The sequence below is a fragment of the Manis javanica genome, chromosome X (assembly GCF_040802235.1).
Source record: "Manis javanica isolate MJ-LG chromosome X, MJ_LKY, whole genome shotgun sequence".
Classification (NCBI taxonomy): Eukaryota; Metazoa; Chordata; class Mammalia; order Pholidota; family Manidae; genus Manis; species Manis javanica.
The window spans coordinates 107,440,670-107,562,565 of record NC_133174.1 but is presented as its reverse complement, the minus strand read 5'-3'; the positions used below and the strand labels follow the sequence as shown (position 1 = coordinate 107,562,565).

Genomic DNA, 121,896 nt, shown 5'->3' with positions numbered 1-121,896 from the left:
CTATTTTATTTTCTCAAAGAACCATCTCCTACTTTCATTGATTCTTTCTTCTCAATTTTCTTTATTTCTGCTCTAATCTTTCTTGTGTCCCTCCTTTTACTGACTTTGGGCCTCATTTGTTCTTCTTTTTCTAGTTTCATTAATTGTGAGTTTAGACTGTTCATATGGGATTGTTCTTTCCTGAGGTAGGCCTGTACTGCAATATACTTCCCTCTTAGCATGGCCTTCACTGTGTCTGACAGATTTTGTGGTGAATTATTGTTGTCCTTTGTCTCCATATATTGCTTGATCTCTGTTTTTATTTGGTCATTGATCCATTGATTATTTAGGAGCATGTTGTGAAGCCTCCATGTGTTTGTGGGATTTTTTGTTTTTCTCTGTGCAATTTATTTCTAGTTTCATGCCTTTGTGGTCTGAGAAGCTGGTTGGTACAATTTCAGTCTTTTTGAATTTACTGAGCCTCTTTTTGTGGCCTAGTATATGATCTAGTCTTCAAAATGTTCCACGTGCACTTGAGAAGAATGTGTATCCTGCTGCTTTTGGGTGGAGTGTTCTGTAGATGTCTGTTAGGTCCATCTGTTCTCATGTGTTGTTCAGTACCTCTATCTCCTTATTTATTTTCTGCCTGGTTGATCTGTCTTTTGGAGTGAGTGGTGTGTTGAAGTCTCCTAAAATGAATGCTTTGCATTCTACTTCCCCCTTTAATTCTGTATTTGTTTCACATATGTAGGTGCTCCTGTGTTGGTGCATAGATATTTCTAATGGATATCCTCTTCTTGGACTAACCCCTTTATCATTATGTAATGTCCTTCTTTGTCTCTTGTTACTTTCTTTGTTTTGAAGTCTATTTTGTCTGATACAAATACTGCAACTCCTGCTTTTTTCTCCCCATTAGTTACATGAAATATCTTTTCCATCCCTTCACTTTTAGTCTGTGTATGTCTTTGGGTTTGAAGTGAGTCCCTTGCAGGCAGCATATAGATGGGCCTTATTTTTTTATCCATTCAGTGGCTCTATGTCTTTTGATTGGTGCATTCAGACCATTTACATTTAGAGTGATTATGGATAGGTATGTAATTATTGCCATTGCAGGCTTTGAATTCATGGTTACCAAAGGTTCAAGGGTAACTTCCTTACTATCAGTTTTTTCTTCCTCTTTCATTCTTCATATATTAGATGTCATCTTCTGTACTCTTTGTCTATCCCTTGACTGACTTTGGGGGTAGTTGATTTTGCATCTGTTTAGTAATTGATTGTTTACTGTGGTTTTATTTCCTCTGGTGACAGCTATTTAGCTTTAGGAACACTTTCATCTATAGCAGTCCTTCCAAAATACACTGTAGAGATTCTCTCAGCTTTTGCTTACCTAGAAATTGTTTAACCCCTCCTTCATATGGAAATGATAATCTTTCTGGGTAGAGTATTCTTGGTTCAAGGCCCTTCTGCTCCATTGCATTAAATATATCATGCTACTCCCTTCTGGCCTGTAAGGTTTCTGCTGAGAAATGTGATGATACCCTGATGGGTTTTCCTTTGTAGGTGATCTTTTCTCTCTCTCTGGCTGCTTTTAATACTCTGTCTTTATCCTTGATCTTTGCCATTTTAATTATTATGTCTTGGTGTTGTCTTCCTTGGGTCCCTTGTGTTGGGAGATCTGTGCACCTCCATGGCCTGAGAGACTATCTCCTTCCCCAGATTGGGGAAGTTTTCAGCAGTTACCACCTCAAAGACACTTTCTATTCCTTTTTCTCTCTTCTTCTTCTGGTACCCCTATAATGCAAATATTGTTCCATTTGGATTGGTCACTCAGTTCTCTAAATATTCTTTCATTCCTAGAGATCCTTTTTTCTCCCTGTGACTCAGCTTCTTTGTATTCCTCTTCTCTAATCTCTGTTTCATTTACTCTCTCCAGTACTTCATCTAATCTGCTTTTAAATCCTTCCATTGTATGTTTCATTTCAGATACTGTATTCTTCAATGTTTGTATCTCATTCCTGAATTCCTCCCTGCATTCCTGAATACTTTTCTGTAGCTCCGTGTGCATGTTTATGATTTTTATTTTGAAATCTTTCAGGAAGATTGATGAGTTCAGTTTCACGTGACCCTCTTTCTGGTGTTTGTGGGATTTTGGTTTGAACCAGGTTCCTTTGACATTTCATACTTGCAGGTGACACCCTCTAGTGCCCAGAAGCTCTACTCTCTGGAGCTGCTCAGCTCCTGGAGCGATGGCGGGGATTATAGGTGAGTGGCACTGGTGCCTGTCAGGAGGAAAGAGCTCTTTCCTGTTTACAGGCTGCCATGCCTGTCTCCACTGCCAGGACCAGTGGGCTGAGCATGCAGGAAGAAGCCTCTATGCTTTGCACTTGTAGCTGCTGTAGGCAGGGCTGCCCTCTGGCTGGCCTGGTGCAATGGTGGGGGAAGCCAGTTTGAGAGCTGGTGCCAGCTGGGAGGAAGGCACAACAGGCTGTGTATCACAGTGGAGGGCCTTGTAGCTGTGTTGCCCGCCAGGGGGATGGAGCACCTGAAGCTCCTGAAAGTTCTCAACCTGCGGCACAGAGTACACCCTGACAATTTTGTCCACCTGTCCTTTCTCCTGAGCAGCAAGCTCTGTGCAATCCTTGCCACTTTAGCAGCCCTTTTGCTGTTAGGAACTCTCTCAGACTGCCTGCCTTTGTATTGTCCCAGAGCAGCCAGACGTGGATACCTGTTTTCCACAAGCAGCTGGAATCTCAGTCTCTCCAATATTCCACCTGTCTTAGCCTCCAACTCCACTAATCTCCAGAGCACCATGTAATGTAGGTTCTTGCTCCCAGAGCAGATCTCCAGGCCTGAGTGTTCAGCAGTCCTAGGCCTCCACCCCCTCCCCACTCTGTTTCTCTTCCTCCCTCCAGTGAGCTGGGGTGGGGCAAGGGCTTGGGTCCTGCTGGATCATGGCTTTGGTACCTAACCCTTTTCCTTGAGATCTTCTGGTTTCCCCACATGTAGACAGTCTTCTGTAGCCTTCTTTCCTGTTTCTCTTTCAGGATTTGATGTATTTGCTATATTTTCATATTATATGTGGTTTGGGGAGGAGGTTTCTGTCTCACCTCTCACACCACCATCTTTAATCCCACTCCAAGTTCAGGCCATTTTTACCCTTTGAGATTCCACAAATCACCTCTGACCTCACTAGATACCTCCATATGATGGAAATCTGTGCCCCCTTGCTGGGACGTTAATTCCAGTATGGTATGGGCAGCGACAACTATACACAGATTCTGGCTGATTGTCAGTCCTGTTCCTGTGTCTGTCTTCTGAGCAGAATCCAGTTGTTTATAGCTTCCTTCCACATCTGAGCATTGAGGAGCATCCTCTTAGGGCCCCAGTTTAAAGGCTCCTCTGCTTACTGGCACCTCCTCTGACTTTCTTCCACTATCAGAACTACACAAAAGTGGTTTTGGATTTCAGATTGAACAGGGGGACTTCCTCCCTCAGTATTCCCCCTATAGAGAGTCTCTAATACACAGCCTCCTGAAATTGAGTTTAAGTTAATGCCTTTTATTTGGATTTCTGCTATCAACGCTCACAGATAACTGTTCTACGGCTTTCTTGAAATAGATCAGAAAGGTTTTCAGAGTTTCCCTTCCCATATCCTACCTGTTTCTCTAGCTATAGAAACCCTTTAGGGGAAACTGCCCAACCAATCTTGCTTAAAGAGATTTCATTCTCACTTGGGGTGATGGGGCTTGGAGTTGGGGTCTACTGTCTCCCTGCATTTTAGTACAGCACTGGCCCCTACCTCCCAATATCCTCCTAGCTCCTGTCCTTCCCCAACTCAGTCCTTTCATCTCTCCAAAAGCACCCTCATACCCCAGTGCTGTGCACTCTCCTCACACTTGTTTCCCAATGCCTGCTGTCTGGATGAATCAGTTCCCACAACCCTGACCTATAACTCCAGCTCATCTAACCTAAGGGCATTTCATCAAGTCTCTGCAGTGGCTGCAACTCAGGGAGATGGACGCTTAGTCAGGATCCGACAGTCTCCACTAGGTAATTGTCTTGAGAAGGAAATGGTTGGAATTTCCCTCTTTCCACCAAAATCTGAAATTTTTCTCAGGGATGGATACCTCTCTGCCCTCAGTCTCTCTCCCTGCCAGGTATTCCCCAGCAAGGATTTGTTCCTTGAGATGGCCATAAGCAAATCAGTCTTGGCCTCTGTTCTGCTGCTTCCTCCTATGCTGATGTTGGGCCACCCTAGGAAGTCAGTCAGCTACACCGCCATCCCAGCGCCTCTACCAGGATGTGGCAGAGGGAGGGTGGAGCATCTTGCACTTCCCCTTTCCAGACTCTGAATTGCCTAGACCCCAACCTTCACCACCTATCCATGCTAGTTGGCCTCAGATGCTCACTTCTTTGGTTATTTGTTCCATCATCCCTTAGATCTTAGAGCAGGCATTCTTCATTGGGAGTGACTTTGCTCCTGGGGGACTTCTGGCAATATCTGGAGATATTTTTGGTTGTCACAACTGGAAAGTGGGGTGCTACTGGCTTCTAGTGGGTAGAGGCCAGGGATGCTGCTAACCATCCTGCCAGGCACGGCCAGCCCCCACCTACCCTAACAAAGATTTACCTGGACCCTAATGCCAGTAGTGCAGAAATTGAGAAATGCTGTGTGAGAAGGGACTGCCTGCTTCACTGTGCTCCTTGATAGCTACTTCACTAGTTGGTTTGTCCCGAAGGACCCTTTTGTGGGTCATCCCAATAAGCCCACTGGGAGATCTCTCTTTCCTACTAATAGCTGTTTTTATCCTCAATTGCAACTATCTTCCCTCTTGCCCGTTTGCATACTACAAGCAGAAATGGATTGCCTGATCTTCATTTCTAACTCTGCACTTTATCTGCAGGTTGGTTAAACAGTCTGAGGGTGCTTAAGGTCTGCTTCATGTAGCCACCCCTTCCACTTCTTGATGAAGTCTTTCTCACTATGAGCAGCTCTTCAATTTGATAACTAGTTGTCAAGTTTCTGTTGAGTTTGAACAATTCTGATTCTGCTGCTTCCACCTATGAAGCAGTTTAATTCCTTTAATGCAATAAAACCCAAGCCCTGTAAGAAAACTAGACCTGAAGGAAAAGCAGTAGGTCTAGAGGGCTATCTGCTAAGACATGAGGTCCTGAGTCAGTGGAAATACAAACCTTGCAATTATGAAGATGTGACTTTTCTCCTAAATACCTGCATGTTCAATGCCACCCCACTCAAAATTCCTAAAAGATATTTTTTAACGTGACAAAATTATTATAAAGTTCATCTGAAAGAATAAAGACATAAAAACGCCTGAGAGAATACCCCAACAAGAGAAATAAGAAACAAAGGCTCTCCCTAGAAACATTAAAATGAATAATATAACTAATTAAACGGTTATTTACAAAAAACAAAGTTGGAGGACTAATACTACCTGACTTCCAGACTTACTGTGAAGTTACAGTAATCAAGACAGCATGGTATTGCTGAAAAAAAAGATCCAGAAATAGAACCACATAAATATACTCAACTGATCTTCGACAAAGTAGCAAAAGCAACACCATAGAGAAAAGGCATTCTCTTCAGCAGATGGTGCTAGAACAACTAGACATACACATGCAAAAAAAGTAAATCTGGACACATCTTACACCGTTCACAAAAATTAATTCAAAATGGATCACAAATCTGAATGTAAAATGTAAAAGTATGAGACTCCTGGAAGATAACACAGGAGAAAACTTAGATGACCTTGGGTATAGCAATGCCTTCTTAGGTGCAACACCAACACAGATCCATTAAAGAAATGATTAAAAGCTGAATTTACTTAAAATGAAAAACTTCTACTCTAAGTCAAGAGAATGAGAAGACAAGCCACAGACTGGGAGAAAATATTTGCCAGAAAAGAAGCATGTACAAAGATGTTCCATCAGGATAATGCAAATTAAAACAATAATGAAATACCACTACACACTATTTGAATGGCCAAAATGGGAGCATTGACAACAACAAATACTGACAAGAATGTGGAGCAGCAGGAACCCCATTCATTGCTGGTGGGAATGCAAAATGGTACAGTCACATTGGAAGACAGGCAGTTTCCACAAGCTAGACTTACTGTATGATCCAGCAGTCATGCTCCTTGGTATTTATCCAAAGGAACTGAAAACTTTTATCCACACAAAAACCTGCACATGAATATTTATAGCAGCTTTATTCATTATTGCCAAAACTTGGAAGCAATCAAGATGTTCTTCAGTAGATTGAATAGATACATAAACTGTGGTACATCCAAACAGTAGTATATTATTCAGCACTAAAAATAAATGGGCTGTCAAGTCATGAAAAGACATGAAAGAACCCTAAATGCACATTACTAAGTGAAAAATGCCAATCCTAAAAGGCTACATATTATATGATTCCAACTATATGACATTCTAGAAAGGGTAAAATTATAGAGACAGTACAAAGATCAGTAGTTGCTAATAGTTGGGGATGGAGAGGAATGAATAGGTGGAGCACAGGAATTTTTAGGACAGTGAAAATATTCTGTATAATACCTTCATGATGGGTACATGTCAATATAGATTTGTCTAAACCCATAAAATGTACAGCACCAAGAGTGAACTATATAGTATAAGCTATAGATTCTCAGTAACTATGATGTGTCAGTGTAGGTTCATCAGCTGTAACAAAAGTACCATTCTGGTGGGAAATGTTGATAATGGAGAGGCTATGCATGTTGGGGGGTCAAGAGCAAATGGGAAATAGCTACCTTCCCCTCAATTTTGCTGTGAACCTTAAAATATTCTAAAAATAAAGTCAATAAATTTTTTTTTAAATCTGGGCATTTGCTAATATAGTAATAGACAGAAGAATGAAACAGAAAAGTTCCATGTGTATGTAAAAATCTATATGGCAAAGGTTGCATTTTGAGAAATAAATGGCATTAGAATTATGAATAAATAATGTTGGAATAATTAGCTAAGCATTTGCACAAAATGTAAAGGATCCCTACCTTACTATTTACACAAAATTAATTTCAATTTGATTAGAGACTTAAATGTGAAAAAACAAGACCCTTAAAGAATTAGACTCAAACATGTATTACTATGTGTACAATCTTGAGGTTGGGAAAGTCTTTCTAAGGAAGACTCAGAATCCAGAAGTCAAAAAGGAAAAGCAAACTAATAAATCTGATCACGTAAACTTTAAATTAAAAAAGTAAGTATAGGCAAAAGAAAAATAACTGTAGCACATATGATAGTTTAAGAATAAATATCCTTAATATAAAAAGGTCTTACAAGTCAATAGGATGAATTTGCCAATAGGAAAATGGATAAAAGACATGAATAGGCAGTTTTCAGAAGGTTGGTCACAAATACAAATGGTTGATAAACATGAAAAAATGTTCAACTTCTTGTTAAAGAAACATAAACTAAAACAATAATAGTCAAAGGAGGGGGAGGAGACATCTTTATTAAACTCTAAGAAGAAAGGAACATAAACATCTGAGATATCTAGATTTTACAAAGTCAGGCATAATGTCAGACAACTTACCTGGGTTCCCTGCCTTTTCTTCCTGCTTCTCACCACCCATAACCTACTTGTCACCCCAGGAGGTCCCTCCTAGACATTTTGACATCTTCATGGTGAATATGGAGAGTTAGTGTCCCACTAGACATGACAATAAAGACTCTCCCTCCCAGGTCAAGCACTCGCTCTCTTTCATTCTGTGTGTGTGTGTGTGTGTGTGTGTGTGTGTGTGTGTGTGTGAGACAGGGCTTTTACTAAAGTGACTGACACCTGGAATTGACAAGCACTCGCTCTCTCTCATTCTGTGTGTGTGTGTGTGTGTGTGTGTGTGTGTGTGTGTGTGTGACAGGGCTTTTACTAAAGTGACTGACACCTGGAATTGACAAGCACTCGCTCTCTCTCATTCTGTGTGTGTGTGTGTGTGTGTGTGTGTGACAGGGCTTTTACTAAAGTGACTGACACCTGGAATTGACTTGTTCAAATGAGGCCTCAGCCCTCAGTTACAGAGGTTTCACTTTGCTTGGCTGACCCAAAGATAGAACCACATCTAGGCAAAATACAATCACCACAGCATTTCTAAAACTCATGCTTAGGCAGGAGGATAAGTAGGAGCATTGCAGAACAGTAAATAATGAGAAAAGGAGAAAAGAAGGATGTGGAAGGGAATGTGACAATAATCACTCATGTAGTACTTCAATTTTTGCCTAGGACTGTCCTGAGTGCTTTGCAGAAATTGGTTCATTCAGTGCTCACTACTCCTCTGTGAAGTAATGGCTAATATTATCCACCATTTCTTGAATGTGGAAGCCAACGCGCAGTGACACTAGATGACTTGTTTGACATCACACAGTAAGTGGCAGAGCTAGAAGTTGAACCAACACAATCTAGCGTAATCATTCAAGCTCTTAGCTACCACACTGAGGGGAATCAAGGGAAAAGGAAGAGAGATCCAGGACAATGAAAAGAGAAAGGAAGGAGACAGGGAAACTCAGTTCACTGATACCGGAAGGCAGTTGCTGGATGGTACCCAGCCCCCTGCTCCAGCCACACCCAGACCGTTGTAATCCCCAGCTCTATCTGTTATCAAAGTTTCCTTAAATCATTTAATTTGGAGAAAAGAGTTCAAACCAATGAAATAAACGGTGTCCACATCAATCAATGTTATTTTATATTGTGAATGACAGTTGCTTTCAGAAGGAGTCCATGTGAATTCAGGAACACAGAAATTTCTGCCTTTGCATTTTGTTTTTCTCCCCTCTGCCCAAGCACAGCCTAGAGCAACAAACTAAAAAAGATCCGCTTAGGCCCTTTCCTGCACCATTTAGTGGCCATTTAAACAGAGAAAGACCAAGTTGCTGCTTTTGAACAGTAATAAGGTCTTACAGGCTAGAAAGGCTGGAGACTAAACAGAAGAGAACTCCAATTTCTCAAATCCAGAAAAGTCCCCAGTCTTCATCCACACTGTGCCACACCTTTAGGTTTCTATAAGAAGCTAAAGCTTTATGTCTAAAGCAAACACAGGAATTGAAGATAAACTTGGAGCTCCAAGCCCCCTACCAAACTAGTGGAAAGAGACTATGGAGATCTGGAAATTCTTCAGCCCAGTTCTCTCTCCTGAGCTCTATAGCCTCATAGCCAGCTGCTCGCTGGGCTTCTCCCCTTGGGGACCCACAGGCACCTCATGATCACCATGCCCCTTCCCTGGATACCTGCTACTCCTCACAGATGACACCACCTCCACTCCAGTTACTCAGGCCAGAACCTACAAGTCATCTAGATTAGTGATCTTTTTCCATAAAGGGCCAAATGTTAAATATTTGAAGCTTTGCAGGCCACACAGTCTTACAACTTACTCAACTCTGTGTTGGAGGATGTGAGCAGCCACAAACAATATGTAGCTAATGGTAGGGACTGTGTCCCCCCAAAAAACTTCAGGCATGCTCAAATGTAAATATCAGAGCTCTAGAATGCTCACTCTCCTTCCTTCCCACATCAGGCAAGTTCTACAGATCTCACTGCCTAAATCATTCTTGAATCTGTCCCACTTCTTCATCCATACCTACGCCATTTTAGTTCACGTACTTGTCCATATTGCTTTCTGGCATGGACAGTAAAGCAGAATTGAAGACTGCAAGGAAAGACCCCCTACAATTATGGCACATGTGCTTCTTGTGGTTTCTGAGTTCCTCATAGTGTGAAGCGTAAGTTACAGATTAGTTTGCCTCTTCCTTCATCTGCCAGTGGAGAAACAATACATCAGTCTATGCCACGGTTTTCCGTGGTGGCTTGGGAAGAGAGTAAATAGTGCTCTATAATCTAAGCTAAAGAGGAGAATGGGAGAGACAACTTGAGTGCATGCTGGCTCTGTCTAACCTCAGGGTCTGGCTGGCCTAGGTCTGGCCCCTTCTCTCCAGTGGTCTCCAGACTGGCATTCTCACTTGAATTAACTTGGAGCTATACCATCTGCATGTGGCTAGGACTCAGCTAATCTGCTAAAGACATCTGAGGCATTTGCTCTTCAATTTCTATTCTCTTGCCCTGTCTACACTTTCAGTGATTAACCTAATGTCTCTTGCTCCCACCAAGACTTGCTGACTGTCATCAAGCAGACAGAGTGAACACCCATGATGTTTGGACACTGGTCATATGTCCCAAATTTTGTATCTCCAACCCAGATTTCTCTAGACTCAAAAATCCTATGCTCAAATGTATAATGACCTCTCCCTTTGCATATTTCAAATTTCCATCCCCCAAACCTGCTTTTCCCAGAGCTCCCCATCTCAATAAATGTGTCACCACCCAAACGGTTGCTCAGACTGAAACTTAGGAGTTGGGGCTACTACCACCTCTCTCTTACTCCTTGCATCTCATCCTTCAGCAAATATTTTTGGTTGTATTTCTGCAAAACATACCTCTAATCTTAGTCTTTCTTGCCACCTCCTCCATTACTGCCACTCTAATCCAAATAATGTTCATCTCTTGTCTGGCCAACCACACTGGCCTTCTAAAGTATCTCCCCACACCCACCATTTACTACCTTAAAGTCTATTCTCAACTCAACAGCTGAAGTGATCTTTTTAAAATATAAGGCAGATCCCATTATGCCTCTGTTCAAACCCTCCAATGGCTTCTCTTCACACTCCAATATAAGCAAAAGCCTACGAAGCCCTGGCTAATGTGCTACTTCAATCCCTCCAGTGACCACAGCTGCCCTTCCACTTTCCCACTCTGCTCCAGTCACACAGGCCTCCTTGCTGTTCTTGGAACACAGTATGTACACTTCCACCTCGGGGCATTTGCATTTGCACTTGCTCTTACCTCTGCCTGAAATGCTCTTCCCCAAATAATACCATAACTTTCTATCCCATTTCTTGCAGGTTTCTGTTCAAACGTCACCTTGTCACAGACGCCTTACCTGAAATAATAACTGCTCACCCCACTCCCTACACTCTCCATCCCCTCATAACCTGCTTGATTTTCTTCCCTACCAATTCCCATCCTCTGACATTGCAGTATTGCATTTTCTGATTTGTTTATGGTCTGTCTCCCTCAACTAGAATGTAAGCTTCATGGGGGCAGGGCCTTTGTCTTGTTCGCTTCTGCAACCTCACCTCTGAAAACAGTTTGTGGTCTATATTAAATGCTCAATAGATATTTATTGAATGAATGACTGAATGGCACAGCTGAGAATGCAGTACGATAAGGTGCTAGAAAGGATGAGAGAACTAAAAACTAGAGTGGTACACAGGTTACCTGTGGTCTACTGACTTGACATTTGACCACTGTGGCCAAGACTGTTTGGTATTCCCCAACATCGTTCTCTTCTATATCCACAGTAACAGAACTCCTAATTTTCAGGTGAATACATGGCCACCCAGGATAAAGACTACTGGACTAAGTTCCAACCCATGGGATATAAAAGCAAATGTCTTATGAAAGCTACTGAGAATCTTCCTTAAAAGACAGCTACTATGCCTCTTCTTTTTTCCTGCTAGTTGGAATATATAAGCAAAAGCTAGAGCTGGAGCAGCCATCTTGGGCCATGAAGTGATTTGAGAAATAGAGCCACATAGAGTAGAACAAGATAGAAAGAACTTGGGTACCTGAAAGCAGCATGGTGGGGTCAAACCAGCCTGAACTGCTTTTCTCTAGACTGTTATGAGAGACAAATATTTCTCTTGTTTAAGCCACTATTATTTTGATGCCCTGTTGCTCTTAGCTGAACCTAATACTAATCAGTACAATGCACATACAGAAAAAGGAGCCAAGGCCTTGAAATCAAGAACTTTATATAAGTCCCAGCCCCTCAGTTAGCTATTCCCTCAGTGAAATGGCAAATTAGAAAAAAAATCCTGTCCACAGGCAGAGGAGACTAAATGGAAGCTTGCCTACCTAGGCCTGGGTTCTAGGCAGAAAAATAGAGCTCCCTTGAAAATTCATAATCACTAACAGGGAAGTTTTTCTAAACAAGATATAAAAAGCACAGTACAAAAGGGGAAATGATAAATCTGAGTACATTAAAGTAGAAAATATCATTCTTGATGACATGACACCGTAAATTAAGTTAAAGACTTGCTGTAGACTACATAAGCAACAGAAGATTACTGCAAGAAAATATAAAGAACCCTACAATCAGTAAGAGAAAGACAAATAACCTAGGAAAAAACAAATGGGAAAGGACATAAAGAGGTATTTCACAGAAGAGGAAATGTTAATGACCAGCAAACAAATGAGAAGGTGCCCAGTGTCCACATTGATTATGGAAATGTTCATGAAAATAATAACTCACCCTTACTGAGACCCTACTTTATGCTAGGCAACACTCTAAATGCTTTACATAAGACACCGTTTCACATCCACCAAACTGGAAAAACGTCTAAAAGCACAACAAATAAGTTTTGGCAAGGATGTGAAGCCATGGAAACATTCAGGCACAGCTGATGAGAGTACAATTTCACAATAACTGGTAAAGTTAAGGATGCAAGTATCACTCCTAGATGGGCATCTAGAGAAATCTGCACATATGCCCAAGCATTTTCATAGCAGCCTATTTGTAATAAAGAAAAAAACGGAAACAATCGAAATCTCGTCCATCAGGAGAATGGGTAAGTAAACATACAGAGTCTGGAATACTTTACAAGGGAAATGAATGAGCTAGAGCTACACAAACCCAAATAAATGTGTCTTGCAGACAAAATGCTGAATGAAAAGGCAAGACCCAGAATGACATGTGTATAGATTGTCATTTGTATATAGTTTTAAAATATGCAAAACCATCCTATATTATTTCTGAAGGCCCTCATTGTAGTGGTAGTATAAAAATATTCAAGATACTGGTCCAACCTGTAGAGAAAGTAGTGTAGGAGAGACTCTGGAAGGGGGCACATGGGGTGTCAACTCTGTCGTTAATGTTTTAATTCTTAAAAAGAAAGAAAAGGAAGTCAGATAAATATGGCATAAGGTCACAGTTTTATAAAGCTAAATCATGGGTAAATGTGTGTTCATCATTTAGTCTCTATAAATATCTGTAGGTTTGAAATATTAGCAATAAAAATACAAAAACAAAGTAATCCAGTCATTTTGAGAAAAAAAATTAGAAAGTAACAAAAAATATTGCACCCATCATCCAAAAACGTAAACATTTTAATCTAAATTTTTTTCATTGAATTCCAGTACTTACTTACCGAACCCTTACTTTGTGCCCAGTCAGGATGCTACACATTCCAGATACCTCAAGCCAATACTGCCATGACATTCCTGGATGACAGACACGCTGCTGTATGTGCTGCAGAAATCTCTGGCAAAAGGGTCACAGCTCTGTGAAGAAGTATCTTTAACATGTATGTTCAAGGATTTTCATTGGACAAATATTGAATATTCATCAAAGGGATTACCTATCATTTTCTGGAAATACCAGTAAACTAATATTTTATTGAGAACTTGCTATGTGCCAGGACCTGTTCTAAGCACTTTACATGTATTAACACATCCAATCCTCAAACAACCTCTGCAGTAGGTACCATTATTATCATACTCTTCCCCTTTTTTCTAAAGTAGGAAGCTGAGGCACAGAAAAGTTAAGTAACTTGCACAAGGTCACACAGCTAGTAGATGATAGAGCCAGGATTCATCCCAGGCAGTCTGGCTCCAGAGCCCTTGCTCTTAACCACTATGAAATCTTATTTTCAGTATCACTAATTTGCTTTTGTGTGGCAAGTGGAATCATTAATATGAGCTGATAATTGAACTCCAACATGGCATTGTCTCAATCTTATGTCAAGTATGTATGGCTTGTCTCCTTAATCAGAGAGCAAGCTTCTGTAAGGCAGGCACCATATTTCAAGACATTTTTCTTTTGTACATAGCTATGTACCTTCCATAGTGTTATTGCCCACAGAAGGTTCTCCACAAGTACTTACTGAGTGATTGAAGGGAAATACAGGAAAACCCACAAACCTTTCCACACTAAGGCATAAAAGTTTGGTTTCCCAGGTCAATCAGGGAAAACAGTCCTCAAGAGAGGCTCTTCTATTCTTTTGGTGTTCATTAACCTTTCTGATAACAGCTTTACTGAGATACAACTCGCTCATTTAAACTGAATTCAGTGATCTTTCAGTTTGTCCATGTTTTTGTATGACCATCACCACAATCAGTTTAAAACATTTTCCTCACCTTCCCCACCAAAGCCCTGCATCCATGATCACCTTTAGCCTTCATTCCTCTTTTCCTCTCCAGTCTCCTCCCAGCCCTAGGCAACCATTAAACTGGTTCTTGTCGCTACAGACTTGCCTCTTCTGGGCCTCTCATGTAAACTGAATCACACAATACATGGTCTTTTATGACTGGCTTCTTTCACTTAACGTGTTTTCAAGGTGGTATATTTGTACAATGTACTATTATTTGGCAATAAAAAGGAATGATTCGTTAACTGTTTATGCAACCAAAATTTCAGACATACCCACATTCAAAATTTTAATTTTTTATTGTAGTAAAATACCATACACAACTCAAAATGTTCCATGTTAATCATTTTTAAGTGTACAATTCCAGCAGCTTTAAGTACATTCACATTGTTGTGCAACCCTCACCACCAACCATCTCCAGAACTTTTTCATCATCCTAAACTGAAACTCTGTATGCCTAAAGCAATAACTCCTTATTACCCTCTATTCCAGCCTCTGGCAACCACCATTCTACTTTCAATCTCTATGAATCTGACTATTCTAACTACCTCACAGAAGAGGAATATTTGTCCCTTTGCTACTGGCTTATTTCACTTAGCATAATGTTTTCCATGTTCACCACTGTTACATAATGTAGCATGTCTCATAATCTCCTTCTACCTTGACAGGGAGTAATCTTCCATTGTATGTATACAGCATACCACATTTTGCTGATCCATTCACCTGTCAAGCCATGCTTGGGTGCGTCAGTGTTTTAGCTATTGTGAAAAATGTTGTGAATGTGAATGTGCAAAAATCTGTTCAAGTCACTGCTTTCATTCTTTTGGATATATACCTAGAAGCAGAATTGCTGGATCATATCATAATTCTATGTTTAAGTCTTTGAGGAACTTGCCCAAAGTGTTTTCTACAGCGATGGCACCATCTTACATTCCTACCAGCAATGAGTAAGTGCTCCAACTTCTCCACATCCTCACCATCCTTACCAACATTTCTTTCTTTCTTTTTTTTTTGGTACCCATCCTAATGAGCATGAAGGGGTATCTCATTGTGGTTTTGATGTGCATTTCCCTAGTAATTATACCTTATTTTTAATACATCTTATTATGTGAAAAATACCTTAAGAGATTCAAAGAATCTCTTTACAAAATGAAAAATCTCCACAGGTGTCTAGAAGTTATTAAATTTAGTTTGTTTAAAGTCAAGTATACCTGTAACTGAGGAAACTAATTGCTTCAAAAGCTTAAGCATACATATAGTAGGTACTGTGCTAGACACTTGTCACCAGTTAGGTTGCCCAGGAAGCAAACTCTGAGACAGACTTTAGAGGGCAGGCTGATCAGTAAGGAGGGCCCTTGGGATGAATACTTGGGGGAGAGAGGGAGAGAAAGTATGATTGGAGTCCTCAATAATTTTTAAGAGTTTAAAAGGGGCCCTGACTTCCTAAGGGAGGAGCTGGGGGCAGCCCATCGCACAGTGAGGACTTATGCTTCAGTAAAAGTAACGTCTGAATTCTGACATGCGACAAAGCTCCAGCTGGCCAGGAGACTCTACAGGACTCCAGGGGGAGGGAGTGGATATCCTAAGCTCCAGCAGACCTCAGGGGCTCCACAGACGACAAGAAGAAAGAGAAAAAAAAGGGGTGGGGCCCCTGAGATAAACAAAATTTGAGAGCACTGGTCTAGAGCATACTAGGGGAGGTAAAACCCTTCAGAATAACTTCGAATCAAATATTTGTCTGATTACTAAAATTGGAAGTCCCTCTCTCCCATATCTCACACACCTCTCTCTCTCTCCCCCTCTGGTCTCAATTCCTTTTCCCACTGTTTCCTAAAACTCTCACGTCCTCGTAGATGTGTTTCACTCTGCACCCCTGTCTCCAGCATATATTTATTTCACCTTCTACTCCCTCTTTTCTGTGGATTGCAAGAAACTAAATTGCTCCTGTTTCCATGCTGGCACTAGCATTCTCTTTGATGAAGACAGATACAATGCAGTATATATAGTTTGTTTTTTGGAACTTCAGAATCACAGAAAGGACTTTTGTTAGTGTATATGCTAACAGCCAGGAATATATTGCATTTTGTCCATGTCATAAGTTGGAATATCACTTTTGTGATAAAATTTTAAATTTATTGTGAAGAATAAACGTATATACTTAATTGCCATCAAAGATTAGACTCCCATATTCGAGGGAGGCCCATTCAAAATATGGAAGTTCAACACCTCTGTTTATGTCAATCACAGAGTGGAAATCACCAGAGAACAAAAAAACACCCAAAAGTCCACCAAATGCCAATGTTCCTCTAGTGACACAGTCTATCTTGAAAGAATGTCATGCTACAAAGGACACAGACAAAGCAGACATCTCAAGTAAGTGGAGTAAGGGACACCATGGTAATCAAATGCCAAGTTAGAAGAGGGCTTCTTTTTTGGTCTAGGGAGTTTTTGCTTTTTGAAAACATAATGTGTTGTTTTCTCCAAGCATCACACACATGCACACATGCACACACTCAAATACACAGCTTGCTAAATTTAGTTGTTGCTCTGTCACAACAATGATGACAAAATTTTCCTCTGACCACAGTGTGTTTGAGTACAAACAGTTCCTCTTTCCAGGCTCTGGTTTGTACATATACAAATTCCTAGTGAGGTGAAACCCACTCTCCCACAGCAAGGCTCCTTCTCGAGAGTGGACAGTGAGGATCTGGCTGTACTCCACAGGCGAGGGGACTGAGGAATTAAACCATAGCCTAGCTGGTGAGATCTATGGCTTTACACCCATTTCACAGACACTGGTGATCCCAGCTGATCCAGTTTCACCACAGCCAGCCTAGGGTGACACACAGAGTTGGCTGCATGTTGGGAAGTACCTTCGTTCCCCTGTAGAGTGGGAATCAGTGGACAAGGCATCGCTGTCTCGCCTCCTGCCCCTGCTGTGCCACCAGTCCCTCCACGCTGACTCTCTTCCCCATGGGCTTCACCCTTGCAGCTTCCACACATCGCTGGCCTGGGGATGGAAGGGTAAGAGGAAACAGGAAATTGAATGGCAATAAAGGAGAAATGAAAGAAAAAGGACCTAGAAGAAATGGAGCAATGTTAGCAAAAAGGAGAACAGTAGAAGCGGAACTGCAAAAGACAAGGGGACCCTAAAGATTAAAGCGTACTAGAGCTTCTAATAATAGTTCCCATTTATTAGTGCTCACTACATGTTAGGCGCTGGTTAAACATTTTCTGTGAGTTTCTTTGTTCATCTCATTTAATCCTTGCAACAAACCCTGTGGTAGGCACTATTATACTTATTTTTCAGAAGATAAAACATGCTGTCATAATTAAAAAAGATCCCCAACCTTCTCCCCAACATTTATAAGAGGTCGAGAGGGGAAGATAAAAAGAAACAGAAAAAAAAGGAACAAACAGAAAACACAAAATCAGATGGTAGAAAATGACAAATATATTAGAACTAAAAAGACAGTGATTGCCTATTGGATAGAGAAAACAAAATTGCACTATATGTTGCTTCTAAGAGCACATCACAAACATCTCTAGAGACAGGAAAATAAAGATGTGGGAAGACATACCAGGTATATACTAACCAAAAGAAAGCTTATGAAGTTATAATAACATTAGTCAAAATAGATTTGAAGGCCAAAAGAATTACCAGATTAATGAAAGTTACTTCGTAATGATAAATGACTTGGTTCACAATGAAGCTATAACAATCCTAATTTGTATGCGTCTGATGAAATAGCCTCATAAATACATATATATAGTGCAAAACCAACAGAATTATAAGGAGAACTTGACAAACCCGCCATTATACTGTCATAGTGGGAGATTTTACCACGTGTCTCAGCAACTGAAAGGTTCAACAGACAAAAAAAAATCAGTAAGTATATTGATTTGAGCAACAGGACTCACATACTTGATTTAATGGACACATGTAGAACGCTGGGCACAGTAATTGGAAAACATAAATTTTCCCCAAACACTCATGGGACATTTACAAAAACAAACTATACACATTGTGTTATAAAGACACCTCATCAAATTCAGAAGGATTCGGTACCATCCTGGAAACTGAGGATGCAGAGAAGTGAAATGACTGGCTTTCTCTGCTGTGGCTGAGAGGCAGTGAGGCTGTCCTCTGGTTCTCGGCCAAAGCCCACGCTGCGCTACCTATGCTACCAGCCGGGGCGCACCACATGCTGTCACCCCACTCTGAAGAGTCCAGAGTCAGAAAAGGCGGTCCAGCTGACAGCTTGTGGGACAGATGAGGTTGGTCGGACTAAATTGGGATGCGTTTTGCTGTGCCTCCCCCCAACCACCCCAAGCCCAAGCCCCGAATTTTTTTTCCCCCAGATGAACAGGGAGGCCTCAAGCCCTTGCTTGTGTAGAGAAATGTCCAATAGCTACACAGGCAAACCGACGTCTGGGGCTGAGCCTTGATTTCTGCGACAGAGTTATAGCCCTGCCAAGAGGCCCCTCCTCAGAGAGGCTTTGTGGATTTGAAGGGAGAACGAAGAGGCAGGAGGGACTGGTTTCTCTATTCAAATGTAAATACTAATTACCCCACACATTAAAGACAAACAACAGAGACTTTTCACGGCCCTAAGTTGCTGGTGACTAACATGCAAATGAGGTATTTGAATCTTTAAACGGAGAGAGAGGGAGGTGTGGGGAGAGGGCTAGAGAAGAGAGGTGGAGTGACAGAGAGGCACACAGGAACTGAGCGGCCAGGCACTATGAGGGCTGTTAGAGGCGGCCCTTAACTGTGTAAAGGCTGGACCCTCCCTGGCTGGGCAGGGAGGGGGACAATGCCTACATAGGGTTCTCCACGCTGGCTGGAAAGAGTGCAGTGAAGAGTTTGCTTGACTGCTATGACAGCACCCCAGCCAGAGGCCAGAGGAGGAGCCCAGGATGCTGACGCACAAGACCCTTCCTCTTTCAGAGACCAGTGTTGGAAAGCAGAACAGAATCAGTTCCAGAGAGGAAGGCTCTGCAGGCTGAAGACAGTGAGGTTGCGGAGCAACTGGAGGGGATAGTGAATGCTTTCAAGGGGAGCAAGGGAGAGTAGGGGCGCCAGGTCCCGGGGACATGCTCTTTCATTGAGCAGCACCCCAGGTAGGCTGGCCCAGGGAAGAATTAGCCTCACAGCCCCTGTGGTCTGATGGTGGAGCCCAGAGCTTTCCTGACTCCAGCACTTCAAATAGTCTTTCCCCAGCCTTCTTGCCTCCGGGCAAAAATTATGGAAATCTTGGTCATTTCATCTTAGAAAATGAGATCTCCCAAACTCCACTTTTATTATGTCAAGTCCTTGCTGGTAAAAGTCTTCCATGGCTCCTTATTGTTTATGAGACGCAGCCATAAACTGACTGATGCTCACTTATTCCTCCACCCCGTTCTGGTCATCCTTCAAGGTCTAGTTCAACTCCCATCTACTCAGGAAGCCTTCAAAAGCAGTTTCAACCGTACTGGCCTGGCTCATCCTTCTCTGAAATCTGTACCACAACTGAGCATTTTTGCCATTTATGTTGGTTTGTTGTGTTTTCTGTAATCATTTTATGTACCTTTCCACAGACTGGAAGTTTCCCAAGGGCAACAACAAGAACTGCTGACTTTTGTTGGTTGGTTGGTATCCCTTACAGCACCTGGCAAAGTGTAATTTATTCATTCATTAAAATTTATTTTCTGAGTGTGAACTATATGTCAGGTATAGTTCTGAGTGCTAGGGATACAGCTGGAAACAAATCAGAGAACATGTCCCTGCCCTCGAGAAGCTTCCACTAGAATGTAGAGAGACAGAGTGACCCGGCAAGGGCAACAGGGTATGAGTGTTGACAGGGCTTGCCATTTTTGATGAGGTGGTCAGTGCAGGCCTCAGTGAAAGATCTGAACAAGTGTGGCTATCTCTGGAGGCTGCAGCAAATAGCACAGGAAACAGGCAGGGTAAGGTCCTGAGGCAGGAGTGCTCTTGGCTCTTGTGAGGAATGCCCAGAAGGTCAGTGTGGCCTGAGGGGAGTGTACTGGAGGAGAGAAGGAGGGGAGGAGGTTAGAAAGGCAGGATAGGGTAGGGCCTTGGAGGCCCTCAGAGTTCTGAGCAAAGGAGGGCCTTATTTAATTCAAGAGTCAATTTAACCACTGTAAAGTTAGAGGAGACCTAGAGGTCAATGGGCTTCAGGACATTGACCTAGATGACACCCTAGCACCACGCTTCTCTGCCTCAGGCTAAACCCAAATGGTCCTGTCATAGGCCTCCTGTGCAAACAGCACTCCCTTGAGGGAGTTCCACCAGACTTGCAGAAGAAAACCACTTGCTGAAGAGCAAGAACCTTCAACTAAACCCAGCTACTGAGGACATGCTGTGTCACCAACTCTTTTACATTCATCTTTATATTCTCAGTGGTGTCAGACAGGGTCTTCCCTCAAGCCCAAATAAACGCAGAGTCTGAGTAAGGGCAGTGTGCTTGCTGTACACACATGGCTTCAAGATTAGCCACCTGGTTGTTTTCCTTTCCAATCATATTACTGCCCCTCAGCTCCTCCTATGTGGAAGTCTGGAGTCACCCTGGACAGAGTGTCTGGCCCCCAGGAGCTTGAATCCAGTGGAAGAAACCGACATGCACACAAACCCAAACCTATGTATTACATTATTTGCTATAGTCGAAGCATTTGTCAAGTGCTATGACACCCATATAAGAGGGAATAAAGAATTTTGCATTTGGGCGTTAAAGAAAAAGCTAAAAAATGTGACATCTGCAGAACAGAGAAGCTTTCTGGTCAAAGAGAACAGCAAGAGGAAAGGTTTATAGTGAGAAAATATCAGAGGTGGGGAAACTGCGAGCACTAGATACAGGAAAGGGAGGTGTCAAGGATAAATACTTGTAGCATTAATCTCTCACTCAATTTTGGTGGGCATGAGGAAAATGGCGGCAGGGGCGAAGTACCAAGGGTAAAATGTATGTTAGCCCAGGATTTCTAACCTTTGGCACTATTTTGAGCTGGATATGTCTTTGTTGGGACTGTCCTGTGCCTGGCAGGATGTTCAGTAGCATCCCTGGCCTCTGCCCACTAGATGCCAGAAGCATGCCCTCCACCCCAAGTCGCAACCACTAAAAATATCTCCAGCCATTGCCAAATGTCCCCTGGGGAGACAAAACGCCCCCAGTTGGGAACCATTGCTCTAGTGTCAGAAGGAGGGAAATTCCCTGTTTGCTACTTCCCTTTGTCTTTCTTTGTATTGCAGTGGTGGCTGAGGATTGGTTCGGTTTTGCTTGATGAAAGGTAGAAGACACTGTGAGATTTTTTTTCCTTTTTTTTGGTATCATTAATCTACAATTACATGAGGAACATTATGTTTACTAGACTCCCCCCTTCACCAAGTCCCCCTCACATACCCCATTACAGTCACTGTCCATCAGCATAGTAAGATGCTGTAGAGTCACTACTTGTCTTCTCTGTATTGCACAGCCCTCCCCGTGGAGATTTTTTGTCTAGTGAGCCAGAATTCTTAGCTAAGCCCTTGGTATGATGCTGGTTTCTGTGTCCTTTTTGAACTTAGGGAGATGTCTCTGACTGGCTGAAGGAGACCTGACTTAGGAAAGAGCAACGTAATTCTTTCCTTCCAGTTACTTTCTTGTATGTGCCTTTTTCTAACTCCACTTACAGAAAAGGAGAACGCCTTAATGAGAAGGGTAAAGATAAAAAAAGCCAACTTGAGTGGCTGAGGCACTCAGGTCAGCCCAGAACTGCAGCCATCTCAGGCCAAAGTGAAGAGAAAGGTGAATGGTCATCTCACACCCAACTCACGAGGGCTCAGTGAATTAAAGATCAAAGCTAGACTTGATGTTGACTTATCACGACTTTGATTACACAAAGCTAAACTGAGAGCACTGTTTACTGCAGTTCCTGGAAAGCCTTCCATTTGTCTTCATCTTCCTGCAGACCAGAGCAGGACCCTAATTCAATCCAAGATGCTCTTGCAGGAAAAAAGTGCACAGAACTTACAAATGAAAATTTGATGTTGAAGAAACAGCATTCCTAACCCTCACCACCCCTTTCAAAACTTAAAAAAAAAATGTTGCTTGATGTTTAGGGTCAAGAGGAAGTGGAACTGATTCTAACAGTCTTATTCACAAACAGCAGGCCAGAGCTGTCCTGGCTAGGCCACTGCCCTTTGTCTTTGTCCTCACAATGCTCAAATTCTCAGGGCCTGTTCCTGGAGGCTGATGACAAGTCGTGACCCTTATTTTTCTACTCGTTTGCTGCCATTACTGTTCATTTCATTAAGCACTTGCTCAGTCTATGCCAGACAGTGCCCACAATGGCACTCAGCCAGTCCTCAGGGGTTCCTGTTACAAACAAAGACTTCTTAAAAGGCAGATGATATAATCATTTTGGAAACATTATCATAAACATATTGTACAATGTTTATAGCAAATGTCAACAAGTGTATGTGAGTGGTGATGGGGGAAGGAAGGCTCCAGGTTGGAGACTGGCTGGCCTATTTGCAGCGGGGAGGGGAGGGGTGGATTTCAAAATAATAGTATCTCTCAGTTCTACAGGCTTTGATAGTTTACAAAGTGTTTGGATAACATTATTCTGTTCAATAATATATGCAAAGCAAGGATTCATTCTGAACCTTGAATCTCAAGATTCAGTATCTCAAGATTTCAGTGCAGGCAGGCCTGCCTCTTGGAAGCCTCCCTCACCTCTTTCCTCCTGTAAGGCGTCCCTTCTTTGTGTCCCACAGTTCCTTGTTCTTGCTTTTATGATAACCCCTTGCACTGGTTGCAGCTCTTTGTTGGCAGGGCCTGCTTTTAATGAGTGTACCACAGTTCCTGGAAGGACAATAAATATTTATTGAAGTCTAGGGATTTAATTCTACGAGTGAGGCTTTTGTTTCAGAAAGGTTAAACATCCCCATGCCCTTTGGCCATGGTTCTAGACTAGGTGTATTATCAGCATTTTTATTGCTGTATTTTTATAACAGACTTCAGGCGTGTACATTGGCTTAATTTAACCAAAATACACCTCACTTACCAGGCATGACTCTTTTTCTGGGGCTGGTGACAGAACAATGCCTCCTCCCAACATGTCCTTGCCCTAATCCCAGACAACTGTGAGCATTACTTTATACGGCAAAAGGGACTTGCAGATGTGAGTAAATTAAGGACTTCGAGATGGGAGGATCATCCTGAATTATTTTAGGTCCAATCTGATCACAAGGGTTTTTATAAACGAAAAAGGGAGGCAGAAGGTTCACAGTCAGAGAAGGAAGCAAGGGAAGCAGACGTCTGGGTGGTACAGCAACAAGCCAAGGAATGTGGGTTGTCTCTAGTAGCTGGAAAAGGCAAGGAAACAAATTCTCCCCTAGAAGCTCCAGAAAGATCACAGCTCTGCCCATTTAGCCCAGTGAGACTTCCGACCTCCAGAACTCTCATATAATAAAACTGTGCTGTTTTAAGTCACTAAATCTGTGGCAATCTGTTAACAGCAGCAATAAGAAATTAATAAGGGTTCCCGGTTTCCTCCATCCCCAGCCTCACTGGCGCTGAGTCTCCCACTTTCTGTATTCAACGTGTATCCTTCAGCCTCACTTTCCATCCTCTAAATATATAACCACAAAAAAGGAGTATGTAGAAGGTTGGTTGTGTGCTTTTAAAAATGCAAGTACATACCATGGCACTGTCTTTCATACTTAGAATTTTGCTTCTTTTCCCCCCAATTCCATACTGTGCACTCCCAGCTTTCAAATACACCTTTCTGCCTTTTCACAAGGCCAAATCCCCTCTTCGGTCTTCCAAATCCACCCTGTGAGGTGGGGCTGGGATTACTTACTCAGGAGTCAGAGTTTAGGAATCAAGGGCTCAGAGGCCATTGATTGGAAGGCGCGTCTCCAGACTCCCAGGCCAAGGCTCTTTCCCGTAGATGGCCCTGCAACTCTGCACGCAGCGGCGACGTGGGCCGGTGCGGCCTCCACTGCGCGGGGGGCGGGGCACGGCCGGCGCTCGGGCCGGGCCGCGGAGTAGGCGAGGAAGTTGTGTTTGGCCCGAGACGGGACTCCGGCAGGGCAGGTGGCGGCGGAGCGCGGAGCCGGCTGTCACGCCGCGGGGAGCCGCGGTGGGGGAGCCGCGAGGAGGGAGCCTCGCCCCCCCGGCTCGCGCGCGGCGGCTCGGGTTACCTGCGGCGGGTGGGCGGGGCGGACCTTCCGGTCTGCGCCGGCCCCCAGCCTCCCCGGCCGCGGAGCCGGGAAGCTAGAGAGGGAGCGAGGGAGGCGGAGACTCCGGCCGGACTCCGACAAGAGACGCTGCATGGAGCGGCCGGCGCGGCTCTGCGGACTGTGGGCGCTGCTGCTCAGCGCCGGCGCCGGCGGACGCGCCGCGCGCCCGGGTGAGTGCAGCTCCCCGGGTCCCGGGCGGCGGCCGAGGGGAAGACGGGGTTGCAGCCGGGAGGCCGCCGAGGGGCTGAGGGCCGCAGCAGGGATGGGCGCTGGGGGATGTCCTCATGACGCCCCGCGCTCGGCGGCCGCAGCCTCCCGCGCCCGAATCGACCGGGGGACCGAGGAGCGGAGGGTCTTTTCCGGATTCCGGGAGGCGGCAGTGGCAGCATTGGGGCAGGGGGCTGACGACTTGTCGCTGCACTTTCCTTGCGCCTTTGGGAAAAGCCAAGGAACCAGGCGCCGGGGAGAGGTACCAAAACACGCCCGCGGCGTCGGAGGGCGACAGGTCAGGATCCGGAATGTCGCCTGCGAGCCTAGGAGGGGATGTGGGGTAGGAGCCGGCAGGGACCAAGGTCCGGACGGCGACCGAGCGGGGAACGCGCGCCAGTGAGAGTGTGGGAGTTGAAGGGAACCTCTAACGATCATAGTCCTTGTAGAAAAAGGACGTAAGGGTCACGGCCTTCTCTGGCGTCCAAGAAATCCGTTTGGGAAACCCGAAGCAGCATCCGGACGGATGCCTTTGTAATTTGCTTTTAACTTAATAGCCTTTATATTTCGAAATAACTCTCGATTTACCGAAAAGTTGAAAGTACAGAAAGTTCGCGTATACTCCTCACCCCGTGCGGCAACTTTAATCAACCCGATAGAGTTTCTGTGAGAAGTTGGGGGCTAATGACGTCCTCACGGACAGCTCCTGGCATGTGTGGTCTTTCTGGACCTTTTGGGTGACGATAGTACTCCCAAGTTTGATAGGTTTTATTATTACATTGACACAAACACTTACAATTTGCTGATGGCATTTTCAGCAGTGTGTTGTGCTTTGAAACCCAAGTTGAAATGTTGATTAGGAAATCATCAGCTCTCTATAGATGCAGTCAACAAAACGGATGCAGAGTTGACTTTGTGCCAGGTAGTTCTAGAGACCCAGGATGGGGAAGAGTAAGCAACACAGATCAAGTCCCTGCCCTGTTTATTATAAACTATTGGCAGAGTGGAGAGAGGTGAGGGAAAAAGGAAAATATCAGGTATGTCAGATGGCACTAAGTACTATGGAGAAAAACAAAGCCAGGAAGGGGTTTGCCATTGTAAATAGGGTGGAGCAGAAAGCCCTTACTGAAAAGGTGGCATTTGAGTGGAGACCTGAGGGAGGTTTGAAGTTTTCAGTCAATAATTATTCAAGTGTCTGCCTTGTTTAGCTGAGCAAACAGGAACCTTCGGGTGTACAGCATAAACCTTGCCCCCCAAGGTGCCTCTAGTTGGGTTGGGGAGATGTGATTCCCATAATCATATTGGGAAACTCAGTCCAGAGAAGGGAAGGGACTTGTCTGGGGTCACCTATCTCATTAGTGTCCTGGTTTTCACTGTGCTACTCCAGCATCCTCCCTGTTACATGCTTCCTCACACACACACACCTGAAACCACAGTTGGCCTTCTAGATAATACTGTCAACCCCCAACTTAATCAGTTTTGTCACGCGGTTCATTGGTAACTTGGTTACTTAACATACGGAACCTTTTTTCCCATTAGAAATATTGCTAGAATTCCACTGGGGTGTGGTGACAAACAAAAAAACAGGGACTTGAGATTTAGTGGTCTGATGGCTCCCAGCTGTGGGGTTCTGGGCCAGTCATTTCCCCTCCCCTATGTAGCAGATTTCTCATCTGTGAGAAAGCAGGTGGAATTCCATAAATTCTAAGGGTTCTTCCAGCTCTATCTTCTGAATGTTTGTAGAAATGACTAGGTTGTCTGCTTAGTTTAGTCTGTTTAGGTTGGTAGCCCACACTGTGGCATATCTTAATAACCACAACTAGCATTCGTATAATGTTTATGCCAAGCAGTGTTCTAAGTTTTTCACTTGTACTATTTCATTTAATCTTTACATAGAGCATATCCTGTAGGTGCTGTTATTAGTCCCATGTTATATATGAGGAAGCTGAGGCACAATGAAGCTGAGATCCCTGCTCAAAGTCTCATAGGTGGTGGAGTGGAGGAGCCAGCTGTGCCCTTAGCCACTGGATTCAGTGCCTCTCTATAGAAGTGAGGGGAGTCCTTGGCGGGGGGTGGAGCTGGGCACCTCCCAGAGTAGCAGAGCAGGACTGGGTGGGATCCATGGAAGTGTGTTCAGGCCACTTGTTATGGAGCAAAGGATCATATATTGGAGACTCCCTTTATAATTGCCAGATGGCGTGGTCCAAACGATAAGTACTGCTGGCGTTCAAAAGAGGGGAAACTGAGGGCTGGTAGTTTCGTGGAAGGGGTAAAACTTGAGCTAGACGTTCAGGATGGGTAGAATTTGAGTAGGTAGAGGGATTATTCCCAGTTGCCGGGGGAATAGCAGGAGCAGAGACCCAGAAGTGAGGGAGGTGAGAGTGCTCCACTGTGGTCAGCAAGGAGCCTGGCTTGGCAGGAAGGCATGTTGGCAAAGTCAGTCTAGGCAGAAGAGCTTCATTTGCCTTTGAAGGCCCTGAATGGGGCACAGCTTGAGGGAAGTGGCGCTGGAGGAGAAGAGAGCAGAGAGACAGGACAGGGTGAGGGGAATTGCTGGAGTATCAGGCCATGTAGGAGTCTCAGGTTGAAGGTGTCCACTGGAAAGATGTGTTGTGAACACCTCCTGTCCAGGACCATGACTTATATTGGTGTCTTTCTGCCTCATGGGATTGAAGCAGAGCACATTAGTATGTTTGGGATGATTAAGAGAGATGTTGCAAGAAAAAAATGGACAGAGGTTGATGACTGAGTAGATGTAAGGGAAGGGGGTGAATGACTCATATATGACTCTTGTGATTTCCTAAACTTTTCCCGAAATATACATGCCTCTGCCAGCTCCTGTATCAAACAGGAGAGAGCAAAAACTCTTAGCTAAGCAACATGCCTTATAAGAAGGAGCACTGATTGTGTTAATTCTATTTAAAATGGGATATCATGCTAGGTGACCATACAGACTCAGTTGAAGTTTGAAGTTTAGGGGGAGGAGCTACTTGAGTCCATCTCTCCTTCCCATTCCCCTTTCTGAAACTGTTGAAATTAGATGCCTAAGGAAAGCTTATCAGGCAGAAGGGTTACTTGTTCTGTCTCAAAGGCCATCAGCACATATCAATTCCATAGAAACCAAAGCAACTATTTAGAACTGTTTCATCTCTTCAAAAAGAAAGTAGATAGGTAACATTTATATAGCACTTGCTCTGTGCCAGGCACAGTTCTGACATTTTATCTGTACTAACTCACTTATTGTCATTATATAACCCCTTTTCCATAGGTAATTATTACCATCCTCATGTTACAGGTAAGAAAACTGAGGCATAGAGAGCTTAAGAAACAGGTCAGGTATTAAGTAGCAGAGCTGGGATATGAACTCAGGCAGTCTGGCTCCACAGCCCATGCTCTTAATCACTACCCTGTACTGAAATTATGTTAGGCTATAGACCTTTACAGGAAGTATACAGTCACCACTTATTTATATATATATATCTGGATGTATTATACACACATACACATGTATTCATATATATTTAAATGCTTGGAGATTGTATTTAAAGTTCCTGAGTGAATGTGCAGTGTGTGCGTGTGTTTTAAAGTATAGGAAGTAGAAAAATCTCAAGAGGAATGGAAGAAAGCATTAGAAAAAAAAATGACAGATAGCCACAAGTAGCCTAAAATGCAAACCAATTAGAAGATCTGACTGTAAAATACTTCAGAACAGAAGGGGTAAAAAAATTTTACCCGTTTGAGAGATTGGAAATAGGGCAGGCAAGTGTTCTATTAAAACAGAGAAGATTAAAAAGTAAATTTTAAAAGGTCTTAAATTACCTTGAAAATTGGGGTCTGATTTAAGTGAACCATAAACAGGTAATATCTTTATGATCAGGGCTTTCATTTTTGTGTGAGAGGAAGGGAGTGTGTCAGAGAGTTGGCTGCAGTGTGTGTCTGGAAACTGCAGAATAGGTCAGGTATTCCTAAAGTAGATTGTAGTCTTCAGGAGCAGCAAAGTTTCCATTAGAGGCTGTATATCTGACAAATGATTTGTCCTCAAAAAGATCATTGTGATATTAAAAAGCCCAAAATGGAAGAGCTGTATATTCCTGTAATCACTTAAAATCCTTATGTTAGCACTATTGCCTGAGCCCCTGGTGCTCGCTGGCAGTAGCTGGATTTTCTGTAGTGCAATAGGAATTCCTTGCTTCCATAAGGACTTGTCCTGCTATGGGCTGCTCCTCCCAACAGTTGGGCCTTTGGTCTGCCTTGTGGAAAAGCTAACGGTAGTAGATTCGGGAAAGAGGGAATGAATATTGAGAGTTAAGGGCCTTAACAGGTTGCTATGTATAAAACTGATTGTTGGGGAAATCCCAGCTATGATGCATCTGTGTGGTTGATGTTTTGGGACACATGGAATTTTTTGTTCAGTTAAAGAGGCAGGTAATGGTATAAGTACTGTAGATTATGTAAGAAGTCCAGTTCACTCCAAAGTGTTGCCACAGCATATAAAATAGAACTATTGATTGGTAAAGTAGTATAACTGCAGTCCTTAAATAATAATAATTAAGTTTGCCACTTTAGACACTTGGGGGATTGTTTTTTAAATTTCTTTAATAAACTTTATTTTGGAATAATCTTTGAATTCCAGAAGAGTTGCAAAGATAGGGCAGAGAATTCCTGTATACTCCTCATCCAGTTTCTAGGGTATGATTTTGGTAGTCCTGGTCTAAGAAGTTCTCAGGAAAGTTTGAAATGTTTCCTCTCCCCCCTCTATGTATTTCCCTGTATGTGGCAGAAGCATTAAAATTCCTTCCCCTGATCTTTGAGCTGCATCCAACATAATAGTGAATATTTGGTGGAGACAGTGGTGGGTTTTCTTCAAATGAGACTTATTTTTTTTTGTTTTTTGTTTTTAATGAGACATGTTTTTAAGACACTGGATCATAGTTCCTCCTCTTTTCTTCCCTCTTCAGATTAGTCAAAGCTGCAGTTCCAGCTGTTTAGTGTCAGACCTCAGGGGAACAACAAGAGCTGTCAAATCTCTTTCCTAGTATTTCTTTGGAAAAATTATAAAAACTATTACCAGGTTCTGTTAGCAAGCCCAATCAAAGGTGAGTTGCTTAAACTCATGCACAGAACTGATGAGTTTGAAGTGTTCATATTGAGTGAGATGAGGATGCCAAATGTAGGGAACCCCAAATTCCCACAGGCGGAAAACTTAGAATTAAGAAAATTTCATCTTGGTTTTCACACTATGTATATAGCAAGTAGTTAAAAGTATGGCCTTGGCCCCACACTTTTCTGGGTCTTTGCATCCCAGTGTGGCCATTTACTAGCCATGGATTATGGGGCAGGTGACCCAATGTCTCTGGGCCTCAGTCGTCTCATCTTTCAGATGAGGCTGATAGTCACTATGTCATAAGGTGATTGTAAGGATTCAACAGATTAATATGTGGAGAGTATAGTGCCTGACTCAATAAACGTTAGCTATGGTTAGCTCAGTTTCATTATTTTTTGCCTCTTGGACTTGGAGGAATAGATTAAATGAACCACTAGAAACACTGGCTGATGTTGATAAATTTATTGCTTGTGCTTGATTTGAACAGAATTTCAGCTACCTGTGACAAACTTGAGTGTTTCTGTTGAAAACCTCTGCACGGTAATATGGACATGGAATCCTCCTGAGGGAGTCGGCCCGAATTGTAGTCTATCATATTTTAGTCATTTTGGCAACAAACAGGATAAGGTAAGTTTTCCGGAACATATTGCATTGATTAGTAAAGTGAACAGTGAATTAGGGCCCAGAATGAGCCAAATTCTAATTTTACTTCAAAGTGGGAGTTTTATTTTGGGTTATATCCAAATTCTAATTGGGCAAATTACAGAAGCAACTGTTGACAAAATTGAACATTTGAAAATATTTCCTAATTATTTGATAATCAAATGCTATTGAGATTACTGTGTTAGAAAAAACTAGATATCTTTATCGATTAGGCACTCAAGAAATTAATTATGTTAAAATTGGTTCCTATGTTCCTACCTATAGACTTGTATCTATATAACACTTTCAATTTCTTAGGGAATTTTCACATTTACCATCTTGCTAATAATCATATGCACAGATAGATGTGTAAGAACTATGTGATGCTAAAGTCAATGGTCTAATGGAAAGTGAAAAAATAAGATGTTAGTGGAAGGTAGGGTTGACTAGGTTTCCTGATGCCTGAGGAAAAGTGAGGGAAACTTTCAGCCTTTCCAGTCAGATCTGGTTGACCAATTTAAGTGAATTTTTGTTAGCAAGATTGGATAATTTCAAGTTCTTTATGATAATCTTACTCAACAGAATTTTCTCTTGAGCCTTATTGGTTTTGTAGCCCCTTCTAATTGACAGGTTCTACAAAGTGACAGCTCATCTGTTCAAACTGTTTTGTATCTTTATATCTTCTTTCAGTGTGTGTATGTGGAAGTGGGAGATAGGGGCTATTTGGGGTTGAATTTGTCCAGAATTTTGTAGAGGCTGCATAAGAAGTTATCAGTGACAGTACTTCAGATTAGTGAATTATGAAATCACCATAGTCAGGCAGCTTGGTGGCAGGAAAAGTCAGGGGAACTAGGTTCTACTTGGTGCACCACCCAGCTAGCTCAGTGGCTTGGAGTAAATTACTTAACCTCTCTGAACCTTAGTTTCCTTGTGTGTCAAGTGTGGCTCACTTCTCTGACTTGCTGGGACACAGAAAATAATGTATGTGAAAGCTTAATAAAGTGAGGATGGAGCAGGCTCTTTCTCTTGAGGGAAATTTGCTAATCTGCCTTTCTCACCGCTTTCCTGCTGAAGTGTTAATTAGGGTTTAGGTGTTAATTGAAAAAGAATTGAGGCTAGTCTGGAAGTATTTGCATTTTAAAAGAGATTCTCTAGATCAGAGTAGACATTTTTGCAAAAAAGACATAAATATGGCCAACAGGCACATGAAAAGATGCTCCACATCACTAATTATTAGGGAAATGCAAATCAAAGTCACAATGAGATATCCCCTCACACCAGTTGGAATGGCTAGTATCAAAAAGACAAGAAATAAGTTTTGGAGAGGATGTGGAGGAAAGGGAACCCTTGTGCATTGTTGGTGGGCATGTAAATTAGTACAGCAACTGTGGAAAACAGTATGGAAATTCCTCAAAAAATTAAAAGTAGAACTACTATATGATCCAGCAATTCTACTTCTGTGTATTTATTCAAAGAAAATGAAAGTGCAAACATGTAAAGATGTGTGCACCCCATTGTTAATTGCAGCATTATTTATAGTAGCCAAGATAACGGAAGCAAACTAAGTGTCCATCAATAGATGAATGGACAAAAAAAGTGTGGTATATACATATATATACGAGTACACATGTGAAGGAACATTACTCAGTTATAAAAAGAATGATATCTTAACATTTGCAACAACATGGATAGTGGAGAGTATTATGCTAAGGAAAATAAGTCAGACAGAGAAAGACAAATGCTGTATGATTTCACTTACATGTGGAACCTAAAATAAAACAAATGAAAAAAACCAAACACAAAGCAAAATAGAAACAGACTCGTAAATACAGAGAATAAATTGGTGGTTGCCAGAGCACTGGGGGATGGGGAGTATGGGTGAAATAGGTGAGGTACAGACTTATAATTGTAAAATAAATAAGTCATGGGGATAAAAAGTACAGTATAGGAAAAATAGTCAATAATATTGTACCCAAAAGTATTATTTGTCAACTACAAATTTTTTAAAATTTCTTAATAAATAAGTAAAAATGTCACTTAAAGAAAAATATTATCATAACTTTACATGGTGATAGATGGTAACTACACTTATTGTAGTGATCAATTTTGTAATTTAGATAAATAGCAAATCACTATATTCTACACCTGAAACTAATATAATATTGTATGATAACCATTCTTCAATTTAAAAAAAAACCTTGAAATAAAAAGAGGTAGGTCCCCTGAATGTGGAAGCCTGTGATACTCCTAGTAGTCAAGTTCCCCTTTTCACACTGTTGGCTTCCTTTTGTTTCTAAGGAGTGGCCTTAGACATTTGGAGTCTTATTGGCAACTTTTGGTTGCCAAGTATCTAAGTATCTAATTGAAACCCTGAGGAGAGGCCACCTTTTTCCTAAGAAGTTCCCTGTTTGTTAGCCTGCCAAGCATGCTGAAGGGTCAGTCAGGTAGACATGCTGATATTCTAGCTTAGATATGGGGCTGATTCCTCCATGTAGTTAAAGAAATTTAGACTTAAAAGTAGCTTGAGGAGGCAGTGAAATCAGATAGAACTGGGTTTGAAATTTTGTCTTCTTGAAAGCTTGTGACCTCAGGCAAGTGACTTAACCTCTCTGGGTCTACATTTCCTTGCTTGTAAAATGCTGGAAGAGAAGGGCTAATACAAGTACCTACTTCATATGAGTGATGTGTGTATTAAAGGAGATGATGTTTGTAATGCACCTGGCACAGAGTCAGTGTTCAATAATTGTTAGCTTTTATTATCATTATCATTCTTACCTTGAGCCATATGAAATTGTTACTTTTATAGGTCATATTATATGGTTCAACCTAGTATTACCCTTTAATCATATTTCCCCCATTATTTTGCCTCTGAAGAGACCAGATAGAGATCATAAAGGATGACCTCTGCCTAAGGCCTGTGCATTTATTCCAACCATTTAATAGTGTTGATCGCTATCAGTGCAGCAGTTGTGATAAACACAGATTATTCCTTCTAATCTGTGATGGGAGATTTCCTGTCTGGACCTTTTGAAGTTTACAGTGCTGAGGCTGAGAGTGAGTGGCAGGAGATTGTTCTTCCCTCTTTCTGTCCTCTGGTTACAGCATTAACATCATCCAGACAGAACTGGAGTATGTATGTCCTTGGAAGCATATTGAAGCACTGGTGTTTTGATAGTCTGTACATGTTAGGGGGCTTATGCAAATGTCTAAAGGTCTCCAGTTGCTAAAGGAGATAAACCCTTTGGGTCATTTTCAGTCTTCAGATTGGAGGAACATTAAGATGAGAAACAGAGATTCACAGATAATTTTTAAAAAGTACAAGATTAACTTAAGTGGTTGCCCTCCACCATTGTTTTAGGGATCTCTAATAGTTCCCAGTCTGGCAAATAGAAGGATCTCACATCATATTTATCTGTCTTTCATCACCAAGAAATGGGCAAGTCTTACCAAGTGAATAAATTAAAAATTTGTTTTTCCATTCAGACATCCAGAGAGGCTGAAATTGACTCCCCTTTCTATCTGAGAAAAGAATCTGGAATTGGGAAAGGTGTGATCCAGCCAGATGAACATTGGTCCTGAGGGGGAGGGATCAGTTCAGGACTCTGGCCTTTGTTTTTGGTAAATTTTCAAAGAAGCCCAGATTCCCTGATGGGTGGAGCATAATGTCCTACAGCAGCTACCAGTGGAATGAGTCACCATAGCTGCAAGTCACGTGGGAGCTATCACACATACCTCATCAAGATCTGCTGGGAAGGATTCAGTTCCTTGTCTGATAGAGGTATGCTTGATTTGGCAGCCCTTGACATTTGGGGTTCCTGCCTTTTTCATGCCCAATTACTATTATTTACCTTGAGTTTTGAAAGAGATTTTTAAAAATGATTTTATCTTTTTCCCTACTGTTTTTCTTCTAAGCTATGTTATTCAAATGCCCAAAACATAAGGTTCAGATTTAGATACTAAAGCATTTTTTAATTAAAAAATTGCATTATAATAAAAATCTTTGTGTAATGAAACTCCTCAGCTCTTTCACTGGAACAATATCTAATACAATAAGAGAACTGGGATTTTTCCATGATGACTCTAACTTATGGCCTTTTACAGTACATTTTTCCCCCTGGTGTCCTCAGAGGGCAAATGTAGCTCCCAGACAAGAATTATCAAGGATCCTTGGGTCAGAGTGGCTCCATCAGGACCTTATAGGACTTGTGCTTAGTAAAATTGTGAGATTGGTGAAGTTTGCACTTGGAGCTTTCCTGCCACCATTACCATGATCCTGGAGCTGGTCTTCAGTTTCTCAGGCTGAGAACCCTCATTTGCTCAGCTCTCATTCATTTCTCAAAGGTCAATTCCTTATTTTGCCATGAGAACTATTATGGTGAAACATTCTAGAAAACCTTCTAGAATGGCATAACCAGTATGTTCCATCCTCAACTATATAGAAGCCAAATATAAGTAGGTTTCTTGGCAAGGAATCAGGAATTAGTTGTAAAAATGTCCTTGACTAAGAATAGCTGGAGGCCCTGCTGAGGGTTCATGGTTTTGCTGATGGGACAGAAATGCTCAATGTCTGTGGAGCAAAATCATCCTTGCTATTCTGCCTGCCAGAATTTTGCTCACAGACATTTTCTTTTCTCCTAGGGCCGACCACTAACTCCCTTTTCAGAGCTCAAGAGCTGTTCAGTCTCTACCAAGTGATTTTTTTTCATGTCTTTGCTGTGGTTCATTAATTGTTGATTTGACAGAGGGCATCCTCATGTCCTAGTTTTGGGAGTATCTCACAGTTGCCCCCATGCTTAGCTGGCAGCAGGCATGTGAAAAGGCAAAGTAGCCCCTTAGGGCAGTAGATGGAGGTAACTGAAAAATTTTCCCCTTCATGGCCATCAGCATGTATATAAAAGGAAATGCTCTCTTCAACTTGAGTAAGAAATGACTGCAAAACAGGAAGCTTCTTAAAGCTCTGATTAAAAGCAGCTCCATTCTTAATTATTCCAACTGTGTCAGTTTGGGATGTTAATTTCCTAAAGAGTACTTTAATCTCATTATTCTAAATCATGATAACCAAACGGTGTGCTGTGGATTGTCGACTTTCCGCGGTTCCACAAAGTTTATCTACTTTTCAGAGCGTGAGTGTGGTACACTCACTGCATATAGCAAACCTTAAAATGTATATATGTACGTCAGATAGTCAGAATGGTCAAACAGTACAGAAAGATGTTGAATCAAACATCTCTCTTCAGCCTTCAGGCCCCGCTGCTCTACTTCCTCTCCTCAGAAGTGACCAAGATTACTGGATTCTTAAAGCAGTCCTTTTTACCTTGATCTTCATGGTGTACTGCATCAACGTGGAATTGAATTTTGATAATCTTATTGTGTTTCCTTTAAAATTGCTTTGAGATAGTTGATGTGTTAGCATGGCAGGTTTATAGGTAAATATGATGTTTTGGAAATTGTCTTTTATCTGTATCAGGGTTTCTCAGCAATGGCACTGCTGACATTTGGGGCAGGATAATTCTTTATTGTAAGGGAGGGAAGGTGTCTCATGCAGCACCCAGTGTTCAGCAGCGTCCTTGGCTTCTACCCACTACATGCCAATAGCAACCCCCTCCCAAGTTATGACAGCCTAGACATTACCCAGTGTCCTCTGGCAGTCAGGGCAGTGTGGGGAACACAATCACCCCAGGTTGAGAATCACTAATCTCTACTATTTGATGTTTCATTATTTTTTTTTGCACATTTAGGTATGCTGGTATTTTATTCCCAAAGTGTATTTCTGTGTGTTTGCTACAGCAATGCCTTTTTTAAATTTCCTGACCTTAGAAAATTGCTCCAGAAACTCATCGTTCGAAAGAAGTGCCCCTGAATGAGAGGATCTGTCTGCAAGTGGGGCCTCAGTGTAGCACCAATGAAAGTGACAGTCCTAGCAATTTAGAGGAAAAGTGCATCTCGCCTCCTGAAGGTAACAACTGAAAGCACCGTGTCTTGGTATTTAGAGAATAAATCCAAATTATCCATACAGTTGTGTTCAGTGTTCATTAATTCATTCAATTTTCAAACTGTTTCCTGGGTCTAATAAGTTCCAGGCACTCGTACTAGGTGCTAGCAACACAGTGATGAATATAAGGAAATCCTTGCCTTCAAGATGCTCACAACTTAAATAACAATGCCTAATAGGTATATAGCACTTAATAATTTGGAAGGTGACACACACACACGTACACATACCTCTCCCTCTAAGTCAAGCCTCACAGGCTTATCTTGTGAAGTGAGCAGTGTATGTATTATTACCCTGATCCAGTTTATGAGGAAGAAGGGAACTTGGGTGAGTTGCTATGGATCTTCAGATTCCAGGTCCAGTGCTTTAAAAAACTGAAACTACTATCTCACTCACTATATAGAGAGACTAGTTTGATATATAGGATATATTTGGGGGAAGATGTTAAAGGAAAATGGGCATGCTGGCCTAACTCTAATTCAAGACTAGCCCTAGGAAAAGCTGTCAGGCAGTCAGCGTCCCACCAGTCACCCAGAGTCCTTCTGGCTCTTGTGTTACATGCTGAAAGTAGTGTATACTACTTAAGAGCAGGGCTTCCAAAGCCCAGATGTCCAAGTTTAAATCTCAGTTCTCCCAGTTACTAGTTGTTTGACCTTAAGCAGATCACTTAGCCCTACCTCCTTTCAGTTTCCTCATCTGTAAAATGGGAATGATGATACTATCTCCCAGGACTGTTGAAGGGTTTACATAAGTCAATATATGTGAGGTTCTTAGAATAGTGCCTGGAAAAAAGTAAATGCTGTATACATGTTATCTATGAATATTGTATTGCCTCTTGGTTGGGCAGGGTCCCAGTTCCCTCCTCCAAACCTTAGCGCTAACATGGCTTGCTCTCCAGACCATCCTTTACCTACCTTGCTCTGATCGAAAGTATATGAAGTATGGTGACAGAAGGTAACTATACTTAGCATGGTGAGCATTTTGTAATGCATATAATAGTGGAATTGATATGCTGTACATCTGAAACCAATATAATATTGTTTATGAATTACTTCAGTTTAAAAAAGTATATGAAATAATACTTGTAAAATTATAAAATTCAGTACTGCTAGGAGGCTGGGAACATGGTTTAAAACAATTTACCTGCTCTATCCTCATTTCTTTAAGAGTTTAACAAATAATCTGAAAAAATCTAAATTTTATGACAGTAAAATGGTTGGTGATGGCTCAGTACAGTACACCTTTAAGGATCCTGAGGGATAATAAGTTTGTATTTTAAACAGAGGCATTTAATTGTGAGACATGATGCCTTAACTCAAAAGGTCTTATAAAGGTAGAGATTTCAGGTCATAAAGATTTTAGGGCTCCTAAAGTCATAACACAATAAGCAACTACTAAGAGTTATATTATGCTTACTTTCCCCAAATTGCTTCAGGAAAAAATTTTCATTTTTAAAACAATATTTGTCAGTATTGATCAAAAGACAGGAAGGTAAATTATTTATAAACTTGTTTTTTTTAAAGACAGGTCTATATAGATGTTGTTTTATTTTCATATTCATTTATGAATTCTATAGTTGTTTCCTATGATTGAAATATTATTTGACCTTCAGATGCTTTCTCTAGTTAGGGATACAAGAGTTAGGGTCAGTGAAGTAAAGATGATTTCTTAATATCAGAAGGTGCTAAGGAGAGTTGTAGACAAATTAGACTGGTGTTTTCTCCATCCGGGTGTCTTCTGGATAAAATGGGTGATAGATTAGGGATTAGCTTTCTGGGAAAGCAGCATGAAATACCCCCACCATTCCCCAGGGCCCAGAGTGATAGGCTAGTTTGCATCACAAGAAAAAATGGGTCCTAAATTCTTGGCTGAATATTCTAGGTGATCCTGAGTCCGCTGTGACTGAGCTGCAATGCATTTGGCACTACATGAAGCTCATGAATTGTACTTGGCTTCCTGGAAGGAAAACAAGTCCTGACACTAACTACATTCTCTACTATTGGTGAGTGTGTGTGGGGGACTTACCACAGAGGGAGTGATTGTGATTGTGTTGGGAGCCTTTGGCTCTAACCTAGTTTAAACAAAAAACAAACAGTGTATTCTTTTCTACAAGCCCAAGGAGATGGGCAGTTTGCTTCAGTGGAAGATGCATCTGCTTTTGGTGTCTCCTTTTTTAAAAAAATAATTATAGATAGATCTACATGATGTTGCCAGAATGTACAGGGAGACCCTGTGTGCCCTTCACCCAGTTTCTCCCAGTGGTAACATTCTGTATAACTAGAGTGCAATATCAAAACCAGAAAAGAGTCAGTGGTGCAATCCACTGACTCTTATTCAGATGTCACCAATGTTACATGGGCTCGTGTGTGTGTGTTGTGTCGTTCTCTGCAGCTTTATAACATGTAGATAGTATTTCCATAACCGCAAGGATCCCTTGGGTTGCCCTTTTATAGACCTGCCCCCCTCCCTACTGTACCTTTTCCCCCTGTGCTCCTCTCTCCCAGGTCTCTAATCTCTGGCAGCCACTAATTTGTTCTCTATCTCTGTAATTTTTCATTTCAAGAATGTTAACGGACTGGAATCATACAGCAGCATATAACCTTTTGAGGCTGGCTTTTCTTTTAACTTTGCACCTTGAGATCCATTCAAGTTGTGTTCATCAATAGTTCATTACTTTTTATTACCGAGTCATATTCCATGATATGGATGGACCAGTTTTGTTTAACCATTTATTCATTGAAGAATATCTCAGCTGTTTCCAGTTTTTTGCAATTGTGAATAATGCTGTTACAAATTTTATATCAGGTTCTGGTTTTTATGTGAATATAACTTCATTTTTCTGGAATAAATGCTCAATAGTGTAGTCATTAGATGATACAGTAATTGCATATTTAGTTTTATAAAAGTGCCAAACTATTTTCTAGAATGCTGACTATTCCATTTTATACTCCAGCCAGCAATGTATGAGTGATTTGTGTCTACCTATAAACAGGAAAATTATGTCATGCCTAGGGTGAAAAAATAGATTAGCTCCCCACAAAATAACATATATAATATTTGTGACTCCATCTGTCTATAAAATTTGCTAAATTTATAAATTAATCTTTTATCATTTCCTTTCCTTTGGAACCTAGAATATTTAACAACAGAACTAGGAAGAGAGGACCAGGTGAATCCATCCAATTCAGTAAAATTTTATTTGGCACACATTGTGGATGAAGCACTGAATGGGCAGCAGAGATAAGAAACATGTCTCTTTGCTCTAAAAGCTTGAAATGTAGAGGGGGAGACAGTGCCAAACACAGTTACCTGTATAAAAGTAAGAGTGTATGATTCAGGCTTGCAGAGAGTACAGACAAACTCTTGGGAGAAGCTGGGACAGAGCATGGGGTGGTGGCAGGGCAAGGCTGTGAGGCTTTGATGAGGGGGTAGACTGCAAAGATGGGGCAGGGTTCTATGAGGCTGGCCTCTAGGGAAGAGTGACCTGGGGAGTGGGGGCTATTTAGTCAGTGTGATACCAGGTAGAGAAGCAAGAAAGCTACCACTGGCAGTCTGCTTTCCACATAGCCTTGTCCACGTTCCTATCATTCATTCAAACTGTGTCTGAGAGAATGTGGTGTGGAGGGCTATGTCCAGGATTTCTGAAACTATAGGGTAAATATGGTCTTTCCTCCTGGAATGTTCTGGTTTGCCTGATGACTTGACAAAAAGTATTTTTGGTATATCAAAACACTCATGGCTATATCATGGAATAGAATACAAAAATCATATGAATTTTTGAACAAAAACCTCCAAAGATGCTTAAGGGTTTGCATCCACTCTGCTCCTCCATTCTACAGGGTACTCCTGGCAAAGTTGAGAGCCTTGTGGGTGGAACCAGATGGCACTGAGACTGTGTGGTTCATTCAGTCTGGAGGGGTTTTTTCCTCATATAAATAATTACCATTTGAGGTTTTGTACTTTCACTTGCCCACTTGTACTCGTTTCTTCTTAAAACCCTTCAGTGGCTCCCTGGTGGCTGATAAAGTCCAAACTCCTCAGCATGACAAAGCTGTTTATGATCTGGTTCCTGTCACTCTCTTTAGCCTCAGTCTCAGCTCCCTCCATGTGCTCCCACACCTCTTGAACTTCTCTCAGTTCCTCAACAGACTCTTCAAACACTCAAACATATTAGTGGAACCATTCTGCATTTGCTTGCTTCCCAGGCCTTGCCCTTTTACCTGGATGCCTCTTGTTTGTCCGTATTTTGGCTCAGACATCACTTCCTTTCCAGAAAGTCTTCCTTGACCTCTCAAGTCTAGATGTGTGCCTTGGTACCTTGCACTTTGTAATGTCATAATACTCAACGCATTGTGTTGTCATTTCCTGTTTACTTAGTGGTAGCCCTCCCCAGGCTGCCATTTCCCTTGAAAACAGGGGTTGCATCTTCTTTTCCTCTGTGACTAACACATAGTAGGTGTGCCATAAATAGGTTTTGAATGTTTGGTAGGATCCAAAGCTAGGGAACATTCGGGATGGGGTGGGGACTTAGGAGGAATAAGCCACTCAGGACCATTATAGTTCAGGAATAAAAAGAGAGAAGGATTGAGTAGATCTGACTCCCCAAAGAATTGTTAATGGAGGGGCCAGAGAACTAAGCCTTAAAAGAAGTAGCCTGGCTCTGATGATGTTACAGGGGAGTCTGAAGAGAGCTCTTACTATAGGCTTTTAAGATGTCGTAAATTTGTAGCAGCTCTGTGCTTATTGCGGTATTAACTTCTTTTGCTTTACCTGGAGTCGTTATTGGTAAAATCACAGGGAAAACCTTTTAAGAGTCTGTGTCTATAGAAGGGACAAGGAAAGGAAAGAAAGAAGTCTTAAAGCTGCATCTCATTCCATGGCAGGTTGTGCAAGAAAGTAACTCAGACACAGGAATCAGGGTGGTGCTGGAGGTAGATGGTAGCCTAGTCCCTGGAGTTTTTGTAAGACAGATAAAGAAGTGCCGTGGGGCATATACTAGCACAAAGCAAGTCTTAGTGCAAACTGCAAAACCAGTGCCCCCTCTGGGTCAATATATTATAAAAAACTGGACCAACCAATTTGAAAAAACTTTCTTTTTCCTCTGGGTTGAAGTATTCCTCTTCCGCTGGGCTGATGCAGCAGCTACTTGCCAAAGGTGGCAGCAGATGGTGCTTGGGCTGGCTTTCAGCCTTCACTGGATGCCTTTGTGCAGAGTATAAACCCATAACCATTGGAGATGGCTCAAGAAGCCGTCCTAAGAGAGTGGTGGTTCACTTGCTCCTGAGAGGGTAGGTATCAGGGATATATCACTTCTTGTCATACACAGTCCCAGAGTTGGTCATCAGCATGGCTGCTTTCAGTAGGTCAAGACTTACACTGTCCAATACAGGAGTCACTAGCCACAGGTGACTTTACATTTTAGTTTAAATTAATTAAAAGTAAATCAAGTTAAAACACTGGTTGCTTAGTCTTAGTAGCCAATTTCACATGTGGCTAGTAGCTCATGTATTGGATAGCAGAAATATTGAATGTTTCCATAATCCCAGAAAATTGTGCTGGACAGTGCTGGTGCATAGATTCTGTATCTTCTGCCTTCACCACCCTGCAGCTTATTCTTCCATGGAGCTACACTGCTTGGGTTCAAATCCCAACTTTCTTCCTTACTAACAGTGTGATTTTAGTCAAGTGCCTTCTGTCTGAGCCTTACTTTTGTAATCTGTAAAATGGGGATAGTAATAATAGTGCTACTTCTTAAGGCTGTTGTGAAGGCTGTTTCTGTATGCAGTGTTTGGAGCCACACCTACCTGCTGACAGTGTAGAGTTAGCAGTCAGTATGTGAGAGCGCTGTTGTTGATTCATCCCCCTCCCTTGCAGATGCAGCCAGTACACATTGCTGGCCTCTTCTCACACCTCACTCTATCAGCACCTAGCTCATAACCTCCTCCTCCCCTCTTCTCCCCTAGTGAGATCCTTTCCAATCAAAACTGCAGAAGAAAGGGAGGCACAAGGCTCATTCATTTGATAATTGGTTTAGGTGCCAGTTTAAATCACTGCCAGAGACTGTTTCCCTAATCCCCAATCAGAAAATGTAGAGTCATTTTGAAGCCCCAGAACAATGACTTGTGGTCCTGCAGAGATAGTCTGGTACTGAAAGAAGCCTGAGCTTACTAAGTATAGACTAGCTATGCCGAAGAATGTCAGGGAGTTTTTTACCATGTTAATCATCTTCAGAGTTGGGGGAATTGTCTTTAAATTGTCCATTTCCTTCTTATGTCTGCATTATAATTCTGTGGAGGATTTCAGTGTGTGAATTTTAACAGGAAGCACCTGAATGGCTTCTTTTCTTTTTTTATTGGAGTATAGTTGATATACAATATTGTATTGGTTTCATATGTACAACATACTCAGTAATTACTACATTACTAAATGCTTGCCACAGTTAAGTGTAGTTACTTACCCTGTTTCGATGTCAAGCATTATTATTGGTTATACTCTCTGTGTTATAGTTCCATTCCTAAGATTAATTTGTTTTATAATTTGAAGTTTGTATCTTTATCCCCTTCACCTATTTCAGCCATTCCCCTTGCCCCCATGGTAACCAAGTCTGTTGTCCATATTTATGGGTCTGTTTTGTTTTTTAGATTCCACATATAAGTGAAACCATATGGTATTTGTCTTTCTTTATCTGACTTATTTTGCTTAGCATGGTAACTTCTAGGTCCATCCACATTGTCACAAATGGTAAGATTTCATTCTTTTTAATGGCTGAATAATATTCCAACATGTATATGTACCACATCATCTTTACGCATTCATCTACTGAAGAACCTCCATATTGTTTTCCACAGTGACTAGGCCAATTTACATAATTCCTTGCCAACACTTGCTATTTCTTGTCTTTTGGATAGTAGCTATTCTGATTGGTGTGTATTGGTGAGTTAATATGTACTCATTGTGGTTAATATATTTCCCTGATGAGTAGAGATGTGGAGCATCTTTTCATGTGTCTGTTGGCTATCTATATGTCTTTGGAAAAATGTCTATTCAAGTCCTTTGCCCATTTTTTAATTGGGTTAAATGCTTTCTATCTCAGGCTGTTATCTAATCTTTCACAAGACGTCCCCTAAAACTGTCTGTTCAGAACCAATATTTTTTTCTTTCTGTTATTTTTTCTAAATTACAACAAAAAAAATTTTTTTACTTAATGTCTGGGATCCATGAGAATATGTGAAATACTCAGGATACAAAAATGAAAAAGGAATGTCAATAGTCCATTAGATTTCCTTTCATTATTTGAAAACAAACTAATTTTCTACATTGTTTATTTAGTTATGTAACAAAAATGTCATAAGTTTCTTCAGTTTCTGTTTTTGGCTATGGGCAGAAAACATTCCAAGCCTGTCTAACCTAAAAACTAGCCATATTAGGAAAACCTGACAGCTACATGTAAGAGAATAAAGCTGGATTATTGTCTAACTCCATAGACAAAAGGAAACAGGAAATGGGTCAAAGACCTGAACGTAAGTCATGAAAACATAAAACTCTTACAGAAAACATAGGCAATAATCTCTTGAACATACGTATGAGCAATTTTTTCTGGACGCATCTCTTCGGTCAAGGGAAACAAAATAGAAAATGGGCAAGTGGAACTACATCAAACTTAAATATTCTCTACAGCAAAGGACACCATCAGCAGAACAAAAAGGCATCCTACAGTATGGTAGGATATATTTGTGAATGACTTATCCAATATGGGGTTAACATCCAAAATATAAAAAGAACTCCCATAACTCAACACCCAAAATACAAATAACCAAATTAAAAAATGGGCAGAGGATCTGAACAGACACTTCTCTAAAGAAAAAATTCAGATGGCCAACAGGCACATGAAAAGATGCTCCACATCGCTAATCATCAGGGAAATGCAAAGTTTTTCCCATCTCAAACAAGTTAGGATGGTCAACATCCAAAAGACAAACAACAACAAATGCTGGTGAGGATGTGGAGAAAGGGGAACCTTCCTACACTGCTGGTGGGAATGTAAATTAGTTTAACCATTGTGGAAAGCAATATGGAGATTCCTCAAAAAACTAAGAACAGAAATACCATTTAACCCAGTAATTCCACTCCTAGGAATTTACCCTAAGAAAGCAAGATCCCAGAATCAAAAAGACATATGCACCCCTATGTTTATTGCAGCACTATTTATTTATATAAAATTTTTATTAAGGTATTATTGATATACATGCTTATGAAGGTTTCACATGAAAAAACAATGTGGTTACTACATTTACCCATATTATCAAGTCCCCACCCATACCCCATTGCAGTCACTGTCCATAAGTGTAGTAAGATGCCACAGCGTGACTACTTGTCTTCTCTGTGCTACACTGTCTTCCCTGTGACCCTCCACACACAACATGTCTACTAATCGTAATACCCCTCAAGCCCTTCCTCCCTCCCCACCCACCTTTCCCCATGCCTCCCCGCTAGTCCCTTCTTGGAGTCTGTGAGTCTGCTGCTGTTTTGTTCCTTCAGTTTTGCTTCATTGTTATATTCCACAAATGAGGGAAATCATTTGGCACTTGTCTTTCTCTGCCTGGCTTATTTCACTGAGCGTAATTCCCTCCAGCTCCATCCATATTGTTGCAAATGGTAGGGTTTGTTTCTTTCTTATAGCTGAATAGTATTCCATTGCGTATATGTACCAAATCTTCTTTATCCATTCATTTACTTATGGACACTTAGGTTGCTTCCATTTCTTGGCTATTGTAAATAGGGGTGCATATGTCTTTTTGAATCTGAGAACTTGTATTCTTTGGGTAAATTCCAGGAGTGGAATTCCCGGATCAAATGGTATTTCTATTTTTAGTTTTTGAGGAACCTCCATAGTGCTTTCCACAATGGTTGAACTAATATACATTCCCACCAGCAGTATAGGAGGGTTCCCCTTTCTCTACATCCTCGTCAACATTTGTTGTTGTTTGTCTTTTGGATGGTGGCCATCCTAACTGGTGTGAGGTAATATCTCATTGTGGTTTTAATTTGCATTTCTCTGATGATTAATGGTGTGGAACATCTTTTCATGTGTCTGTTGGCCATCTGAATTTCTTCTTTGGAGAATTGTCTGTTCATGTCCTCCACCCGTTTTTTAATCGTGTTACTTGCTTTTTGGTCATTGAGGTATTTGAGTTCTTTATATATTTTGGATGCTAACCCCTTGTTGGATATGTTGTTTACAAATATATTCTCCCATAGTGTAGGGTACCTTTCTGTTCTGTTGATGGTGTCCTTTGCTGTACAGAGCTTTTTAGTTTGATGTAGTCCCTTGTGTTCTTTTTGCTTTCTTTCCCTTGCTCAAGGAGATGCGTTCAGGAAAAAGTTGCTCATGTTTTATTCAGGAGATTTTCCCCTATGTTTTCTTCTAAGAGTTTTATAGTTTTATGACTTACATTCAGGTCTTTGATCCATTATGAGTTTACTCTTTTTTTTTGCAGATATATGTATATTTTTAATTATGTTAAGTACAAAATAGACAAATTTATCAATATAAATCTTAGTTAAAAAGTGAAAAATCTGGAGCTATTGAATCTAAATACTTCCCATGAAATATTGATTAGGAACACTTATTGCACTTCCAGTGAGTATATATGCAGCACTTAACTACATTTAGTGGGGAAAGAAATAGGAGACATTCTGATCCTCCGTGGAATCTGTGATTAAATAAGAACAGACAATGAACTAACACAATGGACACATTTAACAAGTATACACTGATATTGTGAAAAGTGCAAATCTCTCTGTTATCTTGAAATATTGGTATAAACTCTTTCACCTAAGATAATTTTTAGCCTACTAAAGTATTGAAATGACAGTTATGTTAAATGCAGTCATTTATGTGAAAACCATATATAAAAGTGGACATAGTTTCTAAAGAGAGAATAGTTTATGCATTTTTACTATCAGCTATTATATTTGCTGTAATGAAATAACTTTTCTATCTTCTTTTGTGGTGTCAACGCATCTGCCTTTATTCCCTTATTCAAGGGTATGAAAGAGAAAATGCTAGTGTGTGTTTCCCACACTGTTGCACAGAGGTAAAGATATTAAAAAGTTTTAAATTGAAGGGTGGGAATTTTTAGAAAGAGTGGCTCTTCATTCAAAAAGTTTGGAAGATTATGTTAAATAAAACCAAACAGCTAAATTTCTTTTAGAATCATTCATAGCCTATAAAATATTAAGTCTTTCATGATAAACATTTTGTTTGTAATTTTTCACCAGTCATATTACATCACATAACTCATATCAGCATCTTGAAGGTACTAGTGTTCTAAAAAAACACAATTTTGGAAACACCTGCCTTATATATTGTCCCCTATGTATACACAGGCGACTTATGTCACTAATTTGACTCATTTCTAAAAATATCTTCAAATTAAGAAAAATTAGGTTAAAAATAAAAAATTGTTTAAACTATTCTGCATTCTTTGGATTTTCATATACATTTTCAAATCATATCAATTTGTAAAAAAAGTGCTTGGTGAGATTCTGATCGGCACTACATGAATCTATAGATGAATTTGGAGAGAGTAGATATCTTAATATGGACTTTTTCAATCTATGTGGTATGGCTATATATTTGTTTAATTGTCTTTAATTTCTCTTAGTACTATCATGGCTTTTAGACACAAGGTCTTGAACATCTTTTGTTAAATTTGTGCCTAGAAACATCATGTTTTATGATACTCTTGTAAATAGGATTTTAAAATTTCCATTTCTAGTATAAAGAAATGCAGTGATTTATTGTGTGTTGACTTTGTATCATGGTCATAATAACTTTACTTATTAATTTTGTAGAATCCTTAGGACTTTATTTGTAAGCAAGCATGCTCTCTGTGAGTGAAGACAGATTTCTTTCTTTCCCAATATTATTGCTGTATTTCCCTGTCTAAAACCCTTAGTGTATTATCTACAAGAAGTTGGGGTGGACAACCTAGCATAGATCTTACTGAATATTTATTAAATGTTTCACCACTATCATCTGTAGGTTTTTTTGTAGACAATCTCCATCAAGCTAAGGAAATTCTCTTATTATCTAAGTGTGCTGAGAACTTTTTTTTTTTTGAGAGGGCATCTCTCATATTTATTGATCAAATGGTTGTTAACAACAATAAAATTCTGTATAGGGGGGTCAATGCTCAATGCACAATCATTAATCCATCTCAAGCCTAGTTCTCGTCACTCTCCAATCTTCTGAAGCATAACGAACAAGTTCTTACATAGTGAACGAATTCTTACATAGTGAATAAGTTCTTACATGGTGAAGAGTACAAGGGCATTCATCACAGAAACTTTCGGTTCTGATCACGCATTATGAACTATAAACAATCAGGTCAAATATGAATATTCGTTTCATTTTTATACTTGATTTATATGTGGATCCCACATTTCTCCCTTTATTATTATTATTTTTTTAATTTTTAATAAACTGCTGAAGTGGTAGATAGATGCAAGATAAAGGTAGAAAACATAGTTTAGTGTTGTAAGAGAGCAACTGTACATGATCAGGTGTGTGCCTGTAGACTATGGGCTAATCCGAGCTAGACAAGGGCAATAAAACATCCATGGATGCAGAAGCTTTCTCTCAACACAGGGGGGTGAGGTTCTAAGCTTCACCACTGTTGTTCCCCAATTTCTCACCTGATGGCCCCCCTGCAACTGTGCCTGTCTTAGGTTGTTCCTCCCTTGAGGAATCTTACCTGTCTCTGGCTAACCAGTCATCTTCCAGGGCCATACAGGCAAATGTAAAGTTGGTAAGTGAGAGAGAAGCCATATTGTTTGAAAAGGTTAGCGTTTTACTTCTTTGCAGATTTATGCCCTGTGGCTTCTATGCCCAGCACTTGTCTCGAGGTATCTTTACTGCCTGGAGGAATTATGATACTCGGTAAATTCGATATGAGGCACGAATTCTATTTAAGGGTTGTAATTAGGAAGGAACAAGAAAAGCTATAGAGGTAGCATATGGAAGAAAACATGGGAGGATTGATTATTTCTTTGACATATATTCTTGTAGAGTACCTTAAGTATGTATAGGTTTTAAACTACTAGCTAATTTGCACACACATATTAACATAATAGGAATATGGTGACATAAACAAAGCAAATCTATAATTACCAGCCATCTCCAGTGAAGCCAAGAAAACCATTTAGGCACCCTAGGCATTTGTGAAAATTAGTCTATGATATGATGGATATTGTCCAACTGTACTTCAACAGTCTGAGAGAAATCAGACAAATTAAAGCAACCCATTTCTGGGATCTGTTCACATCCCATATGTTCTTTTAACCATAGATAGTCTATAGTCATAGGATTTTGGAGCGGTACAACTTGCACCCCTCCCAACTCCTGATTGAGTTCCAACAGTACAGATCTGGTCAAATTCTTTGTCTCACTGTATGCACATGCCAGCCTAGACATCTCCCTCCTCATTCCAATGGCAAATCCAGGAAACAGTGGGGTGGACGCAGCCACAACCGCAGCATTGTCCAGATCCCTGTGGAGGCTTTTTGATGCTCATCCCCCGGCACGAGTCCTCCAGAGAGTGCTGATGCTGGAAGCTCCTCCTCATATCGTATCTTAGTTCATTTTTTGGGTAGCCAAGCTAGGCCTTGATCTTCTGCATAGAAACAAACAGACCCTTTGCCTATACTTTGACATGCCCTCTATACCACTGTATAGAACTCATTGGAGGTCAGCACACAGGAACTGCTTTTTTTTTAAATTTTTATTAAGAGAAAGGAATAATATCAGAAAAGAGTGCCTCCATAGCTGATCATCTGACACCCTTTAAGTGATCAACATTAAGGATATTTAAAGCATGCGTTAATCTTTGATTTACCAATTGTTTTATCCTATCACGGAGTAATCCCTCTTTTCTTACTTTCTTTTTTTTTTTTAAGTCTTTAATCTACACTTACATGAAGAATACTATGTTTACTATGCTCTCCCCTATATCAGGTCCCCCCTAAAAACCACCTTACGGTCACTGCCCATCAGTATAGCAAAATGTAGAATCACTACTTGTCCTCTCTGTGTTGTACAGCCCTCTCTCCCCTTTCTCCCTGCACCCCCCATGCATGCTAATCTTAATACCCCCCTTCTTCCCCCCCTTAACCCCCCTGCCCACCCATCCTCCCCCATTCCTTTCCCTTTGGAACCTGTTAGCCTATTTTTGGGTTCTGTAATTCCACTGCTGTTTTGTTCCTTCAGTTTTTCCTTTGTTCTTATACTCCTCAGATGAGTGAAATCATTTGGTATTTCTCTTTCTCTGCTTTGCTTATTTCACTGAGCATAATACTCTCCAGCTCCATCCATGTTCCTGCAAATGGTAGGCTTTTTTCTCTTCTTATGGCTGAGTAGTATTCCATTGTGTAGATGTACCACTTCTTCTTTATCCACTCATCTACCGATGGACATTTAGGTTGCTTCCAATTCTTGGCTATTGTAAATAGTGCTGCAATAAACATAGGGGTGCATCTGTCTTTCTCAAACTTGATTGCTGCGTTCTTAGGGTAAATTCCTAGGAGTGGAATTCCTGGGTCAAATGGTAGGTGTGTTTTGAGCATTTTGATGAACCTCCATACTGCTTTCCACAATGGTTGAACTAATTTACATTCCCACCAGCAGTGTAGGAGGGTTCCCCTTTCTCCACAGCCTCGCCAACATTTGTTGTTGTTTGTCTTTTGGATGGCAGCCATCCTTACTGGTGTGAGGTGATACCTCATTGTAGTTTTAATTTGCATTTCTCTGATAATTAGCGATGTGGAGCATCTTTTCATGTGTCTCTTGGCCATCTGTATTTCTTTTTTGGAGAACTGTCTGTTCAGTTCCTCTGCCCATTTTTTAATTGGGTTATTTGTTTTTTGTTTGTTGAGGCGTGTGAGCTCTTTATATAATCTGGACGTCAAGCCTTTATCGGATGTGTCATTTTCAAATATATTCTCCCATACTCTAGGGTTCCTTTTTGTTCTATTGATGGTGTCTTTCGCTGTACAGAAGCTTTTCAGCTTAATGTAGTCCCACTTGTTCATTTTTGCTGTTGTTTTCCTTGCCCAGGGAGATATGTTCAAGAAGAGGTCACTCATGTTTATGTCTAAGAGGTTTTTGCCTATGTTTTTTTTCCAAGAGTTTAATGGTTTCATGACTTACATTCAGGTCTTTGATCCATTTTGAGTTTACCTTTGTATATGGGTTTAGACAAAGGTCCAGTTTCATTCTCCTACATGTAGCTGTCCAGTTTTGCCAGCACCATCTGTTGAAGAGACTGTCATTTTGACATTGTATGTCCATGGCTCCTTTATTGAATATTAATTGGCCATATATGTTTGGGTTAATTTCTGGAGTCTCTAATCTGTTCCACTGGTCTGTGGCTCTGTTCTTGTGCCAGTACCAAATTGTCTTGATTACTATGGCTTTGTAGTAGAGCTTGAAGTTGGGGAGTGAGATTCCCCCCTACTTTATTCTTCTTTCTCAGGATTGCTTTGGCTATTCGGGGTCTTTGGTGTTTCCATATGAATTTTTGAATTATTTGTTCCAATTCATTGAAGAATGCTGCTGGTAATTTGATAGGGATTGCATCTATCTGTATATTGCTTTAGGCAGGATGGCCATTTTGATGATATTAATTCTTCCTAGCCATGAGCAGGGGATGAGTTTCCATTTGTTAGTGTCCCCTTTAATTTCTCTTAAGAGTGACTTGTAGTTTTCAGAGTATAAGTCTTCCATTTCCTTGGGTAGGTTTATTCCTAAGTATTTTTTTTTTATGCAATGGTGAATGGAATTGTTTTCCTGATTTCTCTTTCTATTGGTTCATTGTTAGTGTATAAGAAAGCTACAGATTTCTGTGTGTTAATTTTCTATCCTGCAACTTTGCTGTATTGTGATATCAGTTCTAGTAGTTTTGGAGTGGAGTCTTTAGGGTTTTTTATGTACAGTATCATATCATCTGCAACTAGGGACAGTTTAACTTCTTCTTTACCAATCTGGATTCCTTGTATTTTTTTGTTTTGTCTGATTGCCGTGGCTAGGACCTCCAGTACTATGTTAAATAACAGTGGGGAGAGTGGGCATCCCTGTCTGGTTCCCGATCTCAGTGGAAATGCTTTCAGCTTCTCGCTGTTCAGTATAATGCTGGCTGTGGGTTTATCATATATGGCCTTTATTATGTTGAGGTACTTGCCCTCTATTCCCATTTTGCTGAGAGTTTTTATCATGAATGGATGTTGAATTTTGTCAAATGCTTTCTCAGCATCTATGGAGATGATCATGTGGTTTTTGTCTTTCTTTTTGTTGATGTGGTGGATGATGTTGATGGATTTTCAAATGTTGTACCATCCTTGCATCACTGGGATGAATCCCACTTGGTCATGGTGTATGATTCTTTTGATATACTGTTGAATTCTGTTTGCTAATATTTTATTGAGTATTTTTGCATCTACATTCATCAGGGATATTGGTCTGTAATTTTCTTTTTTGGTGGGGTCTTTGCCTGGTTTTGGTATTAGGGTGATGTTGGCTTCATAGAATGAGTTTGGGAGTATTCCCTCCTCTTCTATTTTTTGGAACACTTTAAGGAGAATGGGTATTTTGTCTTCTCTGTGTGTCTGATAAAATTCCGAGGTAAATCCGTCTGGCCCTGGGGTTTTGTTCTTGGGTAGTTTTTTGATTACTGTTTCAATTCCTTTGCTCGTAATTGCTTTGTTTAACTTTTGTGTTTCTTTCTTGGTCAGTCTTGGGAGGTTGTATTTTTCTAGGAAGTTGTCCATTTCTTCTAAGTTTTCCAGCTTGTTGGCATATAGGTTTTCATAGTAGTCTTTAATAATTCTTTGTATTTCTGTGGGGTCTGTCGTGATTTTTCCATTCTCATTTCTGATTATGTTGATTTGTGTTGATTCTCTTTTTCTCTTAATCAGTTTGGCTAGAGCCTTATCTATTTTGTTTATTTTCTTAAAGAACCAGCTCTTGGTTTCATTGATTTTTGCTATTGTTTTATTCTTCTCAATTTTGTTTATTTCTTCTCTGTTCTTTATTATGTCCCTCTTTCTTCTGACTTTAGGCCTCATTTGTTCTTCTTTTTCCAGTTTCGATAGTTGTGATGTTAGACTATTCATTTGGGATTGTTCTTCCTTCTTCAGGTGTGCCTGGATCGCTATATACATTCCTCTTAAGACTGCTTTTGCTGCGTCCCACAGAAGTTGGGGCTTTGTGTTGTTGTTGTCATTTGTTTCTCTGTATTCCTTGATCTCTATTTTGATTTGTTCATTGACCCATTGATTATTTAGAAGCATGTTGTTAAGCCTCCATGTGTTTGTGAGCCTTTTTGTTTTCTTTGTTGAATTTATTTCTACTTTTATACCTTTGTGGTCTGAAAAATTGGTTGGTAGAATTTCAATATTTTGGAATTTACTGAGGCTCTTTTTGTGAGCTAGTATGTGGTCTATTCTGGAGAATGTTTCATGTGCACTTGAGAAGAATGTATATCCTGTTGCTTTTGGATGTAGAGTTCTATAGATGTCTGTTAGGTCCATCTGTTCTAGTGTGTTTTTCAATGCCTGTGTGTCCTTACTTATTTTCTGCCAGGTGGATCTATCCTTCGGGGTGAGTGGTGTGTTGAAGTCTCCTAAGATGAATGCATTCCAGTGTATTTCCCTCTTTAGTTCTGTTAGGATTTGTTTCACAAATGCTGGTGCTCCTGTGTTGGGTGCATATATATTTAGAATGGTTATATCCTCTTGTTGGACTGAGCCCTTTATCATTATGTAGTGTCCTTCTTTATCTCTTGTCACTTTCTTTGTTTTGAAGTCTATTTTGTCTGATATTAGTACTGCAACCCCTGCTTTCTTCTCACTGTTGTTTGCCTGAAATATGTTTTTCCATCCTTTGACTTTTAGTCTGTGCTTGTCTTTGGGTTTGAGGTGGTGAGTTTCTTGTAAGCAGCATATAGATGGGTCTTGGTTTTTTATCCATTCTATTACTCTGTGTCTTTTGATTGGTGCATTCAGTCCATTTACATTTAGGGTGACTATTGAGAGATATGTACTTATTGCCATTGCAGCCTTTAGAGTCGTGGTTACCAAAGGTTCAAGGTTACCTTCTTTAGTATCTTACTGCCTAACTTAGCTCACTTATTGAGCTGTTATATACACTGTCTGGAGATTCTTTTCTTCTCTCCCTTCTTATTCCTCCTCCTCCATTCTTCATATGTTGTATGTTTTGTTCTGTGCTCTTTTTAGGAGTGCTTCCATCTAGAGCAGTCCCTGTAAGATGCCTTGTAGAGGTGGTTTGTGGGAAGCAAATTCCCTTAGCTTTTGCATGTCATGGAATTGTTTAATCCCGCCATCATATTTAAATGATAGTCGTGCTGGATACAGTATCCTTGGTTCAAGGCCCTTCTGTTTCATTGCATTAAATATATCATGCCATTCTCTTCTGGCCTGTAGGGTTTCTGTCGAGAAGTCTGATGTTAGCCTGATGGGTTTTCCTTTATAGGTGACCTTTTTCTCTCTAGCTGCCTTTAAAACTCTTTCCTTGTCCTTGATCCTTGCCATTTTAATTATTATGTGTCTTGGTGTTGTCCTCCTTGGATCCTTTCTGTTGCGAGTTCTGTGTATTTCCGTGGTCTGTTCGATTATTTCCTCCCCCAGTTTGGGGAAGTTTTCAGCAATTATTTCTTCAAAGAGACTTTCTATCCCTTTTCCTCTTTCTTCTTCTTCTGGTACCTCTATAATATGAATATTATTCCTTTTGGATTGGTCACATAGTTCTCTTAGTGTTGTTTCATTCCTTGAGATCCTTTTATCTCTCTCTATGTCAGCTATATGTTCCTGTTCTCTGTTTTCTATTCTTTCAATGGCCTCTTGCATCTCATCCATTCTGCTTATAAATCCTTCCAGGGATTGTTTCACTTCTGTGATCTCCTTCCTGACATCTGTGATCTCCCTCTGGACTTCATCCCACTGCCCTTGCATTTTTCTCTGCATCTCATCCCATCGCTCTTGCATTTTTCTCTGCATCTCTGTCAGCATGTTCATGATTTTTATTTTGAATTCTTTTTCAGGAGGACTGGTTAGGTCTGTCTCCTTCTCAGGTGTTGTCTCTGTGACCTTTGTCTGCCTGTAGTTTTGCCTTTTCATGGTGATAGAGACAGTTTGCAGAGCTGGTATGAGTGACAGCTGGAAGAGCTTTCCTTCTTGTTGGTTTGTGTCCTTCCTCTTCTGGGAGAATAGCGACCTCTAGTGGCTTATGCTTGGCAGCTGTGCACAGACAGGGCTTCTGCTACCTGCCCAGTTGCTATGGAGTTTATCTCCGCTGTGCCTTTGGGCGTGGCCCGGCTGGGGCTGCTCCTCCAAAATGGTGGAGCCCCGTTGGAGGGGGAGCGGCCAGGAGGTTATTTATCTCTGTAATGGGCCTCTGTGCTCCCTGTTGCCCAGGGGGTTAGAGTGCCGAGAGATCCTCAGATTCCCTGCCTCTGGGCTAAGTGTCCTGTCCTGCCCCTTTAAGACTTCCAAAAAGCACTCTCCAAACCAAAACAACAACAGCATCAACGAAAGAGGAAAAAAAAAAAAAAAAAGGAAAAAATGCGCGATTTTCTTTGTCCTCAGGTGCCAGTCTCAGGCACTCGCTCACCGTCTTGCTGCCTTGTTTACGTAGTATTGGGGTCCCTGTCCCTTTAAGGCTTCCAAAAAGCACTCGCCAAAAAAAAAAAAAAAAGTAAAGGGAGAAATGCGTGATATTGTTTGTCCTCAGGTGCCGTTCTCAGGCACCCGCTCACCGGTCTTGCTGCCCTGTTTCCCTAATATTGGGGTTACTGTCCCCTTAAGGCTTCCAAAAAGCACTCGCCAAAAAAAAAGGGAAAAACGCGCGATTTTCTTTGTCCTCAGGTGCCGGTCTTAGGCACCCGCTCACCGGTCTTGCTGCCCTGTTTCCCTAGTATTGGGGTCCCTGTTCCTTTAAGGCTTCCAAAAAGCACTCGCCAAAAAAAAAGGGAAAAATGCGCAATTTTCTTTGTCCTCAGGCACCGGTCTCAGGCACCCGCTCACCGGTCCCGCTGCCCCACCTCCCCAGTATTGGGGTCACTGTCCCTTTAAGGCTTCCAAAAAGCACTTGCCAAGAAAAAAGGGAAAAAACACGCGATATTCTTTGTCCTCAGGCGCCGGTCTCAGGCACCCGCTCACCGGTCTTACTGCCCTGTTTCCCTGCTATTGGGGTCCCTGTCCCTTTAAGGCTTCCAAAAAGCACTCGCCAAAAGAGAAAAAAAAAAACCGCTCCGGTTTCTTTCCACCCGCCGGGAGCCGGGGGGAGGGGCGCTCGGGTCCCGCCGGGCCGGGGCTTGTATCTTACCTCCTTCGTGAGGCGCTGGGTTCTCGCAGGTGTGGATGTGGTCTGGATGTTGTCCTGTGTCCTCTGGTCTCTATTTTAGGAAGAGTTGTCTTTATTATATTTTCATAATTCTATGTGGTTTTGAGAGGAGAGTTCCACTGCTCTACTCATGCCGCCATCCTGGCTCCACCCCATGAGTTTACTTTTATGTATGGGGTTGCACAATAATCCAGTTTCATTCTCTTGCATGTAGCCATCCAGTTTTACCAATACCAGTTGATGAATAGGCTTTCATTTCCCTATTGTATGTCCATGGCTCTTTTATCATGTATTAATTGACCATATATGCTTGGATTTATATCTGGGCTCTCTAGTCTGTTCCATTGGTCCATGGTTCTGTTCTTGTGCCAGTACCAAATTATCTTGATTACTGTGGCTTTGTAGTAGAGCTTGAAGTCAGGGAGTATAATCCCGCATGTCTTATTCTTCCTTCTCAGGATCGCTTTGGCTGTTTGGGGTATTTTGTGGTTCCATATGAATTTTAGAACTATTTGCTCTAGTTTGTTGAGGAATGCTGTTGGTATTTTGATAGGGATTGCATTGAATCTGTAGATTGCTTTAGGAAGGATGACCATTTTGACAATATTAATTCTTCCTATCCATGAGCACAGGTTGTTTCCATTTATTGGTATCTTTAATTTCTCTCATGAGTGTCTGGCAGTTTTCAGGGTATAGATCTTTCACTTCCTTCATTAGGTTTATTCCTAGGTATTTTATTCTTTTTGATGCAATTGTGAATGGAGTTGTTTTTCTGATTTCTCTTTCTGCTAGTTCATCATTAGTGTATAGGAATGCAATAGATTTCTTTGTATTAATTTTGTATCCTTCAGCTTTGCTGAATTCAGATACTAGATCTAGTAGTTTTGGAGTGGATTCCTTAGGGTTTCTATGTACAATATCATGTCATCTGCAAACAGTGACAGTTTAACTTTTTCCTTACCAATCTGGATGCCCTTTATTTCTTTGTGTTGTCTAATTGCTGTGGCAAGGTCCTCCAGAACTATGTTGAATAAAAGTGGAGAGAGTGGGCATCCTTGTCTTGTTCCCAGTCTTAGAGGAAAGGCTTTTAGCTTCTTGCTGTTAAGTATGATGTTGGCTGTGGGTTTGTAATATATGGCCTTTATTGTGTTGAAGTACTTGCCCTCTATGCCCATTTTGTTGGGAGTTTTTATCATGAATGGATGTTGAATTTTGTCGAATGCTTTTTCAGCATCCATGTAGATGATCATGTGGTTTTTGTCCTTTCTGTTGATTTGGTGGATGATGTTGATTGATTTTCGAATGTTGTACCATCCTTGCATCCCTGAGATGAATCCCACTTGATCATGGTGTATGATCCTCTTGATGTATTTTTGAATTCAGTTTGCTAATATTTTGTTGAGTATTTTTGCATCTATGTTCATCAGGGATATTGGTCTGTAATTTTCTTTTTTTGTGGTGTCTTTGCCTGCTTTTGGTATTGGGGTGATGCTGGCCTCATAGAATGAGTTTGGAAGTATTCCCTCCTCTTCTATTTTTTGGAAAACTTTAAAGAGGATAGGTATTGGGTCTTCACTAAATGTTTGATAAAATTCAGTGGTGAAGCCATCTGGTCCAGGGGTTTTGTTCTCAGGTAGTTTTTTATTTACCAATTCAATTTCGTTGCTAGTAATTGGTCTGTTCAGATTTTCTGTTTCTTCCTGGGTCAGTCTTGGAAGGTTGTATTTTTCTAGAAAGTTGTCCATTTCTTCTAGGTTATCCAGTTTGTTAGCATATAATTTTTCATAGTGTTCTCTAACAATTCTTTGTATTTCTGTGGTGTCTGTAACGAGTTTTCCTTTCTCATTTTTGATTCTGTTTATGTGTGTAGACTCTCTTTTTTTCCTGATAAGTCTGGCTAGGGGTTTATCTGTTTTGGTTATTTTCTTGAAGAAGCAGCTCCTGCTTTCATTGATTCTTTCTATTGTTTTATTCTTCTCAATTTTATTTATTTCTGCTCTAATTTTTATTATGTCCCTCCTTCTACTGACTTTGGGCCTCATTTGTTCTTCTTTTTCTGGTTTTGTTAATTGTGAGTTTAGTCTGTTCATATGGGATTGTTCTTCTTTCCTGAGGTAGGCCTGTATTGCAGTATACTTTCCTTTTAGCATGGCCTTCACTGCATCCCACAGATTTTGCATTGTTGGATTATTGTTGTCATTTGTCTCCATATATTGCTTGATCTCTGTATTTATTTGGCCATTGATCCATTGGGTATTTAGGAACATGTTCTTAAGCCTCTATGTGTTTGTGAGCTTTTTCCTTTTCTTTGTATAATTTATTTCTAGTTTCATACCTTTGTGGTCTGAGAAGCTGGTTGGTACAATTTCAATCTTTTTGAATTTACTGAGGCTCTTTTTGTGGCATAGTAGAACTTGAGAAGTGGCCATGTGCACTTGAGAAGAATGTGTATTCCGCTGCTTTAAGGTGTAGAGTTCTGTAGATGTTTGTTAGGTCTATCTATTCTAATGTGTTGCTAAATGCCTTTGTCTGCTTACTTATTTTTTGTCTCTTTGATCTGTCCTTTGGAGTGAGTGGAGTGTTGAAGTCTCCTAGAATGAATGCATTGCATTCTATTTCCCCCTTTTAATTCTGTTAGTATATATGTTTCACATATGTAGGTGCTCCTGTTTTGGGTGCATAGATATTTATAATGGTTGTATCTTCTTGTTTGATTGACCCCTTTATCTGCAGCAGCTTAGTTTTTAAAAGACTGTTTTCACCCATGAACCACAGGGGCCTACAACTAGCAAAAAGCCTTATGTATGTACTCTTTTAAGGGACAAGAACATTTTCTGTATTGAAACATTTCTTTGCATAGCCTTTGAAGGAGTAAATACATTAAATCTGAACTTGAGGGTTTGTTTTTAAAGTTGATCTTTTAGAGTTGTTTTAGGTTTACAATAAAATTGAGCGTAAGGTATTCTCTACCTGCACCAGAGTCAGACATTTCTTACAGCTGATGAACTTACCTTCACACATCATAATTGCTCAAAGTCCATAGTTTGCCTTAGGGCTCATTCTGGGTGTAAATTCTATGGTTTGGACAAATGTATAATGGCATGTATCTATCATTATAATATCATACAGAGTATTTTCATTGCCTTAAAAATCCTCTGTGGTTTGCATATGCATCCCTCCCTCTACAACTCCAGCACCCACTGATCTTTTTTTTTATACAATATTTTTTATTAAGGTATTATTGATATACACTCTTATGAAGGTTTCACATGAAAAACAATGTGGTTACTACATTCACCCATATTATTGAGTCCCCCCCATGCCTCATTGCATTCACTGTCCAGCAGTGTAGTAAGATGCCATAGAGTCACTACTTGTCTTCTCTGGCAACCACTGATCTTTTAATTGTTTCCATAATTTTGCCTTTTCCAGAATGTCATATAGTTAGACTGTACAGTATGTAGGCTTTTCAGATTGGCTTCTTTCATTTAATAATATGCATTTAAGGTTCCTCCATGTCTTTTCATGAGTTGATAGATTGTTTCTTTTTAGCACTGAATAATATTCCATTGTCTGGATGTACCACAGTTTATCCATTTGCCTACTGAAGGACATCTTGACTGCTTACAACTTTTGGCAATTATGAATAAAGCTACTATAAACATTTGCATGCAGGTTTTCATGTGCACATAAGTTTTCAACTCCTTTCAATACCAAAGAGCATGGTTGCTGATCATATGGTAAGAGTATGTTTAGTTTTATAAGAAACTGCCAAACTGGCTGTTTAAGGCTCTTCCAAAATGGCTGTACCATTTTGCATTCCCACTAGCAATTAATGAGAGTTCTTGTTGCTCTACATCCTTACCAGCATTTGGTGTCAGTGTTCTGGATTTTGGCCATTCTAATAGGTTTATGGTGATATTTTATTTCTTCAATTTGCATTTTCTTGATGACATATCATGTGGAACATTTTTTCATATGCTTATTTGCCATCTGTATATCTTACTTGCCATCTGTGTATCTTCTTCTGCCAGTTACACAGAAAAGTGTAATGAGTGGTATCTGTGAAGGTCTTTGGCTCATTTTTTAGTTGGGTTATTTTCTTATTTTTGAGTTCTAAGGGTTCTTTCTATATTTTGGATAACAGACCTTTATCAAATATGTCTTTTGCAAATATTTTCTCCCAGTCTGTGGCATATTTTCTTATTCTCTTGCTATTGTCTTTCATAGTGCAGGTTTTAATTTTAATGAAGTCCATGTTATTACTTATTTCTTTTATAGATCCTGCCTTTGGCGTTATATCTAAAAGGCATCACCATACCCAAGGTCATCTAGGTTCTCGCCTGTGTTATCTCCTAGGAGTTTTATAGTTGTGCATTTCACATTTAGGTCTGTGATCCATTGTGAGTTTAGTTTTGTGAAGAGTGTAAGGCCTGTGACTGGATTAATTTTTTTGCATGTGGATGTCCAGTTTTTCTAGCACCACTTGTTGAAGAGACTATCTTTGCCCCATTGTATTGCCTTTGGTCCTTTGTCAAAGATCAATTGACTATAATTACAGGGGTAGGTCTGAGTTTTATAAAACCATATTTGCAGCAGAATCCCTGAAGAACTGCTGTTAAAATGCTGATTCCTAGGTCCTGGAAAAAACCTTATAAGTAGAATTCTCCAGGAGTGGGTTTGAGGAATCTGCATTTTAAATGACTACAGATGATTCTGAGGTAACAGGACGAGAGTTTGGGCCTCTGTACTCTTAGTTCATTTAAAAAATCATCTTCCTTTTTTTTAAATTTTTAATTATTTATTTATTTATTTATTTTTTTGAGAGGGCATCTCTCATATTTATTGATCAAATGGTTGTTAACAACAATAAAATTCAGTATAGGGGGGTCAGTGCTCAATGTACAATCATTAATCCATCTCAAGTCTAATTCTCGTCAGTCTCCAATCTTCTGAGGCATAACGAACAAGTTCTTACATGGTGAACGAATTCTTACATAGTGAATAAATTCTTACATGGTGAACAGTACAAGGGCATTCATCACAGAAACTTTCGGTTCTGATCACGCATTATGAACTATAAACAATCAGGTGAAATATGAATATTCATTTGATTTTTGTACTTGAGTTATATGTGGATACCACATTTCTCCCTTTATTATTATTATTATTTTTATTTTTAATAAAATGCTGAAGTGGTAGGTAGATGCAAGATAAAGGTAGAAAACATAGTTTAGTGCTGTAAGAGGGCAAATGTAGATGATCAGATGATCAGGTGTGTGCCTATGGACTAAGTATTAATCCAGGCTAGACAAGGGCAGCAAGACATCCACGGATGCAGAAGATTTCTCTCAGAGCAGGGGGGGTGAGGTTCTGAGCCTCACCTCTGTTGATCCCCAAATTCTCACATGATGGCCCCCCTGCGACTGTGCCTGTCTTAGGTTGTTCCTCCCTTGAGGAATCTTACCCGTCTCTGGCTAACCAGTCCTCTTCCGGGGCCATACAGGGAAATGTAAAGTTGGTAAGTGAGAGAGAAGCCATATTGTTTGAAAAGGTTAGCGTTTTACTTCCTTGCAGATTTATGCCCTGTGGCTTCCATGCGCAGCACTTGTCTCGAGGTATCTTTACCACCTGGAGGAATTATGATACTCGGTAAATTCGATATGAGGCACGAATTCTATTTAAGGGTTGTAATTAGGAAGGAACAAGAAAAGCTACAGATGTAACATATGGAAGGAAACATGGGAGGATTGATTATTTCTTTGACATATCTTCTTGTAGAGTACCTTAAGTATGTATAGGTTTTAAACTACTAGCTAATTTGCACACACATATTAACATAATAGAAATATGGTGACATAAACAAAGCAAATCTATAATTACCATCCATCTCCAGTGAAGCCAAGAAAACCATTTAGGCACCCTAGGCATTTGTGAAAATTTGTCTATGATATGATGGATATTGTCCAACTGTACTTGAACAGTCTGAGAGAAATCAGACAAATTAAAGCAGCCCATTTCTGGGATCTGTTCACATCCCATATGTTCTTTTAACCATAGATAGTCTATAGTCGTAAGATTTTGGAGTGCTACACCTTGCACCCCTCCCACTTCCTGCTTGAGTTCCAACAGTATAGATCCGGTCAAATTCGTTGTCTCACTGTATGCACATGCCAGCCTAGACATCTCCCTCCTCAATCCTATGGCAAGTCCAGGAGATGGTGGGCTGGATGCAGCCACAACCGCAGCATCGTCCAGATCGCTGTGGAGGCTTTTTGATGATCATCCCCCGGCACAAGTCCTACAGAGAGTGCTGATGCCGGAAGCTCCTCCTCATATCGTATCTTAGTTCATTTTCTGGGTATCCAAGCTAGGCCTTGATCTTCTGCATAGAAACAAACAGACCCTTTGCCCACACTTTGACATGCCCTCTATACCACTGTGCAGAACTCATTGGAGGTCAGCACAGAGGAACTGCTTTTTTTTTTTTTTATTAAGAGAAAGGAATATTATCAGAAAAGAGTGCCTCCATAGCTGATCATCTGACACCCTTTAAGTGATCAACATTAAGGATATTTAAAGCATGCGTTAATCTTTGATTTACCAATTGTTTTATCCTATCAGGGATTAATCCCTCTTTTCTTTCTTTTTTTTTTTTTTTAATCTTTAATCTACACTTACATGAAGAATACTATGTTTACTATGCTCTCCCCTATAACAGGACCCCCTAAAAACCACCTTACGGTCACTGTCCATCAGTATAGCAAAATGTAGAATCACTACTTGTCCTCTCTGTGTTGTACAGCCCTCCCTCCCCTTTCTCCCTGCCCCCCCCATGCATGCTAATCTTAATACCCCCCTTATTATCCCTCCCTGCCCACCCATCCTCCCCAGTTCCTTTCCCTTTGGTACCCGTTAGTCCATTTTTGGGTTCTGTAATTCCGCTGCTGTTTTGTTCCTTCAGTTTTTCCTTTGTTCCTATACTCCTCAGGTGAGTGAAATCATTTGGTATTTCTCTTTCTCCGCTTGGCTTATTTCACTGAGCATAATACTCTCCAGCTCCATCCATGTTGCTGCAAATGGTTGGATTTTTCCACTTCTTATGGCTGAGTAGTATTCCATTGTGTATATGTACCACATCTTCTTTATCCATTCATCTACCAATGGACATTTAGGTTGCTTCCAATTCTTGGCTATTGTAAATAGTGCTGCGATAAACATAGGGGTGCATCTGTCTTTCTCAAACTTGATTGCTGCGTTCTTAGGGTAAATTCCTAGGAGTGGAATTCCTGGGTCAAATGGTAGGTGTGTTTTGAGCATTTTGATGAACCTCCATACTGCTTTCCACAATGGTTGAACTAATTTACATTCCCACCAGCAGTGTAGGAGGGTTCCCCTTTCTCCACAGCCTCGCCAACATTTGTTGTTGTTTGTCTTTTGGATGGCAGCCATCCTTACTGGTGTGAGGTGATACCTCATTGTAGTTTTAATTTGCATTTCTCTGATAATTAGCGATGTGGAGCATCTTTTCATGTGTCTCTTGGCCATCTGTATTTCTTTTTTGGAGAACTGTCTGTCCAGTTCCTCTGCCCATTTTTTAATTGGGTTATTTGTTTTTTGTTTGTTGAGGCGTGTGAGCTCTTTATATATTCTGGACGTCAAGCCTTTATCGGATGTGTCATTTTCAAATATATTCTCCCATACTGTAGGGTTCCTTTTTGTTCTATTGATGGTGTCTTTCGCTGTACAGAAGCTTTTCAGCTTAATGTAGTCCCACTTGCTCATTTTTGCTGTTGTTTTCCTTGCCCGGGGAGATATGTTCAAGAAGAGGTCACTCATGTTTATGTCTAGGAGGTTTTTGCCTATGTTTTTTTCCAAGAGTTTAATGGTTTCATGACTTACATTCAGGTCTTTGATCTATTTTGTGTTTACCTTTGTATATGGGGTTAGACAATGGTCCAGTTTCATTCTCCTACATGTAGCTGTCCAGTTTTGCCAGCACCATCTGTTGAACAGACTGTCATTTTGCCATTGCATGTCCTTGGCTCCTTCATCAAATATTAATTGACCATATATGTTTGGGTTAATTTCTGGGGTCGCTAATCTGTTCCACTGGTCTGTGGCTCTGTTCTTGTGCCAGTACCAAATTGTCTTGATTACTATGGCTTTGTAGTAGAGCTTGAAGTTGGGGAGTGAGATCCCCCCTACTTTATTCTTCTTTTTCAGGATTGCTTTGGCTATTCGGGGTCTTTGGTGTTTCCATATGAATTTTTGAATTATTTGTTCCAATTCATTGAAGAATGCTGCTGGTAATTTGAGAGGGATTGCATCAAATCTGTATATTGCTTTGGGCAGGATGACCATTTTGATGATATTAATTCTTCCTAGCCATGAGCATGGGATGAGTTTCCATTTATTAGTGTCCCCTTTAATTTCTCTTAAGAGTGACTTGTAGTTTTCAGAGTATAAGTCTTTCACTTCTTTGGTTAGGTTTAATCCTAGGTATTTTATTCTTTTTGATGCAATGGTGAATGGAATTGTTTTCCTGATTTCTCTTTCTATTGGTTCATTGTTAGTGTATAAGAAAGCTACAGATTTCTGTGTGTTAATTTTGTATCCTGCAACTTTGCTGTATTCCGATATCAGTTCTAGTCGTTTTGGAGTGGAGTCTTTAGGGTTTTTTATGTACAGTATCATATCATCTGCAAATAGTGACAGTTTAACTTCTTCTTTACCAATCTGGATTCCTTGTATTTTTTTGTTTTGTCTGATTGCCATGGCTAGGACCTCCAGTACTATGTTAAATAACAATGGGGAGAGTGGGCATCCCTGTCTGGTTCCCGATCTCAGAGGAAATGCTTTCAGCTTCTCACTGTTCAGTATAATGCTGGCTGTGGGTTTATCTTATATGGCCTTTATTATGTTGACGTACTTGCCCTCTATTCCCATTTTGCTGAGAGTTTTTATCATGAATGGATATTGAATTTTGTCAAATGCTTTTTCAGCATCTATGGAGATGATCATGTGGTTTTTGTCTTTCTTTTTGTTGATGTGGTGGATGATGTTGATGGATTTTCAAATGTACCATCCTTGCATCCCTGGGATGAACCCCACTTGGTCATGGTGTATGATCCTTTTGATATAGTGTTGAATTCTGTTTGCTAATATTTTATTGAGTATTTTTGCATTTACATTCTTCAGGGATATTGGTGTGTAATTTTCTTTTTTGGTGGGGTCTTTGCCTGGTTTTGGTATTAGTGTGATGTTGGACTCATAGAATGAGTTTGGGAGTATTCCCTCTTCTTCTATTTTGTGGAACACTTTAAGGAGAATGGGTATTATGTCTTCTCTGTGTGTCTGATAAAATTCCGAGGTAAATCCGTCCGGCCCCAGGGTTTTGTTCTTGGGTAGTTTTTTGATTACTGTTTCAATTTCTTTGCTCGTAATTGGTTTGTTTAACTTTTGTGTTTCTTCCTTGGTCAGTCTTGGGAGGTTGTATTTTTCTAGGAAGTTGTCCATTTCTTCTAAGTTTTCCAGCTTGTTGGCATATAGGTTTTCATAGTAATCTTTAATAATTCTTTGTATTTCTGTGGATTCTGTCGTGATTTTTCCATTCTCATTTCTGATTATGTTGATTTGTGTTGACTCTCTTTTTCTCTTAATCAGTTTGGCTAGAGCCTTATCTATTTTGTTTATTTTCTCGAAGATCCAGCTCTTGGTTTCGTTGATTTTTGCTATTGTTTTATTCTTCTCAATTTTGTTTATTTCTTCTCTGATCTTTATTATGTCCCTCCTTCTTCTGACTTTAGGCCTCATTTGTTCTTCTTTTTCCAGTTTTAATAATTGTGATGTTAGACTATTCATTTAGGATTGTTCTTCCTTCTTCAAGTGTGCCTGGATTCCTATATACTTTCCTCTTAAGACTGCTTTCGCTGCATCCCACAGAAGTTAGGGCTTAGTGTTGTTGTTGTCATTTTTTTCTATATATTCCTTGATCTCTATTTTGATTTGTTCGTTGATCCATTGATTATTTAGTAGCATGTTGTTAAGCCTCCATGTGTTTGTGAGCCTTTTTGTTTTCTTTGTAGAATTTATTTCTACTTTCATACATTTGTGGTCTGAAAAATTGGTTGGTAGAATTTCAATTTTTTGGAATTTACTGAGGCTCTTTTTGTGAGCTAGTATGTGGTCTATTCTGGAGAATGTTCCATGTGCACTTGAGAAGAATGTATATCCTGTTGCTTTTGGATGTAGAGTTCTATAGGTGTCTATTAGGTCCATCTGTTCTAGTGTGTTGTTCAGTGCCTGTGTGTCTTTACTTCTTTTCTGCCCGGTGGATCTATCCTTCGGGGTGAGTGGTGTGTTGAAGTCTCCTATAATGAATGCATTGTAGTCTATTTCCCTCTTTAGTTCTGTTAGTATTTGCTTCACATATGCTGGTGCTCCTGTATTGGGTGCATATATATTTAGAATGGTTATATCCTCTTGTTGGACTGAGCCCTTTATCATTATGTAGTATCCTTCTTTATCTCTTGTTACTTTCTTTGTTTTGAAGTCTATTTTGTCTGATATTAGTACTGCAACCCCTGCTTTCTTCTCACTGTTGTTTGCCTGAAATATGTTTTTCCATCCCTTGACTTTTAGTCTATGCTTATCTTTGGGTTTAAGGTGAGTTTCTTGTAAGCAGCATATAGATGGGTCTTGCTTTTTTATCCATTCTATTACTCTATGTCTTTTGATTGGTGCATTAAGTCCATTTACATTTAGGGTGACTATTGATAGATATGTACTTATTGCCATTTCAGACTTTAGATTCGTGGTTACCAAAGGTTCAAGGTTAACTTCTTTAGTATCTTACTGCCTAACTTAGCTCGCTTATTGAGCTGTTATATACACTGTCTGGAGATTCTTTTCTTCTCTGCCTTCTTATTCCTCCTCCTCCATTCTTCATATGTTGTGTGTTTTGTTCTGTGCTCTTTTTAGGGGTGCTCCCATCTAGAGCAGTCTCTGTAGGATGCCCTGTAGAAGTGGTTTGTGGGAAGCAAATTCCCTCAGCTTTTGCTTGTCTGGGAATTGTTTAACCCGCCATCATATTTAAATGATAGTCGTGCTGGATACAGTATCCTTGGTTCAAGGCCCTTCTGTTTCATTGCATTAAATATATCATGCCATTCTCTTCTGGCTTGTAGGGTTTCTGTCGAGAAGTCTGATGTTAGCCTGATGGGTTTTCCTTTATAGGTGACCTTTTTCTCTCTAGCTGCCTTTAAAACTCTTTCCTTGTCCTTGATCCGTGCCATTTTAATTACTATGTGTCTTGGTGTTGTCCTCCTTGGATCCTTTCTGTTGCGAGTTCTGTGTAATTCCATGGTCTGTTCGATTATTTCCTCCCCCAGTTTGGGGAAGTTTTCAGCAATTATTTCTTCAAAGAGACTTTGTATCCCTTTTCCTCTTTCTCCTTCTTCTGGTATCCCTATAATACGAATATTATTCCTTTTGGATTGGTCACATAGTTCTCTTAGTGTTGTTTCATTCCTGGAGATCCTTTTATCTCTCTCTATGTCAGCTTTTATACATTCCTGTTCTCTGGCTTCCATTCCTTCAATGGCCTCTTGCATCTTATCCATTCTGCTTATAAATTCTTCCAGGGATTGTTTCACTTCTGTGATCTCCTTCCTGACATCTGTGATCTCCTTCTGGACTTCATCCCACTGCTCTTGCATTTTTCTCTGCATGTCATCCCACTGCTCTTGCATTTTTCTCTGCATCTCATCCCATTGCTCTTTCATTTTTCTCTGCATCTCTGTCAGCATGTTCATGATTTTTATTTTGAATTCTTTTTCAGGAGGACTGGTTAGGTCTGTCTCCCTCTCAGGTGTTGTCTCTGTGATCTTTGTCCGCCTGTAGTTTTGTCTTTTCATGGCGATAGAGATTGTTTGCAGAGCTGGTACAAGTGACCGCTGGAAGAGCTTCCCTTTTTGTTGGTTTGTGGCCTTCTCCTGGGAGAATAGCGACCTCTAGTGGCTTGTGCTGCGCAGCTGTGCGCAGACAGGGCTTCTGCTTCCTGCCCAGTTGCTATGGGGTTTATCTCTGCTGTTGCTGTGGGCTTGGCCTGGCTGGGGCTGTTCCTCCAAAATGGTGGAGCCCCGTTTGGAGGGGGAGCGGCCGGGAGGCTCTTTATCTCCGTAAGGGGCCTCTGTGCTCCCTGCTGCCCAGGGGGTTAGAGTGCCCAGAGATCCCCAGATTCCCTGCCTCTGGTCTAAGTGACCTGTCCTGCCCCTTTAAGACTTCCAAAAAGCACTCTCCGAACCAAATCAACAACAGCAACAATGAGAGAGGGAACAGAAAGAAAAAAAAGGTAAAAACACGCGATTTTTTTTTTTTTGTCCTCAGGTGCCCCTCCCAGGCACCCGCTCACTGGTCCTGCTGCCCTATCTCCCTAGCACCAGGGTCCCTGCCTTTCAAGGCTTCCAAAAAGCACCCCCCCACCGGTCCCGCAGGGAAAGAACGCTCAATATTCTTTGTCCTCAGGCGCTGGTCCCAGGCACCCGCTCACCAGTCCCGCCGCCCTGCCTCCCTAGCACTGGGTTCCCTGTCCCTTTAAGGCTTCCAAAAAGCACTCGCCAAAAAGAGAGAAAAAAAGGGGAAAAACGCGCGATTTCCTCCGTCCTCAGGTGCCAGTCTCAGGCACCCACCCACCGGTCCCACAGGGTAAAATGCGGGATAGTCTTTGTCCTCAGGTGCCGGTCCCAGGCACCCGCTCACCAGTCCCGCCGCCCTGCCTTCCTAGCACCGGGGTCCCTGTCCCTTTTAGGCTTCCAAAAAGCACTCGCAAAAAAGGCGGGAAAAAAAGGGGGAAAAACGCGCGATTTCCTCTGTCCTCAAGTGCCGGTCTCAGGCAACTGCGCACCGGTCCCGCAGGGAAAAACGTGGGATATTCCTTGTCCTCAGGCGCCGGTCCCAGGCACCCGCTCACCAGTCCCGCCACCCTGCCTCCCTAGCACCGGGGTCCCTGTCCCTTTAAGGCTTCCAAAAAGCGCTTGCCAAAAAGAGAAAGAAAAAAAGGGGAAAAATTCGCGATTTCCTCCGTCCTCAGGCGCCGGTCTCAGGCACCCTCCTGCCGGTCCCGCAGGGAGAAATGCGGGATATTCTTCGTCCTCAGGCGCTGGTCCCAGGCACCTGCTCACCGGTCCCGCCACCCTGCCTCCCTAGCAGCGGGGGCCCATCCCTTTAAGGCTTCCAAAAAGCACTCGCCAAAAAAAAACCGCTCCGGTTTCTTTCCACCCGCCGTGAGCCGGGGGGAGGGGCGCTCGGGTCCCGCCGGGCCGGGGCTTGTATCTTACCCCCTTCGCAAGGCGCTGGGTTCTTGCAGGTGTGGATGTGGTCTGGATGTTGTCCTGTGTCCTGTGGTCTCTATTTTAGGAAGATTTTTCTTTGTTATATTTTCATAGCTCTATGTGTTTTTGGGAGGAGATTTCCACTGCTCTACTCACGCCGCCATCCTGGCTCCGCCACCCTGTTTGCTAATATTTTATTGAGTATTTTTGCATCTACATTCATCAGGGATATTGGTCTGTAATTTTCTTTTTTGGTGGGGTCTTTGCCTGGTTTTGGTATTAGGGTGATGTTGGCTTCATAGAATGAGGTTGGGAGTATTCCCTCCTCTTCTATTTTTTGGAACACTTTAAGGAGAATGGGTATTATGTCTTCTCTGTGTGTCTGATAAAATTCCGAGGTAAATCCGTCCGGCCCCGGGGTTTTGTTCTTGGGTAGTTTTTTGATTACTGTTTCAATTTCTTTGCTCGTAATTGGTTTGTTTAACTTTTGTGTTTCTTCCTTGGTCAGTCTTGGGAGCTTATATTATTCTAGGAAGTTGTCCATTTCTTCTAGGTTTTCCAGCTTGTTGGCATATAGGTTTTCATAGTAGTCTTTAATAATTCTTTGTATTTCTGTGGAGTCTGTCGTGATTTTTCCATTCTCATTTCTGATTATGTTGATTTGTGTTGATTCTCTTTTTCTCTTAATCAGTTGGGCTAGAGCCTTATCAATTTTGTTTATTTTCTCAAAGAACCAGCTCTTGGCTTCATTGATTTTTGCTATTGTTTTATTCTTCTCAATTTTGTTTATTTCTTCTCTGATCTTTATTATGTCCCTCCTTCTGCTGACTTTAGGCCTCATTTGTTCTTCTTTTTCCAGTTTCGATAGTTGTGATGTTAGACTATTCATTTGGGATTGTTCTTCCTTCTTCAAGTGTGCCTGCATTGCTATATACTTTCCTCTTAAGACTGCTTTCGCTGCGTTCCACAGAAGTTGGGGCTTAGTGTTGTTGTTGTCATTTGTTTCTATATATTCCTTGATCTCTATTTTGATTTGTTCATTGATCCATTGATTATTTAGCAGCATGTTGTTAAGCCTCCATGTGTTTGTGAGCCTTTTTGTTTTCTTTGTTGAATTTATTTCTACTTTTATACCTTTGTGGTCTGAAAAATTGGTTGGTAGAATTTCAGTATTTTGGAGTTTACTGAGGCTCTTTTTGTGAGCTAGTATGTGGTCTATTCTGGAGAATGTTCCATGTGCACTTGAGAAGAATGTATATCCTGTTGCTTTTGGATGTAGAGTTCTATAGATGTATATTAGGTCCATCTCTTCTAGGGTGTTTTTCAGTGCCTCTGTGTCCTTACTTATTTTCTGCCCGGTGGATCTATCCTTCGGGGTGAGTGGTGTGTTGAAGTCTCCTAAAATGAATGCATTGCAGTCTATTTCCCTCTTTAGTTCTGTTAGTATTTGCTTCACATATGCTGGTGCTCCTGTATTGGGTGCATATATATTTAGAATGGTTATATCCTCTTGTTGGACTGAGCCCTTTATCATTATGTAGTGTCCTTCTTTATCTCTTGTTACTTTGTTTTGAAGTCTATTTTGTCTGATATTAGTACTGCAACCCCTGCTTTCTTCTCACTGTTGTTTGCCTGAAATGTTTTTCCATCCCTTGACTTTTAGTCTGTGCATCTCTTTGGATTTGAGGTGACTTTCTTGTAAGCAGCATATAGATGGGTCTTGGTTTTTTATCCATTCTATTACTCTGTGTCTTTTGATTGGTGCATTAAGTCCATTTACATTTAGGGTGACTATTGAGAGATATGTACTTATTGCCATTGCAGGCTTTAGATTCGTGGTTACCAAAGGTTCAAGGTTAGCTTCTTTAGTATCTTACTGCCTAACTTAGCTCGCTTATTGAGCTGTTATATACACTGTCTGGAGATTCTTTTCTTCTCTGCCTTCTTATTCCTCCTCCTCCATTCTTCATATGTTGTGTGTTTTGTTCTGTGCTCTTTTTAGGGGTGCTCCCATTTAGAGCAGTCCCTGTAGGATGCCCTGTAGAGGTGGTTTGTGGGAAGCAAATTCCCTCAGCTTTTGCTTGTCTGGGAATTGTTTAATCCCACCATCATATTTAAATGATAGTCGTGCTGGATACAGTATCCTTGGTTCAAGGACCTTCTGTTTCATTGCATTAAGTATATCATGCCATTCTCTTCTGGCTTGTAGGGTTTCTGTCGAGAAGTCTGATGTTAGCCTGATGGGTTTTCCTTTATAGGTGACCTTTTTCTCTCTAGCTGCCTTTAAAACTCTTTCCTTGTCCTTGATCCTTGCCATTTTAATTACTATGTGTCTTGGTGTTGTCCTCCTTGGATCCTTTCTGTTGGGGGTTCTGTGTAATTCCATGGTCTGTTCGATTATTTCCTCCCTCAGTTTGGGGAAGTTTTCAGCAGTTATTTCTTCAAAGAGACTTTGTATCCCTTTTCCTCTTTCTCCTTCTTCTGGTATCCCTATAATACGAATATTATTCCTTTTGGATTGGTCACATAGTTCTCTTAGTGTTGTTTCATTCCTGGAGATCCTTTTATCTCTCTCTATGTCAGCTTTTATACGTTCCTGTTCTCTGGCTTCTATTCCTTCAATGGCCTCTTGCATCTTATCCATTCTGCTTATAAATCCTTCCAGGGTTTGTTTCACTTCTGTGATCTCCTTCCTGACATCTGTGATCTCCCTCCGGACTTCATCCCACTGCTCTTGCATTTTTCTCTGCATCTCATCCCATTGCTCTTGTATTTTTCTCTGCATCTCTGTCAGTATGTTCATGATTTTTATTTTGAATTCTTTTTCAGGAGGACTGGTTAGGTCTGTCTCCCTCTCAGGTGTTTTCTCTGTGATCTTTGTCTGCCTGTAGTTTTGTCTTTTCATGGTGATAGAGATAGTGTGCAGAGCTGGTACAAGTGACCGCTGGAAGAGCTTCCCTTCTTGTTGGTTTGTGGCCTTCCTCACCTGGGAGAATAGCGACCTCTAGTGGCTTGTGCTGGGCAGCTGTGCGCAGACAGGGCTTCTGCTTCCTGCCCAGTTGCTATGGGGTTTATCTCTGCTGTTGCTGTGGGCGTGGCCTGGCTGGGGCTGCTCCTCCAACATGGTGTAGCCCCGTTGGAGGGGGAGCTGCTGGGAGGCTATTTATCTCCGTAAGATGTCTCTGTGCTCCCTGCTGCCCAGGGGTTTAGAGTGCCCAGAGATCCCCAGATTCCCTGCCTCTGGTCTAAGTGACCTGTCCCGCCCCTTTAAGACTTCCAAAAAGCACTCCCCTTCGCAAGGCGCTGGGTTCTTGCAGGTGTGGATGTGGTCTGGATGTTGTCTTGTGTCCTGTGGTCTCTATTTTAGGAAGATTTTTCTTTGTTATATTTTCATAGCTCTATGTGTTTTTGGGAGGAGATTTCCACTGCTCTACTCACGCCCCCATCTTGGCTCCCACTCTCATCTTCCTTTTTATAGAACCTTCTTACTACTGTCATTGTGGCTGATGTAAGGCCTGACTGTGTGTCTTCTGCCAGTTACACAGAAAAGCGTAATGAGTGCTGTCTGCCTGCAGTGTTCTTGGTGCCGATGATAAGTGGGCAAAGATATGTGAAGAGGTTTTCTAAACTGAAAGTAACATACAAGCAGTATTGGTTATGGGAGGCATTTAAAGCTACACGGTAGAGTAAGACACTTAGAAAACCCTTGTGTTCTGGAACTTTATCTGGCAGTGATTGGAGGGCACAACTATTGAAGGCCAGAGAGGTCAATCTGGAGAAGACATGAAGCCTGAAATAATTAGGACATGAAACAGAGTGAGGGCAATGGGAATATCACAGGAGAGGATCCAGGAAGCTCTGCAAAGGAAAAAAAATAACAGCATCTACTGATAGGATATAGGGAAAGGCAGGGGGAAAAGGTGATTTCAAAGGTCCTAATTGAGGAGCCCAGAGAAAATGAGCTCTGACTGATGGAAGCTGGGAAGTTTAGAAGGCAGGCAGTTTGGTAGAGAAGAGGAGGCATATGTTTTGAATGTTGAATTTGAGGCAAGAGTGTAACACTCTAATGGATTGAGAAATCTGGGACTAGCTCTAAGGTGAGAGATCAGGAATTAGGAATTCTCAGCATAGAAACTGTCGAAGGGTGGAAGTGTGATAAACTGGGGGAGAATGCATGAGAGAGTAAGAAATAGGAATGGTAGAGGGCTACTGACTTGATGCAAACCCTCTGAGAAGAGGAGAAGAGAGAGGAGCAAGCCAAGTAAACAAAGCAGGTAGACGGAGTGACCAGCGGAGAGCCATGCAATTCAGCAGATGAGGTGTTCTCAAGCAGCATGAAGCTTTGCATTCCTGACCTCATAATATCTCTGATACAGAAGAGGAGAAAGAGTCAGGACTCCCATAGTTTTCATAGCCACTGAAAGTACCAATGTTCATCAAAAAGGAGCATTTATTTCTTGCTAGAGTATCAAATGGAGCCACATTATAAATAGGGTTGTTAAAAAAGCTAACTTTCCATATTGCAGATATGCTTTTCATGGACATCTTTGGTCATTTAAAAACAAAGGACACCTTGTTCTCGAATACCTTATTTAAAATAACGCAGAAGGTTGTCTAATTTTATGTTGTAGGCACAGCAGCCTCGGAAAAATTCTTCAGTGTAAAAACATCTATAAAGAAGGTCAACACATTGGTTGTTCTTTTGCTCTGACTGAAGTTAAAGATTCCAGTTTTGAAAAACACAGCGTCCAAGTAATGGTCAAGGATAATGCAGGAAAAATCAGACCATCCTTCCATATAGTGCCTTTATCTTCTCATGGTAAGTTTTAGAAGTCCTCTGTAACACTGTAAATAAAGGTGTTATGTGTTTTGAGCAATCAATACAAGTAATTAAAAATGATGATTTTGATTTTAAGATCTTTCCAACAAAAATGGACTATATGTATGAGTACTTTTCTTTGATTTAAAGAAACAAGCTTAGAAATTCTATTTATTGAGCACATATGCCACATGGTTTTTTCCTCGTTGACTTATGAGTATGCTGAGACTTCAAGCAGCCAGCTAGTTGTAGATCCAAGATCAGAAGCCAGGTTCTCTCTCTGACCCTTAAGTTTCTGTTCTCTTTTAATTACGGTACTTGAGAAGATGCTGCTGCAGAATACATATGATCAAATATAGTTCCTAAATAATCTAAGTAAAAAAAAAAGCTTAGACTGGTGGAGTAGTGAGGAGTGATATTCAAACTGTCTCACATTCTGGGTGGTACAGGCACTGCCTAGTCAGAACAGCTGGTGCTGCCAGGCGTCAGCCTATTAGAAAGTGCCCTGGACTTGAAAACAAAATATCTGCTTGAGGTCCTGGCTTCTTCATTTTGGACAAGGCATATAAACTCTCTTTAAGTGTTTCCTTATCTGTAAAATGGGGCATGTAGTCCTGCTTGACCTCAAAGGCATGTTGTAAGGTCTAAATGATGTGAGGTATATAAAAGTGTGTTGTAAATGTCTAAAGCAGACTATGAAAAGTAATATGTTTATCTATTTGTTGAAGTACCTGAACAGGGAGCTCGGATTCTGGTGAAGTGGTATCTGGAAAATTTATAGGCAAATAACCATGAATTGACAAAGGTTTCCAAGTTAGGGAGCAGAACACTATTTACCACCCCTTCAGATAGTCATGAAAGTGAATTCTAGTAGTGGACCAAAGGCAGCTTAGTTTGTACTGCTGAGTGAGGTGGTGGTAACTTACCGAGTGGGACAATCTGAACCAAAGCCCTTCTCTGTCCTTCCCTTTGCTTGGCAGGTTGTCCTCAGTGGGCCATTTAAAGTTCATTTTGCTACTGCTCTTCCTGGGTATTAGTGGTGACACAAGGGAGATCTTTCTCAGCTAGAAGATGAATGTTCCAGTTATTTTCTGTTATCCATTCTCTTCTGTTGCCTGGTCTAAAGCATAACTGACTCCTGAAAAACTAAATTGACTAGGCTAATTTTTTTCCTTTATTTTTAATTATGGTTATAATCACATAATATAAAACTTACCATCCTAACCCTTTTTAAGTATACAGTTCAGTAGTGTCAACTATATGCACATTGTTGTGCAGATCTTCAGAACTTCATCATGTAAAACTGAAAGTCGATGTCCATGAAACAAAACACTAATGCCTTCTACCCTTCCCCCAGCCCTTGGTAACTACCTTCCTACTTTCTGTTTCGATGTGTTTGCCTACTTTAGAGAGCTCATATGAGTAGAGTCATATACTGTTTGTTTGTCCTTTTGTAATGGGCTTACTTCACTTAGCATAATGTCCTTGAGGTACATCCACATTGTAGTATGGGACAGAGACTAGGCTACTGCTTTAATTGTTGTCTTCGATTGGCAAAAGAGAGTGATAGCTGGGGAGCCCCTTGTACTAGATGCCCTTCCTTACCCACCAGCTAGGGGCACATCTGGATCTATGTGTTTCTTTTCTTTATTCTCCATGTTGCAGCAGGATGTCCTGGTTATACTTTGGCCATGTTCTAACCAGATGAAGATCAGAGTTCATGTCATCTGCCAGATACCCCAAAGATGTTCCTTGGATCCATTGTACGAAGCAGTTTAAAATAAGCTTCCTCAACTAATCTTGGCTAATCAGAAATTCTAGAACTATATGTGTGATCATGTAAGGCCATTAAAAGCATCAGCCCTATTTCAGTTTAACATGTGCCCTTCATTATCTCTACTCATGTGTGTATTTCATCAAAATAAACTCTGGAAGATAATTTGTATCCTTTAATTTCTTTCAGTGAAACCTGATCCTCCACATATTAAAAAGCTCTTCTTCCACAATGGTGACTTATATGTGCAATGGAAGAATCCACAGAATTTTTATAGCAGATGCTTATCTTATCAAGTAGAAGTCAATAACAGCCAAACCAAGACTCATGATATTTTCTACGTAAGTTTTTTTTTTAGATAGTTGTTTTCACTTGGATGTTCTTCTTTCACTTGAATTTCTTCCTGGGTAATTGAAATATCAGTGAAATGTAGCTCTCAGATTTGTCACCTTATGATGAAGATGATAATTATGATGGTAATTGAGACTTCTTGTCTGAAATAGGGCATGGTGGAAGGTTTGAGGGTTTATGGAAGTATTGACAGCAAAATTTAGGCCATTTTTTATTCTGTGTCTACCATGTGCCAGGCACTATTTTATGTAGATATGACACCTGATGAAAAGATTGTTTTCCCATGAAGCTTACCTACTAGAAATGAATATGTAAATGAGCAAGTTAATTTGAGAGAATGAATGCTATGAAGAAAATTAAATGGGGTGATGTAGTAGTGACAGAAGGGCCTGAGAGACTCTTAGGCAGGGTAGTCGTCCAAAGTGAAAACAGGTGAGATTCAACCAGAATGATGAGCAGAAGCTAGCCATGTGAAGATGTAAAGGTGGAGGGGACAGCAAGTACAAAGGCTCTGAGGCAGCAATGAGCTTGGCATGTGTGAGAAACAGAAGGGAGCCTGGTGTGATCGAAATATAGTAGGAAAGATGTCTAAACAGTAAGCCAGGGTCAGATCAGATAGACACTTGGAGGCTCTGGTGTGAACATTCAATTTTCTTGGTGTTCGTGGCCACAAAAGTGGTCAAATGTGAGTAGTCAGTATTTGTTGGATTATGTATGCTCCTGCTGCTCAGCATTTAATCCAGTATATACTAGAGGTCCCTGTGGGCCACGGGCATGACCAGACAAAGCATAATCTCAGGGCATCAAGTCCTATCATAAAGTAGCAGTCACAAACTCCGGCCTCAGACATTTCTGTTTGGACCACAATGAAGTGGGATTTTGTTTACTTATTAAATTTTAATTTTTTGCCCAGATTTAAAGCTGTGGTACCAGAGGAGTGTAGTTTCCATAAGGTGGTGCCTCAAGACCAGAAGGACTGCACTGTTCTTACCTGCCACCTGCCAGGGCTCTGTGTCCTTTTGAGTTTTAGAAGTTGGAAACCAAGTGCTTTTACATTGGCTTTTAAAGGAGCCCAGCATCTTGCATGTAGGCAAATTCCTTTGTCCAATTGTTTTAGCTCATCATAGGGTTTCAAAATACTAAAATAAGCTAGTGTTGACAGGCTCTAACTCCAGAGGGATTGGCCAGGTCCGCAGCTGAGCAGAGCTCTCCTGGGCATTTTCAGATGAATCTGCTGAAATAGAATGAGCATTTCCCAGACCAGAAAGCAGTGTCCCCACACAGTACTGCAGAAGAAAAAAGCAAAGGTCTTCCAAGTGGGGAGGGAAGGAGTTTGGATTTACAACTAGGTGAGCTCTTAGAAAGCTGACGTATACTGGAATATCCCAGCCTTTACTGCTCTCTTCTGTCTGAAACTCTGAGACACATGCTGCTTGTATTACTCATTTGGCACTGACTTATGCCCTGCTATTTACCCTGATCATGTGTGTAGGCCTTTTCTCTCCATTAAAAATATAAGCTCCTGTATGGAGGAATTAGGTGGTGTTTACTTTTTGCTGTTCCTGCTACCAATAGCTGCTAATATGTATCAAGTGATTATGTATTAGGCATTTTAATAAGCACTTTATCTGAATTGCCTCATTTAGTCCTCATGCTAACCCCAAGGACCTAGGTCTGGTTATTTTGTCCCCATTTTACAGATGAGAAAACGCAATCTCAGAGATTACTCCTGAAGTCACATTTCTAGTAAGTGGTAGAGACAAGATTTCAGCGAAAGTCTAACTACCAAGTTTATGTTCTTAACTGCTAGGGACCACCTCAAATCAATACTTCCTCTTAATGCTAACAGCCAAAATTTATTAAGTGTTTATGATATGCTACACTGATACTCTTCTATATATATACTTCTTACACAGTAGCTCATAACAATCCATGAAATTGGTTCTGTTTTAACCTACATTTAATGGAGGAACTAAGGCTCAGAGAGGTTAAGTAACTTGCTACAGACCACACAGCTAATAAGTATAACTTCAAAAGTTTGTCTCCATGTATTAAACTTTGACGAAGAATACCTGGTGTAACGCCATGTGCATGTCCTCACTTCATAAATTCCTGTTGAATTGAATTACCTTTTTTACAAACTTCTGAACCGAAGAGAACACACATACTACGGAATTTATCTACCTAAATTAAAACTGTAGTCTATTTGGAGTTAACTGTGTGTATACACTTGAGTTTAGATTTTTCTCTTCTAGCAGATGTTCACCAGCTGCTTCCTCTCTTCAAATGTCATCGGCTTTTTGTGTGCTGATTTTAGAGCTCAGCTGGCTAGCGTCTTTTTTTTTTTTCAAGACTTTTTGAGGAATTATTTTGCCTGATGTTCCAGTTAAGAGGGGGAAGTAGGTTGGAACATAAACTGGTACCATCCCATGGAGGCTGTGGTTGGAGGTAGTTCATGACAGAATCATAATGGTAGGAATGACTTGTCTGTGACCACCATGTTTGCCTGCAAATTATCTGCTTGGTGCTCTCTGCCCTTGTTTTCCTTTTCTTACAGAGGTGTCTGAGCAGCTGATAAACTACATAAGGGGATTTACATTTGAACAAAAGCCCAGAACCTTCAGTTTGCAGTGACTTGCTGACTTTGGAATGTGTATATCTGGGAGGGGAGACATCAGCCTGTAACTGATCCCTCAAGTGCTAGTTGACATTTATGATTCCCCAGCAGGCCTCTGATTCCAAATAGCCAACAGTGGGGTACAGTAGTCCCCAAATGGCTTTGTCTCTGCCACTATGTGAAATACTGATAGGATGGCCCTACCTCATTCGGTTGGCTTTTCAGCTCTTCACAAATGCTGGTAGGAACCGTTCAGTGCCTGGCATTGAATGCCAAAAATCATAGCTTTGTGTTCTTATCCTATGTTTAAACATTTCCCTGATAGAAGTTGACTTTTTTTTTCCACTTTACCGAGGTATGATTGACAAGTAAAAATTGTATATATTGAGGTCATACAATGTACTTCTTTTTAAGGTGTACAGTGTGGTGATTTAATATACATCTACATTGTGAAATGATTATCACCATCAAGTTGATTGACACATCCATCACCTCACACAGTGACCTTTTTTTGATATGGTGAGAACACTTAAAATCTGCTGTTTTTTGTGAATTTCAAGTATACAATGCAGTATTATTGACTATAATCATCATGCTATACATTAGATCCCCAGAACTTACCTTATAAATGAAAGTTTGTCCCTTTTGACCAACATCTTCCCATTTTTCCCAACCCCCAGCCTCTGGCAACTACCATTCTGCTCTCTGCTTCTATGAATTTGACTTCTTTACCTTTCACATAGAAGTGAGATCATACAATATTTATCCTTCTCTTCTGACTCATTTTACTTAGCAAAATGCCCTCAAGGTCCATCCATGCTATCACAAATGGCAGGATTTCCTTCCTTTTTATGGCTGGATAATATTCCACTGTATGTATATGTGTATATATAAATACACCACATTTTCTTCATCTGTCAGTGGACACTTAGGTTGTTTTCATGTCTTGGCTATTGTGAATAATGCTGCAGTGAACATGGGAATGCAGATAGCTCTTTGAGATCCTGATTGATTTCCTTTAGATATATACCCAGACATGGGATTGCAGGATCATGTGGTAGTTCTGTTTTTAATTTTTTGTGGAGCCTGCATACTGTTTTTCCATAGTAACTGCACTGATTAATATGCCCATCAATAGTGCACAAGGGTTCCATTTTATCCACATCCTCACCAGTATTTATGTCTTTTATCTTTTTGATGCTGGCCATTCTAATAAGTAATGAAGTGGTATGTCATTGTGGTTTTGACTTGTATTTCTCTGATGAGTAGTGATGTTGAACATCTTTTCATATAACCCATGGCCAGAAATAGACTATTTAAACAACAGATTTTCATGTGTTGATTTTTTACACCAATTTTGAAATAGTTGCATTTAGAAACTGATCATTCTCTTTACATCAAATAGCAAGTGACTTAAATGGTGTGAAGGAGAACTTTGCATTCTTTCTCTTCTCCAACCCTGTTGTTTTTGTTATATTATGCTCTTATCAAAGGAGACTAGTCTCGTTCTTTTTTTAACTTTGTATGGATTTATAGTATAGTATAGAAATAGTATACTATTGCACAAGTCATTATGCACAGCTTACTGATTTTTTCACAAGTGATTTCTGCCAACAATTTTTCATTTATTTAACCAGCACCCCAGAAGCCCCATCATGATCCTTTTTGATCACTACCCTCCCAGAGAGCAACTATTAACCTGATTTGTAATCCCACAGATTGGTGTTGCCTCTTTTTAAACTTAATGTAAATGAATTATACAGAACTTAATTTTTGTGTTTGCCTTCTTCCACTCAATGTTTTATTTATGAGATACACTGACATTGTTGCCTGTAGTTGTAGTTGGTTAATTCTCATTGCATTCATTCTATTATGTCAATATAGCACATCTGATTTATCCATTTTCTCACTGTTGGACATTTGGATAGTGTCCAATTAGGAGTTTCATGAATAGAGCTTTTATGAACATTTGCATACTTATGGTGCATGTGTGCATACATTTCTGTTGGGAATATATGGGCCATAGAGTTATATATGATTCTCTCTAGTAGATAATAGCAGTTTTCCCAAATGGTTCTGCCAGTTTACACTACAAGAGCAGAAATTCAGAGTGCTAGATGCTTCACATCCTCATCAACACTTGGTATTGTCTGCTAGGTGTGTGTATTGTTATCTTGTGGATTTAATTTGTGCTTCCTTGATGACTAATGAAGTTGAGCGCTTGTTTATATGTTTATTGGCACTTTGAATATCCTTTTGTGAAATGCCTGTTCAAGTCTTCTGCCAGTTTTTCTATTGGGTTGTCTGTCTCTTTCTTATTAATTTGTGGGATAGATGTATATTTATGTGTGTATTATATATAAATATAAATATATATTATATAATATAATATATATTCAAGTCCTTTGTCAGAAATAGCAAATATCTTCTCTTACTCTATGCATTACCTTTTTTATTTCCTTAATAAGATTTCTTTTGATGTGCAAGTTTTTTATTTTAATAGAGATGACTTCCTAAAAGCTTTTCCTTTATGGCTAATATTATTTTGGCCCGGTTTAAAAAATCTTTTCCTGCTTCAAGATCATGAAGATATTCTATATTTTCATCTAAAAGTTTATTGTATTTATGTATTTTTTTCATTTATTTTTAACTTTCACATTTAGATCTGCAATCCATCTGAAATTAAGTTTGTAAATAGTGTGAGGTAGGGGTCAAGATTGTTTTTTCTCCTGTATGGATGTGTAATTGACCCAGCACCACTTATTAAAAGACCAAGCTTGTTTCATGGCTCCTGGACCTCTTTTAATGGGATAAACGGAAACCTTGTTAGAAATGGTTAAATAATTTAAAATGTTGTCTTTTTATAATTTTGAATTGATTCATTTTTATATTTTCAAGGTTGAAGAAGCCAAATGTCAGAATTCGGAATTTGAGGGAAACCTGGAGGTCAGTAAATTCAACATTAGATTAACTCTTTGGGCTTAAACTCAGAGTAACTGGGGTGGGGCAGGGCAAGCATGGCCCAAATTTGAACTGCTTTGAGAAGAACAAAGTATTTTGTTCTGTGGGTTATTGCCAATTCTTTTTCAGGAGTTAAAGTCAGATCATTTGGATTGAAATCCAAGACTTAATCATATACAGAATTTGGCAGATAATTATATTTAACATTCAGAAGCAGAGAAAGAGAATCAACTAGTAACATTCCTTGTGTGTTTTTAGTTTATATCTAAGGGTACAATTTGTTTCATGGTCCCCGGCGTTCTTCCTGATACTTTGAACACAGTCAGAATAAGAGTCAAAACAAATAAGTTATGCTATGAGGATGACAAATTCTGGAGTAATTGGAGTCAAGAGATGAGTATAGGTAAGTGAATGGGATTTCATTAAAATTTCAACCATTGTGCATGGAAACTAAGCTGAAGCAGAAAATAGATTGAGAGAAAGGACTGTTCTGAATTCTTGATGCCAGCCAGAGAATACTTACAATTGAAATACATTTTCTGTTGAATTACTATCAAGACACCCAGGGTTAATTTACAATATACAGTTCTTTGAAAATCCACAATCCAAATTATGTTATCCTCTCTTCTGTCCTGTCTCCATCTGAACAAAAATACAGAGCTAAAGTACAGAAGGCAGGCGTGATTATCTGCAGATTATATGATGCTAGAGGACTATCCTGTATGCCGGTGAGAGAATCAAGAGTAGAACAATGACCTTGATGGCATTTAATAGAGATAAAACTGTATCCGTATCTAGGTTTCAGAAAAATCAGTTTCATTTATTAATTAAGCAGCTGAGCAAGCTATGTGCCAGGCTCAAGTACAGGCTTGAAAAGCCCTGTGCTTTATGGATATGTGTGTTGTAGGGTGGGGTATAGGGTTTTATTAGACTATAAGCTCAAAATGACTCAACATTGGACACCACATTGTAGGAGGTATGTTGGCAGACTGGAATCTATCCCTGAAAGGGCAATTAGGATGTTGAAGAATCTGAAAGATTGGGGAGGATCAGTTGATGGAAGTAAGCTTGGAGTCAGAGATTGCTGAATTCTGATATTGGAGATATTGTCAGATAAAAGAGGGAATAGGCTGTCTGTTTTTGTGGCTACATGGGGCAAAATAGGACCAACTTAAGAATGCTCTAACAGAGAGACAGGTTGTTGAGGTAGTCAATTCCCTATTGATTGAGAGGCTGAAAAAGGCAGGCATGTGCCAGGCACGGTTGTATTAGTTATCTATTGTTGTATAACATTTTCCCCCAGAATTTGGTTGTTTGAAAAATATGTATTTACCATCTCACCCCATTCTGTGGGTCAGGAATCTGGGCACAGCTTAGCTAGGTATGTCTGGTTCAAGTTCTCTCATGTGTTTACAGTCAAGCTGTTGGCTAGTCCTGCAGTCTCATCTGAAGGCTTGACTGGGGCTGGAGAATCCACTTCCAGGCTCACTTATGTGGTCATTGGAAAGCCTCAGTTCCTTTTTGGCTGCTTAATGGAGGCCATAGCAGGTTGAATTGTATCACCTAAAAGGAAATGTCCAAGTCCCAACTCCTGGTACCTCTATTTCCAAAACTCTTATTTAGAAATAGAGTTTTCACAGATGTAATATAGTTAAGATGAGGTCATACTGGCTTAGAGTAGGCCCTAAATCCAATGACTAGTATCCTTATAAGAAGAGAAGATACACAGAAACAGAGAGAGACACATAGACCCATAGGCCATGTGAAGATGGAGACAGAGATCAGAGTGATGCAACTATAAGGATTCACCCAGGGATTCCTGAGCCACCAGAAGCTAGGAAGAGGCAAGGAGGAATTCTTCTCTAGAGCGTTCAGAGGGAACATTGCCCTGTTGATACCTTTGTTTTGGACTTGTAGCTTCCAGAACTGTGAGAGAACACATTTCTATTGTTTTAAGCCAACCAGTGTGTGGTGATTTGTTATGCAGCTCCAGGAAGTTAGTAGAGGCTTCCCTCAGTTCCTTGCCACTTGAACCTCCCCACAGGGCTACCTTATGACATGGCAGCTAGCTTCTCCAAGTAATTGATCCAAGCAAGAGACAGTGCATGAGAGAACACTCAATATGGAAACCACAGTCTCTTTATATGCTATTCTCAGAAATGACCCACCACTGCTGCTGTTCAGTTCTTTACATGTGAGTCAGTCAGTCCAGCCTACCCTCCAGGGGAGGGCATTACACAAGGGTGTGAATATCAGGAGGCAGGGATCATTTGGGGTCATTTTAGAGGCTGCCTAACACAGTGATGCTAGGCCCTGATGGCACTTTCTAGATGTTCATGCCCTAGTGGAAAAGATGAGCATGTAAGTAGACATACGGCATTCTATGTGTTAGATGTAGGAAGGCAGTTAATGAAAGGCTTTGGAATTGGATAGTGCTGGATTTGAGGCTTGACTCCATCATTTACTAACCACTTTTGGATGAGCCACTAAACTTCTTGGAGCCTTATCTTTCTCATCTGTATAAATGGGAAAGAATATTATCTATTTCTATAGCATAGATATAAGCATGTAAAAACCCATAATATGATATCAGACATGCAGTGGGGATTCAACTAAGAATAGTAGTAGTGGTAGTTGTTAGGATTTGTTTAGGTGTTCTAATAGTGGTAAATATTCAATAAGCAAAGATAGTCACTGTTAGTGAAATGACATATTTAACAGATACAACTTATTTGTTAATAGTGTCCGACCCACTTAAGATATCCTGGTTTCATATAATCCTTAAGGTGGAATTTTAGAATTCCATGTATTCCTCCATGGAATCTTAGAGCAGGACTTTATTTTCACTGTTAAGATAATAGAAGGTAAGATAATTGAAGCGCTTTGAAAAATAGGTTCAGGTAGAGGGCAGAAATACCTCATTAGTCTAATATAACTGTCGCTTGGTTTATTTCTAAAATGGTTTTATTTTTCAGGCTTTTCTGTTTGCTTTCCATTATCCAGGTAAAAAGGACAATCCCGCTCTCTACATCACCATGTTACTCACCATTCCAGTCATCTTAGCAGTTGCAGTCATGATCCTTCTACTTTATCTGAAAAGGTGAGGCAGCTGCCCAGGCAGGCTTGATAGTTTCCATTAGCCTGGTTGCTATGGTTCTTATTCATTGTGAGGCTGTTTGACATTTGCTGGGGGTATTGGAATCATTTTGGCTGTACATGGCTTTTGGTAGTATGACATGGCAAATAACTATTACTGTGCCTGTTTTCTGGTGAGAAAAGTGTTGGATTAGTTTCCTGGGGCTTTGCTCAGACACCGTTTTCTTTGCATGTGTTTAGAATTGTTGATAGGCCCTATGTTCACTCTGCTTTTTCAGATGTCTAACGTATCAGCAGTTGATTGGTAGCTCTTGGAATGAGGTTTTAGAAATGGAGACCATTACTAGTTAAATGATTTGTCTGATATTAATGTATTTATATACATGAGTCTGGAGTTAAGGGACAGGTCTAGGCTGGAGACTGCTATTTATGGTTGTAGAAAGGACAACTTTAACAAGTTGTTTCTAATATATGATATACATTCCTGGAGAGTGTCTGACTTTATCTCACCATGGGGACTAGTCTGGTGCTGTTATTTGCTGTGCATTAAATACCTAAGGTTGGAAAACATTATTAAGCTGGGTCCAGAACCATTACTGTATCATTATTTTTTATATTTATTTTTTTATTATGGTATCATTAATATATAATCACATGAGCAACATTGTGGTTACTAGATTCACCACCCCTTATCAAGTACCCCATTATTACAGTCACTGTCCATCAGCATAGTAAGATAACACAGAGTCACTACTTGTTTTCTCTGTGCTATACTGCCTTCCCCATGCCCCCCCCCCATTATGTGTACTAATCATAATGCCCCTTATTTCCCTTCTCCCTTGCTTCCCACCCACTGTCCCCAGTCCCTTTCCCTTTGGTAACTGTTAGTCCATTCTTGCATTCTGTGAGTCTGCTGCTGTTTAGTTCCTTCAGTTATGCTTTGTTGTTATACTCCACAGATGAGTGAAATCACTTGGTACTTGTCTTTCTCTGCCTGCTTATTTGACTTAGCATAATACCCTCTAGCTCCATCCATGTTGTTCCAAATGGTAGGATTTGTTTTCTTCTTATGACTGAATAATATTCCATTGTGTATATGTACCACATCTTCTTTATCCATTCATCTACTGATGGGCACTTAGGTTGCTTCCATATCTTGGCTATTGTAAAAAGTGCGGTGATAAACATAGGGGTACATATGTCTTTTTGAATCTGAGAAGTTGTATTCTTTGGGTAAATTCCAAGGAGTGGGATTCCCGGGTCAAATGGTATTTCTATTTTTAGTTTTTTGAGGAACATCCATATTGCTTTCCACAATGGTCGAACTAATTTACATTCCCGCCAGCAGTGTAGTTAGGTTCCCCTTTCTCCACATCCTCACCAGCATTTGTTTTTGTTTGTCTTTTGGATGGTGGCCATCCTACCTGGTGTGAGGTGATAACTCATTGTGGTTTTTATTTGCATTTCTCTGTTCAACAATGTGGAACATCTTTTCATGTGCCTGTTGGCCATCTGGATTTCTTCTTTGGAGAAATGTCTGTTCCGATCCTCTGCCCATTTTTTAATCGGATTATTTGCTTTTTGTTTGTTGAGGCATGTGAACTCTTTATATATTTTGGATGTCAACCCTTTATCTGAAAAGTCATTTATGAATATATTCTCCCATACTGTAGGATGCCTTTTTGTTCTACTGATGGTGTCCTTTGCTGTACAGAAGCTTTTTAGTTTGATATAGTCCCACTTGTTCATTTTTGCTTTTGTCTCCTTTACCCAGGGAGATATGGTCATGAAAAAGTTGCTCATGCTGATATCCAAGAGAGTTTTGCCTATGTTTTCTTCTAAGAGTTTTACAGTTTCATGACTTACATTCAGGTCTTTGATCCATTTCGAGTTTAGTTTTGCATATGGAATTAGATAGTAATCCAGTTTCATTCTCTTACATGTAGCTGTCCAGTTTTGCCAACAACAGCTGTTGAAGAGACTGTCATTTCCCCATTGTATATCCATGGCTCCTTTATTGTATATTAATTGACCATATATGCTTGGGTTAATATCTGAACTCTATTCTGTTCCACTGGTCTATGGGTCTGTTCTTGTGCCAGTATCAAATTGTCTTAATTACTGTCGCTTTGTAGTAGTTTGAATTTGGGGAGCGTAATCCTCTCTGCTTATTCTTCCTTCTCAGGATTGCTTTGGCTATTCGTGGCCTCTTGTGGTTCCATGTGAATTTTAGAACTATTTGTTCCAGTTGTTGAAGAATGCTGTTGGTATTTTGATAGGGATTGCATTGAATCTGTAGATTGCTTTAGCAGGATGGCCATTTTGACAATATTAATTCTTCCTAGCCAAGAGCATGGGATGAATTTCCATTTATTAGTGTCCTCTTTATTTTCTCTCGAGTGTCTTGTAGTTTTCAGGGTATAGGTCTTTCACTTCCTTGGTTAGGTTTATTCCTAGGTATTTTATTCTTTTTGATGCAATTGTGAATTGAGTTGTTTTCCTGATTTCTCTTTCTGCTAGTTCATCATTAGTGAATAGGAATGCAACAGATTTCTGTGTCTTAATTTTGTATCATGCAGCTTTGCTGAATTCAGATATTAGTTCTAGAAGTTTTGGAGTGGATTCTTTATTAGGGTTTTTATGTACAATATCATATCATCTGCAAACAGTGACTGTTTAACTTCCTCCTTACCAATCTGGATGCCCTTTATTTCTTTGTGTTGTCTAATTGCTGTGACCAGGACCTCCAGCACTATGTTGCATAAAAGTGGGGAGAGTGGGCATCCCTGCCTTGTTCCTGATCTTAAGTGAAAAGCTTTCAGCTTCTTGCTGTAAAGTATGATGTTGACTGTGGGTTTGTCATATATGGCCTTTATTTTGTTGAGGTACTTGCCCTCTTTACCCATTTTGTTGAGAGTTTTCATCATGAATGGATATTGAGTTTTGTCAAATGTTTTTCAGCATCTATGGAGATGATCATGTGGTTTTTGTCCTTCTTTTTGTTGATGTGGTGGATGATGTTGATGGATTTTCAAATGTACCATCCTTGCATCCCTGAGATGAATCCTACTTGATCATGATATATGATCCTCTTGATGTATTTTTGAATTCAGTTTGCTAATATTTTGTTGAGTATTTTTGCATCTATGTTCATCAGGGATATTGGTCTGTAATTTTCTTTTTTGGTGGAGTCTTTGCCTGGTTGTGGTATTAGAGTGATGCTGGCTTAATAGAAAGAGTGGAAGTATTCCCTCCTCTTCTATTTTTTGGAAAACTTTAAGGAGAATGGGTATTATATCTTCTCTAAATGTCTGATAAAATTGAGATGTGAAGCCATCTTTCTGGGAGTTTTGTTCTTGGTTAGATTTTTTGATTATCCATTCAATTTCACTGCTGATATTTGGTTTGTTCAGATTTTCTGTTTCTTTCTGGGTCAGTCTTGGAAGGTTGTGTTTTTCTAGAAAGTTGTACATTTCTTCTAGGTTATCCAGTTTACTAGCATATAATTTTTCATAGTATTCTCTAATAATTCTTTGTATTTCTGTGGTGTCCGTCATGATTTTTCCTTTCTCATTTCTGATTCTGTTTATGTGTGTAGACTCTTTTTTTCCTTGTTAAGTCTGGCTAGGGGTTTATCTATTTTGTTAATTTTCTCAAAGTACCAGCTCTTGGTTTCATTAATTTTTTCTCTTGTTTTATTCTTCTCAATTTTATTTATTTCTTCTCTGATCTTTATTATGTCTCTTCTTCTACTGACTTTGGGCCTCATTTGTTCTTCTTTTTCCAGTTTCAATAATTGTGAATTTAGACTAATTCATTTGGGATTGTTCTTCCTTCTTTAAATAGGCCTGGATTGCTATATACTTTCCTCTTAGAAGTGCCATTGCTGCATCCCACAGAAGTGGGTGTTGTGCTGTTGTTTTCATCTGTCTCCATATATTGGTTGATCTCTGTTTTAATTTGGTCATTGATCCATTGATTATTTAGGAGCATGTTGTTAAGCCTCCATGTGTTTGTGGGCCTTTTTATTTTCTTTGTACAATTTATTTCTAGTTTTATACCTTTGTGATCTGAAAAGTTGGTTGGTACAATTTCAATCTTTTTGCCTTTGCTGAGGCCCTTTTTGTGGCCTAGAATGTGGTCTATTCTGGAAAATGTTCCATGTGCACTTGAGAAGAGTGTGTATCCTGCTGCTTTTGGGTGGAATGTTCTGTAGATGTCTGTTAGGTCTGTCTGTTCTAATGTATTGTATCATTATTTTTATATTATTTTAACACGCACTAATTTTGTGCCTGTTTATGTCGCTGGCATAGTTCTAATAGCTGGGGTTATAGCAGTGAACAGGACAAAGTCCCTATCTATATTTTAGTGGGAGATACATATATGTGTGTGTGTGTATGTGTATGTATGTGTGTGTAAGTATATATAAGTACATAATACATGGATCATGTATATATGTAAAATAAATACTATGACTTCACATATTGAGTAGTGAAGTTTTGGGGCAGGGAGAGAGAAAGGCTAGGAAATGATAGGAGGCCAGGGCCTCTCTGAGAAAGTGACATTTGAGGAGAGACTTAAAGGAGTAAACAATTCAGATATTCAAAGAAAGAACATTCCAGCCAAGAAAAGAGCAAATGCGGAAGCCCTGAGTCTGGAATGAGCTTTGTGTGTCTTTTTGGAGTAGAGTGTGCAAGGGCGAGAGTGATAGGAGATAAGACTGGAGAGGTTGGCTGAGCCAGATCATGTAGGCTGCGGCAAGGTAGTGAGATTTAATCCTAAGTGTTATGGACACATTGGAGAGTTTTAAGTAGAGGAGGGACATGATCTGATTTGCTGATTAAAGGTCATTGTAGGTGCTGAGTGAAGAACTGACTTGGCCAAGAATGGAAGCAAGTAGACTAGTTAGGAGGCATTGCAGTGCTCAGGAAGAAAGATGAGGATAGCCTAGGCTATCTCTCAAAAATGGAGGCAGTTAGCAATGGAGGAAGTAAGATGTGGTCTGATGTGGAATATGTTTTATAGGTAGAATTGATAGCACTTGCTGATGGCTGCTTGTCTGTGGGAGGTGTGAGGAAAGTTGAGGATTCAAGGATAACTCTTAGATTTTTGGCTTCAACAACTGAGTGAATGCTGGAGCCATTTACTGAGATGGAGAAGATTGTGAGCAGAGCTGGCTCCAGGGGAAAGGTGAGGACTTCAGTTTTGAACATAAGTTTCAGATGCCTGTTAGAGACCAAGTACAAATGTTAAATAGGTAGTTGTATACATGAGTCTGGAGTTTAAGGGAGAGGTCTGAGCGGGTGATAGGATTTTGGGAGTTCTTGGCATGTAAATGGATTTAAAGCCCTAAGCCTGGAAGAGAGCACTCATAAAGTGAGGGAGCTAAAGAGGACAAGGGAGTAAACCCTGATGCCACATCAGTTTAGAGACGTAGAAGATGTGGTAGGTCTACCAACTGGTACTGTAATCTGCAAAAATAGAGAGGAGAGAAGTAAGATAAAGAAAAATTAAAGAGGAATGTACCCTGTTCCCAGAAGATAATTTTTTTCATAATTATAAGCTGTAAGCCCCCATCTAGTCTATAATAAGTAAAGCACCATTATTATTTAAATGATAAGATATAATTCACACACACACACACACACAGTCATACAATCATAGCCATGTGAGGTGCTGAATGTATTAATTAGGTTGACTGTGGTCATAACTTCACAATGTACTCATAAAGTGAAAACGTCATGTACATCTCAAATATATACAATTTTTTATTTGTCAAGTATGTTGCAACAGCTGAAAAAATTTTTTTAATGATAGGGTATAAGTAATTTTCCTATCCTGCTGGCCCCTTGCTCCCCTCACACTTGATGTTCTTAGGATATTGATTTCTCAGCTTGTTCTGGAAATTTCTTCACAACTGTTTTATCACTAAAGATGACTTGTGTACTAAGTCTGTTGTCCAGGCCTCCTTTAGTATGCCTCTATTTAAGTGGGACATTCCTGTGGGCTGGAAGATTTGTTCAAAGATGTCTCTGTTTTCTTAAAGGCTCAAGATCATTATATTCCCTCCAATTCCTGATCCTGGCAAGATATTTAAAGAAATGTTTGGAGACCAGAATGATGATACCTTGGTAAGCACTGACTCCATGAGGTCCGAAGTTGTTCTGTTTTTGAGGCTATCAGATATTTAAAAATTTTTGTAAATATATATAACATAAAACTTGCCATTTCAAACCATTTTTAAATGTACTGAGAGTTCAATGGCGTTAAGTACATTTATGGTGTTGTGCAAACATCATCACTGTTTCAAGAATGTTTTCATTATCTCAGACTGAAACTGTGCCTATTAAACAGTAACTCTGCATTTCCCCAGCCCCTGGTAACCTCTGTTCTACTTTCTGTGTCTGAATTTGCCTATTCTCGGTACCTCATAGATGTAGAATCCCGTGATATTTGTTCTTTTGTGTCTGGCTTCTTTCCCTTGCATAGTATTTTCAAGGTTCATCCATGTTATAATATGTGCAGAGTTTCATTTCAAAATTGGTTATTTTAAAGTACATTTTATCTAAAAGAGTAAAGAGCTGATTTACAATGTTGTAGCTCAGGCTAAGCATTCCATTTAAGAAGTCCCCAGAATACTTTGCCCATCTCATCTCTGGGCTTGGTTCTGTCTGTGGGGTGGGGAACCTATTTGATCCAAACTTTCAGTGGAGGAGACTTCTTTATGAAACTAGCCAAATAGGCAGGCCTCTGACTCTTGGATAATTTTTAAAACTTGACTTGGGGAAATAGAAAGATAGGGTAAACAGTTGAAGTATATTTTGTTCATGCTATTGCTTAGAAAGCCAGCCCCTTAAAGACATGGAAATAGAGCAACCCCTACCCCACCTGTTGTAGTTAGTTTCCTATAGACTATCTTGCTAGAATTTGTGGTTGAAGACCTAAGGCCTTAGGGAAACAAAAGAGTTTGAGGTTTCTCTGATAAATACATTCACCCAAATAAAATTAAAAAGACAGTAACTGAAATAAATATCAATATTATTGTATATATATTAAATTAGTAATATCAGGCATAGGGCAGTTAATTTAGGGAAGTAGTACAGTATAGGAGATAATAGCCTGGGCTCTGGAGTCAGCTTGTCTGAATTCAAATCTCTGCTGTATCATTTACCATCTCTTTGACCTTAGGGCACTTCCTTAACCTCTCTATACCTCAGTTTTCTCACTGAGGTACCCAGTGAGATGTATTTAGATATACCCAGTGTGCTGTATTTAGAATTTTTCAATTTGGAATTTTAAGCAGGGCACACAGCCTACCAATTCATGTCAAGTGCTACTGTTCCCAATTCTCACTGTGGTTTCACACGTTGGCCTAACATGCCAGACCCCTGAAAGGTGTTTGAATATGCTACCTCTCTTAGCAGAATGAAGATTAGTCAAAGTGCCATGACACAAATGTCCAATGTCTATGAAAACATGTTTGGACTCACAAATATATATAACACATATAACCAAAGCAGTGTTAGCAAGGGAGGGGGAACTGACACTTTTCATGCACTGCTAGTGGGCCTGTAAAATGGTATATAGTTGACCCTTGAACAACGTAGGGAGTTAGGGGTGCCAACCCCCCATAAGTTGAAAATCTGTGTATAATTTTTGACTTCCCCAAAAGTTTAGTAATCTACTATTGATCAGAAGCCTTACCAATAACATAAACCATCAATTAACACATATTTTATATGCTGTGTATTATATACTGTATTCTTACAATAAAATAAGCTAGAGAAAAGAAAATGTTTTTTCAAATTGTCAGATTTCCAAATAATTTCCCAATGTAAATATTGAAAAAAAATTTGTATGCAGGTGGACTTATAAAGTTCAAACCCATGTTGTTATAGGGTCAACTGTATATTTTATCTGGAGGGTGACTTTATAAAATGTAACAACAATCTTTGACCTTTTAATTATACTTTTAGGACTCTATTTTAAGAAAATTATACTTTTAGGAATCTATTTTAATCCAACAGTGATACAAGGATATCAGTGCATCATTTGTTTCTGACATCAAAAATTAGAAAACAAAGAAACATCAGCAATCAATAAAAAAGGTTAGGTTTCCAAGCATTTATTGTCATAGCAAAATATGATTCAAGAGTAAGAAACATATCACAGATGTGTAGTATATTACAATCCTAATTTTTATTAAAATGCCTTAATATATACAAAGAACAATGAATGAAAATGGGTCAAAATGATAATCTCTGGGCAGAAGGACTGTGGATAATATTATCTTTTCTCTACTTTTCTGAAACTTCCAAATTGCCTATAATAAGCCTGTATTACTTCTATAATAAAAAGAAACCCTGTACAAGTCATTAAGGGAAAAGAGAATATTGTGGCCATCCGGATCTGAGAGATAATAGGGACTTGAACTTAGGTGGTAGCAGAGGAGATTGATGCAAGAGACATTATTAAAGGAAACTCAGTGCAACCTGGTGACTCTGTGTGGATACTGAAAGGTAGGGAGAGTAAAAAACAATTTCAAGGTCTCAAGCTTCAGTGATAGAGTGAGTGATGGTAACATTGACAGCAAAATCAGATCGATTATTTTTCATAGAGATGGGAAAATTGCTCTTTTTCAATTTGCTGTCTAGAGATAATATGTTGTACTGATGAGTCAGATAATTCTATAATTTAGTGAGGTGGGTACACTGACAAGATGGACCACTAAAAGCATAAGATGTTTTTGTTTGTGATGATTACAGAACATTAAATAAAATCAATGTTTAAAAGTATAATAAAAATGCCAGACCAGGGGTAAGGGTAATAGAATGAATTTTCATGTTTGTCTTTTAACCAAATGAATAACCCACTTTCTCTACATAGCAGCAAGCCTTACAAATTGAACTGCATATACGCAGAAAAACTAACCTTTTACTTCTAGAATCATTGAATTACAGTATGAACATGACCTTAGAGGTCATCTAACGAAGGAGATATTTACATGTCTAATTATTTATCTTTAATTATAAATTTTTCAAAACTGTATTCGAGCCCTATCCTCTCACTTCAGAGATGGGGACATTGGGGGCCACAGAGAAATTCCTCAAGGACTGTTCACCTAGAAAGGTAATTTCAGAATCTGAACTAGAAGTCATTGTAGCCCCAGGTTACCAACTTCTAATCCAAAGAAGTAATGCATGCCCCTTCCAAACATTTTTTTCACAAATAGTAGAAGAAAAATTTCTTCTAATAAATAGTGGTTCTTTAAAAAAAAAAAAAAAGCGTGTTTAGGTGTGGCCACAAATAAATCTCCTGTATAGTTTTCCTTAAGGTTTCTAGTGTTTTGACAATGTTTTGTTCATCACTATAGTAATATTTTGGCCAACAACATTTCTTCCTGTTGCTTTGCTGTTTGCCTTTTCTTTGTGGCTAATTGGGCTGCTGGCCATATTTGGGGGCCGGGGAGCTGTGCAGAGGGAATTGCTTCTCCTCTGTATCTGCATTTCTTTTTCATCCATAAAAAATGGTCTTTTCTTCCCCTACTTCTTGGAAATCAATTGTATTGTCACTGCTGTGCCAGTTTTGCATTCCTTGGAGTTGACTTCTAAATCCTGCTGATTTTTTTTTTTGGTATTTCAGTCTGTATCTTAGAAAACTGAGAATATGCTTTCCTACATAGCCAAAATAGCATGACCACACTTGAAAAATTTTAATTTCTTAGTATCATCTAATAGTCCATATTTAAATTTTTCCAACTGTCCAGTTGGCAGGAGACAGATAATGTCCAGTCGTCCTGCCATTAGTGAAGCTAAGATTGAGCACTGTATTTAAGATGATAACAAGTGTGGCCCCTTCTGCCATCTACTTACTATCCCCTTGCCACATGAAGACAGTCTGTGGGATGTTATGTTAGCTCCCTGTCAACTCTTCATAATGCTTTTTATGCCAGCTGGTATCCTTGCTTGAATCAATCATTTCATTAGGGGTTATGGAACGATGATTTTTTACCTCCGTCATTTAATTAACATTTATAAGCTGGCACTTTTCTATAAAGCACTACTTTTGGTCATCCACTAGACTCTTTGGTGGTTCTGGAATTCAGTTTTTACTGGAAAGGCAGGATACATGTTTAATTTTTAAAGTGAGGGGTTGGATTCATAGCCACCTCAAGTGGTACTAAGTTAGTCCCCTCCACACCACATTCAACTAGTTTTTTTTTTAAGATGCAGTGATTTTAAAACATGGGGATCTGCAACTCATATTGTACAATCTTCTATTGTGAATGTTGATCTGAAGAAGACAGAAGGTAATCAGGTGACTTGCATACAAAAGGCTCATGTTTTGCATGGTGCTTAGGTGCATGAAAGGCACTTCTATGGAAAATTCAGTGTGGCAAGTAACTAAATCTTGAAAGTACTCTTAAACTGAGACTTGTCCCATTATACTATGAAAGTTGTTTATTTCTTTATAAAAGCCTGTGTAGCACACTATATTTCTAGAATTAGATGACCTAACAACTAAAAGCCAGTTGTGTTAGCCTCCTAAACACTGATTTTTTCCATCTATGCTGTTTATCTTTGGCTATTATTCTATTGTTAATTGTCTTGTTTAAAAAATTGGTAGTATAAGAATTGAATTATGGCCTGGTAATTTTGTGAATTTTTTTTCTACAAGTAATTTAAAAATTAGACTGACACATAAAACACAAAATTGAGTAATAGGTCAGAATATTTGTTCTGTTTCTTACATGAACATATTTATAGAAGCAGTGCTCAGGATAGGGCCATGATGCTAATGATGAGTGAAAATGAGTAACCCAAGTTTTAGGAATAAAAAAAGGCAATTGAAAAAATTAACATATTCTTAGAAGCTATTTCTGCCACAGTGTTTACTTCATGGAAACAGATCGCTTTTTTCCTGTCCAACATAGCTAAGCACTGGGTCTAATGACCAGAAACCAAAGAAAGTGTAATGTTCGGGGTGTATTTTTAGAAGTTAAAATACTCTTTCTTTCTTTTTTTTCAGTTTTTTTTATTTTAATTTTATTTTGGTATCATTAATCTACAATTACATGAAGGACATTATGTTTACTAGGCTCCCCCCTTCACCAAGTCCCCCCCCCACATACCCCTTCACAGTCACTGTCCATCAACATAGTAAGATGCTGTAAAATCACTACTTGTCTTCTCTGTGTTGCACAGCCCTCCCAGTGCCCCCCACCCCACACTATACATGTTAATCGTAATGCCCCCTTTCTTTTTTCCCGCCCTTATCCCTCCCTTCCCACCCGTCCTCCCCAGTCCCTTTCCCTTTGGTAACTGTTAGTCCATTCTTGGGTTCTGTGCTTCTGCTGCTGTTTTGTTCCTTCAGTTTTCTTTTGTTCTTATACTCCACATATGAGTGAAATCATTTGGTACTTGTCTTTCTCCGCCTGGCTTATTTCATTGAGCATAATACCCTCTAGCTCCATCCATGTTGTTGCAAATGGTAGGATCTGTTTTTTTTCTTATAAAATACTCTTTCTTTTAAAAGCAATACATATTTATTGTAGAGATATGAGAAGTACAGGCAACCAAAAGAGAAAAATAAAATCTCTCCTAATCCTATCACCCAGATATAAGCATCTTTATTAGATTTGATGTGGACAGAATAGAGAAATCGAAATACTTTTATTGGTAAATGAAATATTAGTGACAGCAATAATAATAGTTTATACTTACTGAACTTTTGCTGTATGTCAGACACTTCTCTAGCACTGCCCTCATTACTTGGTCCCTAATATCTCCATTATATAGATGAAGAAAATAAGGTACCAGAGGGGTCATGTGTAATTGCTCAGTGTTACATTGCTAATACACAGCCAAGCCAAGATCCAAGTTTAACAGATGTCAGAGCTGAGACCTGAACTTAGGCATCCTGATTCTCCAGTCTACACCTTTGACCATTCATATTATATGTTTTAGTAAAATGCTCATATTTAATTTTTTTGAATTTAGCAGGTGAGAAAGAAACCAGTGGAAATAACAGAATTTCTGAACTTTTGACAAATTATAAAACAAACTTTAATTATCATTAAAAAAAGCAATTTTTCCATATGCTCTCCTCATTCTCTCCCCGTTGTTAAAGTTGTCCAGCATCTACACTGTCAGTGCATATAACCATTATGTACTATATAATGCATAGTATATATATTATAGTCTCCCTACAGCTCCCATTTAGACTTAATTCTGTAAGGGTATGTGTTTGATGCTTATTACCTGTATTTATGTTGGTGTCTCTCCAGTCATTTTGGTTATTTGAAGCTCTAAAAGTTTTCTCAGAGACAATTCATGGAACCAACATTTCCTGAATTATTCACACCTTGATGGAGTTTACTGAATTAATTATTGAAAGTCATTTTATTAGATATAAAAATCCATGGCTCGCATGTTCTAGCCTTAGGCATTTTAAATATGTCATCCATTTTCTTCTGGCATCAAATGTTGTCAAAGTCTGCTGACAATATAATTTTCTTTCTTACTAAAATACGTGGTCTATTTTGCCTCGTTGTCAAAAGACTTCTTTTCTTCAAAGTCCAGTAACATTACCAGAACATGTCTTGGTGGTGTTGGTCATTCTGGGTTTATTTTCTAAGGTACATGGTGTGCCTTTCAGTATATAGATTCAAATTTTAAAAAATTTTTTCAGTAAAAATTTCTTCACTTATAGGCTGTATTTTGTTCCCTTGTTTTCTTTGCCTGTCTTTTGTATTTGTTACATCCTTGAATAATTTTCATCTACCTTCATTTCTTTTTTATTAAAAAATCCTCCTTTTCATCTTCTGTTTCTCTTAAGATATTATCTATTTTGTTTATTTGCCCCTGTGTTCCTTCTAGCTTAGTCTTCATTTCTGAAATAATGATTTTCTTTTACTTCCAATTCTTTCCTGAGTCTTATCATGTCACTTCTGAGTTGTTCTTTTTCTGAATTTTTATATTACTCTATATCATGTACATTTTTCATATCATATAACATTTTCTTAATTTTAACTAGTTTTGAAATACTCAACTATAATTTTCATCTATATTTTTGTGGATGTATCTTTCTGGCATGTTTTAATTCTGTAAGGATATTATCCTATTGCTTATTTTTACATGAAATTAGCTTTCTCGAACTTTTAGAAAGAGGCTTGACTTGATTTAGGATATTTTTTTCCTAACCTCATGGCTATAGAATTCCATCTTCCATTGTTTTTGACTATTCAAAATTACAGTGAATTACTTTCTAAAATCTCTGCCAGTCTTGTTTGTGCCCTTGAGTTTTGTCTCTCTTGTCTGTCCCGGCTACTGTGGAGCCTGTCCCCACCAGTCGCTCCTGAGAGTAGGATTTCGCCCAGGACGGGGGCTTCGGTGGCTCCCAAGCTGTGCTGCAGACTCATTGCACTCAAACACTATTTGAATGTGCAAAGCCCTGCCAGTCTCTGTTGGTCATGAATTAGCTTGCTGAGGTTTGAGTGAGGTATTTAAGAGTTCTCAGATCTATCAGATGCCCTGCTGATTCCCTCTCCATACTCTTCCACAGCTGATAGCATTTTGCTCTTATAGCTAGCTCTGATTTGTCCCCACCCACTCATATTTCAGGGCTCATGAGGGAATCATTTTGATCTGGTTTTGTGGGAGATTGTGTCTGTCCTTTTGGTTTTGCTGCCCTACTTACCCTACTTTACCTTTCCTACTTGTATTTTTTATGGTGTCATTTGGGGAGATTCACAACTAGGCTGCCAACCACTGCTTTTCTCTCAGGATTGCCCTGTAGACTTCAGACCACAGATGAACTCCTGCCTGCCTCTTGCTTGCGTGTGTACAGCTTGCAAGCTTAGAATGATTTTTACACTTTTAAATAGTTGAAAAAATCTAAAGAAGAATACTATGTCATAGCACATGAAAATTACATGAAATTCAGATTTCAGTGTCCATGAATAGTTTTGTTGGAACATAACCATGCCTATTCATTTATATATTATCTATGGCAGTTTTCATGTGACAGTGGTAGAGTTGAGTTATTGTGACAGAGACTAGTTGGCCCTCAAAGCTGAAAATATACCATCTGGCCATTTACAGAAAAAGTGTGCCAACCCTGATCCTGTAATTCTCTTTTTAATGGCTAAATAGTATTCCATTGTGTGAATATATTATGTATTTAACCAAGTCCCTATTACTGCACATTTAGATGAATTCTAAATTTCATTATCATTGGCATCATTTTGCAGCTAATAAGAGCATACAGATTGTATTCTTTTCTTGGAATAAATCATTAGAAGTTAAGATTGCTGGATCAAAGGAGATTACTCATGTTTTAAATTCTTTGATATTGACAAATTGTTACCCACAAACCATATACAGGTTAAATATCTGTTAAAGATACTGGTTAAATAAGTTATAGTGCATTCATGTAATGAAATATTATTCAGAGGTTAAAAAAATAAGGTAGATCTATTTTACTAATGTATAAGAATATATCATCTATGCTGTAAAACACTCTGGTTACATGCATAGAGTATGATTCCTTCATATTAAGGATATAGGGGCGTTAGAATACATATACTTAAACTTTTCCCAAGAAGCTTAAGTTATACCAACTTACATACCTACCAGTAGTATGTCTGAGTAGTTGTTTGACCACACTTTTACCAGTGTGAATGTATCTTGTTTTTTATAAAATTCTTGCCAATTTGATACAGAGTAAAAGGGACATCTTGTTTCAACCTATATTTTTCTTATATATTCACTGGTTTAAATGAATTCTTCTATGAAATTCTCATTCATTCTCCATATTTCCCTGCCATTTTCATCTATTTGAAACTTGGTGGTTTGTAAATATCTGTTTATATATCAGTTATTACTCCTTTGATTTGTCATATATATTTGCCTTTGTATTATATACTTAGAGTAATTAATGGTATATGAAAGTTTTTTCTCCTGCAGTCAAAACTGCCTTTATTTTTTATGCATAGAAGGCCCTTTCCTACCTCAGTTTATATAATTGTTGCTCAATATATTTTTCTAGTACTTATTTTGGTTTTGTTTTTTTATGCTTAGGTCTTCAGTCCATAGAGAATTTATCCGTGTAGGCTATGAAGTAGGGCTTAACTTTATTTTTTAAATGCTTAGCCAGTTGTCTTAGTGCCATTTATTGAATAAGCCATTACTTCAAGGTTATATAATTTTTCCAGTGTGTTTTTTATTAGAAGTGTGAGCATGTCATATTTTTAAAAATCAGGTTTATTGATTTCATTTATATACAATAAAAATTTACTCTTTTTAAGTGTACAGTTAGAGGAGTTTTAGCAAGTATATGCAATTTTGTAGCCACCACTCCAGTCAAGATAAACATGTCCATCATCCCTGCAAAAGCTTCCTTGTGCCCCTTTGCACTCAACCCCTGTCCCCTGGCCCTATACCCTGGCAACCACTAATCTGCTTTCTGTCCCGAAAGTTTTGCCTCTTCCAGAATGTCACATAAATGGAATCATACAGTATATAGATTTTTGATTCTGGCTTCTTTCACTCAGCATAATGCATTTCAGAGACATCCATATTGTTGTATGTATTAGTAGTTCATTTTTTGTTTTTTTTTGTGATCATGTGAGGCATTTCCTATTACTACAAGATATTATTCACTTAAGTAATCAATCATTGTCAACAAATTAGAGGATGCAGAGAATGAAATTAGCAAAATGAACTATGGATGTAAAATTCATTTGAAATTCAATTTAGTGACAACATTAGCTTTCAGTTAGTTGGCCCAATTGTTTAAACATCTTCCTTTTGCAGTTTTTTTAAAATTAAAGTATCATTGATATACCATCTTATGTTGGTTTCAAATATGCAACAAATATGACCAGTGGTTTGACAGTTACCCATATTATTAAGCCCTCACCCCCTCTAGTGTGGCCACTATCAACATTGTAAGATGTTACAAAATCATTAACTGCATTCTCTGTGCTGTACTACTGTCCCCACATAGTTCATTTCTTTTCATTGCTGAGCAGTATTCCATGATCTGGCTGCACCACAGTTTATTTGACCATTCACTTGTTCAAGGACATTGCGGTTGTTTCCATCTTTTGCCTTTTATGAATAAAGTTACAACTTTTATAACTCTGTTGTTATATATTAGATATACTATAATATAATCATTCACATAGAGATCTTTGTGTGGACATGTTTTCATCTCTCTTGGATAAATATCTGGGAGTGGGATTTCTGGGTCATGCAATAAGTATATGTTTAATTCTATAAGAAACTGTCAGACTCTCTTCCATAGTGGCTGTACTATTTTACATTTTCACCAACAATATTTGAGAGATCCAGCACTGTTCATCTTCATCAGCTCTTGGAATAGTACTTTTAATTTTAGCCGTTCTAGGAATATCGGGGTTAAATAATTCATTTGGAATAATTTGAGTATTTTAAGCAGTCTTTTCCACCTCATCCCTCCATAGGCTTTGTAAGACTGGCTGCCCCTGACTTGCTCAGTCCATCTCCAATTGCACAACCTGAGATAGCTGAATAGTCATTGTTGCCATTGTTTGTTTTTCGTCTTTCCATTTCCTTCCCTAGACTTATAGAACCAGAAAACATCAGAGCAGAAAAGGAGCTTGGAAATAATCTAGTGCACGGATTGGCAAGCTTTTTCTGTAAAGAGCCAGACAGTAAATATTTTTGGCTTAGAAAGCCATTCGGTTTCTGTCACAGCATCTCAGCTCTGCTGTTGTAGAGTGAAAACAGCCATAGACACAATACAGAAACAAATGGGTGTAGCTATATTCCAGTAAAACTTTATTTATAAAAAGAGGTGGTTTGCTGGATTTGACCCTTAGACTGTAGTTTGCCTACACCTGCTTTAACAACCTAAATTTACACATGAGGATACTTAGCTTAGGTTTCATCCTTTCCCTTGACTTAGAGAAGGCAAAAACCAGGATATTGGCTTTCACCATAACAGAGACACTTAAATTGAGTTCAAAGTGACCTTACCTTATGTATAATGCCCTGTTCTAGCAAATAATGTTATATGAAGCTGTTAATATAGGGTCTTCCAAAGTTTTTACTGCACTAAGACTTCTTGGGACGTTTTATGTATTACTTAGATGCTAGTTGACTTTTGAGGCTGATTATATCTTTGGCAGTAGTCAAATTAGAGTAGTAAGAAAATAATGGTAGAAACAGTTGAAGTAAGAAAAGCATACCACCCTTTTATTCTCCTTAAAAAAGACTTTGTTTCCAATTTTGCAGATGTCCAAATTTGTTTATGTCTTGAGATAGCGATTAAATGTCATTTAACAATCCCATGCTTCCCCCCGCCACTTAATGTTAATTCCTGATTGTTTTGTTTCATTAACTGTTCAAACAGATGAAGATTTGTAGGTCAAAAAGGAAAACAACAGAAAAACACTCATGATTCCATAAACACAAACCTAAACATAAACATTGGCTGTGAGTACTCAGGGAAAGAATACTGTGTAGAAAAGTCATTGTGTATTTTTTCCCTCTCTTCCAGCACTGGAAGAAGTATGACATCTATGAGAAGCAAACCAAGGAAGAAACTGACTCTGTAGTGCTGATAGAAAACCTGAAGAGAGCCTCTCAGTGATGGGGATAATTTATTTTAACCTTCAATGTGACCTTGTGAAGATTCATCCCATTCCCCATTTGTTATCTGGGAACTTGTTAAATGAAAACTGAAACTACTGGACCATTTAAAAACAGCTCATAAGAGCCTTAGGTCTTTACATTGAGTCATGCATCAAAAAACTAAAAAGAAGGGGCCCTCTGGAGAAGAGAATGGAGTCATTCTTGTTGAATTATAAAAGCAGACATCCCTTGCAAAGGCTTCAAACTAGGAAACAAAGCAAAAAGTGTTGATGGCAGTAGAGTTAATCTTATCAAGGGTTGTGACAACTTCTTGAGTGATCTATGCCTGCTTTGTATTTTTTGGGTCAAACAATACCAACAAGTTTTATTGGGGGGAACTCATTTTGGGTGCAAATGCTATAATGCCAAACTTGAGTCACAGACAATGTCTAGCAAACAAAATTGATAAAACCTGTTGTTTGAGATGCTACCGAGTAATGTTTGTGGCTCTTAAAACTCTTGACAGTTGGGAATTGTCATCCCCTTTAATCATTTTCTTCTGCTTTGAAAGGCCCAGACATCATTGTTGCCCATGACGATGACAACTACAGGAGAGGCCAAGGCAGCTTCTTTACCAAGAACTTTCAAAGCCATTTCAGGCTTTTCAGGGTAGTGGAGGAAGAATGGCTTACTGGATATTACAACTTGAACCATGCAGTTTCTAATGATGTATTGTTTTTTCTTCACCTCTGCTACTCAGATGTTTACTATGTGTCCAGATCGTGCCAAGCCTCCAGGTATGAGGCATGGACTCTGTCAGAGTTTTGACAGTCTAGTTGGGACTCAGTTTATCCCCACCTGTCATTTTCAGACCTTTCAACTCCCCAGTTCATACACTGATTTCCCCTTTTGCATTCCCCCTCATTCCCTTCCTTGTAGCTTTCACCTTTCATTAGATATTAGAATATAAATCTGCTCAGAACACCTAGAGGAGCAGGGAATAATTTGCATCTTAGTTAAAGTGTGGGTAGACTGAGAAACAATGACTAATTCTTGCATATTTTACAACTTCTATATGATTCTGCATTTATTTGAAGGTTTTCAGCATTAACCATTTCTCTACATATTTTCTAAACAGGAGGTATTCACTTATTTGCTTGGAGGATAAAACAGCTGTGTCTTCTCCTTACTGCCACAAATGGTTATTAGTAGGTTTTGTGTCTCTCATTGATAGCCACCATCCAAGGCTCCAATATTTGCATTCTTTTTCTGCATATGTTAGGGTTCCATTCTCCCTCATCCCCATAGCATATACATATAGATATTCCCTCTGCTCCTCTGCTTCCTCCAAATGTAAAGACATATGGAAATGGGAAGTCCCCCTCACCCAGTTTCCCTCCTTATACACACAGAATCCAATTAATGGTAGAAATTTGACAACTTTATTTCACTAGTTCTCCAAACATTCACCCATTTGTGTTACTTTGCAATTCCTGCTCTTAGGGGAAGGGAAATCAGAGATCCCTGCTCTCCACAGATTTAGGCAAAAGTGGAACCTGCTTGCATTGTGGTGGAGGAGCACTGCACCCTGGCTTTTCCGAGGAAATTCGAGTTCATGGCAAGGGTCAATGTCAAGGTGTTTGCTCCCAGTGCTTTTATTTCTGAGGTCAGATTGAGGCCTGGAGATAGGCATAGTAGATGCCTTTGTTCTGCTGCTCTCTAGACAGGATAGTTGGTTTTCCTGTGTAGGAATGAGATTACTTCCTGGTGAGGTCTTGTATAATTCTGGGAAGCAAAACACTTTAAATGCCTCACTCAAAGCCATTTTTCCTGTTACCCTATTTCAATAGCATGGGTGGGGCAGGGATTTGCTATTCTGATTACCCAAGAACTACTTACTGATGCTGACTATCATGTAGCCTGGGAGTGGGGAAATTGTATTTTGTTTCCATCTCCCTCTATTAGCAGTAAAATAGTTGAGGGAAAAGGAGGCAGTGAATTATGGGAGCACCTATGGCTGTTTAATAATCACTGCAGAGTGACCCCAGGTCTTGGGAGCTCTTGGAGACCTTAATACATCAGTGGTATTCCCATCATCTGTAGGAAACTCATAGGTTCATTTATTATTTTACATCTAACCTGAATGGATTTTTTTCTCTCCACATACCTAAATAAGCCCACAGTAAGGATGGTCATTCTTACTCTTACATTGAAATATGTTGTATTTTCACCTGGGCACTGGAGGATACATGAAACAATGTCAACTTTCTTGGTAATGCTTTCAACTAGGGATCATTTTGGTTAACTTCTTATAGGAAAGCTTGAGTGAAATAAATATTAATTGTCTTTTGTATGTCACCCAAATGTTTTCCTTTGGTCTTATTTTGGGAAAAATGTTGTGAGGAGTGGGTGGAAGGAAAAATAGCAGTTAAAAGAATAAATGTGAAAAAATTCCACAATAGCTATTTTATCTTAAAATCATTTATCGTAAACTTCTCTGCTGTTCTCAGCATGCCTGCTTTCTGATAAGGGCATGCACTTAATTTAATATTAGTATGGCTTTTGCAAGCAGCACCCAAAGGGACATAAGTATTTGGTAAGTTGTGGTTATGTAAATTAAAGAAAATGGAGAACGGATCCTTTCCCATATTAAGCTTAAAATAGACTGCAGTATACTTAAGGGGACTGTCATGATATATACATGATAGGGCTCCATAGTTGCAGATCAATCACATTAGCAGGTTACATTGGAGAATAAGAAAATCGGTTTTCAATAGCTGTCCTCTTAAGAGATGGTGATGTGGTTTTGTATTTTCTGTAAATATAGCAAAATGGTTTGAATGTCATGGAGGGTTTTCTCTCATTTGTCTTAAACTCTAGGAATAGATCTTTAGCCAGACCACAATTGTTAATTACCCTGAATCTTTACAGGACCCAAACTCTAGGGTGTGGGTAGGGGGTTCTGATCTTAGTGTGGTTACCTCTGGTTACTATCTAGAATGATCCAAGAAGATTCTGGAAATCCATCTCCAGGTAAGTATCATTTTATTTGGTATTTAATAAGGAATCTCCTTTTGAGTCTTAATACATCGACACACTGAGTATGTGACAAAATGTTTAACCAAGGACACTCGAGGTTGTATATGTATATGAGATTTATGGAAAACAAATTCCTATAGCTGCAAACATGTTCATCTCCTCTCATGGGGAGAGAAGCCAGAGTGATCCAAGCACATTTGCTCTCCAGGGTAATTTACCATTTTGTCCTTTCCATGTAGTCCTGCTCTTTTATAAGCACAACGTTGTACTCACATGAGTAGCATATTATGCTACTGGAGTATTAGTAGCTTTAGAAGAAAGCAAGGGAACAGGAGCACTTATTTCAGAGGCTCTTTTCTTTTAAACCCTAATGATTAGACCAAGCAATAAAGTTTTTATAAACACTGTAGCTAAATCTTGGCATGCTTTTTAACTTAAGGGAAGAATTTTATTGACATTGGATGTGCTAGATATTTTTGACATCAGTCTCCAAGATGATTTCTTCTTAATGGTTCTTGGACCTTTAACTGTCTTACCTAACAGTCACAATTTCAGTTTACCATTATATTAGGAAAATATTTCACTGCTAGCTTTCAACATTTATTAGGTAGGCCATTATGTAAGAAGAGAAAATAGTTCTTGAGTGGCTACTGTGTACCAAGTTATGCGTATTATTTCACAAAGTCCCCGTATGAGTCTCATGAGATAGGTTGCATTATTATCTTCATTTTATGGATGAAGAAACTGAGACATAAAATGATTGAATTATATATGCAAAATCACACAGCTAGTAAGTGACTGAGACACAATTGGAAAACAAGTCAGGGCCTGACTTTAGGGCCTCTATAATGTAGTCAGTGATGTATGTATTTGTCCTAAGGAGGCAGCTACCTATAGAAGAAACATCTAATTTCAAATTATTGCCAAAGTGCTTATCAACTGGAAGACTGAAAATTTAAATCATTTCATTGCAAAGTGGGCTTTTTACAGTGCCTTAACATCCATTTGTGCATTCATTCAAAGTGAAATAAGATTTGGCTTGGTGTCAGATGGTTGGTCAGAGAGAGACTACTTTCTACAAGGGAAAGAAACGTTAAGTTAGAATTTAGGAGTTCCAAATGACCTTGGGCAGATATCTCTCCCTCTCTATGTCTGCTTCCCCATTTATAGGATGAGCATGTTAGACTTAGTGACTGATCATTCCATCCAAGGCTCATAACAGTGGCCATAAACTGTGGAGCTCATTTGGAAATGAGGATCTTGGCTATGAATACCAGTGATAGCATGGGCAGGCCCCTTTCTCTCTCTGAGCGTCAGTGTTCTCATCTGAAATGAGGCTGGACTAGATTAGCTCCATTCTAACATCCAGCAAAAACTAAGATGACTTGTTTTACATATCAAGAAAATATTTGTACAGTCACCTCCTACTCTTGGCTATAGGAAGTAGCTAGATATTAACAGTGACTGCCAACAATAACCAGAGTAGGCCCCTTGATAGAACTGTAAGAACAAAGGAATTGATACACTGGATGAGCCCTGTGGTCCATCCAAATCAGAATTTTCACAAGAGCCTGGCCATGGCTGTACCTAACGTATTTCTTTTTTATAATATAATTTTTTAAATTAAGGTATCATTGATGTACACTTTCATGAAGGTTTCACATGAAAAGCAATGTGGTTACTACATTCACCCATATTATTGAGTCCCCCCCCACATACCCATTGCAGCCACTGTCCATCAGTGTAGGAAGATGCCACAGAGTCACTATTTGTCTTCTCTGTGCTACACTGTCTTCCCCATGATCCCCCCGACACCATGTGTACCAATCATAATACCCCTCAATCCCCTTCTCCCTCCCTCCCCACCCGCGCTCCTCCACCACTCCCCTTTGGTAACCGCTAGTCCCTTCTTGGAATCTGTGAGTCTGCTGCTGTTTTGTTCCTTCAGTTTTGCTTCATTGTTATATTCCACAAATGAGGGAAATCATTTGGTACTTGTCTTTCTCCACCTGGCTTATTTCACTGAGCATAATACCCTCCAGCTCCATCCATGTTGTTGCAAATGGTAGGATTTGTTTCTTATGGGTGAATAGTATTCTATTGTGTGTATGTACCACATCTTCTTTATCCATTCCATCTACTGATGGACACTTAAGTTGCTACTATTGTAAATAGTGCTGCGATAAACATAGGGGTGCATATGTCTTTTTCAAACTGGGCTGCTGCATTCTTAGGGTAAATTCCTAGGAGTGGAATTCCTGGGTCAAATGGCATTTCTATATTTAGTTTTTTGAGGAACCTCCATACTGCTTTCCACAATGGTTGAACTAGTTTACATTCCCACCAGCAGTGTAGGAGGGTTCCCCTTTCTCCGCATCCTTGCCAGCGGTTGTTGTTCCTAGTCTTTTCTATGTTGGCCATCCTAATGGTGTGAGTTGACATCTCATTGTGGTTTTAATTTTCATTTCCCTGATGATTAGCGATGTGGAGTATCTTTTCATGTGCCTGTTGGCCATCTGAATTTCTTCTTTGGAGAAGTTCATGTCCTCTGCCCATTTTTTAATCGGGTTATTTGCTTTTTGGTTGTTGAGATGTGTGAGTTCTTTATATATTTTGAATATTAACCCCTTGTTGGACATGTTGTTTACAAATATATTCTCCTATACTGTAGGGCTAACATATTTCTTAATATGCTTTTCAGATCTTAGGTCATTTTACCTAGAAACACAAAAATGGACTGTATAATATAGATTGCTTGTATAAAGACTGCATTTGATACATTACCTACCAGTCCACTTGAATTCAGTGCTTGCAAATTTGGTCATTGAGTTTAACTTTTTTTGGTTTTTATTTGACCAAAATAAAACTACCTAATTTAAAAAGCTAAAGAATATCATAGGGCTTATTAAAGACAGTCCCCTGCTCCACCCTTGCAAATCCCTGATTCCTGTTCCCCATAAAAATGCCCACAACCCTAATCCCTGGAACCTGTGAGAATGTTACTTTACATGGTAAAAGGGACTTCACAGATGTGTTAAGATTATAGACCTTAAAATGGGAAGATATCCTGGATTATCTAGGCAGGCCCAGTCAATCACTTGAGCACTTAAAAGACAGTTCTCTGACTGGTAGTAGAAGAGTGATTCAAATTACTAAAAGGACTCAGAGTGCTGTTGCTGGTTTAACGATGAAAGGTAGAAAGTGTTAGAATGAACTGGATCCTGCCGAAAACCTGAATGAGCCCGGAAGCAGAATCTCCCCCAGTACTTCCAGGTGGGAGCCCAGGCCAGCCAACCCCATGATTTCAGTCTTATGACACCCTGAGCAGAAAACTCAGTCATGCTATGCTGAACCTCTGACCTACAGGAATATGAGATAATAGATTTGTGTTGTTTTAAACTGCTTTTAACAGTTTTCAGTTGTTCCTTTTGGTATATAACTCTTCACCTCTGAATAATACCCAATATCAATAATACTTGATGATATTTCTTATTTCTATTTAGGTTTGGAAATGATCTATTTCTGTATTTCTGTTGTTGAAAATGAGGAACTAGCTTTTGTATATGCCCCCAACACACACACACACACACACACACACACACACACACACACACCAGATGCACTCACGTGTGTCTTCCACAAATACAAAAAATTTTCGTTAAAATATTCAATATTTGCATTATGAATTATTGCTCACAATTGATCCATGTAGAGTAGCATTAATTATATTTCCTCTATTTTGTTTCTCCTAAGTTGCCTTTTTTGGTTTGATTTGTTTTTCTATGTACTGCTCTTGACTTCAGCCCCAAACTTTCTGACATAAAACTCCAGTCAGTATGATCAAATAAGTAATCTACGAGCTCCATTTCTTTTTCTTGGAGACACCCTTCATGTAGTTTGCTACTCGCCTGGTGCATTGTAGAATGTTTGCCTTCTAGGCCTGCCACCCTGCTGTCATCCTGGGAATTCCCTTGCTTCTCTTTTGTGTTAGATTCTGTTTTCTACATCTCAGGTTGCCCTCTTTCTTGCTTTATGCCAGTGGTTTTCCTGGACTACACCTTGCACTAACTTCCTTAGAAAAATGGTATGGGAGATAATTTTAATAAAACCCTTCTGTATCTGAATTTATCTTCACATATGATTAAAAATTTCACTAGCTGAAGAATGCCTCATTGGAAAGAATTTCCTTTAAGAATTTTAGAGACATTCTGAAAGGAAAGGAGTGACACACAGCAGCAATTCACCGGAGAATTCCGCTTTATTAGGGAAAGGTGCTGGGTTATATAGGAAGGGGCATGGGGTGATTGTGGTGTTACTTCTACGGGGCTGGTGGCTATTGGCTAGGTGCTGGGATTGGGAGGGGGGCGAGAGGTGATTGGGCTTCAGGTCGCGCCGGCGGGAACCGAGGACCCCGAAGAGAAGCCGGAAGTTCGCCATCTTACTGGTGGGGGCCCTTCATTCCCCCCTTTCTCCTCTATGGGGTTGTGGACGTTGCTTTCTCTCTGACTGCTTCCTGCTGAACGGGGGTGGAGAACGGAGTGAGGGCTTGAGGATTGGGAGGAAAGGGTTGATAGGACTCCCCACAGTAAGGACGAGTAGATGTGGATTTCTTCAGGTTGGAAATCAATGAAGGTTCCCTGTAACTATAGGTGGAGGACTTGTTGATTCTAATGGTGCCAAGAGGACACGGGTGCCAGGAGCCAGGCGTCTGCAGCCATTGTTTCTAGGAACAGTTTCTAGTGGAGAGAGGGGTCCATCTCAGCGTGTGGTGAGGAGGTTATGTGAGGGTGAGGGATCTTCTGTGGCCAGAAGCTGATAGTTCCTGAGTAAAAGATGGTTGAAAGTTTGATTAGAGATTTTTCCGACTTGGGATTTGATGAACTTTATTATACAGGGTAAGAAGAGACAGGCGAGAAGAATGATTATTATGGGGCCTGCAATGGGCCAGAGCCAGGTGAGGAGGGGGTTTGTTAGTATTGAAGAGAATGGGTTGGAATTGGAAGCAGAGTGGAGGCTGGAGGCAAGGTCGGTGAGTTTGGTAATGTCAGTTTCTACAATGCCGGATTCGTTGATGTAATAGCAGCACTCCTCTTCAAGGAAGATGCAGGTGCCGCCCTTCTCGGCTGTAAGCAGATCTAAGGCCTGCCGGTTATGAAGGGTGACTTTAGCTAGCGAAGTGACTTGTCTTTGGAGAGAGGCTAGGGAATCGGCAATGGATGTCAGGGCTCTCTCAAGTTTGGTGTTGAGATTTTTAATTGCCCATAGAGAGTGACCCAAGGCTCCTCCCGAAAACCCTGCCCCAATGGCTGAGGTGGTTAAAGAGATACCAACCATGATGGGAAGGAAAGCAGCCCTTTTTGTGCACAAAGGCAAGGGAGGTTGGAGCTCAAGAAATTCTGCCATGCTGTAAAGTGTAAGCTGTGGGATTAGGGTGATGAGAATGCAGGGTGTATCGGAGTTGGGAGGCAGTGAGTTGAAAAGACTGCCATTACACCAAAAGAAGTGTCCCGGTTGTGTAAAAGTCTTAGAGCCGGAGGTAGGGGTGTAGATAGAGAGGCAGTGAAGTGTGCTGGAGGGGGGTGGAGTTGGGCCTACACAGTGGTGGATGGTGAGATTATCTGCGTATTCTGGTTCTCATAGGGGTATGTCTGCCAAGAGACGGAGGGGTTGTCCTTCTGCATGGAAGGAGTAGTTGGAAATATCAAGGGGCACAGCGGCCAGCAGCAGGCGCTGTAGTAATGCGCACAAGAAGCAATTGGCAGTGTTGACGGTGTGGTTGAGAAAGATGGTGGTGTCTTGAATGAGCTGTAACTAAGAGTAGGAGGAATAAGAAGATGAAGAGGCGCCATCAACAGTTTGGATAATGACTTTTTCGGAATGTCTGATATCTGATGCAACTTGAGAGATCTGGGAGTGAGAGGGAACGTACTCTCGAGAGATATGAAGGGTACCGTGGGGGGTCAAGGACCCCCCCGTAGTAAACTGAGGCTGTGACTCCAATAGCTCATCGAGAGTCTCAGGGATCTGGGATTGATAAGGAGAATGAGCCGTTGGGATATTTCATGAAGCGGTTGGAGGAGTAATACTGTGGGTACTGGGAGTTACCCATGTAGTGAATGGTGCAAGACTAGTAGGGACATCCCCTGTAAGTGTCTTGCCATCGCCTGCAATAGGCTTGTCTTTGGTCATAGAGGAAGCAGAGGTAGGGAGAATAAGGGGAGCTGCTAGTGAACACTTCGGTGGAGGGAGGAAAGTGGAGGTATAAAGGCTCAGAGCAGCTTTTCAGAGGGCAGTCTGGTGTGGCAATGAGGGCAGTAACTTTTGTTTGATGCTGTGTGTAAGTCTGTCTGACTTTGAATCGCCATACAAAGGAGGCTGGGGTGGCGGGGAAGACAATAAGAATGAGGAAAAAAGCAAGAGAGCAGTAAAGGAGGAAAAAGTCATGATTCCGGTATGGATGGCAAAGGGGGTGAACGGGATTTTGGAGGAAAGAGGACAGTAAGGTCAGGAGTCTGGAGGGAGGGAGAGTCTATAAACTTTTGTAGGTTAAGAGATCTTTTATGTGATGTGGGGACAGAATGGTAAGGGGCGCCCTGAATGTCAGCTTATGAGCTTCTTTCTGCAAGAGCTGTCCAGTGGCTAATGCCCATAGGCAGGGGGCCCATCTCCAAACTGTGGGGTCTAATTGCTTGGAGAGATAAGCTGCTGGGGCAAAGGATGGGCCATAATATTGGCCTAGGACTCTTAGAGCTTGACTGGAACTCTCATGAATGTATAATGAGAAGGGCTCCGACAAAACAGGAAGATGGAGAGCTGGGGCTTCTACAAGGGCTTGACAGAGCTTAATGAAGGAGTGTCGGGGTGAGGAGGATAATGGTTCTTCAGGGGGGCCCTTGCTGAGGTCGTATAGGGGTCTTGCCAACAGGGAGAAGTTAGGGATCCACGCTCTAAAATACTCAGCCAGGCTTAGAAAGGAAAGAATTTCTGTCCTGGTTTTGGGAATGGGCAGGTCAGAGAGGAGCTATTTTCTGTCTAAGGTAATGGACTTTCTTTGTTGAGATAGAAGGAATCTGAGGTAAGTGACAGGAGGGGAAGAGATTTGAGCTTTGACGGGGGATACTCGGTAACCTCTGGAAGCTAGAAGGTTAAGTAGGGAGGCAGTGTCAAGTTGAGACTGTTCTCACGAGGGACTGCAGAGTAGAAGATCGTTTACGTATTGTAATAAGGTGGACTCAGAGTGATATTGATGAAACTGTTTGAGGTCTTGAGCTAGGACTTGTCCAAAAATATGGGGACTATCTCGGAAGCCTTGTGGCAAAACTGTCCAAGTGAGTTGTTCGGAATGTCTTGTGTATGGGTCTGTCCAGGTGAAGGCGAAAAAATCTTGGGAGGAGGGGTCCAGAGGGATAGAAAAAAATGTGCCCTTGAGATCTAGGACTGAGAAGTGGGATGCCGAGGCAGGGATCTGCGATTAAAGGGTGTATGGATTTGGAACTAAAGGATGGATAGGGACAATGGCCATGTTGATGAGGCGAAGGTTTTGGACAAGGCGGAAAGATCTTTTGGGTTTTTTTTAACAGCTAATATGGGGGTATTAAATGGGGAGTGAGTGGGTCTGAGGTAATTTTTGTTTAAGAGATCTTGAATGATGGGTTGGAGGCTTATGAGGGCTGAAGTGGTTAGGGGGTATTGGGCCTGACAGATATACTGAGAGGGGTCACGTAATTTGATAGAGGCAGGAGGACATAGAGCCACGGAGGGGCTTGAGATGTCCCAAACTTTGGGATTTACAGGGTGTATGAGGGCAGAACTGGAGCTTTCATTGGGTAGAGGGGGGTTGTCGGCTATGAGGGCCATCAGAAAGGGAGTACTGGGGGCTGTGGGAGTGGATATAGTTATGGAAACGTGGAGGAGAGAAAGGATGTCCCGTCCTAGTAAATGGATGGGACACTGGGGCATAACTAGGAAGGAGTGGGAGAAAGGTATGGGATTGTCTTGGATTGTGCATAAAAAGAGGGGGGTTTAAATGGGAAAATCTGTTTACTTCTTACCCTGACTACAGGAGTAATGGCAGGCGTGGTAGAGCCCCGGTATCCTTGCAAGACTGAGACGGTGGCTCTTGTATCTAGGAGGAAGGAGATGGGGCGACCGTCTACTATTAAAGTAATACTGGGCTCCTGTTTGGTGATGGAAATGGTCGGGCGAGAAGCCCCCGGGCCCTGTCAATCTTCTGCTAGCCCCACTACAGCGGGTCTAGGATAGGGGTTGTTCGTCCAGCCTCCCCTTCGGGTGGCTGGGCAATCAGACCCCCAGGGGCCCTTTTTGTGGCATCTGGGGCATGGGGTGGTAGGAGATCTGGGGGAGGAGCACGCCCTTGACGAATGTCATTCTTGTCTGCACTTGAAACAAGCTCCTGGGAAGCGCTTGTTTGTAGAAGGGCACCCAGGTTGTGGTTTTATCAGCTGGGCCAACATTTGGAAATTGGCCTGATCAGCCTTTTGTTTACGGTGTTATTTCTCCTCTTCTCGGTTATGGAAAACTTTAAAGGCCACTGTTAGGATCTCAGTCTATGGGGTAGCAGGGCCCTGTTCTAACTTTTTGAGTTTAGCTTTAATGTCGGGGTAGCTTTGAGCTAGGAAGTATGTCATAAGGACATGTCTTCCGTCAGGCGTTTCTGGGTCAAGGCTGGTATACTGTAATAGGGCTTGAGTGAGTCTGTCTAAGCTACGTCGTGGAGGGGGGCGATAATTTTGGGAGGCCCTCGGGACTGAGTCTGAGGGGGACTGAAGGGTTCTGGCTCAGTCTGTGGGGGAGTGACGTGGTCCAGCCGCGCCTAGTCTAGCAGGTCCTGAAATGCGGAAGGGGGTCGAAGAAAATAAAGATAGAAAGAACTGGGAGGGCTGACGCTTCCACACGTCACCAGCCAGTAGCCCAGCTGCTTGCCTCTGCCGCTCTAGTTGGGCTTGAACTCACAACTCTGAGGTTAAAAGTCCCATGCTCTACTAACTGAGCTATAGCAGGGCTCCAGTTAGTTGCTTATGGAATGAATAAACAATGTTTTTTGTTCTCTATTCCTGCCACATTGGCAAGTGGGGGAAGGGCATAGCTAGAAGCAGGGGCGGTGTTTCTACACATCTTCAAGGTCTCCCTATTTTCAGAGTGAGGAGTCTTGGCTCGTCTTCGAGGACAAGATATGTTTTTGTGGACAGATAACTTCCAAGGACTGCACCGGTTGTTCTCAAGTTTGTGCTTTCCTATGTTGCGTTCAGACATGGGGGAAGGTGCTTTCTCATTCTGCCTACAAACATGTGAGAAGACAAAGGCGGTCCCCAACAGGGGAGAAACAGGTGATGAGGGCAAAGACGGAGGAGGCCCCCGGGACCTAGTTAAAGGGGGGCTGAAAGCTCAGGCTTAATCCGCGGGGGACGAAGGCGGAGGAGGTGAGATGGGGGAAGAGATGGTGGGGGAGGAAGGGAGAAGGGCTGTTGTAGGAGAAGAAGAGGAAGGGAGTGAACGGGAGGCTTCTGCAGGGGCGGCAGCTTGCAGGCTAGGAGAACTTGCGGGGGTGGGGGGAGGAGGAGGCGGAAAGCTTCGATATAGGGAATCTCCTTCCATTTTTTCATTCGCTGGCAGTAGTTAAAGAGATTGTGAGTGATGTTAGGATCAAGAGTTCCCCCTGCAGGCCATTGGTTGTTATTGTCTAGGGGGTATGTCGGCCAATCTTGGGAGCAGTATTTACGGAGAAGTTTTGGTTTTATATCAGGTGTCAGGGAGAGGGTAGCCAGATGCTTAAGCAGGCATTCAAGAGGTGAACTTTCAGGGAGGGATGAGGAGGCTCCCATGGCTAAAGGACAGAGAAGGAGACAAACGGGAAGACAAACGGAAATCCTCAGACTGGAGGCAGACCACAAGGAGACAAAGGGCGTCCCCAATGATCCTTGGTGGTCTGTGGAAACTCATATACGAGTCGGAATTTCTTAGGAAGTGTGGGTCGTCACCCAGACTTCCCTAAGAAGGCAGAGTGCCGAAGTCACGAGGTACCTAGTACTAGGAATTTTCGACGGATGGAACGGATTTCGGCAGGCAGAACGGAAGGAGGAAGGGGAAAAGCGAGCGTTCTCATCCACAAAGGAGTCACCTCATGTATGGCTGTTGGAGGAGGGGCCTGAGTGTCTGTCGCAGCTGTGAAGGCCTGAGGCGGCAATTTATGACTGTTGGAGGGGGGCCTGAGGGTCTGCAGCAGCCGTGAAGGCCGGAGGCGGCAATTTATGGCTGTTGGAGGGGGCCTGAGGGTCTGCGGCAGCTGTGAAGGTTTGAGGCAGCAATTTATGGCTGTTGGAGGGGGGCCTGAGGGTCTGCTGCAGCTGTGAAGGCCAGAGGTGGCAATTTATGGCTGTTGGAGTGGGCCTGAGGGTCTGCAGCAGCTGTGAAGGCCTGAGGCGGGGAGAGTTCCCTCCTCGTCCCCGAGCATCAGGGCCTTGCCGGATGATCACGGTCAATGGCACTGCAATAGCTCGGGGAAGAGTGGCCCACTCCGGGGGGAAAACTTACCTAAAGGCCAGAGAGGAGTGGTGAGTGTGATGAGCCAGCATCGGAAAAAGAGGACGAGGGCAAACTGCTGCTGGTGTCGGGAGAAGACGGGGCCCAGTTGGGGTGTCCCGTCTCCCGGGTTTCAGCACCAATGAAAGGAAAGGAGCGACACACAGCAGCAATTCACCGGAGAATTCCGCTTTATTAGGGAAAGGTGCTGGGTTATATAGGAAGGGGCATGGGGTGATTGTGGTGTTACTTCTACGGGGCTGGTGGCTGTTGGCTAGGTGCTGGGATTGGGGGGGGGTGCGAGAGGTGATTGGGCTTCAGGTGGCGCCAGCGGGAACCGAGGACCCCGAAGAGAAGCCGGAAGTTCGCCATCTTACTGGTGGGGGCCCTTCACATTCCAGTATGTTTTTGCTTCTAGTGTTGTTTTTGGAAAGTCTGATTCCCTATTGATTTTCAATTTTCTGTGTGTAACTTTCTTTTTCTCTGTAAGGTTTAAAGGTTTTCTTTTAGCCTCTAGTGTTTTAAAATTTAACAGTGATGCACCTTCTTGTGCATCTTCTTCCATTTACTAGGCTGGGCTTTTGTGAGCCCTTTAAGTCTAAAAACTCATCCTTCATTTTTGAGACATTATCTTATATTTCTCATATAATATCTTCCTTTCTATTTTCAATATTTCTAGAACTATTAGTTGGGTATTGGGTGTCCTGGGCTGATTCTCTAATTTTTGTATCTTTCATGTTCCATTTAATTGACTTTTGGTTCTATTTTTGGGGGTAGATTTCCTTAACTTGCTCTGACTGAACCTCAATTCTCATCTGTAAAATGGTGGTAAGAACTACCTCACAGGGTAATTGTGAGGTGTCAACCAAGTGAACTATGCAAAGTGAACTTCAGTAAGTGGTAGCTGTAATTGTACATACTGTACTGTTATTCTGGCACCAATTCCTTCTCCATGGTTATGTGAAAATGGCAATTCTGGTGGCAGCAATATATTTTGCTTTTACAATATCATGGTATATTTATCTTCACTGTACTGAATTGACAGTGGCATGATATTTTCCTGTTGCACTGTTTTTAGAAAAAACTATGGTATAAATCTAGTTAGCAATATTTGAATCTTACAATGTTAGAATCTTAACTCTTATTTATGCTTCTGAAAACACTTAAAATCAAAAGTAGATCTTTCCTTTTTTTTGCTCTTTAAGTTAAGGAAAAAAAACAAATGAAGATCTACATACTGTGATGAGCATTTCATAATGTGTATAATTGTCGAACCACTATGTTGCACACCTGAAACTAATGTTTTATATCAACTATATGTATCCACAGATCTACTCTCTCCCCTAACCCCTAGGATAGATGAAAACTGGAAAAATAATGCTAGGTAGCTGTTCCTTGACAGTAAAATAGGTACTTTGGAGCCCAAACTAACCATTTTCTTGGGATGGGAGTGCAGTGCAAACCTTGAACATATGAGGATGGTTCTACATTTCCTCTGTGCAGCCCCAAATAAGGCTTTCCAGTACTTGGGGGCACTGAGGAGGCCAACAGACAACTGAAAAACCTCAGTTTCAAGAGGAGGATTGGATTAGCTGTGAACTTCACAGACAAAAGCTGCCCTGCCTGCACGTAGGGACCCCAAAGAGACCAGAATAAGAATTCAAAGGAAGGTCCATAAGGCAGAAACAATCTAATTTCTATTCATCTTTGTTCAACCAGGAGTGATATTAAAAGTATATGACATGGGCACCAACCAATCAGATCTGATGCCAGCTCTAATTTCTTGATAGGGTCATACTAGTAAGTATCAATCCCAGACTCAGTAGATACTCACTGAGTGCCTACTGTGTGCCTGCACTATACGATGCTGGGCAAGTCACTTCCTTTCTCTTAGTTTCAGTTTTCTCACCTGTGAAAAAGAGGAGTAAAATAAACTATCTACAGGGCCTCTTTGTGTCTAACATTCATAATCAATAGGATGATGATTTTTATTGTTTTAAAAAATAATGAAAGTAGATATAGAAAAACAGCAGCTGACCCAAGACTTGCAGATATGAAAATGGACAAAGCCAGAAAATGATTCTATGAGTTATTGTTTGATTTGAGAATTGGACTAAGAATGAATTGTATATGTCTTAATTTCCATGTTTCCAAAGGCACTAGAGGGGAGACAAAGATAATTTGACCCAAAATGTGACCTTGTTTTACAGCTTTGACATTCAAGCTGCATCCCACTAGCCCCCACCAACGGCATACCCAACATACCTTTCTTCTGAGTCTACTGCTTTTAGCACTCTCTCTCCAGCTACCACCCAAGTCCTCTTTGGCTTGAGTGGCTGGCACTAGCTTATCCACTCTGACAAGAGTCCATGTTCCAGGACTCTCCTAACTTCCTCTCTTTTCAGACGTACCCTGCTGCATTTCCTCTTCCTTTTGGCCTCTGCCTCCTGATAAGACATTTGATCAGTTCATCCTCACTAGCATGTTCAGGGAAGACTAAAATGTTTGTGGGCTACTATTCCCAGATAAGATTCATATTAGAAGGAGCCTCCCCAAAGCCATGCTACCACTTTAATGGTGAATTTTTAAAAATCTTTTATAATGGAAAAGTTGAAAAGCAAACAAAAGTAGAGAGACTGTTGTACTGACAGACAGATCTGGTACCCATCATTCAGCTTCCACAATTATCAACATGGTCAGTCTTGTTGCATCTCTACCTCCACCCATTCTCTACCCCCAACACAATGAATAATTTTGAAGCAAATCTGAGACATCATAGCATTTCATCTATAAATACTTCAGTATACATCTCTAAAAATTAAGGATGCTTTTTATTTTTAAGAAAGCTGCAATATCATTATCACTCTTTTAAAAATTAACCAGAATTCCTTAGTATTATCAAATAGTCAGTGTTCACATTTCCCCAGCTGTCTCAGACTTTTTTTTTTCTCCCTGTGATTTGTACAAATCACAATCCAACAAAGCTCAGGGTAGATTTTTGAATACTGATGCTTTGTGATATATAAGAGCAAAGATTTTGGCAACAAAACAATTGTTTGGCCTTAAAAACTATGTGAAATTGGCAACTTGTAATGAACATGGCCCTGTCACCATGAAGTAGCTTCCTTTCCCCTTCCATATTTCTGTGACTGAGCATTAGTATTCCACTGGACTCTGGAAATTCCTTATAAGAACAGTAAGACATCTATGAATGATGTGAAAACTCAAGTTTAGCCTTGAAATTGGGAAGTTCCAACCAACACATAGTGTTTTCTTTGGGGAGAAAACCTGTACACAGAGACACACAGACACACAACCAAATGTCAACTTTTAATGTCTAGGAAATCTTTTTGCAAATGATAGTGCAAAGAATATCTATATGTTGTATCATTTTTTCCCTCAGGATAAGGACCAATGTAAGCACACTGCAAATGTGGTATTGAGAGTGTACTTCTGTATGGATTAATTAAAACCAAAATGGTGCAAACCCTCCATGATATTTTTTTTTTTTTTTTTTTTTTTTAGAGGGCATCTCTCATATTTATTGATCAAATGGTTGTTAACAACAATAAAATTCAGTATAGGGGGGTCAATGCTCAATGTACAATCATTAATCCATCTCAAGCCTAATTCTCGTCAGTCTCCAATCTTCTGAAGCATAACGAACAAGTTCTTACATGGTGAACGAATTCTTACAGAGTGAATAAATTCTTACATGGTGAACAGTACAAGGGCATTCATCACAGAAACTTTCGGTTTTGATCATGCAATATGACCTATAAACCATCAGGTCAAATATGAATATTCATTTGATTTTTGTACTTGATTTATATGTTGATCCCACATTTCTCCTATTATTATTATTATTTTTATTTTTAATAAAATGCTGAAGTGGTAGGTAGATGCAAGATAAAGGTAGAAAACATAGTTTAGTGCTGTAAGAAGGCAAATGTAGATGATCAGATGATCAGGTGTGTGCCTATGGACTAAGTATTAATCCAGGCTAGACAAGGGCAGCAAGACATCCACGGATGCAGAAGATTTCTCTCAAAGCAGGGGGGGTGAGGTTCTGAGCCTCACCTCTGTTGATCCCCAAATTCTCACCTGATGGCCCCCCTGCGACTGTGCCTGTCTTAGGTTGTTCCTCCCTTGAGGAATCTTACCCGTCTCTGGCTAACCAGTCATCTTCCGGGGCCATACAGGGAAATGTAAAGTTGGTAAGTGAGAGAGAAGCCATATTGTTTGCAAAGGTTAGCTTTTTACTTCTTTGCAGATTTATGCCCTGTGGCTTCTATGCCCAGCACTTGTCTCGAGGTATCTTTACCACCTGGAGGAATTATGATACTCGGTAAATTCGATATGAGGCACGAATTCTATTTAAGGTTTGTAATTAGGAAGGAAGAAGAAAAGCTATAGATGTAGCATATGAAGGAAACTTGGGAGGATTGATTATTTCTTTGACATATTTTCTTGTAGAGTACCTTAAGTATGTATAGGTTTTAAACTACTAACTAATTTGCACACACATATTAACATAATAGGAATACGGTGACATAAACAAAGCAAATCTATAATTACCAGCCATCTCCAGTGAAGCCAAGAAAACCATTTAGGCACCCTAGGCATTTGTGAAAATTTATCTATGATATGATGGATATTTTCCAACTGTACTTGAACCATCAGACAAATTAAAGCAGCCCATTTCTGGGATCTGTTCACATCCCATATGTTCTTTTAACCATAGATAGTCTATAGTCATGAGATTTTGGGGTGCTACAACTTGCACCCCTCACAACTCCTGGTTGAGTTCCAACAGTACAGATCCAGTCAAATTCGTTGTCTCACTGTATGCACATGCCAGCCTAGACATCTCCCTCCTCCTTCTTATGGCAAGTCCAGGAGACGGTGGGCTGGATGCAGCCACAACCGCAGCATCGTCCGGATCCCTGTGGAGGCTTTTTGATGATCATCCCCCGGCACGAGTCCTCCAGAGAGTGCTGATGCCGGAAGCTCCTCCTCATATCGTATCTTAGTTCATTTTCTGGGTATCCAAGCTAGGCCTTGATCTTCTGCGTAGAAACAAACAGACCCTTTGCCCACACTTTGACATGCCCTCTATACCACTGTGCAGAACTCATTGGAGGTCAGCACACAGTAACTGCTTTTTTTTTTTTTTTTTTAATTAAGAGAAAGGAATATTATCAGAAAAGAGTACCTCCATAGCTGATCATCTGACACCCTTTAAGTGATCAACATTAAGGATATTTAAAGCATGCGTTGATCTTTGATTTACCAATAGTTTTATCCTGTTAAGGAGTAATCCCCCTTTTCTTTCTTTCTTTCATTTTTTTTTTTTTAAATTTTTAATCTACACTTACCTGAAGAATACTATGTTTACTATGCTCTCCCCTATATCAGGTCCCCCCTAACAACCACATTACGGTTACTGTCCATCAGCTTAGCAAAATGTTGTAGAGTCACTACTTGTCCTCTCCGTGTTGTGCAGCCCACCCTCCCCTTTCTCCCTCCCCCCCATGCATGCTAATCTTAATACCCCCCTTCTTCTTCCCCCCCCTTATCCCTCCCTGCCCACCCATCTCCCCAGTTCCTTTCCCTTTGGTACCTGTTAGTCCATTTTTGGGTTCTGTAATTCTGCTGCTGTTTTGTTCCTTCAGTTTTTCCTTTGTTCCTATACTCCTCAGATGAGTGAAATCATTTGGTATTTCTCTTTCTCTGCTTTGCTTATTTCACTGAGCATAATACTCTCCAGCTCCATCCATGTTGCTGCAAATGGTTGGATTTTTCCACTTCTTATGGCTGAGTAGTATTTCATTGTGTATATGTACCACATCTTCTTTATCCATTCATCTACAGATGGACATTTAGGTTGCTTCCAATTCTTGGCTATTGTAAATAGTGCTGCGATAAACATAGGAGTGCATCTGTCTTT

The 121,896-nt window shown here is 40.3% G+C and overlaps 1 protein-coding gene, 1 long non-coding RNA gene and 1 other non-coding gene across 4 annotated transcripts; 2 read left to right on the top strand and 1 right to left on the bottom strand.

The window, feature by feature from the left end:
* Window positions 1-14,494: 14,494 nt before the first annotated feature.
* Window positions 14,495-24,197, bottom strand: LOC140847309 (uncharacterized). Its single transcript, XR_012127253.1, has 2 exons — window positions 24,055-24,197; window positions 14,495-17,224 (listed from the first exon to the last, which is right to left on the bottom strand). It is a non-coding gene; the product is annotated as an uncharacterized lncRNA (long non-coding RNA).
* A 61-nt stretch (window positions 24,198-24,258) lies between these two features.
* Window positions 24,259-104,726, top strand: IL13RA1 (interleukin 13 receptor subunit alpha 1). 2 transcript variants are annotated; one of them, XM_037021223.2, is made up of 11 exons: window positions 24,259-24,606; window positions 30,235-30,374; window positions 36,207-36,345; window positions 38,263-38,383; window positions 73,764-73,951; window positions 75,915-76,066; window positions 81,592-81,639; window positions 81,925-82,057; window positions 84,658-84,754; window positions 90,797-90,881; window positions 102,295-104,726. In XM_037021223.2, exons 1-11 carry the CDS (start codon window positions 24,528-24,530, stop codon window positions 102,385-102,387), a joined length of 1,275 nt encoding a protein of 424 aa, XP_036877118.1. In that variant the 5' UTR covers window positions 24,259-24,527; the 3' UTR covers window positions 102,388-104,726. The 2 variants fall into 2 exon arrangements, with proteins under 2 accessions (XP_036877118.1, XP_036877117.1); XM_037021222.2 differs by having other exon boundaries at window positions 24,269-24,606; window positions 81,913-82,057.
* On the top strand, window positions 28,760-28,886 carry LOC118972947 (small nucleolar RNA SNORA35). The gene has a single exon (XR_005062102.1). It is a non-coding gene; the product is annotated as a small nucleolar RNA SNORA35 (small nucleolar RNA).
* Window positions 104,727-121,896: the final 17,170 nt, after the last annotated feature.

What these genes read in the sequence shown, in the direction of transcription:
- IL13RA1 (XM_037021222.2), top strand. Translation starts at nt 24,528, where the DNA reads ATGGAGCGGCCGGCGCGGCTCTGCGGACTGTGGGCGCTGCTGCTCAGC. An exon ending in GTGCATCTCGCCTCCTGAAG is followed by an intron (nt 36,346 to 38,262) that starts GTAACAACTGAA and finishes TGAATATTCTAG; the next exon opens with GTGATCCTGAGTCCGCTGTG. An exon ending in AATTTGAGGGAAACCTGGAG is followed by an intron (nt 81,640 to 81,912) that starts GTCAGTAAATTC and finishes GTGTGTTTTTAG; the next exon opens with TTTATATCTAAGGGTACAAT.